Here is a 121,464-nt window from a genome sequence, read left to right on the forward strand (position 1 = left end):
ATCTAGCAGCCATTTCTGCACTGGGGCCTCTCATGCAACCTGCAGGGGATAAGCCTAGACCAGTGGTTGGCAAACCACAGCTCTTTGGCCCCTTGAGTGTGGCTCTTCCACAAAATACACAGCCTGGGAGAGTCTATGTTGAAGACGTGGCATTAGAAGAAGTTTAAGTTTAAAAAAATTGCTCTCAAAAGAAATTTCAGTTGTTGTACTGTTGTATTCGGCTCTGTTGACTAATGAGTTTGCTGACCACTGGTCTAGACCAAACTGCCTGCCTGCAGGGTGCTCCTGCCATCTGAGCAAGCTCTTATGAAGGCGTTCCTAGAATTCTGCTTCTCCCAATATGACTGTGGCCTGCCCCAACCAATGGAAACGTCGAAGCTCCAACCAATCACATGGCTGTATTCTGGCCAATCAGGACAGTGCCTTTTGGGTCAGTCATGAGGATAGACCAATCAAGGATCAGGAGTGGGAACTAGTGTCTGATAAGTCGGCTTCCTGATGGCTGTGAGCTCACACTTTGTCTTTCCTCTACCCTTATCCTGGGAACAGGTTCCTTATCACTGTCCCTACACTTACCACCCTAGATTGACAGCTTTCTTATCTGTCTCTTATTGGACTGAAAGGTCCTTGAATACAGCCAGGAGGTGGTTTTCATGTCTATTCATAGCAACTACTACACTTTCAGGCAGCCTAAATTCTCCGGTATTTATTTTTTTAAAATATATTGTACTGTATTGATTTTTTTACAGAGAAGAAGGGAGAGGGATAGAAAGTTAGAAACATCGATGAGAGAGAATCATCGATCAGCTGCCTTCTGCACACCCCCTACTAGGGATGTGCCTGCAACCAAGGCACATGCCCTTGACCGGAATCGAACCTGGGTCCCTTTAGTCCGCAGGCCGACACTCTATATCCACTGAGCCAAACCGGTTTGGGCTATTTATTATTATTATTTTGTCAATCCTCATGGACAATATTTTTCCACTGATTTTTTTTGGAGAGAGAAGAAGGGAGGAGGAAAGACAGACACATCAATTGGTTGCCTCCCCCATGGGTCCTGACCAGGGCTACTATGAAGCCCGCAAGGGAGGTACTTGCCCTTGACTGGACTTGAACCTGGGACCTTCAGGCCACAGAGCAATGCTCTATCCACTAGGCCCAACTGCCCAGGGCTCTCCAGTATTTATTAAACACATGACCCCACCACCACCACCACGTTGAGTCTTGCTTCAGCTATTCACTACGTGTAGTTCTCAGAATTTCCCTTGTTGAACATTCTGCACCGTTATTATTCCCTTTCATTATTAATTGCCTTTCCCCTCCCCACTCTCTACTTTGAGAATTCTTATTCTTATCCCTAGAGACCCTGTTCAAAGAACACTCATGTGGACAACCATCCCGTAAAACTCAGAACTTAGCCCTAGCCGACTTGGCCCAGTGGATAGAGCATCAGCCTGCGGACTGAAGAGTCCCAGGTTCAATTCCGACCAAGAGCACATGCCTGGGTTGCAGGCTCAGTCCCCTGTGTGGGGCATGCAGGATGCAGCCGATAAATAAATGATTCTCTCTCATCATTGGAGTTTCTACCTCTCCTCCCTTCCTCTCTAAAATCAATAAATATATTTTTTTAAAAAAACAAGAACACCTCAGAACTTACTCCTCTGGACTCTCACTAGGGTCTGCACTCACTTTTATCACTATTTGTTCTTCCTGTCCCCCTTTCTATATACTGTATATATGTATTTTTTAATTAATTTCAGAGAGGAAGGGAGAGGGAGCTTAAGTTAGAAACATCAATGATGAGAGAGAATCATTGATCAGCTGCCTCCTGCATGCCCCCTACTGGGGATCAAGCCTGCAACCTGGGCATATGCACTTGACTGAAATCAAACCCCGGATCCTTCAGTCCGCAGGCCGATGCTCTATCCACGGAGTCACACCAGCCAGGGCTGTTCCCCTTCCTGGACGGTGAGATCCTACCCAAAGCTCAACCTCTAAAGGCCGGTGGGCGGCTAAAGCATCCGGAAACCACCTGGCTCCATTCCCCAGGCACCAGCCCCGCCCGGCCCCGCGGCCTCTGGGGCCCCTGCCGGGGGCACAGGTTCTTTCCTACTCTCTGTTCACCGGACTGTGGCCCTGCTTTTGCCCTCCCGGGTCACAGAGGACCTGATGCTCTGATTTCCTACTTCAGGAGAAAAGCAGAAATGACACGGCCTTTCTCCTTTCTTCAAAATGTGCATGCTGCTCCACCGGTTTGGCTCAGTGGTGGAGCGTCGGTCTGCAGACTGAGGGGGTCCCGGGTTCGATTCCAGTCAGGGGCGTGTGCCTTGGTTGCAGGCGCATCCCCGGTGGGGGGTGTGTAGGAGGCGGCTGATCAATGACTCTCTCTCATCGGTGTTTCTAACTCTCTATCTCTCTCCCTTCCTCTTTGTACAAAATCAATAAATTATATTTTAAAAAATCAATAAAATATATTTTAAAAAATGTGCATGCTGCTCTTTCCGGCCAGTGTCACAGCTTTGTGCTGATCTTTAATGGGTCCTCTCCTCAGTGGGTTTCACCAGGGCAGAGTCCATGCCCTCTTGTCCCCTGCTGTGTCCCCCGTGCCTGCCACCATGCTGGGCACACAGGTGTCCCATAAGCACCACCTGGAACAGCAAAGGACGGGAGGGAGGGAGGCAACAGAAGCATTCTGAAGAGAAACGTTTTAGGGAGAAACCTGCTCTACAAGAGAGAAAATATTTTCTTTCAATTAAAAAATTTGTTATGTAAAAAAAATGAAAACTGATAGTGTCATTTTAACTTTGACAAGATGTATGTCATCTTTATTTTTTATTTTTTAAATATATTTTATTGATTTTTTACACAGAGGAAGGGAGAGGGATAGAGAGCCAGAAACATCGATGAGAGAGAAACATTGACCAGCTGCCCCCCGCACAGCCCCACTGGAGATATGCCCATCACCAAGGCACATGGCCCTGACCGGAATCAAACCTGGGACCCCTCCGTCCGCAGGCCGACTATCCATCCACTGAGCCAAACGGTTAGGGCTAAAAACATAAGTAAAGATTTGATGGTAAGAAGGAAGGAGAAATGGCTGTCCAACACCCACCATTACTTTGGCAATGGGCAAAGGACAAGTGGACGGGTAACCACAGAGACACGGCGGAGGGTATGGAGGCCGCGCTGAGACAAGGAAGAGGGACATGTGCACACACAGGACGCCTGCCTCCGGCCCTGTCTCCGGCTGTGAGGTCTTTCCTGGCCCCACGGGTAACCTAGCGACTGTGTTGGGAACGGCCTCGACCAAGGTCAGGTCCCGAGTGACCCCTAAGAGGTGTCCTCCAGGCAGGCCCCTGGGCTCGCTCAGGAGGACGCCTGGAGGGGTGCTGTGGCTCCAGCACAGAGCTGGTGGGAACCGGTCGCTGCCTCTGGCAAACAAGGTGGACAAAAGTGGCAAGGACAGCCCTGCCTGGTTTGGCTCAGTGGATAGAGCATCGCTCTGCAGACTGGAGGGTCCCAAGTTTGATTCCAACCAGGGCACATGCCCGGATTGTGGGCTCGATCCCCAGGCAGCCAATCAGTGATTCTCTCTCATCATTGATGTTTCTGTCTCTCCCTCTTCCTTCCTCTCTGAAATCAATAAAAATATATTTTAAAAATATGTAAGTGGGAAGGACAGACTGTGGATAGCGGTGCTGCCCAGCAGGGGAGCGTCCTGGGTGGCCAGTTGGACGCCCATCATGCCGAGGTGCCCGGCGTTTCACAGGGAGGATGTGGGCTGGGGAGGGAGCTGGGACTGCGGGAGTCCAGGAAATGAAAAGTTACAAGAATCCGGAGGGGTTGGTGCATGGAGTCCAGCCGGTGTGTCACTGCCCTTATCGCAGTGGACTCCTGCCTCCCGGGGCGGGGGCCGTGGCCGGAACGGCAGCTCTCCCGGCCTCACCGGGCCCTCCTGGCCCTGAACGTGGGAACTGCTGTCAGCGTTCGTTCGCATCTTTATGGGCCAAGGTCGAGGCCTGGCCGAGAAAGGCTCCGAGGCAGCGGCTAGAGTCTGGTCAAGGGGGGACACCATCAAAACCAGGGGTGGAGGGAGGGGCACGCGTGGCAGGACAAAGGCCAGTAAGAGCCTGCAGACACAGTTTCTAACGTTAGGCCTGTTGAGGTGGGACGTGGTGTGAAGCCTCTCGAAAAGGGCCAGCCTGTGGCCTCTGTCCACTCCAGAGGGCCCCCTGTGGGTCACAACCCCCAGTCCCCTATGCCCACAGCCAGGCGCCCTCGCCCACCCCCTCCGAATTCAACACCAGGGGGCGATGCAGCTCCACCACCCTCCAGGGGGCGAGCAAAATGGAGAAAACCTGACCTCGCCCTGCTCCCTCCCACCACAGGTTTAACACCTGGAGGACTGAGGGAGGAGACAGCTTCAGGGGCTGAGCTCGGGATAGAGGTTGTGGGCAGACTGGCCGTTATCGTAGCTGAAAGTGACTGAGGATGCGACAGGTCACGCCCAAGATGCTGTCCTGAGACAGACCCTCTAGACAGGGTTTCCACGCACAGATCTGGGACGGGAGGGGCTTCTGTTTGCAGGCTACCGAGCCTCGTGCACGTACATAACGGCTCATGCACCTCCTCTTCCAAACGGCCCCTGACAGCGAGCCCGGGTGCATATGTGAAACACAGACGCTCTGGCAAATGTGTCCGCTCACGTGTAGCGGGAGCTGTCCAGGTTTTCATGATGTTCTGAAGGGCTCCATGGATCACAGCGAGAAAAGCTCTTACCCTGTGGCCGGCAGGTCCCCGCCCTCCGTATCCTCACCCTCCTTCCAGGTTCCACAATAACACGCTGTGGTGCCCTTCACTGTAACAAACCGCAAGTGGTTTGTCACGCACACACAGCCCGATGTGTGCCTGCGCAGCCCCTGGAATGCCTGAGGGCGTTGTCCTATGTCTGTCCCGTCGCCAAACAGGACAACAGGCCCAGGAGGGCTGCGCTGGTGCTGAGCCTCGAGCCGCCCAATGAAGGTGGGACTTGTGGTGGTGTTGGCTCCTCAGAAACGGACTCTGAAGCCAGAGGTCAGCGCTGGCCTGGCCCGCACCTCGGAGGTCACCGGGCGGGGAGCCCTCCGTCCCCCGAGAGCGGGGCTTGTAACAGCCAGCCCGCTGTTCTCATCCGTGTCACTCCTCCTCCCGCCCGCTCTGTCCACAGTCCCCTTCCCCCACTCCCCAGGGGGGCAGAAGCAGAGGCTGCCGACTCCAATCACGTTTGCGCCCAAATAAAGTTCACATTTGAACATGCCTCAGCGCTCGGAGTCACTGACTGCTAAGGCTGCAGAGGCGATGGCAGCAGTGGGTGACCCTCATCGGAGCCGCTCTGGGCGAGGTGCACGTTGTTTTCTGAAGTTCTGCATGTTTCACTGCTGGCCGCTGTGCTCAGTGGTTGAGTGTCGACCTAGGAGACCAGGTCACGGTTCGCTTCCCAGTCAGGGCACATGTCCGGGTTGCAGGCTCCTACCCCAGTGTAGGGTGTGCAGGAGGCAGCCCATCCATGATTCTTGCTCATGGTTGTTTCTCTCTCTCCCTCCCTTCCTCTCTGAAATCAATAAAAATATATTTAAAAATTTTTTAAAGTTCTGCATGTTTCTTAGTACAGTTTCCCACAAAGGGAAGTACCTGGGTTTTTTGTTTGTTTAAAATATATTTGTAGCCAAAACCGGTTTGGCTCAGTGGGTAGAGCGTCGGCCTGCGGACTGAAAGGTCCCAGGTTCAATTCCGGTCAAGGGCATGTACCTTGTTGCGGCACATCCCCAGTAGGGGGCGTGCAGGAGGCAGCTGATCGGTGTTTCTCTCACATTGATGTTTCCAACTCTCTATCCTTCTCTCTTCTTCTCTGTAAAATATTAATAAAATATTAATATATATATATTTGTATTGATTTTTTAAAATATCAATAAAATATGTTTGTTTGTTTTTTAAAATATATATATATATATTTGTATTGATTTTTTACAGAGAGGAAGGGAGAGAGATAGAGCCAGAAACATCGATGAGAAACACCGATCAGCTGCCTCCTGCACGCCCCCTACTGGGGATGTGCCGCAACAAGATACATGCCCTTGACCGGAATCAAAGCCGGGACCCTTCAGTCCGCAGGCCGACGCTCTATCCACTGAGCCACACCGGTTTCGGCTCTGCATGTTTCTTAATACAGTTTCCCACAAAGGGAAGTACCTGGGTTTTTTGTTTGTTTGTTTAAAATATATTTGTATTGATTTCAGAGGGGAAGGGAGAAGGGGGGAGAGAAACAGCGTTAATGTTAAGAATCATTGACCAGCTGCCTCCTGCTCACCCCACACTGGAGATCGAGCCTGAAATCAAGCCCACAACTCGGGCCTGTTCCCTCCAGGTTCAGAGGTCGTCGCTCAGCTACTGCGCCCCGCGGGCCAGGTGGAAAGCACCGATTTCCTCCATTTTACCAGCACTTGCTCTCCCAGCAAACTCCGTTACAGCCAAGCAAGAAACACTGTGTCTATCTTTTAAAAGAAGATGGTTGATTGACTGTAAGTTTACTGAATGCTCTCTCTGTGACAATCAGAACGCCCACACAGTTCCCAGAGGCCCTCAGGGCTCGGCCGTTAGGCTGGCCTCCGGGAAGGTGGTGAAGGTCAGGGCACCTCCCGCCCCTCCCGCCTCTCCCTGCTCTGGTTCCCGTCCACCCAGCCCTCCACTCCCTCCCTAAGGGGAATTCCCTCCCGGACAGAGAGGAGCCTCCTCACAGAAATGCTAATGAACCGAGGCCATCTCCTGATCCCGAGAAGGCCAAACTCTGATGGAATTGCCAAGTCGCCTTGTCCAGTGGGCCTCAGCCTTTCCTTTTAGGGACCTGGCTTGGGGGTGGGGGGGGCATCTCCCTGCGTGAGGGGGCTCCCCTGTAGAAAGGCCCAGAGCCGAGCCGTGCTGACAGCCCAATTACAGATGAGGCGTTTCCAAACCCAGGACCTCTGACTTCTGTGCCCTCTTCTCCCTCGACCCTCAGCACCGACTCCCAGCCCTCACCCTCCCTTCAGGCCTCTGACCTCCCTCCTCCCCCTGACCTCCCTCCTCCCCCTCACTGCGGCTCCCAGCGCCAGCTCACAGACTCCATCCTCTGGCCTCCATCCCTGGCCAGAACAGCTTTCCAGGGGGAGGAAGCCCCTTCGGGACCACGTGGAGGCCCACCACTCCGGCCGCCTTTCCAGCCTGCAGAGTGTTTGTGTTTGAGCGAAACAGGACGTGCAGGAAGGCAGTGACTAGATGGTTACATGAGCCAGGCTCGCATGGCTCAGTGGTTGAGTGTCAACCTATGAACCAGGAGGTCAGGGTTCAATTCCCAGTCAGGGCACAGGTCCGAGTTGTGGGCTCCATCCCTGTTGTGGGGCGTGCAGGAGGCAGCGGATCGATGATTCTCTCTCATCATGTTTTTCTCTTTCTCCCTTTGCCTTCCTCTCTGAGATCAATAAAAGCATGAAGAAAGCCCTGACTGGTTTGGCTCAGTGGATAGAGCGTTGGCCTGTGGACCGAAGGGTCCCGGGTTCAATTCCAGTCAAGGGCATGTACCTTGGTTGCCGGCACATCCCCAGTGGGTAAGGTAACCAGACTTTTGGCGGGACAGTTACGATTTTTAACAATTTATCCCACGTCCCTCGGCGTTTTAAGAAAGTCCAAAAGATTTAAAAGAATCTTTCCAAAAATTAGGATTTTTTTTAAAACGCCGAGGGACGCGGGACAAATTGTTAGAAATCTGAACTGTCCCACCAAAAGCGGGATGTCTGGTCACCTTACCAATGGGGGTTGTGCAGGAGGCAGCCGATCAATGTTTCTCTCCCATTGATGTTTCTAACTCTCTATCCCTTTCCCTTCCTCTCTGTAAAAAAATCAATAAAATATACTTAAAAACAAAACAAAGCATGAAGAAAGAAGAAGATTCGATGAAGATGGGAGAAGGCAAGGAGGGTGGGAACAAGATAAGGGCTCTGTGGGGAGGGCCGTGCCCCGAGGGGTCTCAGAAACCGGCCTCTCAAAGTTGTGTTAACCTCAGGGCACAGGGGTAAGGGATGGGGCTGCTCAGTGCAAAGGTCGCCTTTCACTGCAGCCGAGGCGTGGCCTCCCGTGACCTTCCCAGCAGGAATTTATGGATCAGCTCTCCCCCCAGGTGACGGCAGGCTCCTCCTTTCCCAGGTGCCTCTGCTGCCTGCCCCGGGCCAGCCCAAATCTGAAACCCCTGCCTCCTGGGGATAGCCACGTCCTTCCTCCATCGCCAAGAACCAGGAGTACAACTTACCCAGGAGGGGCACCTGGGTCCGAGGAAACAGGCAGACATTTCTGTAGAGACTTTATTGCCCATAAATTGGGCGAAGAAATGAATTTGCCAAAAGCATTCTGCTGCCTACAGACCCAAAGGAAAAGGAAAATTGTTTTATGGGAGGGAACAGCTTTTGAAGTGATTGGCGCTGTTCGTTAAAATGGCCCAGTTCGGGAAGGTGTTCACATTGACTAAACGTGCTGCACTTGTGTTCGAAGGATCTGATTATCCTAAAATCGAACTCTGTGCCAATGTCCTGTTCGGCCCCTGACTGATCTGGGAACCTGGTGTCGCTTTCTGCTCTGTTCTCTTCTTTTATGGCAGAATGGCGAGCCAGGCATAAGAATGCTTTGGGCTGAAACCAGTTTGGCTCAGTGGATAGAGCGTTGGCCTGTGGACTGAAAGGTCCCGGGTTCGATTCCGGTCAAGGGCACGCACCTTGGTGGCAGGCACATCCCCAGTGGGGGGTGTGCAAGAGGCAGCTGGTCGATGTTTCTCTCCCATCGACATTTCTAACTCTCTATCCCTCTCAGTTCCTCTCTGTGTAAAATCAATAAAATATATGTATTTTTAAAAAAGAATACTTTGGGGGAGATCAGAAAGATTGGTATTAATAATGTATTTTTAAAATATCTTTTTTGTTATTTCAGAGAGGAAGGGAGAGAGAGACAGAAACATCAGGGATGAGAATCATGCCCACCTGGGCATGTGCCCCGACTGCGGGAACCCCTTCCATGTCCCTTGTGGTTCAAGTTCAGGTTCAGGATTCGGGTTCTGGAGGAGGCTGCCCACAAATGAAAGAGACTAGGAAAGTATTAAATTGGGAACATTGGGAGCCAGGCGGGAGCCCGCCTCTAGGGGGAGGACTACGCTCTGGCCTAGCCATCCTTTATTAAGGTTATGGGATACACCTATGTCCTTTAGGCAGGCAATTCCAATAATAGCCAATCAGCAGGGATTTACATAAGACTAACAGGTGGAGGCTGCTTCAGCTACCAATGTCTCAACTAAACAATAAGTGGTTAGCTCCGACCTTTCAGAGCATTTAAGGTTGACCAGCCTTCGGGATTCCCCGTCCACATCTCTCTGCTAGTGGGACAATCATCGGCTTCCGGCACCTGACCACAAAGTGAACCCTGACCTCCTGGCTCATAGGTTGGTGCTCAACCCCTGAGCCACGCCGGCCGGGCTGATGTCACTTGTTTTCAAATGAGATACTTTTCTGAGCTCAGGTTCGGGCTCCTTCACCTCCATAAACCTGGAGAAGGTCGGCAGTCCCAGCACGGGAAATGGGCACTGACATTGTCAGGGAACTGCCGCTCGTTGTAAAATTATGGAGGATTTGGAACAACAAACATGATCGCATTTTCTCTTTTAACTTTGAGACACGTTAGAAGTGCAGAAGCGCTCAGAGGAAGATGAAACTAAGACCCGTGTTCCCGCCCCAGAGCTCGTGTCTGTAACTGAACCCCGCCCAGCACGCCCCCACCACACACACACACCCGCGTGAGCCTGAGGGGGGAGGTGAAGGATCACAGGAGACAGGCAGGAGAGTACAGCTGGGGCCAGATGGGACACTGCTCTCAGATGGAGAGACAGCGCCAGGGCCTGCAAGCCGAGTCTTTATTTTACAGCCAGATCCCATGAGGCAGAGCAAGGGCGTGGTCGAGATGTTTACAGTGTTCCTGTGGGTTTCGAATCTACTCAGTTCCATGCACCTGAACTCTGTCAAGCTTCGTTTTGGCAGCACTTGCTGCACCTCCCACAGCCGACCTCACTCAGGCACCTGGGACCACAGGTTCAGACCATAAAGTCAAGCTGAGGGCCACAGCCTTTGGCTGTCATTGTGCTGGGAGGCTCGCCCTCCACGCCGGGACCTGCGCGTGGCTTTACCTCTCCTCAGCCCGAGGCGTGAAGCTGTCCGAACGCTGCGGCCGCCTCCACAGTGACCAGCAAAGCCGAGCCGGAGGAGCAGGGGCTACAGACGGACGCACCTGATGAGCCCCCACCGGACAGCTCAGAGCCTTGGGAGGAGTCATTTTTTTTTTATTTTTTTTTTGCAGGGGGGCAGTGGGGAGGGGTGAGCCGCAGGGTTGCACTTGGAGTCTGATTCTACCTTTGTCAGCAATGTCTGTGGCCCAGGTTCATACATGGTGGGAATTGTAATTTCAAAAGCCAATAACACACAGGACAGAACCTCTTAAACACTGAAATAAATAACTAACAGGCTGCAAGCGAGCGACAGACAGCCGCACGGCCGTCCCAGGCCAGGACGGGGAAGGGACGAAGTCCGGGCTGCCTACGAGGTGCTCCTGTTCACGGGAGGACAAACCTGAGCCCGCAGACGAGCCGGGCTGGTTCCCGCAAGAACAAAAGCGCTGCTGCCAGAACACGTTGCTAGGGAAAGAGACGCCAGGATGGGTGGGGGGACCCCCCTATCCCCGCCTTCCAGACCCCACACTCTGCAGAGCCTTCAGGTTAGCACAGAGTCGCTTTGCTCACGTCGAAACTCCCCGACAGCCCCACCGACGCTCAGCTCAGGCTGCAGGTGCGGTCGCCACAGTCACCCCTCAGTGTCCTCTCCCCGAGCGCTCAGGGCCTGGCTGCTCTCAGGGACAGCAGGTCAGAGAGGCCACGTCCTGACCCCACCGGGCGCCTCGTCTCTGTCGTCAGCACGTGGACTTTCACAGAGTTCCCGAACAATCAAACAACGCAGGAGGAGAGTCTGGAGAGACTCGCTTTATTCATCGCGATGGGCTCAGAGAAAGTGAATTCAAACCCTAAGCGAGGCTACAAGCAGAGCTTCCCTTTTTATTAAAGAGCCAGCCCTGTGTGCACTGAGTGGTTATCTCCATGCTGGCCTTGAAAACAATACAGTTCTATCCAATTAAAAAAAAATGCACCTGGCATGGCATGGAGATTATGGCATATCTAGTCCCCGGCCTACAAGGTCATACAGCTAAGTTTATCTTCATCATTATTCAAACAGGCTAAAGCAGACTAGAAAGCAAACAATTTTAGAATAAGAGGCCATCTGAGAAACGGCAGAAAATTTTTATAAAATAGGGGATTTCCTTCTCAGACGGACAGCCTAAGATCCCAGGCAGGTGAGTGTGAGGCCACAGCACACGGACTCAGGCGGGCTCCCAGCGCGGTCCCTGTGCCTCTGGCCTTCGTGCTGCTGTGTCTCCTCACTCCGTTCCCCATCACAGATCCTGTGGAACAGGAAGAGGCCAGCCGTGGGAGCTGAAGGAGAGGCAGGCTGGCCATGGGAGCTGAAGGAGAGGCAGGCCGGCCGTGGGAGCTGAAGGAGAGGTCCTTGTGCAGTGTGCAGAAGCAAGGCCCAGCCACCGTGGCTCAGTGGTTGAGCATCGGCCTATGAACCTGATTCCAGTCAAGGGCTTGATCCCAGGTGGGGGGCCTGCAGGAGACAGCCAATCAGTGATTCTCATCATTTATCTCTCTCTTCCTCTCCCTTTCTCTCTGAAATCAATAAAATAAATTAAGAAAATGAGTGAATATATTATTATTATTATTATTTTTAAAGTAAAACGATTTCTCAAGGCCAGCATTTCTAGAGCGAGTCAGATCCCAGGGAGGAATCATTTTAAAGGTGAGGAGTTGCCCTTTGCTCTGAGAACAGTGGTCTAGACCCATGGTCAGCAAACTCACCCATCCACAGAGCCAAATATCAACAGCACAACCATTGACATTTCTTTGGAGAGCCAATTTTTTAAGCTTAAACTTCTGCTAACGCCACTTCTTCATATTAGTCTCGCCCAGGCTGTGGTATTTTATGGAAGAGCCACATGCAAGGGGCCAAAGAGCCGCATGTGGCTCGAGAGCTGCGGTTTGCCGGTCACGGGTGTGGCGTTTACTCCGTGCCAGCTGCCACCCCGAGCACTCGTGGCACCTGGGCAGCAGTGCGGCAGGGCTGTCCTCCTCCTCACTGGTGTCCCGTTCTACGGATGAGGAAACCGAGGCACAGACAGGGGAAGTGGCAGGCGGTGGACCTGGGAACGTTCCGGCCCAGGCTGCAGGGACCATCTTCACCGCCCAGACATCTCTCTCCGGCCATCCCACCGGTGAGCACCGGTCAGGTCAGAGGCGGCCCCTGCCCGGACCTCCAGTGCCCTAGAATCATGGTGCCTCTTTGTCTTTTCTAGAACTTTGTACAAACGTAGCTGAACCGCGTGACTCCTCCGGGGCCTGCTCAGCACAGAGCGTTTGCGATTCAGCCGTGGTTGCCGCCGTTCTGTCTGTCATGGTGGCTGGGATCCATCCCATGGACCTGTCGGCGTCTGCTTGTTCGTGCCGGTGCTAACGGGCTTCGAGTGTTTCTAGTTGGGATGCTTATAGATTAAACTGCGTGAAAATACACGCGTGTCTCCACGTGGACATGTTTTCATTCCTCCTGGGAGAAGCTTCCGAGTGAGAATACGGGTGTCACAGAATGAAGGGCATATCCGTAATGTCAGTAGAAACCACCAAAGTCGTTGGTTAAGTAATTTCCGCTCCCGCCAGCAATGCCGGAGAACGCTTCTCTTTTGCTTTTTCTTTGTGTTCTGGCCCAGACCTCACAGCTGTCCCCATGTAGGGGAAGAGACTCTTAATTCAGGAGGAGCTGTGAACGTCGAGAGAACCTAAGCTGTTTAATTCTTACCGATCTCTGAAAGAAGTGTGTGTGTGTAGGGAATGTGTGTTCATGTTCTTGGAAAATCCAGGGGCCAGCTGGTTCCATTCTGGTCAAGGGCACATGCCCGCGCTGTGGGCTTGATCCCCAGTAGGGGCGTGCAGGAGGCAGCCGATCAATGATTCTCTCTCATCATTGATGTTTCTATCTCTCCCTCCCTCTCTGAAGTCAATGTAAAAAATACACATATATAAAATACAACTGTGAGGTGAAAAACAATGAAAATGACTGCATACAATTTTTAAAAATGTTGTCCGATGAAATACAAACTCAGGAAACAGGTGCCTGTCTCGGAGAATCTGTGAGCAGTGACTGAAACCTGCACAGCGTTAACAGCCAAACCCGCCAACAGTTCCCACAGCCAGCAGAGATGAAACTGGAAACTGTCTGGGAAGATGGATAAAGATGGATAAGAGCCGTGGACCAAGGCTGGCACATACCGACGAGACAAATAAAAATCAAAGCACAGGTGGCACCCATCTCACACCTATCAGATCGGCCAAGCGGCAGGGACACGGGGAGCCAGCGTCGAGGATATTCTAGAAAGCGTCTGGCAGGACTCAGGTTAAGGAGTTTGTGACCGACTCCAACTCAGATACCTCAGGAATTCCCACACGGGCAGCCAGTCAACAATTCTCTCTCATCATTGGTGTTTCTCACTCTCTCTCCCTCCCTCCTCCTTCCTCTCTGAAATCAATAAAAATGCTTTTATTTTTATTTATTTATTTTTTAAAAATATATTTTATTGATTTTACACAGAGATGAATTGAGAGGGATAGAGAGTTAGGAATGTCGATGAGAGAGAAACATCGACCAGCTTCCTCCTGCATACCCCCCACTGGGGATGTGCCCGCAACCAAGGTACATGCCCTTGACTGGAATCGAACCTGGGACCCTTTAGTCCGCAGGCTGACGCTCTATCCACTGAGCCAAACTGGTCTCAGCAATAAAAATTCTTTTAAAATAAAGATAAAAAGGAATTCCTGCCCAGATATGAAGGCAGGTTACACAGGATGCTCATCCTAGCTTTCCTGGTAGCAGTGAGCCTGAGACATGCTGGGGCAGGAATGTAAAATGTGGGTGACGGGCCCTGGCTGGTGTTGCTCAGTGGATAGAGCATCGGCTTGTGGACTGAGGGTCCTCCATCCGATTCTGGTCAAGGGCACATACCTTGGTTTCAGGCTCAATCCCCGGCCCCAGTCAGGGCACATGCAAGAGACAACCAATCCATGTGTCTCTCACACATCGATGTTTCATTCTCTCTGTCTCTCCCCTTTCCTTCCTCTCTGAAATCAATAAAAATCTATTTTTTAAAAAAATCAATGGAAAAATATCCTCCAATGAGGATTAACCAAAAAATAATAATAATAATAATAACAACAACAACAATAATAATAATGTGGTAGCTGCAGTATGCTATGCAGAAAGGAGCAATATATCTATTTAACATATATGTACTCAGCAGTGTGGGCAGGTCATAAAAATATAGTGGTGAGGAAGAAAGAAGTAAGAAATAGAAGGCATGGCATATATCATTAATATAGATTAAAACACATAGACATGCAATGCAAAATGACTTGTTTTACAAGAACATACGCATGTTTTATAACCTGGATCAAACATATTAAAGTGATGGAAGAAAAATAAGATGAGTGATTAAGGTTAAAAAAACTAAAATGAACAAACCACTAACAGCCATTACATACCTGCTCTCTCTCTTTTTTTTAAAAATATGTTTTTATTGATTTTTTCCAGAGAGGAAGGGAGAGGGAGAGAGAGTTAGAAACGTCGATGAGAGAGAAACATCGACCAGCTGCCTCCTGCACATCCACTGGAGATATGCCCTCCACCAAGGTACATGCCCCTGACCGGAATCGAACCTGGGATCTTTCAGTCCGCAGACCGACGCTCTACTACTGAGCCAAACCTGTTTCAGCACATACCTGCTCTTGATAGTAAGCAATGGGTTGAGAAGTAGGAGTAATTAATTTTTCTCCAACTGAAACTTTAATATAAAAAGTTAAAAAAAATTATAAAATATGTGCTTATCTAACATTAACCACCTGGAAAATATTACAATAAAAGTAATGAATTGAAAAAAAAATGGTAAAAATACATGTAAGGGAACTGCATTACTGCATTACTGCATTGGCCCTGCATGAACCCTAGCTGCTTTGGCTCAGTGGATAAAGCATCCACCTGTGGACTGAAAAGTCCCGGGTTTAATTCCGGTCAAGCCTGGGCTACGGGCTCAATCCCCAGTGTGGGGCATGCAGGAGGCAGCCAATGGATGAGTCTCTTTCATCATTGATTTTTTTGCATTGATTTTTTTCTGTTTTTTGTTTTTTAAATATATTTTATTGATTTTGTACAGATAGGAAGGGAGAGAGATAGTTAGAAACATCGATGAGAGAGTCATCGATCAGCCGCCTCTTGCACACCCCCTACTGGGGATATGCCGCAACCAAGGTACATGCCCTTGACTGGAATCGAACCCGGGACCTTTCAGTCCCCAAGCCGACGCTCTATCCATTGAGCCAAACCGGTCTCCGCTCATCATTGATGTTTCTATCTCTCTCTCCCCCCCTCTCCCTTCCTCTCTGTAATCAATTTAAAAATATTTTTTTAAAAAGATGGATGTGGGAAGAGACTGGACAAAAATTGTATACCTATGGATGAGGTCAGTGGTGGTGGGCAGTAAGGGCAGAGGGTGGGGTGGGAACCGGGTGGAGGGGAGTTATGGGGGAGGGGGAGAGGAACAATTGTAATAATCTGAAAAATAAAGATTTATGGGGGGGAAAAAGATGGATGAGCTGAAGGGTTCTGGAAGGGATAAAGAAAATAAAGCAAGTACCATAACTATGTTATTCTTTTCAAGCCAATGTGTAACTTTACATCATTCCAATCAAAACGCCAGTGGGGTTTTTCTTACGACAAAACTGGTAGAAAGTTCACTCCATATAAAGACAGATTATATCAAAGAATAAAGTAAAGCTGAAACCGGTTTGGCTCAGTGGATAGAGCATCAGCCTGGGGACTGAAGGGTCCCAGGTTCGATTCCGGTCAAGGGCATGTACCTTGGTTGTGGGCACGTCCCCGGTGAGGGGTGTGCAGGAGGCGGCTGATCGATGTTTCTCTCTCATCGATGTTTCTAACTCTCTATCCCTCTCTCTTCCTCTCTGTAAAAAATCAATAAAAATAAAAAATAAAAAGAAAGAATAAAGTAAAAAAGAAGCGCTAAGCCCGCTGGTGTGGTTCGATGGTTGAATCTACCAATTGAAATATATTAAAAACATGCTGGGACTGGTTTGGCTCAGTGGATAGAGCGTCGGCCTGCAGACTGAAAGGTCCCGGGTTCGATTCCAGGCAAGGGCATGTACCTTGGTTGCGGGCACATCCCCGGTGGAGGGTGTGCAAGATGCAGCTGATCGATGATTCTCTCTCATCGATGTTTCTAACTCTCTATCCCTCTCTCTTCCTCTCTGTGAAAAATCAATAAAATATATTTTTTTAAAAATTAAAAAAAAAAAAGAAATATATTAAAAACAAACAACAAACAAACAAACAATCCGTTTCTGTAGACCGTGCTGTGGAAGGCACAGGCAGACCCATCTCCTACAGCACCTGGCCGGAAAGAGAGACTTAAAGCCACAGGCCCAGGAAGGATGGGGAGAGCCAGCACGCAGCAGTGAGACTGGAGGACACTGTTTTTGGACCAGCTGTGCGCGGGCAGAATCGTCTTCCTCTGTTATACCAAGGCCTGCAAACCTCGTCAGCTGGAAAAACCCACCTTCAGAACCAGGCCCCGTGTCTGGGCCTCAATCAGACCCACCTCGGCCCTGGGCAAAGCCTTACGATACAGTGTGGGCCCCTCCCATCGCTCACCTTCAAAGCTGCCGACACCGGAGTCTCCCAGGCCCCACGGGGCGGCTCCCTGGAGGCTGAGCCGGGCCCAGTGGGCACGATTAGTGAAACGAAAGCGGAGACGTTCCTTCCTCCGGTGGGCACGGGAGGAGGAGGACTCTAGGGAGAGACTGCCTTTAATTCCAACCCGTGAGGGAGCCACTGGCACTTGTTTACAGAGAGTGGGAGGGAGGAGAAGGGACACAGAGAGAAAAACACCGGTGTGAGGGAGACACCTCAATCGGCTGACTCCTGCGGGGCCTGGACCGGCAGCAGGGATCCAGCCTGTGTGCCCTTGGCCGGAATCGGACTCCGGACCCTCCAGTCTGAGGGCCGGTGCTCTATCCACTGGGCCACACCGGCTGGGGCACACGGCGTCTGTTATATGTTCGATCTGTATGTGGGATGTGTTCTGTTTCTGAGGCTCCTGTTCAGGCTCATCAGTCTGTTTGTTCCGTTTTATAAACTATTGCCGCATCATAGCGTGCTTTACCTTCTGGAAAGCAAGTAGCCCTCTTTGCTCTTCTTTAAAAAAAAAAAAAAAGTATTGTTTATTGATGTCAGAGAGGAAGGGAGAGGGGAAGAGAGATAGAAACCTCAATGATGAGAGAGAATCATGGATCGGCTGCCTCCTGCACGCCCCACACTGGGGATCGAGCCCGTAACCCGGGTATGTGCCCTGACTGGGAATCGAACTGTGACCTCCTGGTTCATAGGTCAATGTTCAACCACTGAGCCATGCCGGCTAGGCCACAAAAATGTTTTTTCAAAGGAGAAACTTAGAATCAAACGCACTTCACAGCGGTTAGCTCACAGCCTGTTTCCCCCTGTACATACTTTCGCTTCCAGAAGGAGCTGCTTAGAATTTTAAAATGTGGAGAAGTAACCTATTTAACCAAGCAGGTATTAGGTGTCACTGGAACTGCAGAATTTGAGTACGGGTTTGAAGTCTCTCTCTCTCTTTCTCTCTCAGAGAAGAAAGATTACAATGAAAATATTGTGGTTAAAAACTAGAGCAAAATAAAAGGAGCCGGTAGAATAAGATCAATGAGGCTAAAACCACTTATACATGGGGATTACAGCAAGGCAATTCCAAATTAAAGTTAATGAGCAAAGAAATTAGGCAGAGCCCAAACGTAATGAAGGGATTTAGCTACTTTACACACGATACAACAAAAGAAATTGCCTTCAAATACTCACCGAAGAATTTGGAAAATATTCAAAATCTAATTACGGGGAGTCGCGTTCACCTCGGGGAGGCGTGTTCAACGTGGCGGCCACTCCAGTGCCCACAGAGGCCCAGGCGGAAAGCGTAAACGCGCATATCAGCGCCGGGTTACACGCGAACCGCCCCGGGCGGGGAGACAAACCTGCTCACCGTAGACGGTACCTGAAAAGGGGCTCTTATCCAGAATGTACAGAGAACTTGTGCAACTCAGCAGTAACAACAAAGAATGACCCGAGTTAAAAACCTGTAAAGATATGCTTTCTTTGAAGAAGGTCTGTAAACTGCCAAAGGGCGCACGGAAAGACGCCCGAGGCCTTTCCCCGTGAAGGGAATGAAGGGAATGCACATCGAAAAGACAGAGAGGAGCCACCGCACTCACCTTGGAACAGCTCCTCCTCGCTGGGCGGCCGCCTGGGAACCAGGAGGTCTGGGTTCTCGGCCCGGCTGTGGGCCAGGCTGTGGGCTCAGCCCCCAACGTGGGGTGTGGGAGGCAGCCCTTCCTGGGTCCTCTCTCATCGCTGCTGTTTCTCTCTCTCCTCTCCTCTCCTCTCTGACGGCGGTAAGAGGAGGAAGAGCTCCTGCCCCCAAAGCGGGAACGGGAGACCTGGAACCCTGCTCTTTGGTGGGGACGGGGGTGCCGCTGCTCTGGAATGTGGCCATGTCCCTCAGACAGCTCACCTAGGAAGCCGTGTGACCCACCCGGCCTTTAAAAAAAAATACATATTTTAAGAAAAAATATATATTTTATTGATTTTTTACAGAGTGTAAGGGAGAGAGAGATAGAGAGCTAGAAACTTCAATGAGAGAGAAACATTGACCAGCCGCCTCTTGCACACCCTCTACTGGGGATGTGCCCGCAACCAATGTACATGCCCTTGACTGGAATCGAACCCGGGACCTTTCAGTCCACAGACGGACGCTCTACCACTGAGCCAAACCGGCTTCGGCAAAAAAACAACAACATTTCTTTATTGATTTCAGAGAGGAAGGGAGAGGGATAGAGAGATAGAAACATCAATGATGAGAGAGAATCATGGATCGGCTGCCTCCTGCACACCCCCTATTGGGAATTGAGCCCACAACCCGGGCATGTGCCCTTGGCCGAAATCGAACCAGAGTCCCCCCAGTCCTATCCACTGGGGCTATAGATACATTTCTAGAATAGTAAGCTGAATTCAGCAAAGGTATCTAGACACAGGGTCCATAGGGAAAATGTTATATTTTTTCATAACCATGAAAACCCACTAGAAAATTAAAAGATTAAAGCGACCATTTACAATTGCACAGAATAACATCAGATCCCCAGGAATGAAATCAATTGAAGATGTGCAAGAATTCTACAGTGAAAACTACAAAATACGGCCAAGAGAAAAATGCAAGAAGCCTGATTAGAGAGACAGACCATGTCCGGAATTAGAAGGTTCAGTTCTGTGGAGATGTCAATTCTTCCCGGATTGATCCACAGACTTAAGGTAAGTCCATAAACATCTCAACAGGGTTCTGGTAGAGATGTTTATGGACTTAACAAGCTGATTAAAATAATTTGTATAAAAAAGGCAAAATAAATCTGTACTAATCCAATCACAAAGAAGAATGGGTTTGAAGGATGAACCTATCAGACATCAAGAATTAATCTAGACAGGAGCCGCCTCCTTGTCGGCGGCGCCAGATCCTTCCCAGTTCCCCGATGCAGAGGCCGCTGTGAGGGGCGGGGAGTCGTCGGGGATAAGCCCCCGTCCCCGGAGCCGAGGGCTCGCGCTTTGCCGACCGGCCGGGCCCGCCCCACGGGAAGAAATGAGTGGTGGATTGGCCCCAAGTAAAAGTACAGTGTATGTATCCAACTTGCCCTTTTCCCTGACCAACAATGACTTATACCGGATATTTTCCAAGTATGGCAAAGTTGTAAAGGTTACTATAATGAAAGATAAAGATACCAGGAAGAGTAAAGGTGTTGCATTTATTTTGTTTTTGGATAAAGACTCTGCACAAAATTGTACCAGGGCAATAAACAACAAACAGTTATTTGGTAGAGTGATAAAAGCAAGCACTGCTATTGACAATGGAAGAGCAGCTGAGTTCATCCGAAGACGAAACTACTTTGATAAAGCTAAGTGTTATGAATGTGGGGAAAGTGGACACTTAAGTTATGCCTGTCCTAAAAATATGCTTGGAGAACGTGAACCTCCAAAGAAGAAAGAGAAAAAGAAAAAAAAGAAAATTCCTGAACCAGAAGAAGAAATTGAAGAAGTACAAGAAAGTGAAGATGAAGGAGAAGATCCTGCTCTTGACAGCCTCAGGCAGGCTATAGCTTTCCAGCAAGCCAGAATTGAAGAAGAACAAAGAAAGTGGAAACCCAGTTCAGAGGGTCCCTCAACCTCTGATGATTCAAGACGCCCAAGGATAAAGAAAAGCGCATATTTCAGTGATGAAGAAGAACTTAGTGATTAAAATTATATTTATTATGTAAATATTAAAAAAATGTTTTAAAAAAAAAAAGAATTAATCTAGCCCTAGCTGGTTTGGCTCAGTGGCTAGAGCTAAGGCCTCCAGATTGAAGGGTTCCGGGTTCAATTCCAGTCAAGGGCACCGACCTAAATTGCAGGCTTGATCCCTGGTTCGATGTGTCTCTCTATCTCTCCCTCGTCCTTTCACTCTCTAAAAATCAATGGAAACTATCCTCTGGTGAGGATTAACAACAATAATAAACAAGCAAACAAGGAATTGATCTAAAACTTAGTCTGAAAGTGAAATAAAGACAGGCTGGCCGGACCCCACTCATACACAAATTCATGCACCGGGCCTCTAATATATATATAGTGGCCAGATTATTATGCATTTAGATATCATAATAATCTGGCCACTCAGTGTGTTTTGAATGGTGTTGGAACAATTTAATATTAACATCAACTAAAAAGACCCTAATAACATACTCTGCTTTATACGGATCTAAATGTGAAAAGTAAACTTATTTTTTTTAAAATATATTTTATTGATTTTGTATAGAGAGGAAGGGAGAGAGACAGAGAGTTAGAAACATCGATAAGAGAGAGTCATCAATCAGCTGCCTCTTGCACACCCCCTACTGGGGATATGCCCGCAACCAAGGTACATGCCCTTAACCGGAATCGAACCCGGGACCCTTCAGTCCCCAAGCCGACGCTCTATCCATTGAGCCAAACCGGTCTCGGCAAAAGTAAACTTATTATACTTCTAAAAAACATGTCGCATAACATCTTCATGGAGTTGGGGTAGGCCAAAACGTTAAACCTGGGACCCAAGTGAATAAACCTTAAAAGTAAGAAATGTCAGCAAATCAGACTTCGTCGAAATTAAAAACTTCTGCTCGTCAGAAGCCCTGTAAAATAAAATCAGATGTCCACAAAGAGAATTGTCCGGGATATTTACAGCCATTTTACTCGTAGTAGTCAGACAGGGAGTACGGGAGAGAAGCCCACACCTCAGGGTGCGCAGATGCTTCTGAGTTATCTTCGTCTGCAATGAACTCAGGGCTGGCAAGGATCACAGACGTCACATAACAGCGTTCCTATTCTGTCTGATACGGCATAGCTGGTCATTTTATAATATGGCATAGCTGTGTGTCTTATAATACGGAATAGCTGTGTTTTGTTATTTATTTATTTATTTTAATATATTTTATTGATTTTTTACAGAGAGGAAGGGAGAGAGAGCATTAGAAACATCAATGAGAGAGAGTCATCGATCAGCTGCCTCTTGCACACCTCCCACTGGGGATGTGCCCACAACCAAGGTACATGCCCTTGACTGGAATTGAACCTGGGACCCTTCAGTCCGCAGGCTGACACTCTATCCACTGAGCCAAACCGGTTTCAGCTGTGTGTTTTATAATATGGCATAGCTGCGTATTTTATAATATAGCATAGCTGCGTATCTTATAAAATTTGAGTATTTTCAAATTTAGCATGCATTTTATTGATTTCTTTTTAGAGAGAAGTAGGGAAGGAGAGAAGGGGAGAGAGGGAGAGAGAGAAGCATTGATGTGAGAGAGGCACACGATCGATTGCCCCCACACATGCCCCAACCGGGGATCAAACCTGAAACCTGGACATGTGTACTGACCAAAAACGAACCCGCCACCTTTCGGCGCACGGGACGGCGCTCGGACGGGCGGAGCCACGAGGGCCAGCCAGGGCTGTTTAATAAGCCGTGAGTTTCACTTGATCACATGGTGCCGGGGTGGGAGAGCCAAGGCCAGCGGATCTTCAGTGAGATTTTGGGGGCGTGGGGTTGTCTGGCTTCTTCGTAGCTGCTCCTTGGGCCCAGGTGCCCAACAGCATAGTTCTTCCAAAAACACGGGAAACACAAAAATAACTGCAATCAGCGGTCGCTGGGGTGTACTTCTCTGCCATTTAAACTGGAAATTCCTTATATTCCTGAAACTATTTCTAGAAATTTTTTTTTTATTTTTTTTTTTTACCCCAAATGAAGGCGGGATTTTCAGACATAGATGTAAAGTGATTTGAAGCACAAAGAACTTTAGGTAATGCTTTCACTCAGATGTGGGATAGAAAACTGAAAGCAACACATGACCAGCAGCAAACTCCCAGACACAGACCCCCGTGGTGGTGACCGAGGAAGGGGGTGGGGTGGCTAAGGGCAACCTCAAAATGTGTACACACTCAGCAGCTGACAGCTTAGCTGGTGTGTCTTTCTTGTCAGATTTAACCCATTGGAATTAATCATTATTCAAAGTGTGTAGGCCCGGCTGGCGTGGCTCAGTGGTTGAGAGTCAACCGATGAACCAGGAGGTCAGGGTTCGATTCTGGTCAAGGGCACAGGCCCAGGTTGTGGGCTCCGGTCCTCAGTGTGGGGCGTGCAGGAGGCAGCTGATCCATGATGCTCTCATCATTGATGTTTCTGTCTCTCTCTCCCTCTCCCTTCCTCTCTGAGATCAATAACAATGTATTTAAGCCCAAACCGTTTGGCTCAGTGGATAAGCTTAGAGCATTAGTTACTTGTATAAAAATGTATAAAAAGTATACAATTTTACCTATACGTTCCCAAACATTCTAGTTTAGCACTTCTTAGTTGGGATTCAGGAATCTGTATTTCAACAATTCCACCGGGTGATTCTCATCATGAGAAGTTTGGGAAACACTGCCTTGCCGGAAGCCGATCTGGTCTCAGTAATAGAAAGGTGTGGAAGGCTTTCTTGAAGCTCTGCGAAGTCAGAGCCAACCACGCCCTCACTAACTGAGACAATGGTAACTGGGGCAGCTTCCCCACCAAACAATCCCGTAAATCCTCCGATAAGACACTCTGCCTGCCTGTTACTGGGATTACCTACGGGCAATGGGTGCGACCCAAACCTGAATGGAAGGGAGGGCAGGGCCAAAGCAAGGCGCAGTCCTCCCCCTGGAGGTGGGCTCCCGCCGGCCCCCATTTCCCAAATCAATGCTCTTCTAGTCTCTTCCATTTGTGGGCGGTCTTCTCCAGAGCCCGAGCCCTGAACCACACAGGACATGAAAGGGGTCTCACACTGCCTTGTATTCTTTTATTTATATATATATTTATCTACCTAATAAAAGAGTAGCATGCTAATTGATCATACCTTCTCGATGTCCAGCCAATCATGAGTGAGTATGCAAATTAACCCAACCAACAATGATGGTGGGCTAATTTGCATCCGCAGGTGCTGAGCGGCCATGGGTGGGTGGGATGCTTGCCTTGTCAGCATGGCAATGATGCAGGCGTTCTGCACCACCCCAGCTGCTCCGGGTCTCTGGGCAGCGTGGGAAGGCGGAAAGGTGGCACTGGCCAGAGCGGAGACAGTGCCGAGGCAGTGCTGACAGCCAGGGGAGGGAAGGCCTGTTCCTTTGTTTCTTTTTTAAAAATATATTTTATTGATATTTTACAGACAGGAAGGGAGAGGGATAGAGATTTAGAAACATCAATGAGAGAGAAACATTGATCAGATGCCTCCTGTACACCCCTTACTGAGGATGTGCCTGCAACCAAGGTACATGCCCTTGACTGGAATCGAACCCGGGACCCTTCAGTCTGCAGGTGGACGCTCTATCCCCTGCTCTATCCAAACCGGTTTCGGCTGGAATCAATAAAAATAGATTTAAAAAAGAACCTGTGGTCCTGTGGAACGTGGAGCCACTGGTGCAGCAGGTTCCGGGGAGCCAGCTGTGAAGGGTTAGCCTGAGAAGTCAGAGCCAACCACGCCTGAGGTGACAGCCTGAGGTCACAGCCTGAGGGCTAATGTTAACAACTCCCAACACGGTTGTTTGCTGGACTCACAGACACGGAAGCGGAGGGAGAAGAAAGAGCGAGAGCGAGAGCGAGGGCGAGGGCGAGAGCGAGAGCGGGAGGGTGAGGAGGTGACGGGAGCCGCTGCTCGCTCGCTGGGCCCGGAGGCAGGGCACCGGGAGAGGAATGTCCTCCTCGGGGGCCCCTCGCTCGGGGGCCCCACCCCAGTGAGCAAGGCAGCCACCGAGTCACCTCGGGACGGAGCGTGGGCGGAGGAGAGGGTGACAGGGAGGGACAGAGGATGACCTGGGCACCTGCTGAACCCTGTCACCCTCCCCACGGTCCTCCTGTCACACACACACACACACACACACACACACACGCAAGCACACGCATGAACACACATGTACGCATAAACACGTGCACACGCGCATGCACTGCACACATGTATGCACGTGTACACACATATGAGCACACACGTATGCACATGCACGAGCACACACACGGCACACAGTCCGTGCTGGAGCTTACTGGTGACTTAGCGGATTATTCTATGGAGGACAGGAGCCTGAAGCCAGTTTTCCAGACCGTCCGGGGGAGAAGGTCTCTGTCTAGCCTCTCCTTTGTCCCCATCAGATGTGTACGCTCTGGCGCCCAGGACCCGGCCAAGAGCTCCCGCCGCGCCCACGTTTACTACCCCGGCAGCGCGGGGAGCACCGTGTCCACGATGAAGGAGCTGCCAGCCGTTCCCGCAGAGACCATTAACGGATCCACTCCGGCAATTTCGTGGGTCACCGCCCGCCTGGGGACTCGGGCCTGCGCCTCCACTTACATGGCGCGTCAGTAACGTATGGATGCTCTGTCTGACGCCACGGTTCCTGCAAAAGCCATTAGCTTGTCTGCCTCAGCCACGCGGCCAGCGTCCGCTCTGGGCGGAAACGGAGGGAGAGATGAGCTGGGGAAGATGACCTAACGTGCAGGAAGGAGGCAGCGCTGGGGAGGGAGTGAAGAAGGCACGTCGCAGACAGACAGAGGGAACGTGAAACAGAGATTTTTGGGAAAGTGAAGAGAATTTCAGGGTGCACCTTCCACAGTACAGGCTATATGTCCCTAGGGCCATGGTCGGCAAACGGCGGCTCTCGAGCTACCTGCGGCTCTTTGGCCCCTTTAGTGTGACTCTTGCACAAAATACCACGGCCTGGGCAAGTCCATGTTGAAGAAGTGGCATTAGAAGAAATTTTAAGTTTTAAAAATGTGGCTCTTGCTGAAACCGGTTTGCTCAGTGGATAGAGCGTCGGTCTGCGGACTGAAAGGTCCCAGGTTCGATTCCGGTCAAGGGCATGTACATTGGTTGCGAGCACATCCCCGGTGGGGGGTGTGCAAGAGGCAGCTGGTCGGTGTTTCTCTCTCATCGATGTTTCTAGCTCTCTATCTCTCTCCCTTCCTCTCTGTAAAAAATCAATAAAATATAGTTAAAAAAAAAAAAAGAAACGTTTCTCATTAAAAAAAAAAAAAATCGTTGTGCTGTTGATAGTTGGCTCTGTGGACGAATGAGTTTGCCGACCTCTGACACACAGGGTGCAAGAGCCCCTCCTCCGGCCCCTCATTGGCTGAGCACTATTGGGCTCCCGGTTTCCTCAGGCATCAGCGAGGTCTCCTTGGTGCCCGCTGGGCCATTTAAGAAACTGGCTGAGGCCTTTTCTAGTTCCTCTCCCTCCCCCGAGTAGTTGAGACAGCGCGAAGCCCCGGGATGCTGGCCCACATCCGCAGTTTTCTGTCCTTATGTCCTCTCCCCTCCTCCCCTGGGGAAACCCGGTCACGTTTCCTTAAATGCCGCCTGAGCTGGATATGGGCCCAGAGGCCGTTCCACAGCCGGTGTCTGCCTGAGCCGAGCACCGGGCTCAGTCCCGGGGATGTTACAGCGACGAAGGCACATGGCACCGCAAGGACCACGTCAGTCACTGTCATCCAACCACATGGAAACCTCCAGGAGGCGGGGTCCGGACACGCGTGTCCACAGGGCTCCGCGGATTGCCGGCCCGTCTCAGCGTGGACGGGCAGCGCCCAGACCTTCGGGAGAGTCTGCTGAGACGCGTGGCGGGCGGACCCCTCCGATCCTCCAGGTGCTCCCGCCGGGTCACACTCCTCAGCTGGCGCAGAGAGACTCCCCGGGCGACTGAGTCCCGGGCCGGGCCGGGCCGGAACGTTCTTAGACCTGCATCGTGACGGACAGCCAGGGTGGGGGCTGCCTGTCACTGCCTGAGCCGATGACGCAGAGACGGGGTGAATCGGTTACACGGCCTGAGTGTTGGTGCCAATACCGCTGGCAACAGGGGAGCACAGCAGGTCACCCACAAAACCCGCCTGCCCCCCACCATCCCCGGCTGCGCACATTGGGTAGGAGGACAGAGATGCCTGGGGAAGTGGATCCACAGGCAGGGGAAGTAGGCCACATGGGCTGGCGAGGGGCTCCATTGTGTGGGCCCCGTTGTCTGGGCCAGGAGGTGGTTAATCTCTCCATGATAAGAGGCAGCTCTTGAATGAGAATGGACCACATTCCAAGGTTGACTCCCAGGTCCTGGGGGCATGTCTTTTTTTTTTTTAATTTTTTTTTTATTTTGTTGATTTTTACAGAGAGGAAGGGAGAGGGATAGAGTTGGAAACATCAATGAGAGAGAAACATAGATCAGCTGCCTCCTGTACACTCCCCCTGGGGATGTGCCCACAACCAAGGTACATGCCCTTGACTGGAATTGAACCCTGGACCTTTCAGTCCACAGGCTGACGTTCTATCCACTGAGCCAAACTGCTCAGGGATAGAACGTCCTTTCTTTAATCAGACCAAGGCAACCATGGCTAACAGAGCATGATTAATATTTCTTGTAACTCTAACTAGTCGCCAATATTCTATTTGTGCCCCTAACAGCATGGCAGCCTGTGACTCTCCCGACCCGGCTCTCCTCCTTCCCCCTCCTCTGCCCCGTGTCAGCTGGCATCGGGATCTAGCAGTGCCCACACCTACTTCTCCCTCCCCTTCGTCCTCCACTGACTGTTAGAAATAAGGGAGCCCCAAGCCAGGGTCCTGGGGAGCACAGACACCCGGAGCCAGGCGCAGGCAGGTGGAAGGTGCACACGTGGTCTGGGAGCCGCACACACGGAGCAGGTGGGCGCTCAGGTGTATCATCCCCGACACACGTGACCCCTTCTGATTGGAGCTCAGGCCACAGTCTTTCCCGATTGGCTGATTCAAAGGGAGGGGTGGGCTTTGGCTGTTTCAAGATGGCGGCCCCCAGGGGAGCTGCGAGCCAATTGGCCAACACGGCGGCTGCCAAGTCACGCGGTCCAAAATGGCGGCCGCCTGAACCGTTCTCTGACAGAAAAGAGACTGTTACTCTCACACTGACGTCCCCCAGGAAGTCCTCGCACGTGGAATCGCACCCTGGAGGCCCTGCTGGGAACCCCTGAGCCGCCATGACGGTCCCGAAGGCACAGGGGGGGAGAGGGCCCACCCGAACCCGATGTTACCGTGAGACCAGGAGGCCCGCTCTCGTCTCTTGAAGGAGAGACGGCCATCAGAGACCAAGTGTAGAACAAGCAGGAGTGTACTGGCCGCAGCAGAAGCTCTGAGGACAGCGAGACAGGACCATGGCTCCCCGGCTGCGAGTCTCATGGTCCCTCAGCGGCCTGGGGGCACGTGCCAGGGCGGGTGGGGCTTGTTTTTAGGGGTTTTAAAGGTGGGGGGGGGTGAGTAGGGTGGGGTGGGGTGGAGGGGGGTGGGTGGGGTGGGGTGGGACTTGTTTTTAGGGGTTTTAAAGGTGGGGTGGGGTGGAGGGGGTGGGGTGGAGGGGGTGGGGTGGAGGGGGTGGGGGGGTAGGTGGGTGGGGGGGTAGGTGGGTGGGGGGGTGGGGGCTTGTTTTTAGGGGTTTTAAAGGTGGGGTGGAGGGGGTGGGGTGGAGTGGGGTGGAGGGGGGGAGGGGGGGAGGGGGTAGGTGGGGGGGGTGGGGGCTTGTTTTTAGGGGTTTTAAAGGCTGGGCCTTTAGGGGTGAATCAACAGACTATTGTCTTTACGCTGAGGGACCAAAATGAGATTTGTTCTCTTACTCCGTCCGTCCCTGGGTGCAGCTGCCAAATGGCACTTGATCGGGTGTCTGCTGCCTGCCTCCCGGAGTTGGAGGACTTAAGCAATTCGCTCTCCTGTTGGGGAGAAGCACAAATCCTGTAGGTGTCTTTGGGTTGGGAAGACTGGGTTTACTGGGTGGCTGCACGCTGTCTTAGTTTCCCCGTTCTGCTGTGCTGGAGTTTTATAGCTCCTCACCATTCCACAGTCTTTTCCACAGCTCTGAGGACCCCCGCGCACAGGGTGGCACTGAGGGCCACACACACAGGGTGGCACCGAGGGCCACACACACAGGGTGGCACCGAGGGCCCTCACACACAGGGTGGCACCGAGGGCCACACACACAGGGTGGCTCCGAGGGCCCCCGCGCACAGGGTGGCACCGAGGGCCGCACACACAGGGTGGCACCGAGGGCCCGCACGCACAGGGTAGCAGAAAGGCAAGCGTTCCCACATGATAGCGTCCGTTTTCCCTTGAGGAGAAGTCCCCTATAGAGAGTGAGGGGGGATGGAATATAGTTTAAGAAAATGAAAAAAAAAAAAAGAAAAAAAAAAAGAAAAAGAAAATGAGGGGCCCTGGCTGGTGTGGCTCAGTGGATAGAGCGTCCGCCTGCAGACTGAAGGGTCCCAGATTCCATTGCCCGTCAGGGCACATGCCCAGGTTGTGGGCTCGATCCCCCAGTAGGGGACGTGCAGGAGGCAGCTGATCTATGATTCTGCCTCATCATTGATGTTTCTCTCCCTCTCCCTTCCTCTCTGAAATAAATATATATATTTTTAAAAAACATTTTAAGGCAATCAAAAAGATCTACATATAGACCAGGGTTAATGCTCCAGAGAATGGCGGTTTTTCATATACTTTCATACATTGCCATCAAAGGAGGAGAGGTAAGTGGGTTACATGAAATCCATGGTGATAGAGTAGGGAGGTGGGAGAAAGCAAAGGGCAGGGAACCCCTGGGATTGGATAAAAAGTAAAATGAGGACACATCGTTCTTTTGCTCGGGTGGCTACAGGAGAGTTGACTGTCAGCAGCTAACATGATAGCAGTGACCATGAAGGGATTTGTGGTCTGTGCCCAGGGCATTTGGTTGTGCCCAGAGGGTTCCAGAAAAAAGGGAAGTTAAAGTTACCTTCACATTTCTAGGATTTGTTCTCATGGATGCAAAAAGACAATGGGCTCCGTTCCGGTAAAGATTGACCTGGTCTGGGAAGACACCGGCCTAGGGGGTGACTGCCCACCATCACTGCTTTCCGTTAGTTTTAGTTTCGGACCGTCCTTGAGGTTACTTAGGGCTCTGAGTTTGTGAGGCCGCCATGAGCTTGTCAGGTTAGCATGTGGCCCCTTCCGTCCACATGTTTCTTCCATAATTCTTGTTTGTGTCATCATTCAGCCAGTTTGGGCCCTTGTTTGTTTATACCTGGGAGAGCACAGTTTGGTGTACAGGAGGCTTCGTCTCTTTCTCTGACACTTGCTCCTTTAAATCCTAGAATAAGGAGTTAACCAAGGAATTCCCTAGGTTTTCCTCTCTCCCATTTGCATCACACTGGATGGGTTGTGCGCTCCGAGAGGCCAAGTCCAGCCCCTCGTTGGTGTAATCGACTCAAAAGCCTGATTCTCCGGGAGAAATGCCTCTTTGTCACTCGATTCAAATAACTGCTCTGATTCTCAAAAGCTTTTCATGAAATTACCACGTAAATTGGTGCAGCTGAATCAAATGAATATCGGAGCTTAACACGCTTAATCGCAAACCTTCAATGTAACCAGCCATTTATCATCATCAAAAAGCAATCAATATGTTGATTGTGGTGACAGGCAAAATGGAGACGGAATTATTGGCAATTACCCTGTGTTTGCAGTGCAATGGGAGGAGGAAGGAACCGAAAGGGAACTTTAAAGCTCGCCGCAGTCAGGGACAGGCTGCTGTGTGCTCAGAGCTGTGGGCTGTATTGAGTGTAGTCTTTACATAAATTGGATAACACAGGTTACCGTCAAACACGTGAATTATTCATGAAGCAGCCTCTGGGCGCCTCTGCTTATGAATATGCAGATGTGGGAATGCATCAACGCCCAGCCCAGCACCCACCAGTTCTCCCACGAAGAGAACTCAGACACCACGTGGGAACCAAAGGGACCCGTGGTGGACAAACTCATTAGTCAGCAGAGCCAAGTATCAACAGTACAACGACTGAAATTTCTTTTTCTTTTTTAAAAAAATTATACTTTATTAATTTTTTATGTATCTATATTTTTTAAAAAAATATATATATTTTATTGATTTTTTACAGAGAGGAAGGGAGAGGGATAGAGAGTTAGAAACATGGATGAGAGAGAGACATCGGTCAGCTGCCTCCTGCACAACCCCCACCGGAGATGCGCCTACAGCCAAGGTACATGCCCTTGACCAGAATTGAACCCGGGACCCTTCAGTCTGCAGGCCGATGCTCTATCCACTGAGCCAAACCGGTTTCGGCTGGACTTCTCATAATTCTTATTTCCAAAGCAAATACCAGTGTTCAATAGTACATGGGACACGTTTGCCAAAGGAATCCTGTGCCTTTTATATTCCTTGCCATATAAATAACATCAATTTTTGCTACACATCACAGTGAATCATAATAAACTAAGTAATGAGGAGCTAAATATTGATCTTCTTTTTATCTTATTATAAAGTGAGTAAATTACATTAATCTTCAGTTGTCTTCTTTAAAGTACATGGTTTGTAATTTACTTATCAATGGCTTTTAATATGCTTCAGAATAAGACCCAACATGCTCATCAGAACTGAGAGACGGAGTCAGGCTTCTGAAAGGAAGTGGGCCTGGCTCGGCACTCAGGTTGACAAAGAGGTGTCTCTGCTCGTTGGGATAAATACACAGCCCTGAGATTTCGACAGAAATATATTTTATTTTTTTAAATATACTTTTATTGACTTCATAGTGGAAGGAAAAGGGAGAGAGAGGCAGAAGCATCAGTGATGAGAGTATATCATGGATCGGATGCCTCCTGCAGACCCCACACTGAGGATCAAACTTATAATCTGGGCATGTGCCCTGACCTGGAATTGAACTGTGACCTCCTGGTTCATAGGTTGACGCTCAACCATTTAGCCATACTGACTAGGCCAAAAATATGTTTTAAGTGTGTGACACAATAAAACATTTTACTTAAAAATACTATATTGCCAAGAGAGTATTACAATTAATAATATCTTCATTTCCCCTCCTTTTACTGGGTGTGTTGGGGGTAGACAGGTACTTGTAAGAGAGAAAAAAAAACACACAAAAAACTGGTACCATGAACAGTTGTATAAGTCTTAGCAAAGTCTTTTTTGGTATTTTTCACAAAATCTTAAGTGGATTATAATGAAGGACTGTAAGGGCTGGATAATAAATCCTTTTGCCAGTTAGGTAGTTTTTAATTCTTTGGTCTCAGCAAAATTGAAGGCAATCAAAATATCAGTGTAAGAACATCGAAAATAATGTTTGACAGAAGATCACAGCATGATACATTACTGAGTTCAAAGAACTGAGTGATGGTTTAATAATAAAACCCTTCTCTTGCCATGTACTTATTGTCTGAATATGGTTTCTCTGAGCTTACTTCTAAACAAATAAAGGTTAAAAATGTAATTGATGCTAGACTCACGCTCATTCTGGCGTTAAGTAATATTCATCCACAGATACATGAACTAATTTTTAAGGTCCCATTCATCTTATTAAGAGACTGATTTCCAACACAATTTTTATTTTTGTTCAATACATTTTAATAAAAATGCGTAATGCATTTATATTGTTTTAATCAGTTGTGAATTAATAATTTACTGATAATCTATAGGAAGGCTATTAATTTTGAGCATCAATTTAGAGATATTTTTGCTTTACTTGTTATTTTTTTAACATTTTATTGATTTTACAGAGAGGAAGATAGAGATAGTTAGAAATATCTATGAGAGAGAAACATCGATCAGCTGCCTTCTGCACATCCTTGCTGGGGATCCAGCCCCCATCCAAGGTACATGCCCTTGACCGGAATAGAACCTGGGACCCTCCAGTCTGCGGACCTATGCTCTATCTGTTATAATAATATATATAAATGTTTACAAATGTTTAAGAATGTCTAAAAATGTTTAAAAGGTTCTAAAAGGTTTGAATTAACTTTCTTAAAACCTAAGAAAGTGTGATATTAAGGACACAGTCCCCACTGCCCTGAAGCGAGTGTACCCCACAGATAAGGATTTGAACTTCAGTTGCTGACTCAGAGTGACTTGCTAAGACGACCATGTGTGTGAATGATGTACTCCTGCTAGATAACCACGTGTAGCATGTTTGAGATTAACGTGTGCATTGACGTCATACACTGATAGCCACCTGGACTGCTGCGGGTGTGGACAGGCTTTAAAAATGGGTCCTGCCGAAACCGGTGTGGCTCAGTGGATAGAGCGTCGGCCTGCGGACTGAAAGGTCCCAGGTTCGATTCTGGTCAAGGGCATGTACCTTGGTTGGGGGCACATCCCTGGTAGGAGATTGCAAGAGGCAGCTGATCGATGTTTCTCTCTCATCGATATTTCTAACTCTCTATCCTTCTCTCTTTCTCTCTGTAAAAAAATAAATAAAAAATACATTTTAAAAAATTCCATGTTTTAAAAAAATAATAAGATAAGTAAAATAAAAATGGGTCCTGACAAGCCAATCGTGCTTACCTGTTGAGACCGCCACAAAGGCAAATCCTTTTGCCAGCCCGGCAAGCGACACCGCTCCACGCTCCTCTCCCTGCCAGACGACAGAAGAACGGCTAGTACCTCCCGATCGAGACACTCTGAGCTCTCAGGTGAGGAACGCCAGCCCCCTGCATCCGGCCCAGGCCAGCCCAGCTGCCGGGCCCCAGAGGCCAGCACCACGGGGATCTGTTAAGCCTGTACCCTCAGCATCAGGAACGTGTGTGAGTAACAAAGTGCTGTGTGATCTGCAGCTGCATCTGCGCCATGTGGTGTAATTCCTCCGGCAGTTAACCGAACCATTTTGCGTGCCCTTAAAAGTGAAGTTAAAGCTGCTGGTCTTTTTGGTCCTAGGCCTGCCCTTGGTGCTGTTTGCCTAGAGCAGCCTCTTCGCTAGCAGCTACTTGTTCCAGCACCTGCTCAGTTAAAGTTTATCTCAAGGGATGCCTTAGAGATAAATACCCCGATCCTTTCCCGGGATCTGCTTGGGGCACTATCCTCTGAGCCAAACCGGTCATGGTGAGATATTTTAGTTTTAAAGCAAGATGTAGGGGATCAACAGAAGACTTCAAGCCACGGAGCATAGTTCATTGGAACAAAAAACTTCGCAGGGGAAAGAAAATGGGAATGTGAGATCAAGGAGAAAGGCAATCACAGAATGCTCATTGTTAAGGGAATGTCCATTTAAAAAAAAAAAAAAAGAATGATGGATCTATCAAATTGCTATGGTATTTAGATTCCATTGCATCCACTTTACAGTGTTGTATGAAAAAAAAAGTGTTGTGTGAAGACTCCTTTAAAATGACCATGACAATACGTTAGCAACTACTTAAACTCACGTGAAAAAATTAGATGCCAGCATGGACTTGTGGGAAGGGAACAGTTCTTCGAAATTCTTCTGAGAATACCCCTGAGATGTGAGGTCACTGAGCTGTAAGGGGGAACAGGCAGTGGTGGGCTGGTCTGAGGCATTGTCTCGTCGGGAAGACAGCCTGGAGGCTGGGGTCCCTCCTGTATGAACTGGGGGTCACTCTCCCATCTCGAGAAGGCTCCTGTCCTTTTTTAAAAAAAATTCTTTATTAAGGTATTACATATGTGTCCTTTTCCTTCCATTATCCCCCCTCCCATTTCACCCACTTATGCCCTTACCCCCCTGGTATCTGTGTCCACTGATTAGGCTTAAATACATGCATACAAATCCTTTGGTTGATCTCTCGCTCTTACCCCCTCCCTCCCCTACCTTCCTTCTGATGTTTGATGGTCTGATCGATGCTTCTCTGTCTCTGGACCTGTTTTATTTATCAGTTTATGTTGTTCATTATATCCCACAAATGAGATTATGTGATATTTATCTTTCCCTGACTGGCTTATTTCGCTTAGCATAATGTTCTCCAGTTCCATCCATGCTGTTGCAAATGGTAAGAATTCCTTCTTTTTCACCACAGCATAGTATTCCATTGTGTAGATGTACCATAGTTTTTTAATCCACTCATCTGCTGATGGGCATTTAGGATGTTTCCAGATCTTAGCTATGTGAATTGTGCTGCTGTGAACATAGGGGTGCATATATCCTTTCTGATTGGTGTTTCTAGTTTTTTGGGATATATTCCTAGAAGTGAGATCAATGGGTCACATGGGAGTTCCATTTTCAGTTTTTTGAGGAAACTCCATACTGTTCTCCACAGGGGCTGCACCAGTCTGCATTCCCACCAGCAGTGCAGGAGGGTTCCTTTCTCTCCGCATCCTCGCCAGCACTTGTCATTTGTTGATTTGTTGATGATAGCCATTCTGACAGGTGTGAGTCCTTACCTTGTTTCAGGTGCCATGCAGATAATCTCCCTTCCGTGAGCAATTCTGTTTAGGCAAAGTTTACTACAGTGAATTCCCTTTTTCAGAGCATAGTCGTTCATTCCTATAAAATATCCTTGTTTCACACAAAAGCTGGTATGTTTAGAAAAGTGCAAAAAGTGTGATGTGATGGAGAGCTGAACTGTGGGCCTGACATTTAAAAAAAATATATATATATAATTGATTTTTATAGAAAGGGAGAGGGATAGATTAGAAAAATCAATCAGCAGCCTCTTGCACACCCCCTACCGGGGATGTTCCCACAACCAAGTACATGCCCTTGACTGGAATCAAACTTGGGACCCTTCAGTCCGCAGATCAACACTCTATCCACTGAGCCAAACTGGCTAGGGCGGGCCTGACACTCTTATCCCAAGCCACGTGGAAGCTCTTGGTGAGCGTGATTTAGTTAACAGGATTTATTGGGCCTACATGGTGCTTAAAAAATGTTTAAGTTAGTTGACAAGTTTTATTATTTTTCTTTGTTATAGGTGTTTAGAGAGGAAAGGAGAGGGATAGAGACAACATCGATGAGAGAGGATCATATAATAGATTGGCTGCGTCCTGCACGCCTCCCTATTGGGGATCATTGTGGTGGGGGAAAACGACAGGTTCCAGAAATTAGAGAAAGAAAGAGACAAGAGGCAGAAATAGATTTATCAAGCTGGGCGCTAGGTGGGCACCACCTCTCTGATGGCGAAGTAGTCACACTCACCATGGACAACACAGCATATTTATTGGTTTTCAAAGGGGATTTTAAGGTCAAGAGGCGTTTCATCAAGATCTGAATAAGTTCCTCCCTTTTTGGTATAAGATTTAGCATATCAAAATCTGGGTAAGTCAAGGTCCTATTTGTTCCTCATTCCAAGCACATGGAAAAAGATAAGAAATCAGTACTGATAACAGGATTCTGCCAGTGCCCTCGGGCTCAGCTGATAAGAATGAAAAGAATGTCCACGTGCCTTCTCTGGCGGCTTTCTACAGATCATGACTGGAAAGGGAACTGGTGACCTCCTGGTCCGTAGGCCAACACTCAAGCCACACGGACCTGGCTAGTTGACAAGTTTAATTTTATTTTTTTAAAAATATATTTTATTGATTTTTTACAGAGAGGAAGAGAGAGGAATAGAGAGTTAGAAACATTGATGGGAGAGAAACATTTAACAGCTGCCTCCTGCACACCCCCTACTGGGGATGTGCCCGCAACCAAGGTACATACCCTTAGACCAGAATCGAACCTGGGACCTTTCATTTTTTTTTTTTTTTTAATATATTTTATTGTTTGTTTGTTTTTTTTTACAGAGAGGAAGAGAGAGGGATAGAGAGTGAGAAACATCCGATGAGAGAGAAACATCCATCGGCTGCCTCTTGCACACCCCCTACTGGGGATGTGCCCGCAACCAAGGTACATGCCCTTAGACCAGAATCGAACCTGGGACCTTTCAGTCCGCAGGCCGATGCTCTATCCACTGAGCCAAACCGGTATTGGCTAGTTGACAAGTTTTAAAAAGCAGGAGAATTCACCTAGAAATCCGGCTTTCCAGCTGTTCTGGACCACGAGGATGTCTGGGGCGCTGGGAGACAGGCTGAGGAAGCGCTGTCTGCTGAGATGTCGGCGGCCCCTGTCAGGGGGGGTTACCCTCGCCCTCCTCTGTGCCGCTGCCCCCCTCACACTGGCTTGCTCCCCTCATTCCGGCGCTGCCTGAGGGCCACAGACAGACTGGCTGCGGGGTCATTACACCGCCCTGTCCGTCCGCACTGCACCCGTGGCCGTGGGCTCCCGGTGGCCGCTGGGACCGAACGTGCCCCTCCGGTCCCTGCTCCACAGGGAGCTCCACATCCCACAAGCATTCCGGGTCCCGGATTAAGTGTCTGGCAGCCGGGCTTCCATGGAGGGATGTGTGTCTTTCTCCCCAGAGACAACGAGAACCCCGCCACGGGCTGTGTTTACTTTTTTTTTTGTGTGTGTTGGCTCCAGAAAGCTCCAAGCCACGTTTGGGCTTTGCTCTCATGCTCTGTGTCCCGCTGGTTCGAATCCTCTCTCAGGCGTTAACCTCCCAGACCGATCAGTTCCCCTGGCCCTCATCTTTCCTCCTGGCCTTTCCTTAGGTTGGGGCCTCACATCCCACCTTCTCTTCTGGATCCGCCTCATTTCTCACGGCGGCTGAGGATCTCCTTAGGACTGTGGTCGGCAAACTCATTGGCCCACAGAGCCAGATATCAACAGGACAACAACTGAAATTTCTTTGGAGCCGAAACCGGTTTGGCTCAGTGGATAGAGCGTTGGTCTGCGGACTGAAGGGTCCCGGGTTCGATTCCGGTCAAGGGCATATGCGTTGGTTGCGAGCACATCCCCAAGTAGGGGGTGTGCAGGAGGCAGCTGATCGATGTTTCTCTCTCATCAACGTTTCTAGCTCTCTATCCCTCTCCCTTCCTCCCTGTGGAAAAAATCAATAATATATATATTAAAAAAAGTAAAAAAATAAAAATTTCTTTGGAGAGCCACATTTTTTAAGCTTAAACTTCTTCTAACGCCACTTCTTCAAAATAGACTCGCCCAGGCCGTGGTGTTTTGTGGAAGAGCCACACTCAAGGGGCCAAAGAACCACATGTGGCTCGAGAGCCATGGTTTGCCGGCCACGGCCTTAGGAGGCCCCACGGTTTTCTCTGCTCGTTTTCCGAGCCGCTGCTCCGTCTGCTACGCAGAGCACTCACTCGGCTCCACGATCTCGAGGGATGAGGGCCTCGTGCCGATGCCCAGGGCCGGTGTCAGCACAGCACTGGCTCTCTGTATAACGTCACCCGCCGTGCAGGGACAGCATGACAACACCAACAGCAAGAGTAATGTCTCTTCACAACTCCCCGGGATAAGGGGAGTGTGTCTCTGTACCACCTCGTGTCGCGAGGAGGACGAGAGATGCTTGCCTGGTGGTAGACTTAACGCACTCGATCGCGAAAGGACTGTTAGGTGACGCTGGGCAGGCAGGGTGGGAAGGAGCCGTTTCCTCACCTGGGGATTAACTGAGCTGCTCGCGTCTTTCTAGGAATCTTCCTGTGATACCCTGGACACCGACCCCACGGCCGTGCAGGACAATCGAGAGAATATAATCAGTCAAAACCACACCTGCTTATGCAGAATCGTGGCAGTTTAATAAAAGGGGACTCTGCAGACACTCGGCCGCGTTCTTGTGAGTGGGTGAGTCCGGACACCTCACATTCGGCAAACTGGCACCGAACTGGCCCTGCTCTGCTGGGAAGTGCTAAGTCTGAGCTGTTGGACTGAGTCCCGGGCCCTGTGGTCAAGCTGCAGGCCCTGTTCCACGGCTCTGTCCACCGGGCGTGCTCCCACCACAGATCTAAGTTAATCTTACTCGCCCTTCATTTCAAGCCACTTTTTATTTTATTTTAAAAAATATTCGTATTGATTTCAGGGAGGAAGGGAGGAGAGACAGAAACATCCATGATGAGAGAGAACCACATAGTCTAAAAACCCCTGGGCATGTGCCCTTGACAGGAATTGTGCCCGGGACCCTTCAGTCCGAAGGCCGGTGCTCTATCCACTGAGCCATAGCATCCAAGGCTCAAGCCACTGTGACTTTGAAAACGCTGCCTGCCTCGCCGAGGACGGTGCTACGGGAGCCGGGCCTCTGGCTTCACAGCTGAGCCGTTTCGGAGTTATCTGACTGCACGGAAGGTCCCGCGAGTGCTCAGCAGGAAGGTGTACTTTTCCATGTCCTCCTGACGCCTGCAAATGCCTGGAGCGGTTTCTCCCTGAAGTTTCCACAAATAAACAAAAAAAACTTTAGAGATGCCTTGGCACACGTGCAGACTAACCCTCTCCCCTCCTGTCTGGACCCCAGTCTGCGGGGGGGAGGGGGAACCCAGGTTAAAGCCTGGAGTGCTGACATTTGAGATCAGCAAAACCCTCCCCTCTGTCCCTTATCATCCCATCTCAGCAGGCATTGGGCGGAGAGCTCTGGGGTCTGGGAACCCTCACCTGGCCAGCCTTGCTCTTCTGATTGTCCATGGACCCTTCAGTCCACAGGCTGATGCTCTATCCACTGAGCCACACCAGCCAGGGCACTCAGTACTTGTGGGCACTCTGCTCAAAGTTGCTCAGAATGGACACGGACTCAGGCCTACAGGGAAGCGAGGAGGAGCCGATTAGGAGCAGCTCCCTGTCCGCCGCCGTCCCTCCATCCCAGAGGCCCCGCCACCCCCTAAGGACCCGCTGTTCTGACTGTGAGGTCTGGCCTCGGGGACAGAGGCGGTGGCGTCTGAGGCGGTCCGGGCCTTGGACGTGCCCGCGCCCCGGGGCTCCTCGCGGAACGCCGGTGTGCCCTCCGGTGACTGAAGCCCGGGCCGCGCTCCCATCTTCTCCAAGACTGTGCGCTCGTCATCAGCGCTGCCCGGGAGCCCGTGTCCCCGGAGCCGGTGTGCCCGGGGCCGATGTGCCCGGAGCCGGTGGTCCCGGAGCCGGTGTCCCGGGAGCCGGTGTCCCGGGAGCCCGTGTCCCCGGAGCCGGTGCCCCCGGAGCCGGTGTCCCAGGAGCCCGTGTCCCCTGAGCTGGTGTGCCCGGGAGTGGTGCGCTCGGAGCCGGTGTCCCGGGAGCCGGTGTCCGGAGCCGGTGTCCCAGAGCCGGTGTCCCCGGAGCCGGTGTCCGGAGCCGGTGTCCCGGGAGCCGGTGCCCCAGGAGCCGGTGTCCCCGGAGCCGGTCTGCACGGACCGCTCCCGGCCGCGGCACCGTGAGCCGGGCCGGGCAGGTCCGCAGGCGGAGTCCGGGCGCTGTCATCCCGGCCCCGGGAAGAGTTCCGAGCCGGGGGCCCCGCCGCCCCGCCGCCCCGCCGCCCCGGGGCCCTGGCCTGTCCCCTGTCCCTGTATCCCCGCGCCCGCTCGCCTCGCGCGGGGCAGGAACTTCTCGGCTGCGGCGGGGGCCGGCGGACCACGGGCGTGGGACGGGGGTGCTGGGGGCGCGGAGGGCTGGCCGGGCAGGGCGGGCGGGGGGCGTGGAGGGCGGGGCCGCCGGCGGGGAGGCCGGGGGCGGGGCTTCGGGGCAGGGGGCGCTCGGGGACACGAGCCAGCGGCGTGGAGGGCGGGGCGGTAGGCTGGGGGCGGGTCCTCGGGGCGGGGAGCGCGAGGGGCCTCAGGGCACGGCGGGCGTGGGGGGCATGGCCTCGGGGCAGGGGGCGCACAGGGCCGCGGGCCAGGGGCGTGGAAGCCGGGGCCTCGGGGCGCGGAGGGCGTGGGGGGCGTGGCCTCGGGCCAGGGGGCGCGCGGGGCCGCGGGCCAGGGGCGTGGAGGGCGGGGCCTCCGGGCGTGGAGGGCGTGGCCTCGGGGCAGGGGGGCGCACGGGGCCGCAGGCCAGGGGCGTGGAGGGCGGGGCCCCGGGCGGGAGACCTGGGGCGGGGCTAGGGGCGGGGCGCGGCGGGGCGGGGCGGGGCCTCAGGCGGGGCGCGGGCGCCCATAGGCCGGGGCGCCATCCGGGGCCTGCTCGGCGCCGCTCGTCGCCCTGAAGGCAGCAACATGGCGGAGGTGAGCGGGGCCCGGCGGGAGGCGGCTGCGCGGCCCGGCGTCCCCGCGGCCCCGGCGGCCTGGGCGTCCGGGCCTACCCTCACCCGGGGTCGTCGGCGGCGGGCGGGCGGGCGGCCCGGGCTCCGGACGGGACTAGGCCGCGGCGGCGGGCGGGGGCGACGGGCAGGGAGCCGGGGGGACGGCGCCGAGTCGCGGCGGCGGTGGACGCGGAGCCCGGCGCTGCCTCGGGCGGCTGCGGGCGGGGCGGGGCGGGGGCTGCGGCAGTGCCGGCGGGAGCGGGTCCGGGCCGCGGGGTCCCGGCCGCGGAGGGGGCGCAGGGCGGGGTGCGGAGCCGAGGCGGTGTCGGCGGACCTGCGCCCGCTCCGGCCCTCGGCGGCCTGTCCCTGAGGCGGGGCGCGCCCCCCGGGACCGGGACTGGGACCGGGGAGCCGGGCGGCGGGAGGCCGGGGCCAGGCCCCTCGGAGGGACCGGCGTCTCGCACTCGCACCGGGGACGGTGGCTGCTCTCCGGCCTCCGCTCGGCCCGGACGGGCCCGGCGCGGGGTGCGCAGGTGGCGGGGTCGCGGCCGGGACGGGGCGCCGGGGCTCGGGGTCCCCGGGCTGCGCACCCACGGCCGCGGGCGCAGCTCGCCGGGCGCCCGGGCGCCTGTTGGCTCGGTCCGCGCACCCGGCTCGGAGGGGCCGGGAGGGCCGGTCTCCCTCGCACTTCGGCGGCCGCCCCGCCGCCCGCTCACCGCGTCTCCTCTCTCCGCAGGCTTCCTTCGGGAGTTCCAGCCCAGGTGCGTCCGTCCCCGTCCTCTCCTCCCAGCCCCGGTGCTGGGTCTCCCCCGGGTGGCGGGTCCCCCGGGTGCTGGGTCCGGGACCTGCAGCTGAAGGTTCCCCACGAGTTTGCCCGAGTTCCTCCCAGTTGGTGGTGGTGTCAGGGTCCGTGTCGGTAGGTAGTTGTGCTTGGGGGGTGGGGGTGGGGTAGGGCCCCTCGCCCTGCTGAGCCCCTCGCCCTGCTGAGCCCCCATCACCTTCCTCCTTCGCCTCTCGCTCTTGTTGCTGAAAACGCTCTTGGAAGCGGCCCTTAGTTCTTGTCCTCCCCTGCTGCAGACGGTTAATCCGAAGCCGTCCTTCCGCAGCTCCTCAAGTTCAGAGTCAGCTTTGGGGTCTGTGGGAAATCCGTCATCTGCCAGGACACTGCCCTCTGCGACCACGGCACCCTCCCCACTGACTCTCACACGCTTTCCATAACGGAGGAATGTCTGCAGAGGGTGTCAAGGCGAATTTTAGGTTACATAAAGCTGCCTTAATCAAGAGGAATACAAACTTCCGAGTTTGACCCTTTTTGAGGTGACAACCCGAGACCCCATTTCTTAGCCTTTTGGAGAGCGAGGACGGCCCCCAGGATATGCAGAGGCAGCATTGCTCCAGTTTGGGGTCCCTGTGAGGGCCTGGCCTCGGGCTAACACGAGAGGGTGGCTTTGTTTCCATCTCCCCGCTGCCCAGCCCCCTCTTGGCTGCTCCTTCCCTCCGTCTCCAGGAAAAGTTCCTGCCTGGAGTCCAGCCCTCACTGTACCCTGTACACTGCACACTCAGGACCACTGGAGTAGCTGCAGCCGCTCGCAGAGCCTGGACGAGCTCCCAACCTGCCTCCCGCCGCCTCAGCCCGTGGCCCGCCTCCTGGCGGTCCCGTGTCAGCCGCTTTGGAGGCCTCACGTAGTTCTCATTTAGGGTGTTGTCAGAGAGCCGCACTGAGTACAGGGCATTTTTGGCTCTTTTAAAAATAGCTGTCCCTGTCTTTACATTTAAAAATGGTTTTACAACCTTTCTCTAATTTTGAGACAAACGTTTTTTTGTTAGAACTGATTACAGGAAAAGAATATTTACGTGCATGTTGCCAAACATCTGGATGATAATGGAATTTTTCCATTTTGTATCACTGCTTTTAAGACATTGCAGTCTAAATAAGCAAAAAGACTGTGGTTTTGGTGTTTAAACAAATTTATAACCTGTTTTCAATCGATTAGTCAATTTTAAAAAGAATTTTAGAGCTAGAAGAGACTCTTGAGGTCATTTAAGCCAATCCTGTGTGTTTTACAAATGAAAAACTGGACCTAGGCCCAGAAGTTTAAATGACTGCTCAGGTCCCAGAAGCCAGGGGTAGAGCCAAGCGCAGACCGAGGCCCCTGGGCTGGCTCTTCGGGAACGCCTTCCACTCACCCCCAGCTGCTGCAGGCATGGGGGGGCGGGGGAGGACAGAGCCAGACCGAGCTCTGCCCTCACAGCGGTAGAAAGTTATCTGTGTCACCCTGACACTGGGCGAAACACAGGCTTCCAGGAATTCCTCAAAAAAGGAAATTTGTGATGGTGGGTGTTTTGCTTTTGAGCTATTAAATATTTTTTCCCTTTGAAAATTAAATTCACGTATATACTTTAACAGGTTTTAAAATGAGCAAATACTAGTTTTCAACATTACAAAGGAAACACCATAATGTAAACCTAAAGAATTAAGTCCCATAGAAATTATGTGGTTTTTGGAGCAAATGATCAGAACTCAGAATCATAAACATCGACTTACATCTGTGTTTTTTTCCATAGTGAAGAATCTAAGGTCCAGTTCAGGATTTTATTAATGACCTCACACTGTAAATGTTTGAAATTTTAAAATAAATAGCTTGACTAAAAGGAGATCAAACTTTTTATGTTGAATGCATGTCTTTCCACTTCTCCCTCCATTCACCTCTATTCTGATACTTCTCTCTGCTCTGAATGTCACTGGTCTAATCAGATTAGATTCTGGAGTAAAGCAAATGGAGAAAACCCGTTTTGTTTTGTTTTTATCATTGATATTGTTCTCGGGATTATGCATCTTATTTTCTTTCCACTTGGTTTTCAGAAAATCCTGCTAAACTTCATGTTGGCCATTGAAATGCATTACAGTTATATAAGCAAGTATGACTTGACCAAAACAACTTGCAGGGGGATGCACCTTCCAAAACCTGCCGCTGTGGCTTTCTGCATCCCTTCAGGTAGCTTAGGGCTTTCCTCAGTAACCCCAAGGAGCCTCCCTTGGAACATGGAGAGCTTCAATGCCATTGTCAACGGGGAACGGTGTAGGCTCTTACTGGTGGAATTGCTAGAAGCTGCTTGCTGCACAGAAACAGTGTGTTCCAGAACCAGATTTCTGTTGTATTTTGCACCTTTTTTTGAGGTTTAGAATTTGGGTAACATTTATATTCTCTTTAGTCCAAAGGCTGATGTTCTTATCGACTGAGCCAAACTGGCTCAGGTTATATTCTATTCTCCCAGAGTGTTTAGCCTTAGTTTATAATAGGTTCTTGTGGACTCTTCATAATCCTGCTGATATTTTTCCATTGCTTTAGACAAATGTAACTAGCCTCATGAGCAGGTTTGACTGTTCTGTTAGGATATTTTTGAGGACCACTCCCATTTAAAAACCATTTTGCTGCTATAAGTTTTACTCGCAAGGGTCGGACTCCTTGTGAAAGTTAATCTGCCTGCTTCCTTTGCTGGTTTACATACCTTTTCAGAACTGTGTGGTCTTATTTTAAAAAAAATATATATTTTATTGATTTTGTACAGAGAGGAAGGGAGAGAGATAGTTAGAAACATCGATGAGAGAGAGTCATCGATCAGCTGCCTCTTGCACACCCCCTACTGGGGATATGCCCACAACCAAGGTACATGCCCTTGACCAGAATCGAACCCGGGTCCCTTCAGTCCCCAAGCCGACGCTCTATCCATTGAGCCAAACCAGTTTCGGCTGTGAGGTCTTAATTTATAAGCGGTAAGGTATATAGTAAATGCATTCAATAAAGCTCACATGTAAGCATTAAAAGGAACTGGCAGAAGAACACATGTTACTCTTTTGTAAGTAGCCTGTGAACTTGTAAAGTGATTGCTTGCTTCATTGCAGTTGGGTCTTTGTCTTCGGAGGATCATGATTTTGACCCTACGGCTGAGATGCTGGTCCATGACTACGATGACGAAAGGACTCTGGAAGAAGAGGAGATGATGGATGGGGGTAAAAACTTCAGCTCTGAAATCGAAGACTTGGAAAAGGTAAAGGATGGTACTTTAGTATATTAATACAAACTTTCAGCAAACATTTTGAAATTCTATAATAAATTGTTTTACAATCTGTTTTTGATCTAACTTTTACAGAATGTCACTGATTTTCCCATTATTTTGGAGGATAGCCTAATAAATGTATTTTAATTTGATTTTTCAAAATTATTTTAAGTCTATTAACTTAATTTTCAAGTGTGCCACCAGCACAGTGAAGGTGCTCAGATGATTGTACAGATGGACTCCGGGTAGTCTGTGTAGGCCCTGGGCTTGGTTCTGATCTTAGCCCCGCCTCCATGCATTAGACTGCACTGTGCTGAGGCCCAGCTTGAGTTTAGCTGCAGTAGATACGGGGAGAAGTCTTTTCCTTCACGTTACTTACAGAATGGTACAATACTCTTAAGAAAATTAAAAGAGAAAAAGTTTTGCTCTGCTTTAAAATGTAAGTAATATCTCATTTTCTACCCCTCCCCAGTTGTCCTTTAAAAAAATTGGCAGGCGTAAATGTAGTTTATAACTTTAAATCCAAAATCAATATAAATTCAAATGAACTGGGTTTTAAATCACATATTTATACCAGGACTACAAAGAGGCCTGCCCTACTGATCACCTTGAAAAAATGTAGGATTATACTTATCTATAAATTAACCCCCCTGGCAAATTTCTAATCAGCCCAGAATAATAAAACCTTTCAGAAATACTATTAAATATAATAATGTTTTGAAATTTTTAAAATTTATTTTTATTTTTTGTTAATCTTCACCCGGATTAACAAAAAATAAAGTATGTTTTTCCATTAATTTTTTTAGGGAGAGGAGGAGAGAGGAAAGACAGAAACATCAGAGAAACACATCGATTGGTTAGGGCCCAAGGAGCCTGCAACCAAGGTCCATGCCCTTGACCAGGATAGAACCCGGGATCCTTTGGTCACTATCCATTGAGCAACACCGGCCAGGGCTAATCTTTTGAGTTTTCATACCCTTTTTCTTGTTTGGCATCTTTAATGTGCCCCCGAGGCTGTAAGCAGTGGAAGGGCAAGACCTGACTGTGTCCCCACACTGGCACAGGGCCTCGGGGTGCAGGCACTGCTCGGGCAGCGTCTGCGGACACCACAAGTCCGGGGCACGCCTTCTGACTCCAGGTGGAGCTCAGCCTTTGCCCCGTGGGTCTTCCTGCCCCGTACCATCCTTCCTGGTGTCTATCTCCCATTCCCTGTACCCACAGTTTATGTAACAACTGGTCCAGGAATAGATTGTTTTAAAATTATCTGTTTAAATAATTATAAGTAGTTCTATATACTTTAGTAAATTACCCTGAACAGTGTGGAGTTAGGAGCGCTGATCCCCACACAGTAGAAAATCCATTGTAACTTTTGATTCCCCAAAATCTTAACTGATAACCTACTCTTTTTTTCAAAAAGATATATTTTTACTGATTTCAGAGAGGAAGGGAGAGGGAGAGATAGAAACATTAACGATGAGGGTCATTGATTGGCTGCCTCTGTTACACCCCCACTGGGGATTGAGCCAATAACCCAGGCATGTGCCCTTGACCGGAATCAAACCTGGGACCCTTCAGTCTGCAGGCTTCATCCACTGAGCAGTACCAGCCAGGGCACTGATAACCTACTTAGCCTTAATGATAATACACATAGCCAGTTAACCCATATTGAGTGTGTTATATACTATATTCTTGTAATTAAGTAGGAGAAAAGAAAACTATAAGGTTTGTCTGAAAGTTTCTAAGAAGTTGTCACAACTCTCCAAAAAGTTTTTCCGGTACATATATTGGGAAAAACCCACGTTTAGGCGGACCAATACCATTCAAGCTGTGCTTTACAGCTCATGTGGACACCGTTTCCGATGGGTCAGTTGGGGCATCGGGAAGGGGCTACTGGGGCATGGCCAGGAAGAGAGCTCTGGGGGTCCTGGGATTCGAACCCAGAGTGAAGCTTCAGGTTCTCATCTGTTGGGTGGTGGCAATAATACCGATTTCACTGGGCAGTTCAGGAAAACAAAAACAAAACAGCTGGTGTAGAAGACAAACAGGTGCACAGTAGGAATTCAGAAGGATCGTTGTGTTGTGAACATTAGTGATAAGTATTGTTGGTGTTAGTAAATGCTCAGCAAGAGCTTCCGATCAGGAATCTTGCAATTAACATGCAGATAAACCAGGTGGTAAGCTTTCAGTTGCAAGGAAACAAGTAGAAAGTTATGTGAAGTGATTGATTGATTGGAAATGTTTTGAAGGCAAATCCTCATGCAGGTATGAAAGCTAGAGAGAAAAAAAGTCTATATTAAAGCAAATATTTGAGGAATTCCTTAGAAAGTGAAGTGGAGCTAGAAAGTGGAAAGGAGAAGCTAAGTGTAAGGCTTTTGTTAGCACGTTGACAGCAGCTGGTGCCGAGACTGCTTTCTGGCAGCAGAACAGAAAGGAAAACTCACGCTGGCCTGTGACCCTGTCACTCGATGCTCCTGATCGGGGCTTGATGAACGGACGGTGGGGGCGCTGGCTGTGGGCGTGCCCTGAGCTCCCTTTGCCCCGCCGCACAGGAAGGAAACATGCCTCTGGAAGACCTGCTGGCCTTCTACGGCTACGAGCCCGTGCTGCCCGCCGTGGTGGAGCCCAGTGCCAACAGCTCCCCGAGTGAACTTGCCGATGAGCTGCCGGACATGACGCTGGACAAGGTAAGTGCCGTCCCCAGGAGGCAGTCCAGGGCCATGGCACTGACATTCCCGTTTCCTGAGCGCAGTGGAGTCCCTAATCTGAGGTGGGGACTCCTCGGCCCACTGCCCGCCTCACGCTGTGATGGTTTACGTCCTGTCTGGCCTCGATCGCGCTACGTTAAAAGCAGTGGCTCCACAAGACTTTGCATGTTTCAGTGTTCGTCCGTGTTTCCCATCTTTCCTGTCGACGTGTGTGCCTGAACTTAGATTCTGTCCTAACCTCTGTGGATCCTGCCAACACTTGACTGCCTTGATCAGTAAATCCCAGAAGCCTCCAGACCAGCTGGCTCAGGCGGGAGGGTTGGCGAGAAGCTCTGCGTGTTGGGCTCTGCGAGGGACAGCGGCCGAGCGGCCGAGGCTCGGGGACGCGTCTGCAGGCTGGCTGGGGAGCCTGTCCGCTGAGGAGGATTCACAGCCACTGTCTCTGCTAACAGATCCCGGGGAAGCGTCCCTCGCCTTTCCGAGCTCAGGCAGGGAGAGGAATCCACATCTTGGAACCTCTTCCTGTGAGTCACGTTCCCCCTTTTCAGCAAATGTGATGTTAATGCCCACAGACCTCGTGACGGCGGCCCGCAGCCACGGAGTGTCGCTGTCACAGCACGTGACCGCCCACTGCGCCGCGCTCCACGGCGGGCTCTCGCAGAGCGGCTCCGGGCTGCGGGAGGGGCCGGAGGCCCGGCTGGTTTGGAAGTCCCCCCTCAGTGTCTGCTGGGCGGGTGGGGGTTGGACCTGGTCCCCACAAATAGAATACCCAGGATGCTCTAGTCCCTGTGTGAGATGGCACACCCATCAGCCCAGGCACTTGTCAGACGCAGTGCTGTGGGAACCGCCGGAGCGTGCTGGCTTGTTTGGGGAAAACGATGTGGAAAAAGTCGGGGTTCAGCACTGACAGCCTTTGCGGGCAGTGCGTGTGTGTGCACAACCCGGGACCCGCCCCCCTCTTTTTTATTTATTTCCCAAATGTTTTTTATCTCAGTGGATTGACTTGTGGATGCGAAACCTCAGATACTGAGGGCAGGCTACTACTTACTTATATATTTATTTTGGCAGAAAGTGATTTTAATTGTTAACCACTTAGAAGTGAGGTTGTTTTGTTTTATAGTGACTGAAAACTAGCCTGCAGCTTCAGATAAGGCAAAGTGTTGTAAATGTATGGTTATTATAGGACTAAGTCTTTAATAGTATTAAATATTTACATGACATAAATTACAGACTTTCAAATTCTCAAAACTAAGGGAGCTTCCATTTCGTTCTTAATTATGTCATAACACCTCAGTAATGTTTATGAAGAATGTCGTAAGACAGTTCAGAAGCTGGGGGTGGGTGATTGCTGACGAGCTCTGCACTCCTGTCCTCGCAGGAGGAGATAGCCAAGGACCTGCTGTCCGGGGACGATGAGGAGACGCAGTCCTCCGCCGACGACCTGACGCCGTCCGTGACGGCCCACGAGGCCCCCGACTTCTTCCCGCGGCCGCTGCGCTGTAAGAACCGCCCTCGCCCCCGGGCGGGACGCTGCTGCGGCTTACGTACTTGTATTGCCTTCAGTGGTTTGTCAAAATATTCCACGTCAACTTATAATGGACATAAAATGCTATTATAATTGTTGGGATAGAGGTCAGCTACTATTTCATTGAAAATCAAAACATTTGCCTATTTTGCAAGGCTGCTTTCTTTCCCAGGATTCCTCTATTGCTATGGTAACCCTAGTTCCACCATGTACCTTATAGGCATTTTTTGGACTTCAGTTAAAAAAAGCCCTTCCTGCCGAAACCGGTTTGGCTCAATGGATAGAGCGTCGGCTTGGGGACTGAAGGGTCCCGGGTTCGATTCCGGTCAAGGGCATGTACCTTGGTTGCGGGCATATCCCCAGTAGGGGGTGTGCAAGAGGCAGCTGATCGATGACTCTCTCTCATCGATGTTTCTAACTCTCTATCTTTCTTCCTTCCTCTCTGTACAAAATCAATAAAATACTTAAAAAAAAAAAAAAAAAAAAAGAGCCCTTCCTCTCTTTCAACAATAAAAAATTTAAAAAATAAAATAGCCCTCACTCCCCTGGTTTTGAAAACTATCAGTTGCTCAGAAAGGAATTTATGTATTTTTATTGATTTCTGAGAGGGAGAAGGGGGGAAAGAGAGAGAGAAACATCAATGATGAGAGAATCAAAGATTGGCTGCCTCCTGTACGCCCCATACTGGGGATTGAACCCTCAACTGCGACCTGGTTCATAGGTTGATGCTCAACCATTGAGCCACACCAGCTGGGCTAACATTTTTTATTTATATTTATTTATTTATTTATATTTTATTGATTTTGTGCAGAGAGGAAGGGAGAGAGATAGAGAGTTAGAAACATTGATGAGAGAGAGTCATCGATCAGCTGCCTCTTGCACACCCCCTACTGGGGATATGCCCGCAACCAAGGTCCATGCCCTTGACCAGAATCGAACCTGGGACCCTTCAGTCCCCAAGCTGACGCTTTATCCGTTGAGCCAAACCGGTTTCAGCGCATTTTTTATTTTTAGTGATTTATTTACTCCTTTTCTTTCCTTTTATTTTTGTGTTATCCCTTAATATTTACCAATAATATTTAGAAGGTCTTTAAACAGAAATAATTTATTCTGTGCAGCTCGCTTATTTCCTATGGCTCCTGTGCCCGAGCCGCTCAGTGACAGCTGAGAGACACCTGTACGCTGCTGTCCCTACTGTGGCCGCTGCAGGGCTGGCTTTGATGTGTCAGAAATGGGAGAAGCACAAGGGGTTAGGATCATCTTGCTGATCTCAGTTATTCAGCAAATTTCAGTAAATTCCACATGCCAGCCCTCTTCCAGATGCTACAGAAACAGCGAATAAAAACCTTTTACACATTTGATTTTCTTCTCCTCAGCAAATACTACTTGTGACGGAGATAAAGAGTCAGAGACTGAAGATGTTGAAGCAGACAATGGTAACTCACCTGAAGATCTGAGGAAGGTAAGTTGCGTTGCCATATCTTAGTGGGCTATTTGGACCAATGTATTGAAGTAGTATTGAATGTTTTTAAAACTTTTTTAAAAAATACATTTTTATTGATTTTAGAGAGGAAGGAAGAGAGAGAGAGAGAGGGAGATGGAAACATCAATGATGAGAGACTCATGGATCAGCTGCCTCCTGCATCTCCTACTGTGGATGGAGCCCACAATCCAGGCCTGTGCCCTGATGAGAATGGAGAGCAGTACCCTTTGATCTGCAGGCCAGCGCTCTGGCCAGTGTGATTCAGCTGGTTGAGTGTCGTACATTCCTGGTCAGGGCGCGTACGCAGGTTGCTGGTTCAATTCTCAGCGTGGGTGTGTGCAGTGGGCAACCAATCGATATTAGCCTCTCGTATCCATGTTTCTCCCTTCTTCTCCCTCTCAAAAAAAAAAGAAAAATTGAAATTTTGTTATTACATGATGATTTTTCATCTGCAGTAACCAAGTAATGAGTTGGAAATTTATTTTTATAATATGTTGTTTTTACTTCTGCGTTTTCCTACAGGAAATAATGATCGGTTTACAGTATCAGGCCGAGATCCCCCCTTACCTTGGAGAGTATGATCATAATGAGGAAGGTAAGGAGGCTTTTGATTTCTATAATATTTGTAGGCCAGGTTACCTTTCATGGGCTTACTTAAATGTCTGATGGGAAACCCGTCTTGGTGATGCAAAGATGGGCTTGAACTGGGACATGGGGCTGGCATAGGAATGCTGGTCAGGAGGAGCACTGGCCTGGACGGCCTCCTCGGCCAGCGTGCTCAGGACGGGGCGGCCTGCATCCTGCTCTGCACCCGTCCAGCTCCGCACGCTGGTCCGTCTTGTCCCCGAGGATGGTAGAGACGATCCTCTCGGGACGGGCCCAGAGGCCTCGGCCCAGCGCTCCAGGGCAGGTGTGGCTGGAAGGCTGCTCTGTGCGGTGCACCCACCTGTGTGTGCTGACTCTCTTCACGCTGTCCCAGAGTGTGGAGGGTGAGGTGGGGAGTAAAGAGCTGTGCCTTCCTCACTGACTGTGGAGACCAGGCAGGTTGGCCACAGACTGGCCTTTCTCCCAGCGCCTTGCTTTGTCCTGTGGAGTCGTTGCCACGAAACTACACGGGCTGTCCCCCGGGAGAGGGAGGCAGGTCTGGCCGCCCTCCCCAGGCCTTTGCAAAGTGCTGGCCAGAGGCCCGGGAAGCAGGCACGAGCAGGTCGGCTTCAGTCCCGGCCGCCACCACACACCGTGCGTGCACCTGTCCTGTGAGTGCACGCGTGCAGGTCGCCTCCTCACAGGAGACGGCATGACGCCTGTCTTTGGGAATGAGCCCCCGCTCCTCCGTGAGCCGCGGAGCACTGGTTCTTCACACAGGGACGGAGGCTCTGACCGTCCGCTGCCGGGGCCTGTGTGACCCCGTCCTGGCGCCCGCGCCGAAGGAGAAGCACATGCCCTGGCTCCTGTGCTCACTGCTCCCCCTGACGTTCCTTTCAGAGTCTGAGGACGGAGACCAGCTACTCTGGCGTCCGGGCGTGGTTGCAGAGAGCCAGGTGGAGGAGTACCTGGTGGAGGCCACACTCCGAACCGGGAACGAGAAGATGGTGGACAGGGCTTCTGCCGGCGCACTTGTCCGGGACAGTGAGCAGGTGGGCATGCGCCTCTGGACACAGCGGCGCTTCTGCTCGGCGGCTGGTAACCGTGAGGCTGGTGCTTCTCACGTCGGCTGGATGTCTCAGATCTACTGGTCCTCCTGCTCGTTTCTTTCCTGGTCTTTTTTCTGTACATAACACACCTGTCTTACTTTAGGGACTGCTTAATATTCTTTAGTCACTTCATCTTATTTTTGCTTGCCATTGAGAGTTCTTGACGGCCTCATTCCTGATGCCTGGGCTCCGTCCTGTAGGGGTAACATCGCTTGGACATTCTGGACCTTTTAGTTTATTCTTGAGCTTCACTCTCCTGGTTGGGTGGGGTTGTGGGAGTATTGCCCATTAAGTACCCTTTGAAAACCCTTGTTTTGCCCCTCAGGCACCTTTTCCCTCCAGCCCCCGGGATCCTGACCAATGGCACCCAGGGGTGGGGGGTTAGACTTGTTCCCAAGTAGCAGAGAGGTCACAGTAGCTGAACTTCAGGGGAGTTTTATCGACCGTCAAAGGAACTCCCGTTGGGTTTTGTGCTGATATTCCATTAAAACTGCAAATTAGTTTTTGGAAGAATTAGTGCCTTTAACACATTAGCCCTTACACTTCAAGAGTACGATCTGTGATTCTCCATTTACTTGGACTTTATCACTCAGATGTCTTTGTTTATTTGAATATGACATGCATTTGATTAACTTAACTCTTCAATATTTTTAAAGTATGTATGCACTCAGTGCTATTACAAATGGGATCTGTTATATTTATAGTTAAACGTTGTCTGTGTAGAGGAATGCGTTACTTTTAAATTGGGTGATGCGCCTGAGGCAGGGCTGGGGACCTTCCTGCCAAGGCCCGAGGGATACGTAGAACCTCACTCTGGGCCACACAGAATGATTAGCTCAACCGTCAGCTGCTCTGTCGGCCAGACATTCATTTCACTCACCCCTGCCTTGGCAGAGCCTGGCCCAGTGGTTTTCCAGGCTCCTGTGGCCAGGCCGGCCCCCAGTCCTGCTGTTAGCCTGGACGTTAGGAGTGTCACCAGCCTGGCCCACAGTCGTCAGGACCGTGAGCTGGGGCCACCACCGATAGCTGCTGCTGCTGCTGTTATTAAATTAGAAATGGGCGTGAATCTATCTTAGGCTTTTTTAGCAGCTGTCGAGATTGATAATGCATTGATTATTAACTTCTTGATATGTTAATAGGCTTACCAATATTGAGCTATCCTTGCCTTTCTTGAATCTTACGTGGGAGGGTGGAGTATTAACTTGTAGTTTCTGTTTGCTTCTATTTACCGGTAGTATATTCATAATGTCCAACAGGCTTATTAATAGGAAGAAATTCTAATTTTAAAAAGCGACACTTGATGGTGGATGAAGATGACGGAGACCATTGTAAACTCATTTGCTGAGGTGCCCACACTCTTAACCAGGCTTGCTGCTGCTCTTATTAAAGCACTCAAAGGCAGAGAGTAGGACCAGAGCTCTCATTTCCCAGCCAGAAAAGTAACGTAGGACGGGGTTCCCCAGCTGAGAGGCCAGGCAGTGAAACAGTCGAGGATGACATGGTGGGTGCTCTGTGCCTGGCGCGGGGACGGGCAGGGCCCGGGACACGGCCATCAGGCTGCAGGCTGAGGTGTCCCCCCGTGTCCCAGAGAGAGAGCCTCTCGCCAGTGTTGGCAGCACTTGGAAACACGGGGGTTTGCTCACTTGTTCTGGATGCTGTTGAGTCGGCGTTTTGTGTTATTTTATTGACTTGTTTCCCACTCCCCAGGCCTTGTACCAACTGCTCCGGTGTGACCACAACGTGCAGGAGGCCATGGAGAGGCATTGCCGCAGCGGAAAGGCCTCTCAGGGTGAGCACTGTGCCGGGGACAGGCGGCCTTGGGTCAGAGCACGCGCGTCCCTCCAGGTCTCGGCCTGTCTTCCCGGCGGATGGTGGTTTCCTCTCGGCCTCTGCTCTCCAGCTCCCCCGAGATGAGTCCCCGTCCCGGCTTTTCCACAGGCCTGGGCTCTGTGTTGCTTAGTCAAATGCAGAACTGATTTCAGTGCTTGTCATTACGGAGCAGGTGGCATGCCCCGTAGCGGTCACCACGTAGGGAGAACTAGCCCTTACTGAGGTTGTAGAACGGGCTTGGGAATGTCAGCTGGGAACAGTACATTGAGACTTGTAGGTGCAGACAGTCTGTTGGAATGTTTCCTTGTAGAAGCTCCCTCCTTAGTTCAGAGTATGTCTCATCTGACCTGTGGATGCGCCTGGCGTCGGGGACCTGGTCCCTGTGTCACATGACCTGTCAGTGTCCTGCCTCAGTGTCAGGAGACAACTCACCAGTAGGGGCGTCCTGGAAGCCTCACGGGTTCAGACTTTGAGAGCATGGCTGTTCTCCTTCCCAGAGGACAGACTGTAAATAAATGTGTGTTGATCTTATGGTCTAATTAAAGAACCTTAGGGTTTTAATGTCAGAGCAAAATAAGGCTTTTGTCCCTCCATAAAGTAAAACATTTTTCCTAATTAAAGTATATGTTCATTGTTTTAAAAAATCAGACCAACAGTGAGCATAAATTATAGAAAAACATTCAATTCTTATCCCACCATGCAGAAAAAATAATCAGTGTTTATATTTTGGTATTCTAGACTTCTGGTAAGACTTATGGTATGCAACTTATCGGTAATTCTAACTGAAATCTCCGACATATAGAACCTGTGTGTGTGTGGCCTTTTCTATGGAAAACATACTGAAAGTCAGTGATTCCTATAAAAGTGTTTTGAGTCGAATGAATTTCATTTCACAATTTCCTCAGAAGGAATGGCTGCGTGGACAGAAGAGGAGTGCCGAAGCTTTGAACATGCACTCATGCTGTTTGGAAAAGACTTTTATCTGATACAGAAGAACAAGGTGAGTCAGGCACATGACTACAGAGAGCCTGTTGGTCATCGCGATGATTGTGAGCTGCTGTCACCTGTGTAGGAACAGGCACAGCCTGCTCACGCGTTCCTGCTCTGAGCATGGGGCTTGCTCCCAGCCACCACTCCTGGGTGGCTGATGGGGCACCCAAGTCCTCTTGACGCGAGTCAGTGTCCTCCACTCAGAAAGGGATTTACTGAATTTCAGAAAGTCTTACTCTTCTGCCATTCCACTCATAAGATCTTCAGGGTGTCATAACTGGGAGGATGGAAAATGTTCCGTGGATAGAAGTTACTGGTGTCGTAAAAAGAGGTAATAAGTATTCTGTCTGTTTTTAAACATCCAACTCCTGGGCAGGTGAGAACCAGGACGGTGGCCGAGTGCGTGGCCTTCTACTACATGTGGAAGAAGTCGGAGCGCTACGACTACTTCGCCCAGCAGACGAGGTTTGGGAAGAAGCGCTACAACCACCACCCTGGAGTGACGTGAGTGCCGGCCCCGGCCGGGCGGGCTGCCTCCTCGGGACGTGCTGCTCACGGGGCTGTTTTCCAGGGACTACATGGACCGCCTGGTGGACGAGACCGAGGCGCTGGGCGGGACCGTCAGTTCTCCCGTCTCAACCGCCAGCCGCCCAGAGCCTGTTTCTGACCCGCAGCTGAACATCCTCAACTCCTTCTCCGCAGGCGACCTGACAGGTGAGGGCCCTGGTGCTCAGCTCGCCTGGAGTCCCCTTGGCGTCCTCACACCATTTAACGCTCCCCTCCCCTTCCTTCCAGCTCTGACCGGCAGCGCAGCGCCCCCCGGGTCCGGGAGCTGCCTGGACGAGGCCTTCCCCCCGCTGGGCAGCCTGCCCCGCGGCCCGGTGACGCCCGTGCCCGTGGCGACGGAGGAGCTGCTCACCCTGCCCAGCCACGGCGAGAGCGACTGCTTCAACTTGTTTGAGACGGGCTTTTACCACTCGGAGCTCAACCCCATGGCCCTGTGCAGCGAGGAGCCAGAGAGGCCAGCCAAGAGGTTGAAGATGGGCCTGGCGGTCCCGGAGCCCTTCCTGAGCGAGGTTTCCATGAGCAGCCTAGGCGTGGACTTCGAGAGCCACACGCACCACATCGCCAGCGCCAAGATGGCCGTGTCCGTGGCGGACTTTGGCAGCCTGTCTGCCGGCGAGGCCAACGGCTTCCTCAGTGCCCATGCCCTGCACCCGCACGCCGCCCTCCACTCCGAGTGACTGGCGGCCTCAGCCCAGTGTGCAGACACGCTGGGCTGCTTAGTCTTTCACTGGAAGCTCGGACGTGTTCACTATGACATCAGTGATGTCAGCATGTACAGACTCTATCTTGATTTATCAAGAATATTTTCATTTCTCAATCCATAAATGTGGAAAACCGTGAGCAGCAGAGCTGGGAGCGAAGGTGGGACTCTGCAGCTTTAAGCTCTGCTCTCTCCCCTTCACCTCCCAGACCCGCCACGCCCCCTTCCAGTCTCTTGCTCCCACGTTTAAGGCCTGTAGACAGGCCACCAGCTCAAAACCAGCACATGTTCGGGACGGAAGGAGTGGCGTCTTCGCGTGTAAGGTCCTTTTGCCGTAACGGATGCATCGGAATAAGTGTTTACAGGTGCCGACCCTCATCCCTGCAAAATGTAGCATTTTTTGGTTTTCTTAATTAAGCAAAAGCAGGGGTAGGTTTCTTTAAACTGCACAGACATGCAAGGGTTTTTTAAGTGGAAACTTCTCTCATGTTCCTCAGCTAGAGCACTTCCGTTTACAAACAGCACGTCCACCTCTGGGAGCTGGCGAGGGCTGCGCGCAGACGAGACGCTCGCTCGGATGTTTCCAGATTCTCGACCAGGGCACTTTCCACAGAATGGCTTGTGTTACTGTTGGAAGATTTATGAACTTCATTTATTGGCTACAGATGGGGCATTTGAAGATGTGGTACCTAGATAGGGCTTGTCCACCCTTGTCAAGGTTGTGATTGGAAAGCCACACCGCCATCGACGTGGAGTCTCCGGGGCGGTGGCTGGCGGGCAGGCTCCTGTTCACAGGACTGGCGTGGGCAGCGCTGCCGTACGGTGTGAATGCCGAGGAACAACGTTGAGGTTCCACAGGTGGCGGGAGAACCTGAAGTAGATTTACGTGTTTTGTTTAACTTGAGTTACTGTCTGAAATAGAACGGTACTTGACCACTTTTAAGTTTAAGCAGGTTTAGGCGCTAGGATGCTCAGCTGTTTCAGGTTCATCCAGACATCCCGTGAACAGAGGGGAGCTGTGGTCCTGCACCGTGGCCGTCGTGCGCCATGGCCTGCATTGAGGTGACCACACGCAGACAGTGTTCGGACGCGCCAAGCTTTGCTTTTATACGGTAGTTCAGTTAAGACACCTTTTTATTTGCACCGCTTTTGTTAGGGTTTCCCGTTTCTGCGAGTGTCTTGCTTTGCAGGTGGCCGAGACGTGTGGCCGCATTGCCGATCTTGTGATCTATGTCACCTCAAGGTGGTGCTGGCGCATAGGTAGATGGTAGTGACCGTAGCCGTGTGGGCAGGGAGGGTATTTATTACACAGACTGTGAACTGCAATGGCATCCTGGGTTTGGATGAAGTGTATTCTTGTTTTTCTTTGCAGCATTTTAATGAAGATTGCTTTGAAGTGTTTACACAGTATAGCACATTTACCATAAAATGTAGTTTAGCACAGTGGACAGAAGTAGGAAGTTAATAACTTAAAAACAGTCTCTAATTTATACATCTGCAGCCCAGCGTTCCTGTGCACACTGCAGCTATGGGAAGGCTTCTGTCAGGCCATCTGAGCTGTCAGTTTGTACTGCTGTGGTGGTGTGTTAGCTTTGGACCTTAGTTCTTGCGGTAAGAATCAGTACAGCTATGATTTGTAAGGTATTGGCCATCCTCTTCCATTGTTCAGACTTTAATTTTCACGAGGTTTACAGTGGCTGGTGGGTGTGACGATTTACACAGAAGGCCGAGCGCTAACACCAGCCACACTGCGCGAGCACGCTCAGGCCCAGGCAGCGGTCTGGTCGTGCAGCTATGCATTGCTGGGGCTCCATCAGACGGAAACGGTGTTTCTTACCACAAGCTTTGATTATCAGCGGGTGGAATGGACATGTTATCTGAATAAAGATTTTTGACCAAAATTCAGAAAATGATCTGAGAGAAACATAAACTCCAGCTAGTTTATAGATGTTTAGATGCCAAGCTAGTTCAGCCTCTTAGAGAGTGCTGGCGTGCTGGCGATGTTTACTTTTAATTCCTTGTGAAAATGAGGCAATAATCTGCAAGGTTCCTGTATATATGTGTAAATTCTTCCTGTCTTTTTAGATCTGATTCCGTATTTTTTTGACTGCATCTGCAATGTATAATAGCATTTTTGTGCATGCTTGATGTGACATACATGATACCACTTTGTCCATGTAAAATAGCTATTTATTGAATTTTCTTTTAAAAGCTGGATTGACTGTTTTCCCCCTCTCCATTGAAGCATCTTACACAGAATTTGTTACTGTTTATTAGAAGAATTGCGTTTGAGAGCGTTAAGATAACGATTTGCAATCATATGAAGAGATAACAATGCTTTTATTATCAAGTGTTAAGCACAATTCTTATAACAAACTGTGATAAATTCTTTCTTTTTTCCCCCCCTTCGCTGCATTATTTTCATACGAACAAACCAAAAATCCATGGTGAGCGATTGCAGTGGGCTGATGTGTCTTTCTGTGGAGACTTGGGGATAGCGGTGGGTGCGATGGTGCTGTGACTAGAGCAATACTTCCTGCAGCCGCACTCGGCGCCGGCTCTCCTCCGGCTCTCCTCGGTCAGCTGCTGACTCTACTTGAAGGATGTAGAATAATTTTTAAACGATACTAAAGTGTGTACAATTAGGTCAAAGCATTGTGCAATTGTTTCCTATTAATTTGTACGACTGAGGGTCCTGAGTGTTTGAGGACGTCGGCTCTCACAGAGCAGAGTGATTTTAACTATTGAATTTAACCAAAGTCTCCAGTGACTCAACTCTGAATGTAAACTAATGGAGGAACCCCGGCCACCACGGAGATTGTTTGCCCAGTTTCAAAGCACATTGTCTACAAATGGAAACTGAAATAATTTATAAGAATATTGACATTACTATGTTTTTTAAAAAGTTCTTAATTTTTCACTAAAAGGAGGAAGCTATTAGTTTTATTATTAAATACGGTAGATATTAAAATTCCTCTTAGAAAACCAGTGATCCAATGGTCCCAGTTTGAGCTAAGTACCCTGTGAGTATGAAATGAATTAGTGACAATCAGAACAAGTCTTAGTAACAGATATTCAAGAGGAAGTTGCTATTGTTGCATTGATTTTAATATTTGTACATAAACACTGATTTTTTTGAGCATTATTTTGTATCTGTTGTACTTTAATACCTGTACAGTTCCAGAAATAAAAATCTGGAAATCTTTTTTTCCTTTCTTGGCTTGTGTGAATATTTGCTACAAATAGGTTTTATTTAATGAGTCTTAAGCTATAAAGCACACGTAGATATTTAACCACTGTAAAATTGGTTTTAGATAGAGTAAATAAGGTATTTGGTAGACAAAAAAAAGTTACTGTAAATTCTCTATAATAAATTTCCATTTATAATAGCCATCCCAAAGTGAGGATTACACTTTCAGGAAATATTTAATGAACATTTTGATGTGTTAGACACTGTTCTAAGTGGCTTTTGAGACACGATACCTGAAATTTGGTCACATCACTATTTCTTCATAACAGTCACAGTTCAGTAGACTCTGGCCTTCACCTTTTTAAGCTGAAGGTCTTTCCGCCCAACTCCCAGGTGTCCCTACGGCACTTGCTCTGACCGGAGCTTTCTCTGGCTCCCTTAGTCTGCTCCAGTCAGATGGCACACGATGTCCAGATTCTGTGTGAGGACAGGAGAGGGAGAAAGGAAACGAAGCCCTGACCCCCGGCTCTGGTTACTGGTCTAAAGCCACATTCCCTCCCCCGTGACACCAGCGAGCTTGTGTGAGGGAGGCTCGGGCACACTGCCTCTGGGCCGTGTCTGAAGGCAGCCCAGTGCCCGGGAGAGCTACAGAGAGGCCTCCAAGGCCGGAGCAAGACAACGGTGACTTCAGGCCTCGTCCCTTTGGGCCACAGTCGCCTTCCTTGGCAGGCATCTGAGCCTGCTGCTCTCTGTGTCTCCCAGGCCCTGGCCCTGACAGAACGGACACTTCACACTGGTGTCCGGGACGCCACGTGGAGACAGCTCGGTGCTGGTGTTACCCCACCACTTCTGACTTCCCATGTCAAACAGTCTCTCGTGGTGCTTTAATCTCTGTGTAAATGTGCAAATAAAGAAAATAGCATTACTCCAGTTTCCCCCTCAGCTAAATCAACACACACACACACACACCAATTAACTCGTGGCAACAAAAATGGTTTGGTTTTAGTTCATTCTGTAAAAACATTTTTCAGAAGTTCATATACATCAACAGTAAAAGAATTGCTGAGGACTTGGCTAAAACTTTGTAAACCACACGTACATGGACACAAGAAAAATAAATTATAAATCCAGGCAGTAGGTTTTAATAAACTACTGTATTTAGGTGAAAATGAAGTAAAATTGGAATTGCATTGCAAATTTGAAATTGAAATCAAGCAAATGATTTTTAGCATGGGATTGAAACAAAATTGAAATAAGTTCCTCCTCTGGAATTCAGAAATGACTAACCAAAATACTAACATGGACCGAGTAGAAGACCCGCTTCCTTGTTCAGTCAGCGGACAATGGTGTAGTAGTTGGAGAGAAGCTCTTCTCCTTGGCCGACATCCCTGAGAGCAATGAGGACAACACAGCGCAGGGGCCTGAGAGCAAGAGGCACCGTCAGTACGGACCCATCAGTGCAGACAGGGACAGCCCGGCTAACCCAACACCCGTCAGTGCGGACAGGGAGGGCTAACACCCGTCAGTGCGGACAGGGACAGCCCGGCTAACCTAACACCCGTCAGTGCGGACAGGAAGAGGCCAGCTAACCCAACACCCGTCAGTGCGGACAGGGAGGGCTAACACCCGTCAGTGTGGACAGGGACAGCCCAGTTAACCTAACAGCTGTCAGTGCAGACAGGGACAGCCCAGCTAACCTAACCAGCATGGGGTTCGTGGCGTCATTTTGTACACATTCCTTACTGCCTTCTCCAGGATGCACTTGATCTCCTTGAGGCCTTACTATCCCTGACGGAGGTGATGAAACGGAGACTATGACATGTCATTTAAAAAGACCACAGGTCAATGAGTTTTTGTTTTTTTAAAATATATTTTATTGATTTTTTACAGAGAGGAAGAGAGAGGGAAAGTTAGAAACATCGATGAGAGAGAATCATCGATCAGCTGCCTCTTGCACACCCTCCACTGGGGATGTGCCCGCAACCAAGGTACATGCCCTTGACCGGAATCAAACCCGGGACCTTTCAGTCCGCAGGCTGATGCTCTATCCACTGAGCCAAACCGTTTTCGGCAATGAGTTTGTTTTTTTAATTTTCTTTAAAATATATTTTTATTGATTTCAGAGAAGAAGGGAGAGAGGGGAGAGATAGCTAGAAACATCAATGATGAGAGAATCCTTGATCTGCTGCCTCCTGCCTACTGGGGATTGAGCCTGCAACTCGGGCATGTGCCTTTGCCTGGAATGGAACCCAGGACCCTTCAGACCACAGGCTAACACCCTGTCCACTGAGCCGAACCAGCTAGGGCAGATCAATGAGTTTATACCAGTGATTACTTCTGAACACCTATGCTCAGGTCCTCAAAACTGGTATTGCAAAAAAGCATTTAAAAACAGTATGCATTATAAGTTTAGCATTTTTTTTAATTTTATTGATTTTTTACAGATAGAGAGTTAGAAACATCAATGAGAGAGAATCATCGATCAGCTGCCTCTTGCACACCCCCTACTGGGAATGTGCCCGCAACCAAGGTACATGCCCCTTGACCAGAATCGAACCCGGGACCTTTCAATCCGCAGGCCAATGTTCTATCCACTGAGCCAAACCGGTTTTGGCAAGTTTAGCATTTTAAAATTAATTTGTATGTTTGTATTCTGCAAAGCTGAAGCATTACTTGAAATTAATTGGATTAAAAAATACTTTTTATGGACACTAAGACATGATCTTTTTTGTTTTGTTAATCCTCACCTGAGGATACCTTTTTCCATGGATTTTTTTTTTTTTTTTTTTTTTTTTTAGAGAGGGAGGGGGGAGAGAAAGGGAAAACATTAATGTGAGAGACACTTGGACTAGCAGCTTCCTGCACGTGTCCTATTGATCTGGGGATTGAACCTGCAACCCATGTATGTGTCCTTCATGGGGAATTGAACCCCAGACTGAATGTCCTGTGTGCGGCTGGCGTTCTAACCACTGGCCAGGACAAGAGGTGTAATCTTCAATGTTCCTACTCATGTAGTGTTTCCTGTACTGGTTGGGTAGTAACATATTATGCCCCAGAGTATGTTAAAGAAAACTAAACACAAATACCCAACACACACACACGAAGAAAAGTTACTAAGTTTTAAGTACCATTCCTTTTAAAAGGACAATTAGGACCCATACAAAATTAAGTTTGGCAACTCAGTGAAATGATATAAAGATTACATTTTCCTACCACAATGTTGATTAACGCCACAGAATCATTTACTTGCCGAGGCTGGTTTGGCTCAGCGGATAGAGCGTTGGCCTGCGGACTGAAGGGTCCCGGGTTCGATTTCGATCAAGGCCATGTACCTTGGTTGCGGGCACATCCCCAGTAGAGGGTGTGCAAGAGGCAGCTGATCGATGACTCTCTCTCATCAATGTTTCTAACTATCTCTCTCCCTTCCTCTCTGTAAAAAACCAATAAAAACAAACAAAAAAACCTGTTACTTGAAAAAAAAGAAAACTTACTTGAGTATTCTCAGTAGACTTAATGGACAGAAAATTGCTACAATAAAATGTTATCTTCTGAGTATTTCCTTTTCACTATTTTTTAAAATTTTATTTTTTAATTTAAGTGTAGTTGGCCTACTCCTTTTTTCACGATCAAGTTTCCAAATCTAATAGTGGAAAGAGCAAAAGAAATCACATGTAATTTGACCCCTTCAGCTAGATCCAATCCTGTCATTTGGAGGCAGCTGATTGATGTTTCTCTCATCGATGTTTCTAACTCTATTCCTTTCCCTTCCTCTCTGTAAAAAAATCAATAACATATATATATTTTTAAAAAAATCTAAGTTATCATTTTTCACTAAAGAAACAACGAACACCAAATTCTATACAGCTTTTTTTTTTTTTTTTTTTTAGACAAAATGCTTTTTTGTACAGCTCAGGACAAGGCAGGCAGGCTCTGGGGAGGCTCACCTTTGCTGGGCGCAGCTGTAGGTGGTGTTGGGGAGGTACTGCTTCAGTTCCACAGGGAAACTCGGGGGCACGTCGAACTCCTGATAGCAGACGTTGGCTGGTCTGTCTAGGAACGAGTGTGTAACTTTCAGAAACAGCCCTCTTACTAGGCCACGGAAAACAGCACTGAATTCTGACACTCGTATGGATCTCTAAACCATGAGAACACGTGCATGTTAATAATCCCTATTATGTTCTGGGCACTGCTGGGTTTTATATGTACAAAACATATATACAAAGTGTCCCCCCAAAATGCATATACACGTTGAATAATTATAAGGGCAGTGTTTATAAAATGCATTTCATCTTGTAATGGAAATCAGCTGTTAAAGTGTATCTACGTTTTTTGGGATGCCTGTGTGTGTGTGTGTGTTTACTCAAGGCTCTGAAGAGCTGACATGCTCAGCTCCTCTGCCTCTGGCTCTCCGTCACGTGACCCAGGAAGGAAGTACCACTTCTGTCTCTCTCAGCCCATGGTGCCCACTTACCATTGGAACAGTTGTTGACATACTGGCCTACCGCCAGAGGGTTCTGAATTTCCGATGTCAGCCAAGTGCTGTCACTCATTCTCAAAGGGCCCAGTCGGTCCCTTCCACTGCAAGACCTGAAACAGGTGAGAGCATTAGCCAAGGGACTGTTCTAAATCCGAAAATTCAAAAATACAAAACCAACCCTACAACTGAGATAGTGCAATTTCTCTTACAAGATCACTTCAATCAAGATGGCAACCAAGGCTCCTGGTCACTGTCATTGCTGTGTGGTTTCGTCCCCCATAATGAAGTTCAAAGATAGGCACCAACTTACCTGTACACGACTTTCGATATTCCCTTGTCATTTCCATCAATGAGTACGCCATCCAAGCATCTAAAAATAAATGGATTTCCAATCGACTGGAAAAAGATTGGCTCATATTTCTGATATACCGTACCTGTCATACAACAAGACAAAGGGATGTTACAGCAACATGTAAAACCCACTAACACCATGATAAGGACCTTTCTCTGGAACATATACATAACATGTAAGAACTTGTTTTCTCAAACTTTTCTCTGATCTCTTACCTCCAACTTAGACTATCACATCCTATTTGGCAATTTCACCCTTTGAAGAGGGCTCAATAGCAGACAGAGTACAGAACCAACGTGCCCACACAGCTGGAAATAGGACTGGGTTGATAAAAATGTGAACACGTTTCAGACTCAGTTGTACAATCATGGGGTTTTAATTGATTTGAGACATCAATATGCTGTTCCACTCATTTATGCATTCGTTGGTTGATTCTTGTATGATCACACCTGCAGCCCTAGCTACCCTAACCCTAACCCTGAGTAATTCCTAACCCTCACTCTATGAGCTACCCAGCCAGAGCTGCTGTGTGAGTGTGTGTGTGTGTGTGTTTTAAAATATGTACCTATTATTGATTTCAGAGAGGAAGGGAGGAGAGTGAAACATCAATGATGAGAATCATTGATTGGCTGCCTCCTGCATGCCCCCCAGGGGGGATGGAGCTCACAACCTCGACATATGCTCTGACCGGAATGGAACCGGGGACCCTTCAGTCTGCAGACTGACGCCCTATCCATTGAGCAAAACCAGCCGGAGCTATTTAGTGACTTAAGTTCTATCTCCCATGTCCAATTCCTTTGTTTTATATTTATCTAAACCAAACTGACTTACCCTCTGGTGCTTTCTAAGTAACACGTCTGAAGTCTGATCAGAGGAGGCCATACCATAATCTCCTAAATGTAAACACTGAGTAGGAAAATATCCTTAAAAGAAGAGTGCGTGTACCCCACAAGTACGCATGGGTACTTTCTAAAGTGAGTTACTAGCAGCTAATTGCCAAACCGGGATTTAAAAACCCGTGGAAACCCGAGTTTCCAAGGCAGATTCTCGCGGTGCGGGTTGCAGGCCGGCTGTGTTTTGGGGCGTGTTTATGGGAGCGTCCCGGCTGGGGGCGATCGGTGCGTTACCGGGGTACATGGAGACCACGGCGCCTCTGGGTGCCAGACCCCTGGTGACGAAGACGCCCCTTCCGGCGGACACCAGCGAGCTGGCGGCGCGGGCGACGCTGAAGCCCAGCGTCTGGAGGAGAACGTCTTCCGGACTCCGGGCGTGCGGCCGCCGGGGCCCGCGCTCGGGCGCCCGCGCCCCCGGAGGCGGGGCCGGCAGCAGGTGTCGGTACGCGGACCGGACCGGTTCCGGGAGCGCCGCCAGCACCTCCCGCTGGCGGGGCAGGTCGTGGGCGAGCAGCGCCCGGAAGACGCGCAGCAGCGCCGCCAGGACCTCGGCGTCCGCGAGCACTTTGTCTTCGCGCTTCCCCGGGACGTCCCGGCGGGTCCTGGGGGAGGAGAGCTGCTCAGTCTGCCTGAGCCTGCCCGGCCTCGGAGGGCAGAGCGGAGGACGCCAGAGGCTCTTTGGGGAGTTACCGGCTTCCCACATCCCGGCCCGATCCCGAGCGGCGGCCTCAGGAGGCCCGGCCTGGACCGAGCGCTGCCGGCCCCCACGCTCCTCTCTCCCGGTTTCCCGGACCAGGAGCCGGGGCTGGGCCCTGAGGCCGCCGGTCCGGGGGCGGCGGCGGGGAGCGGGGAGGCGCCGGCGGGGCGGGGCGGGGCGGGCGGGCCTCCCGCACAGCCGTCACGTGCCCGCCCCCGCCGAGCGCCTCACGTGACCGCTCTCTGGGCGTGGCTCCCGCACGAACTTGAGGTGCCCCCTTCCGCGGCCTCACGCTCCGCGGGAGTGGGAGTGAGCGCCCTCGGTGACAGCCTCCCTCCCGTCTCCGGAACAGGTTTATTCTTTCTTCTGGACTGAAGACTGGTTACCGGCCGCTTTCGTGGGCTCCCCGGGGGCCGGTTCCACCCCTCGCTTTCCACTTAGCGAAGCGTCACCCCGCCCCCGGCACCCCGTCTTCCCGCCGGCTCCGTGTTTGAGCCCCACACGCCTGCTGTTTCAGGGTCTTTCGGCTCCTTTTTACGCACCCGCCACTCCGAGCCGTTCCCGCACCGCGGGGCTGAGGTGCTCGCACCGCGTAAACGACTCGGCGTGGCTTCCCCTAGGCGCTCCCGCTCCTAACGACACCTCGGGAGGAGGAGGGCTGCGCACCCTCACGCGCAGGCGTTTCCCTTTTCCCAAAGGTGTCTATATTCTGTCCAGACCCGGGCAAGCCAGCCCGCGCCAAAGGCGAGGGACAACAGTGACACCGCCCGCGGGCGACCCCTACCGGGCGACCTGGCAGCGCGGGGTACGATGGGAAATAGGCCTCAGGCCCCGCCCACCCAAACCGCACGCCCCCTGCGGCCCCAGCCCACCGGCACCGGCGTTCTCAGTCCTAGCCCCGCCCACCTCGGGCTCCGCCCACCAGGGGCCTGTGGTGTCACAGACCCACCGGCCGCCGGAAGCTCCTCCTCCCCGAAGCCCCGCCCACATAAGGTCCCGCCCACCACGAAGCCTGCGGCCACCGGAAGCTCTGCCTGCCTGAGGCTCCGCCCATCCCGGGCCCGCGGGCCTCAGGGGGCGCGGCCGCGGCGGTGCCTCCGGGCGGGAGGGAGAGCCCGCGGCGGGCCGCCTCGTCCGCTCACCTGGGGTTGTGGTTGATGTTCAGCGCGATCCAAGGTACGAAGCGGTACCGGTAGCTGCGCCACCACTGCCGCAGGCCCCGCAGCAGGCGGCCCGGCATGGCGGCCCCGCGGCGCCCGGACGGACGTGGGCGCGCCCGGAGGGGCGGGGCTGAGGCGCTGAGTCCCGCCCTCGGCTCCGCGCGGGGCCCGGCTGGCGGGCGGTTCTGGACGGCGGTCTCCAGCCTGTGGCCATTTGGAGGCGGCGGTGGGAGGGGCCGACTCCTTGCGGGCACCGGAGCCGCCCGGGCTGCCCGGCTTCGGCCGGCCGGTCAGGCGAGGCCCTGGTGAGAGTCAGGCCCCGCCGCCTCGCCTCCGCCTCCTCCGTGTCTCCTCCCGCCCTCCCCATGGAGGAAGCGCGCCGAGCACCGGGCCCTGAGGGAAAGCGCGCTCAGAAGCACGGACCCCGGCCCGGGGGGAAGGACCGCGGGCCCCGCAGACCGCGCTCCCGGCCTCGCCGGCCCCACTGCCCGGAGGGCGGTGCGGAGCGGCGGGGCCGGGGCGGCGGCGGCCGGGAGGCCCGGCGGCGGGGTCGCAGGCCCCGGAGAGACCTGCGGCGGGATGAGCGGGCTCCCGCCCACGCGGGCTGCCCTTCACGCTGCGGACGCCCGGTCGGCCGCCCGGCCACCCGGCGTTCGTGGCGACGAGAGGCCCGCGCTCCGGTGTCTGCCAGCGCCTCCACCCGCCCTCCTCTCAGCCATCCATTTCTCTGAGGAGAAACAGGCTCCCAAAGCAGAGGTTCCCTCCAGTTCTCTGCTTATTTCTGCGTGCCAGGAGCCAGGTCAGAGGTAAAAAAGAGGCCAGATCCAGCGGATGAGTGATTTAGTGCTGTGGTTCATAGTAAGTTCGTTCCCGGTGTTTAAATGTCAGGAAATAGCACGTAAAATCTCGATTTCCAGCTGCTTTTGGAAATTTGGAGGCTTTGGAACACGGCTCCCTTCCCCCCCCCCCCCCCCCTCTTCCAACATGGACATCCTGGCCCCTTAGACACAAATTGGCAAGGAACACCCAACACCTGGCAGCATCAGCCCCTCTGAAGGCATGCTAGCCCCAGAGGCTGAGTGTGCCCCCTGCTGGTCACACACTCCTTCACACTCGCAAGGACTGAGCACCCAGTGTGCTGGGCCTGGCCATACACATCAGGTCTCTTCTCCCAACGCGTTCCTTTCCTCTGGCAGATGCAGAAAGGGAGGTTCCAGAAGCCACGGGTTAGTTACATGGCTGGCAAGTGGCAGAGCCAGATTCATCCCAGGTCATGTCTGAGGCTAAGTGGCCACCAGGTCTGTCAGCACCTCCCTTAATGTCCAGTCATCATGACGTGAACCTATAAAGCTGTCCTGACATAGGAAAACTGCCATTCTCCTGTTTCTGTTGGTCACTCGTTCCCTGACGGCAGCTTTGGTGCAGTTACTCTGTACAGGATTGCTGCACCGGTTCACAGACGCACTCATTGGCACTTTTGTGTGGGCATAAGACCCAACCTTGTTCGAGTCTATGTGGCCTGCAGTTAATATATTCCTAAAATGAGGAACATGTGCCCTTTATACAGAAACTTAACCTAGACTCGCGGAATGGCTGGTGAGCTCAGCTACTCAGTGATGCCTCTTGCTGCGCAGGGTCGGATCAGTGCGTTTCTGATTCTGATTCATGTGAGCCGGACCTGCAGCAGGAACAAAATCATCTCTTTGGTCAGATGGAGCAGTCACTGTGCTCCAGTGTGCCTGACACGGCTTGAGGGAGCCTTCATTCTCCCCACAAGCGGAACAAGGAGGGCAGATGTCCTGCTTTTAAAAAGATGCCATATTAAAGTTTTTTGTTTTTTTTTTAAATGCCATAGTATATCGAGAGATATGTGAATAGAACTGATTGAATTTGACCTATGGTGTCTAGAACTGGGAGATATTTACGTGGATGTATATAATGTCAATGGTCAGGGAGAACTCAGGAATAGTTTTGGACAGAATGAGGCTGAAGAAACAGGACACCTAAGAGCAGCACGAGATCTTGTTTTGGCTCCTCTTGCTCTCAAGGACCTAACGGCAGCTGGCACAACCCAAGCAGGGCTTCGGGTAGATGAGAGTTCTTTGTGGTGTTCTCACAATCTCCTTGTAAGTATGAAATTATTTCAAAGTAAGAGTAACAACTTTTGTTCAAAAACTTTTATTTACTATAAAGACAAAACACCAAAATAGGTACAAATACTATAAAATTGGTTCGATGGGGTAAAAATTTTAATTAAAATATCTCGATATATTTAAAATAACAAAGGATACATTTAAGCCAAATTTTCTTAACCCAGAGATTTTTTGTAACATTTGCTTTACACAGTAAGGTGCTAATAGAAGTTAGCCCTTAAGCCCTGGAAGTCTTAGGAATCATAGTCACACAGCAAATATAATTTCATTGTGAAAGTGAACTTTGGTAGAAGAAAAATCTATAGGACACCTGAGGTAGTAGAAACTGGAATACACAGCAGTAGACGTTATTTACAACTTGAGTACCACATAACATTAAGAACAAAAATAATTACACAATACAATTTTCAGTCCAGCTTTGATCCAAAGAAAATAAGAACATTACATCACATTTGCATTGAAAACAAAACAAAAACAAAACACCACAATTACCAGCAAGCTGAGGGAACTGCACACACACTCAAACAATGGGCTTCGACATGCCGCGCTGTCTGAGCTTGCACTCTGGCGGCATGGTGATCTGCAGAGTAATACTGATGCGCTGCGGTTCCTCAGTGTACACAGTTTACAGTTGCTGTCAGACCAGATTCGTCTGACCAGTGATCTTCCAGTAATAAAATGGCAAGAGTGCATCCTTTAAAGCCTGCACGTGGGACTCGAAACAATCTCATTAGACTGCGAAAATGCCAAGTAGTCAAAAAAGAGGAAATAAAAAAGAAAGTCAAGTACAACACATTTAGAGCTACCAAACTTCACATTTCGGTACTATTTTTAACTCTTCAAATATTGCCAATCTTCCAAAACAAAGGAATGTAAAATTTCACTAAGAAACACATTCACATTTTAAAAACTGCCTTTTAAAAATTATATGCAATATATCCCTGCAAACTTATCTGGTAAGTTATTTGTGACTTCCAATTTGTGATGTACATTTAAAATGCAATCTGTGTAGCTTATTTAGTTTATCCTGAGTCTTTGAGAATAACCAATTCTATCATCCCACCATGATTCAACTGGCTTCTGAAGAGTTAAAACTTAATCAGTACTTGATTTAGAGACTCACAAAAAAAGGATAAAGAGCTGCCATTTTCCTTCAGGATTTGAATTAAACTTAGACAAAAACCATTAGATAATTGTGCAGGATCCAGTGAATTAGTTTGTAATGGAAATTCAGTTCACTCTTCTATGAGGACATTTTCCAAGTTCAAGGCAAACTTCTAGTTTAAAAACACTATCACTCATTGGTGGTTGAGGAATGAAGTTAATTTTTCTTTCATTCTCCACCAGGGCCACTTGTGAAGAGAAGGAAAACAGCAGCTCCTCGCTCACAGCGGTGGCGACTTCCACACGAGTGAGACTTAGATGGTGAAGCTTCCTACAAATGAAACCAATTACAGAAACTCAGATTCCAAGGTAACCTTGATCTTGGCTCGCTGCTTCACTGAGAACCGTTGCTTTTCTCTGAATTTACGTTTAGCCTGCACCAGAGAGCAGTGACGGACTCAATGAAGGTAGTAGTAAAACCCAATTAAAAAAAAACAAAATTCTGTATTAAAAAACTCTTGCCACAGCAAGATATTCAACAAACTCTAGTTCACACTTAGTTTTTTTTTTTTTTTTTTTTTTTTTCTGGATTGAAAAGATCACCTTTCCCTGAATATTAAACAAAAAATGAAGGTGAAATGAAAACATAGAACCATAATTTCCAAAAACGAAATGAATGGGCCAACAGTAAAATGCACAATGAGCCACAATTGTCCAGGCTTTTAAAAAAATAGAGGTCAACTGTGGGTCATAAAGAAGTTATCAACTTTAAAAAATATATTTCTTTACTGCTAATTATAGCATAGTCTGACCTAAAAAGAGGCAGATACTGATTTATACAGCCAGTGACAAAAAACTGCATGAAAGCAGACCCCTGCTTATGATTGCAATACGAAATGGAAGAGTAGTTGAGACAGTAAAACAGATCCTGAGCCCCTCAGCTGCTAATATTGCTGAAAAAGTGCTCCAAGAGAAATAATCATAAAACTATGCTTATGTTACTTAGTCATGCAAACTCCTTGCTGTCCTGTCGCCAAGGGCCAGTCCCTGAAAGGCACGGTTTGCAGTTCGGCACAGGTGCAGACTCAGCTTAGGTACAGACATGATTTGTCAATCACATACTTAGGTAAGGGCGCGCCATGGGGCGCGTTCATAGCTGTTCAGTGGCAGGAAGGCCAGCGGATTATCACCATGGTTCCCACTGACGTGCTTCTCTCACTGAGCATCCGTCTCTGTGCGTCCGTCTGCACAGCTGGCTACCACGTGGTGCGGAAGACGGGGTGCTTTAGCAGCTCCCTTGACGGAGGTCTGTCCTGAGGTTGAAGTTCTAAGCAGCGAAGAGCCACGTCGCGTAACCCGGGAGACAAGTGTGATGGGATCGACGGGGCGGTCGTCGCACTCGCGATCTGCGGGAGAAACAAGTGGGACTCCTGACCCAGAAGAGCACGGAGGGGCAAGCCAGAGGGAACACTGCTAACGGTGTGAGGCAGAAACGACATTGGATGGAAGGATCTTTCTAAGAATCCTTTAGGGCATTAGAACTTGATCAACTGCATCCGGTCAGGTGGATCTGCTTTGTTCCTTACTGTCTCAAATGCAAGGCAAAGTGCATCCAAATGATCAGAGGTAAAGTGCTCACTCAACGAACCTGCTCTCCTAGACGCTGTCCCAGAGGCTTCCTGCAGTGTCTACTGTTTCAGAGAATGAGAAAGACTAAGCCCTGCCAGTCACTAAGAGCATCAGAAACCCTGCCCTGGTTTCCTCAGGCAGCCAAGGAAGACAGGAGGTGAGGGAGGACAAGCAGAGGCCATGCCCAGGAGTGAGAGAGAGAGTGTGAGTGTGTGTGTGTGTGTGCTGGGTGCTTTCCTCAGGCCTAGGGCTCATTCTCCGTGTCCTCATCACAGTCCGGGGAAGTAGGTGCTGTATCACACCTACCTTATAAACAAACCACAACAAAACGGCAGATAGAACAAGGAATTTTCCTGCTCCGTGGCTACCAGCAGGGCTGGAATAGGTCTGCGTGACTCCCAAGCCCAATCTTTTACCCAGGAACCTGACCGACACAAAGCTAACAATCTGAACCACTGCTCTGATCTCTGGTGGAAATGAACAGGATGGACTTGAGCTGTCAGAAAGGTAGAAGACAGGATTTGGAAACTGACTTTTTTTTTTAATTTTTAAAATTGATTTTAGAGAGAGGGGAAGGGGGCGGAGGTGAAAAGAGAAAGGAACATTGATTTGTTGTTCCTCTTACTGATGCATTCATTGGTTGCTTTTTGTGCCGATTAGGGATTGAATCTGCAGCCTTGGAGTATTGAAACAACTGAGCAACTTGGCCAGGGCAAAGGTTTTTAAAATGTAAAAAATAGTAAATTGGAATCTAGAAAACACATGGGTTGTACACAGTATGTGAAGAGCTTCAAGTTTTAAAATTTGCAAGTCTGACAGGGATATCTATGTGCCTATTCCAGTTGAGAGCAATGGCTCAGTGTTTGCTAATTCACTGTCTGCAACATCTTCACAGAACGTCCCTGCCTGGAGGAGTGAGGCCTGGCTGTCTGCCACAGGCAGTTCTACAGGTGTGCACAGTTATTTGAGGAAAGGTGTGCCTTTGTGTCAGACTGACAGTTAAGGAGAAACCATGAGTATCTGCTTGCTGCCAATTTTAGCAGAAAGAAATAGCTTTCATCTCATAATTACCTTAAATATCAAAGCGAGATGATTGGAATGTTTCTCTGCATTCCAAGGCGGTTTAGCACAAGCCATTTCTATGATGGCACAGCCGACACTCCACACATCACAGCTCCTCCCATACTGCTGACCTCGGAGGACCTAAAAGAAAGCGGAGCTTTACTTAAAAAAACAGAAAGCCACCCTGTAGTCAGGATTCTAGTTTTTCACTTCAGAGCAAAAGGTACAAACAGCAACTCTGCGGATGATCTGATGTCTCATTTATTTCATTAAAAAGCTTATTAATTGATATGGCACAGATATTTTAGAGGATTGTGAGATCCGGAAGAGTCATGAGTAATCACAGAATTTCAGTGCGGCCCAGTGCACTTAGTAAGTTATAGGGCAAGGGGGCAGCGAGAATCACTGTGTGAGCACCAGGAAGCAGAGGCCAAGTTCAGAGCAGCAACAGCAGCGCTTGCTTATTCTTCCTCTGCTACAGGAGGACCTGCCTCTGCTCACCTCCCTCTGGCACAGAGAGAGTAATGTAAAAAGTCTCTAACAGGTGTACTTTGTTTACTACAAACAACTGCTATCAATTACCCATCAAGTCTTTGTTAGAAATAGCCTTCAAGCAACTCTAATAAAACGTATCTTTTAAATTTTTGTTAAGACAAGATGGAAAGGCAGGGATTAGGATTTGAAATTAAGGATATCATTAAAGCCTCATGCTTAGAGTCCTGGGCTTCTAACTGGTAAGCACAGACTGGATAACACTGCAAACTAATTTGTATATTTTCTCCTGCCACACTCTAGCTGCTTCTCACCTCAGGTGCCATAAATGCGATTGTCCCCAGCAACTGTCCCTGAAACTCTCCTGCGCCAGTTCCCTTTGATGCCAGCCTGGCTGCCGCCCCGAAGTCTGCAATTCGCAGTCTCTGACCTGTGCTGTCAATGAGCAGGTTGGCACCTGTCGACAAAAACAGCAAGTGAGCGTGTATGTTAACACCAAAGGGCAGATGACACACTCTGTAAAATACTATGACGACAGGAGACAAAGACGAGAAGTGGATCACATGACAGGTTTGGTTACTCCCCCTCTCTGCTCACTCGTTCCTGCCAGACACACAGGTCACCGCAGTGTAAACACAAGCACAGCCTCAGTGGGACAGCTGACAGAGCACCAGGCATAAGGAAACAGGCAGAGGTCCAGGGAAACCAGGTAAGTGCTGAACCTTTAATAGAATGATTCCCTGCCCTGGCTGGTTTGTTCAGTGGATTGAGTGTCGGCCTGTGGACCAAAGCATCTGGGTTTGATTCCGGTCAAGGGCATGTACCTCGGTTGCAGGCTCTTCCCCAGCCCAGGCCCTGATTGGGGCACGTGCAGGAGACAACCAATTGATGTGTCTCTCACATCAACATTTCTCTTGTCTTTCCCTTCCCCTTCCACTCTCTCTGAAATCAATGGAAAAATATCCTTGGGTGAGGATTAAAAAAAAGAAAAAAGAAAAAAAGAATGATTCTCAACAAAAATCTTTCCTCAAAGTTCAAGTTTTAGCATCATTTATATTTTCAAACAAAATTTTGTTGAAACATACTAACCTGGACCAATTCAAATTACTGTAGTTTCATAATTACAGCTTTCATAAAATTAATATTAAACTACTTGAATATATTATGTCAAAATCAAAGCTGCTGTTAATTAAACTGCAAAAGACTGGAAAGGATTTTTCTTGAAAGTTTATAATATTGCCATTATTGTAAATAAAACCAGGAACAGGAACTTTTGGGGAGACAGTACATTATAAGATCAAGACCAGGACTGGAGAGCCGACTCTGTATGTAGTTTCCCATCAGTTGTCTTCAGAAAAGTTACAGCCTCTCTGAGGAAGCCAGGTCATGTGACCCTGAAGATTCCTTCACGTCTGATGATTTGAGTGACTCAGGAGAAACAATCCTCTAGTTGATTTTACGTTTGAAACTAGCAGCAAAGGTCCAAGTTTAAAATTACGTTTGTTTTCTATTTATTGCTGGTGAACAACAATGAAGAAATCCCTACCTTTGACATCTCTGTGGATGATCTGGTTTTCATGGAGATAGGAGAGGCCTCGGAGTAACTGCTCAGTGTAGTTAATGACCACTGATTCCTTGAAGGCTCCGTATTTACTGAGCAAATGAGCCACAGATCCCCCTATAAGACAAACATAAAATGGTAATAATTATTGTAAACTTAAGGCAGAATTAAAATTATTTGTTACTTTTTGGTTACATAAGGTTGCACTTTATGAGCGCACGTTGGTTGCACTTTATGAGCGCACGTTCGCTTTTGAAATGTTCATTTATATTCTGCACTAGGAAGTGCAACTGATTTAAAAACTAACACATTTACGTAATCTCAGAACCTATTAGGTATTTTTATGGAACCCTCATGAACTAGTTTTCTGAAAGGTTAAGATTTCAGAAAGCTTTCAAAGTTAACAATTTTGGGTGAAACTATTTCTGAAATGTACAATTACTTCTCTGTCTTTTTGACCAAAATATACAAAATGTCTTTTTAAAAAATATATATTTTTATTGATTTCAGAGAGGAAGGGAGAGGGAGAGAGAGATAGAAACATCAATGATGAGAGAGGATCATTGATTGGCTGCCTTCTGCATGCCTCCTATTGGGGACTGAGCCTGAAATCTGGGCATGTGCCTTGACCAGAATCGAACCCAGGACCCTTCAGTCCATAGGCCAACACTCTATCCACTGAGCCAAATGGGCTAGGGCCAAAATGTCTTTCTTAATGACCCGAGTAAACAGTGTTAACTGTTTTTGAGCAAAAGGGAAAGAGAACAGTACAAAGCAGAAGACCCAGAGTTGGGCTTGATATCCTATTCATTAGCTCTAATCTGGGGCAAGCCACAAGCTCAGTGAACCTCATTTAAAAGTATTTATAATCTCAACCTAAATACAACAATCAACCTAGTACAGCCAGCATCAGAGACTATATGAAAGAACTGATCTGCAGGGGCAGAGATCACAGCACAGATCCTAAGCACACTGGAACCACAACGATACACAGAGCAACCATGGCTGAGAATGACCTGAAGACGAACTGAGAAGACCTCTACACCCAGGATATAAAAAAGACACAGTGAAACAGTAGTAAGGCAGACCTGTGGTCTGATCAGGGTCCATACCCCATGTGACCCACACCCAACTTATGCCATGAAGGAACTGCACCAGGAGAATGGGTTCTCTCTCACATTATGGGAAACAGAGCAAGTCAGCCTAGAGTAAACCTCACCCACTGGCCTGCCCACAGCACTCACGGCCCAACTACATAGGAGGATGCACTCAGCCCACACAGGGAACACCCTGAAGCACCTGACTCTGGGCACCAAGGACGATTAGGGCACTGGGCTCCACAAGACATCTTCTACATAAGATCGCTCTTCTAAGACTGGGAAGTGCAGCTGGCCTAGCTACCACTGTTACACCAATGGATAGATCATTTTGATAGAAATTCAACAAGGAACAGTGTCCTTATGTGATATATTAGACTACATGGACTTACTTGATATTTTAAAAGCATTTCACCCAAAGGCAGCAGAATATGCCTTCAAGTGCACAGGATAGACCAGATATTAGGCCACAAAAGAAGTCTGAATACATTAAGAAGATTGGAATCATATCAAGCATCTTCTCCAACCATAGCATGGAACTAGAAATCAAACTACAGGAAGAAAACTGGGAAAAACACATACACGCAGACTAAACAACATGCTACTAAACAATCAAAGGAAATAAAAACAGTATCATGAGACAAAGTAATCAAAATAGTATGTTAGCCTAGCATAAAATAGCATAAAATCAGATATATAAATCAATGCAACAAACTAGGAAGATCAGAAATTAACTCACACTTATATGGTCAATTAATCTACGACAAAGGAGGGAGGAATATACAATAGGGAAAAAAAGCAGTCTCTTCAATATTTTTTGGATATGTTTCCCTCAGGAAAGGGCAACAACAAAAAGACAAAAACAAAATGGGACTACATCAAAGCAAGTTTTTATACAGTAAAGGAAACCAACAAAACGAAAAGGCAACCCACTGAATGGAAGAAGATATTCACAAATGGTACTTTTTATAAGGGGTTAAGATCTAAAATATATAAAGAACTCCTATAACTCAACACCAAAAAACAATAAAAAAAAAAGAAAACCAAACAATCCTATGAAGAAATGGGCAGAGGACTTGAATAGACAATTCTTTAAAGAGGACATACAGATGGTCAACAGACATAAGAAAGATACCCAATAATCACTAATAATCAGGGAAATGAAAATCAAAACCACAGTGAGATATGCTTTTACACCTGTCAGAATGGTTATCAAAAGACAACAAAGAGTAAGTGTTGGCAAGGATGTGGAGAAAAGGCAACCCCCTGTGCACTGTTGGTGGGAATGCAGAGTGCTACATCCACTGTGGAAAAGTATGGATTTTCCTAAAAAATAAATGAATAAATAAAATTACATATGATCCCGCAATTCTTTTATCCATAAGTCATAGGGATGTAGTTTATAGGATAGGAACAATCATCAACAATATCTTAATTTTGTATGGTGACAGATGGGTTACTAAACTTAGTGTGGTGATCACACTGAAAAGTATGTAAAGGTTGAATCACTACGTTGTACACTTGTACACATACTGTATGTCAAGTGTACTTCAATTAAAAAGAAGAGCTGATTTGTAAATAGATATACTCTCTCCAAACACAAAAGGTCTAAGAAGTTAAACCAAGCACTTATCTGATTCCATCCTAAGTCTTAGTTTTACTATGTACACTGCATAATACAAGATGAAACATAGTCATTATTTGCTGAAGTGGATGACAAGGTTCAACTTGATGCTCCAGTGCTAGTTTACCTAGAGTAAAATTTCCAAGTTACACATTAATCGATTTTAGTTTCACACTTTCATGTTAAATCATCTCTTAAACCTATCCAATTAATGAAGGCTACCTGGGAAAATATGGCTTTTGTATCTACCAGGTTTCAAAAAAATTATTCTTTTAAAACTGTACATAATCATTTTAAAAGAAACACTGAAAAAGTTTAAAAGGTAGGGGTAATGAATGTTTCAAGTTTAAGTGAAAGACAAAACAAATATTTGCAGCTTGTCATACATTAGAGGTGATTTGTGTAAACTATTTAGTAAAAATCAGTGGTCATTAAAACGTTTTTCCTAAATATCTAGCAGAAAGTTAAATCCGTGTACGATGTTCACGACTTGGGACATGAGCACACCTGCCATCCACTCGATGAAGAGGTTGTAATTGCTCTTCTCGCAGGTAGCTCCCAGCATCCTGATGATGTTCGGGTGGTTCAGGTGGCTCATCATTCTGATCTCCTCCCTCAGCGCCTCCACGACTTCTTCCTGCTCCGACGACGTGTTTCTGACATACGTCACCTGTTGCAGTAAACACGTGGACAGAGTTTTCACTGCTGAGCTTGTTTATAGTTCTCACTAACAATCTGATCTAAGTGGGCAAATGCAAATTAGCTTCTATATTAACAGCAAATGGCATTTATGCTAATGGTGCAGTGTAGATACTTTACCAAAAAATCTTTTAAATAAGAATCTTACTTTAGAAGCAATGAAATAAAAGGAAAATGACCCCCAAAAAGGAAAATAACCCATCTTCCTAAACTGTCTGAAGACAGAGTGAAAGTGAGAAAAGCCCCATGATTTCAAAGTGGAAGCTTTGCAGTCTTCTCATGTTGATCTGCATGCTTGCTATAGAAAGTAGCCCGGAGCCCAGGACAACCTGCACCTGGCCTTGCTGGCGAGTAGGAAGTTGCTCTGGGTGTGACAAGCACGGCAGCGGCCTGGCTGGCAGAGGCCCTGGACTGTGTCTCCCACAACTCTGCTCCAACCGTAGCAGAGCTCATGGCCGAGACCATGTCTACTCTGACCTTCAGGTCTCTGAAAACGCAGAGAACGAAGCACATACACACAGAACACATCATCTCAGTTGTTCATGCTCCGCTGTGACCACCTTCGTCATGTCCACCTTCACTAGCTGCTTACCTGTTTCACGGCCATTAGAGTCCCGGTCCCCACGTCCTGGGCCTGGTAGCAGGAGGAGAAGGCCCCAAGGCCGATCTGCTGGCCCTTCAGCCAGTCCGAGTCCTCCCTGTACGGCAGCTTTGCTTTGGTGTGTCCTGGGAGGGTCTCGGGCGTCTGTGCAGCAAAGGAAAGCAGCTCTTTATTGTTAAGAGGAAGCCTGTGCAGTGAGCCTAGCCAACACTACTCCCGTTGGGTCTGGCTTCCTGAGCCACCACTGAACTGCGGAATGGACAGCTGGGCGCCATGCACAGTGTCCACAGAAACGCCTCTGAAACAGGCAAGGACTTATCTGTTTCCACAGCAACATAAACACTCTGATTCCACATGCAAGACCCGCTTCTAGTGACGAACTTGTCTGAACTGGGTTTATCGCACGTGGTCTGAGGACGCGCCCAGCCTCCCCGGAGCGTACTTACGTCCTGCTGGATGATGATGACGTCCTCTCCGTTCTCCACCTGCAGCTGAGGCACCACGGGGAGGGCGTCCTGAGAGGCGGACATCGCCATGGCGATCGCCAAAGCCTCCTCCTCCTCAGCCTCCATCTTTTCTTTGCACTTCTGATTATGACTCATGTCGTCTTTGTAGGTATCGTCACTTTCGTCCTTTTCAGGAGAGAGGACAGCAACCTCTGACTTAAAAGTCACTGTGGTGTCAGCGGAGGGCATGGACGCTTCGAGCAGGTCCTCGATACTGGAACTGAGCTCGGTGCTGGCGTCCAGCCGGCTTTTGTCCTCCACCGGGGTGAACACTGTCTCCTCGCTGGGGATCACGGCGCTGCTGCTACTGCTGCTGCCGAAGCTGTTGCCGCCCTCGGAGGCCGCATGCAGGTCCAGGGTCATGCCTGTCGCGGCATCGGCCTGTCTTGCGGGGCTGCCAGGGGAGGGCCGAGAGGGCTTGGGCCTGTGTATACTACTACAGGGCAGGGGCCGGGACTGCGTGAAGATGGGGGAGAGCTTGTCCGAGTCTCTGTTTTCGGAAAAGTTTCTCTGGAACTGCAGGGAAAACTTGCGATGTGGTGGAGGCGACGCGGAAGGTCTGTTGTAGGGAACGAATCCCTGAGATCTGTGCTTAGAGGAGTCCCCGGGGCCCGCTGGTGTGGTCTGGGCTGATGAAGCCGGGGTGGACGAGGGCGAGAGCACTGGCTGGGAGGGTGGGGACAGGGAAGAGGAGCTCAGACACTGGCTGAGGGGCCTGCCCTTCGCTTGCACCGCTGGCTTTGGCTGCTCCGTCGTTGCTGAACTAGGAGGCCCCAGGATAGTGCTGGCCGGCCGACCAGAGATGTCCTCCGAGCTGGCGCTCAGCTTCGAAGGGCGCAGTCCTCTTCCAGTTTTCTCCGCATGGTCTCGGCCCTGCCGAGGGCTGCTCCCTGGGGACTCGGGATGGCTCTCAGGGGCCGACGCCTGCGGGAAGCTATCACGTCGGCCGTCCCAGGCGTCCTCGAGGCCCTGCTGGATGGCCTCGGCGATGTCCACCTCTTCTGCGATGGCCATCAGGCGGCGGCGCATCCGGGCGAAGTGGGTGGAGCTGGAAGCACTCAGCATTTCTAACAGCTTCACAAACACGGGGGGCACAGCAGTGACCATCCTTGCGGAACTCAGGTAGACCCTGCGTGCGAGCTTCCCGACCACTGCGTGGGCATGGTCGATGGACTGCAGGGCAAAGGCCAGCAGGGACAGCAGCTTCTTATACCTGCAGAAAATACGTGTTAGCCCACAGTTATCACTGCAAAACATGCAAACAAAGATGGCGGTAATTATGCGTGTGCATTCCAAAAATATAATCAAGGCCTAGACGTTTTTAAGTAACCAGCCCAGACTTTGGCTGTTAGATATTAGTAACCTACATGTTCCTCTGATTTCTGAGTCCCGTGCATCTAGACCTCGTCCTTGGGGTAGGTGTGGGCATAGCAGGGAGGCATAGGACCAGCACCCCCAGAGAGATTACCTGACTTCTACGGGCTCGGTGGGGGCCGCCTCGGCGCTGACGGTGTGCGGGTAGAACTCGGCGGGGAACTCCAGCAGCAGTCGGTCCACCAGGCAGAGGCGGCCCAGCAGCTCCTGCCAGTTGTTCAACTCCATCTGGTTCCCAAGAATACAATTTAAGACGTAATCCACACCACCAATACCAATGGAACCTGCAGAAGGAATGAAAGAGGAAGTGACTGAAACACAGGACATTACAATAGAAAACAAAACGTGACCAAGTGGCCCAGCCTAGTGCCCCGGGTCGTCCTCGTTTAAGAACTACTCTCTTCGGTTCACGTCCTATTTCTAATGGGAGCTGATGGACTCAAGTTCCAAATCGCTTAGAAATCCCGTAACTGCCCAACAGAGATGAGGAGATTCAACAGCTTGGGAAGGACCATGCTAATGTGCCGAGGAGAAGGGAAGAGTTGTTACCAGCTTTAAGTATTTCTCTGCCGACCGCCAGCTCCCCCGCCTGGCCTCTGCACAGCTCCAGCAGCGTGGACACGGACAGTTGGCTGGTGCGGCTGCAACGACAGGCGTCAGATGGGCTTGGGTGAGACACACGAAGGGAGCGGGAAGGCACGGCCTGGGGAGAAGGGGAGGCTCCCAGGACCGTGCCCTCCACCCCAGAGCCTGCCTTCACGTCGCCGTACGTAACACGTTCACAGTTCACCCCACTGCAAGTTGTCCCCAGGACCTCCGGGCTGACGGCCAGCAGATATAGTAAAGGGCGTGCTCTCACGCTCACAACTTGGTAAAACAAAACTGAAGCGTCTCAGTGTTTCTTATGAGGTTCATTCAAGTGGCCAGGCAGGCTACCTGACTTTTGGATGGCAGAAAGCGGACAACAGCATCCATGCCACAGAAGTAGTGGAGTCTCAGAAAATGCCTGCCCCCGTGTGTGAACGACATGATTCCCTATGCACTTCACAAGCTGTTCGCTTGCCCCGCTTTCAGACGTGTGTTCTCTCTGAGCAACCTGTCGTCTGTGGCTGTGAGAAGGGGTGACAGGCAGAAGGCCAGAACCAGCACCTGGTTCTAAGACCTCTACAGACGAGGAACTCGGGACAGTCAATGCTCACACCACGGAGGTCTGGGAGACACGGAGAGCCGGGGCCGCTCAACACCTGCTCCCTAGCCATGCTGGTCTTCCCCATTAGACGGGAAGGAACTGCGTCTGACAAGCACCGCCAGGCTCACGTGGGCTGTCTCCACCTCCCTCCTGCGTGGATATCTGCCCCCAGGTAGGGCTGTTCTCATTCCTTGTCGATGTTCAAGGATAACAGAGGGATGGATAGGACTGGGAGTGGGGTTACTGACATAATTAGAGTGACTGTCATAAGTAGAGGAAGAGTTCATGACATAGAAAGGGTTTCTGTGGGGGTCCTGAAAACGAGGTGAAGCAGGTACAGTGACTTCACTGGTCCCTATGCCGTGAGACCCTCCCTAAGGTGAGGTCATGCCTGTGGTATGTACACTGCGGGGTCCTTACCAATGGGACTAAAGATGAAATGTCTAGAGGAGACCCCACAGTGAGCTCTGGCAGTTGTGACTCCGCCCGGTCCCCAGAGCCTCACTGAGTCACATGCCTCGGACCTTCCCGGGCGAGCCTGGCCCATCGGGCGGCCTTACCTGTTGGCGTCTGCGCACTTGACCAGGATGGTGTCCACGACCGGTCGCAGAAGCCGCTGCAGCTTGATCCTCTCAGCCAGGCTGTGGCAGGGCGTGTACACGAGCATGGCCCGCAGGGTTTTCTGAGGATGGAACGGAAGGGAAGGGAAGGTCAGTTCAACTACGTCTGAGGAACATCCGGGCACCGCGCTCCTGACGCAATGTGAGCAGCAGAACGAGCGGTGACAGGAATAGATGACAATCGCCATAAAACAATGACTGCAAACTCCATGGTAGGAAGGAGCTCTGAGCTATTTCTGCATCTTTTTAAAGTCTGATTAGTTTCAAAGTAAAAAGTCAAAAAAAGATTAAGGAAAAAAAAAAAAAGACATGAGCCACCCTGAGGGAGCTCCCCGGCCACAGCAGGAGGAACCAAGCCACAGCTGACAGCGACGGGCGGCTCAGGACGCTGCGGGCACGGGCACGGTGTGGGCTGTGACGGCTGTCGGCCACGTGGCCTTGCTTAGGTCTGCGCATGCCCTGTGGTTTCATGGGGGAGTGTCGTTTTTGAGGAGACAGTCCAGCTCTGGAGAAGTGGCAGAATGCTGCATGTAGGAGTGGGAGGCGGAAGGTTCCCGGTCAGGAGTCCCCTTGTTCACTGAGCAGACACACGACCCCTACAGGATCAGCACAGGATCCAGCACCCTGACTGACCAGTTCCATGCTCCTGCACACCTGCAGCTCTCAGCCACTCAGGACACAGCTGACCGAGAAGAGCCAGCCAGGCAGGCATGGGCTGAGCGTCACGTGTGCCTGAGGTTCGTTCTGGGATCAGTTGGGCCAGGAACACGGGTCTGTCTTCTGCGCTGTGCTGGGCCTTACAGAGGCCACGGGAAACGCCTGGGAGACCCACTAGGAAGTGATGCTCCTCCTCAGATTGTACAGACCGACTCCCGATGGCTACATTGAAGCCCCCCGGCCCTGACCCTGCGGACCCAGCGAGCCCCATGTGACTGTGTTCCCTGGTTTTAAGTGAACACGGCTCCTTTCTCAAGGAACTTTTCACAGCCCCGCCCACCCGCCACAAACATGTGCCAGGATATGCTGCGAAGGCAACAGATACCCTGACCGTCTCCAAGCCTAGATAGCAAAACGATGCTCCAGGCAGAGCGGTGGCTCGTCTGCGCTCAGCACTCCTATGCTGCGTTCCGCGCGGTGACATCACTGTCACAGGTGGGAGAGCTGGATTGGGAGCCCTGTGGTCACATCAGCAGGTGGCACCCCAGGACGGAGCCGCGTCTCTACCACCTTGGCCACAGTCCAGACTGCCCAGGTCAGCCCAGTAACTAGTGTGCTACGTGGAGGCTAACGCACGAGGCCACTCAATTCTGGACCCAAATGCAGGTTCAGAACCACCGTGGGCACTGCTCAACCAGAGATGCCTTAGGCACAGCAATTGAGGAGGGTCGGGAAGAGACCGCCAGTGGGAGCAAAAAAAAAAAAAAGTTTTCAAACCAAACTGGGTAGGAATTCTCCTGCCGCAGTGGTTCTGCACTGGGGGCGTCATGACCTCGGGACTTCAACAGACCCCTGGTGTCCTGAGGGGGAGAAAGGGTGCTCCCAGGACCAAGGGTGGAGGTCAGGGGTGCAGCTGAGCATCCTACCCGCACAGGACAGCCCTGACCCAACGAAGGAGCTACGTGGCTCTATAGTGCTGAGGCCGAGAACCTGCGCCCAACCTGTTCTCCACGCAGGAGAAGGTCAGACAGATCGGCACAGCCTCACCACGCCACCCACGCACGGCATGAGCCAGGAAAACAAGGCGGCCATGGTCTCAGTCAGGGGCCCTCGTCTGTGAGAACACTCCCGAGTCCACAGTGCTCACTAAGTCCGTCCCCTCAATGGCTACTCATACACATTTAATGAGTAGCCAGTCGCTCTGCTGGCACCCCACCAAGTCCTGTGAGCTGGGTCACGTGTGAAGTAAGGAGAATGTAAAGCTGTGGACAGCGAGACGTGGCTGCCCAGGAAAGAGAGTGAGCAGTCTGCAGGAAAGCCCAGCAGGGTAACAGTGGAGCCCGGTGGAAGGGTTAAATGGAAATGGCAACTTCCTGGGATTATGGAATGAAAACAAAATTGGGATTGTCTCAGTTCAATTAGGTGATGTGTTACTGGGTCTTAAAAATGCTATCTAGAAACAATGTAAAACCAGCCACCCGTCCCGAGGCGAGGTTAGGGAGGGAAGCTACTTACTAAAGCAGCAACGTACACTTTGTAGACAGGGTCGCCGCAGACCATGGACAGCACGCTGCAGCAGGCCCCCACCACGTCGCCCGTGGGCGGGGAAGGCGTGCTGCTGGCCCCGGCCCCCGGGCTGCTCCGGCCCCCGCCCCCTGAGTGCCCGGTGCTCTCCCCGTGGGCCAGCAGCAGCGCCCCGCTGACGTCGTGGGAGAGTCGCCGCAGAGCCATCTCGCGGATGTTCCAGTTTCTAGAAAACAAGCAGCCAACGAGCTCCATCCCAAACACCTGCAACCAAACAGAGCCTCAGTAGGGAGAAAGGAGCGGCTGGAAAACTGGCATTTCTTCCTACACGCATGTACACGTATGTGTGTGCTTTAAACTGCAGAGCGAGGAAGGGAGAGGGAGGGGATAGAAACATCACTGATGAGGGAGCATCATGGATTGGCTGTCTCCTGCACGTCCCACACTGCGGATTGAACCTGCAACCTGGGGATGTGCCCTAACCGGGAATTGAACCCTGACCTCCCGATTCATAGGTTGACGTTCAACCACTGATCCACGCCAGATGATAGATTTGGCATTTCTTAAACCTTCACTGCACCACACAGTTTCAAATATGTCCAGCCACTTAAAAACCATAAGAAGGAAACAAAAACAAAAACAAAAACAAAAAAACAAAACAAAACAAAACAAAACCATAAGAAGGAACCTGTCGGGTGGCTCAGTTGGTCAGAGCATCATCCTGTGTACTAAAAGGCTCAAATATATATATCTGAAATCAATTAAAAAATCATAAGAAGGAATTTTAGCCTCAAGTTGAACTGTAATTATCAGCTGCAGTGAACTCAAGAGTGACCTCCAATGAGTGGATGGGCACACGCGTGTGTCACACTTATTTCTGTGCTCCTCTGCTGACACAGCAACATGGCAGGGCAGACCTTAGCTCCATGTTTGCGTTGTGGGAGTTTACAGAGAAAAACAAGATCAAGAGAAGCCACCTCCAGAAAGACACTAGGGTGGGAGTAGGAGGGGCCTCGTACTACAGGTGACTGGTGAGTCACGGGCTTTTACTTGAATTCTGTCTTGTACAAAAAATAGCTAAACTAGACAAAACAGGCGGGAAACCAGTGAGTGAAAAATCAAGACAAAAAAAAAGTTTGTGTTCATTCAAACCAGCCGAGGGGGATGCAGCACCTGGGTGAAGGTGTGTGTCACCACCCGTGAAGCCACTGGGAACCCGGCAGAAGGGGACCGGGTCTCGAGATGATGGCCAATCAGCTACAGGCAAACTTAACACCTACGGTAACTTACACGGGCAATTTCTAAATATCAGAGATGAAGAGACAATTCTGGGAAAACAAATGATGTATTTACCTGTGTGTTTGTCATAAAGTGACATAAAAGCGAACAAATTGACTAGAAATAGGGAACTGATTCTGCGCCTGGCGTATTAGCGTATGGCTAAGCCCTAGTTCTATCTCCCGGGATCTTCTTCCTAAGAAGCTGGGAACATACAGCTCGTCCAACCTAGAGCTTCCGCAAACAAACCAGACCTCGGCCTGGAATCGCCCATGTCTCTGTGTCGAAGCCAGAGCTCTCCTGAGGACTCAGGAAGGGGCAGGCAAGGGCCTATGCACATGCCATGTACGAACCAGGCAAAAGGAAGAAGACGCGTTCACTAAGTCTGCAAATTCATCTGACTCACATGAGGTTGCTAACACACTGAGAACAGAAAATTCAAAAGCTGCAGGATATGCAAGGAGAAAGGAAAGAAATCCTAATGGTGTACAAGCTTGATGAGGTACTGTGCCTGTTTACACATTTAAGAGCAGGAAACAGAACATAACAGATTATCAGAAATTTCACTCCTGTCTCCTGAAGGCACTGTCTGCTTTGGATTCTATTTAAACATAACGGACTGAACAACCAAGAAACTGAAAACTCCCAACGACTGAGGACAAAAAGCATCCGTCGGCAGAGAAAGTGGAGGAAGACCCTTCCTAAAAAATGGCCAAGACGAGAGATACCACCTCTCGGTTCCCACACTCGGCAGCAAAGCACCGGCTATAGCAGGCAGCACAAGGGAAGAGCCGAGTTCCAATGGTAACAAGGACAGACCAGGACGAGCCCAGCGGGATGGACTGAGCACTGGCAGGAGGGCCCTGAAGGCTGCTGCCTGGCCTGGGCAACCGTCTGTCTCTCGTCAGACAGGCGTTTCTGGAGACGCTGAAGCTGACCTCCGTGAAGGCACAGCACCATCACCAAGGGACTGAATGTCCCCAGGGCACAGCAAGCCCTTCCTGACTGCCCAGCACCTGGGAGACCCGCGGGCTCACCTGGACCCAGGGCTCAGCCAGGTCTCTGTAGGCAGCGGGGATGTGCTGAGCCCCGTAGTGCGTGAGGCCGGAGCTGCTTTCCTGGTCCCTGTGCTGCGGTCCCACCAGTGGAGGCTGTGCTGGGGGCTGCGGGGCCGCCCGCAGGGAGGACGGGGAATCCGCGGGGCTTGACAGCTCGTGACTAAGTGAAAAAGCAACAACTTGCTAAGGTAACTGACAGGTGCAAATCACCCCGGAGAACACTGCAGTTTTTATCTGATGCATCCAGCCATTCCCTGGAACTCACCTGTAGAAATCATGGGACCGCCACTTAGACCTGCAGAGGGGACAGATCAAAGGCTCCCTATTTCTTCGACATTCTTCTGCCCCTGAGAAAAAATATACCTTATTACTCATTATTATCAGTAGTAACTGTGCAGTGGCTAGTCCAGGGTGCACAGACGGAGGGGACCTAGGAGGACAATGTGATTGAGTACTGACCCAAAAGCAGGCAAGGCAGCAGGGAAGTGCCATGTCATTAGTGAGCACACGGGCTTTGTTGCTGTGTTTCAAACCGTCTGCCACTCAGCGCCCTGGCCTGTCTTTCCCACCCTCGCTCCGAGGTTGGTCTGTGACCTGTCCGTGCCCCTGCCCCTGCATGTGTGCCTTCCAGATCACAGCTGCGCTTCCTCTCCATCTGGCCCTCACGAGAGACTACATCTCTTCACTGCTACAGCTCATCTGGGATGGCCCCTAACCTCCAGGTGCCAAAAACCTGGCAGGTGCCCTAACCACAACCACAGTCAGAGGAGAGGAGGGAGGACAGTGGACAGGAGGGGGGAGGGCGGTGGCGCCACCTACAGATGGACATGCAGTGGTGGTGCAGCTTGTTGCGGCAGCCGTCCTCACACACGGTCAGGCTCTCCTCGTCCAGCATGCCCAGCAGGCAGATGGGGCACAGCTGCTCCTCCTCATCCTTGAGGCTGCAGGGGCGAGAGGGCAGGGGCCAGAGGGCAGCGTCAGCTGGGCGAGGGGGCCGAGCCAGCGCCACAGGCACGTGGCCTCTGAATGCGACAGAGGAGCCCCCGTGCAATGGCTCTTTCTCCTGTCCTCTCTTCCTTCAGACGCATGCATGCGAAAGTGCAGGCCATGGTGTGAGCTAGCTTTCCGGATTAAGACTGCCATGTAGTAACTACAGCTTTAGAGACAAGTCACCCGAAATTCTGCCTGGCACCTTCTGAATAAACCAACGGCTGTGACCACACGCGCACACGCCAAACGTGAACGGCCACGCTGGTGTCAATGTCCTTGCCCAGGAGTGTTTCCAGTGCCCGAACAGTACCCACCTGCTCTCCCCACTGGCCGTGGCCGCGCTCGGCGAGGACAGCGTGTGGGAGCTGGACATGCGGGACACAAACTTCTGGATGGTGCTCCGAGAGGGAGCTTTGATCCTCGAGCTACGCCTGCTGTGATATTTCTGGAACAAACTCTCAACCTACCATTGAAGAAATAGTAACAATGATATTCGTGCCATAATATACACAGGAACAGTCCTAGATGCTGAACTATTTGTGTTTCGTTTCAAAGTTCTTCATGAAGCCACCTAAGAGCTTCAGAACGAAGAATACACACAGCTTACTACGGACAGTGTCACTACAGCCGGCAGTGTTTACTGGTTTTTAGACTAATTCAGCAACGGATTACAAGAGAACTATTTATTTTCACAACCTACTCAATGACAGCTTAAATTGAGAGCTTACGGAAAATTTTTAGAAATAGATCATAAAAATTTGTTGACAGTTTTACTCTAAAGCATTTAATTAAAATTACCTCAAAATTCTTTAAAGTTTTCCTCCACAGCATTGGGTCGGAAGGTTCCAGCTGAAACACGCGGAGCATGACGAACAGCAGGTGGATGCAGAACGCGCCACGCCCGCAGCTGCAGTTCTGCGGGGACACGGGGAGTGCTCTAGGCTCAGCGAGCACTTCTTAGAGAGTATCTCCAAGTTTACCGTACTCAAGTTTCTACTAGCTAATATGCAAGAAAGTCTACAGCTATCTCCACAAATCTCTGATTTCTGGTAAATCTATTAAATAGAACAAATTTGTACTCTAACGTATATTAAGTCAAGGGTAAAAAACTTCAAAAATACATTAAAAATAGGTATTAGTCCGCCCTTGCTGGTGTTAGAGCATTGGCCCGCCACCAAAGAGTCTTGGGTTTGATTCACGGTCAAGGGCACATACTTGGGTTACAGGTTTTTTTTGTTGTGTTTTTTTTTTTTTTTAATATATTGATTTTTTTAGAGAGGAAGAGAGAGGGATAGAGAGTTAGAAACATCCATGAGAGAGATCAGTTGCCTCTTGCACACCCCCTTACTGGGGATGTGCCCGCAACCAAGATACATGCCCTTTGACCGAAATCGAACCCGGGACCTTTCATTCGGCAGGCCGACACTCTATCCATTGAGCCAACCGGTTTTGGCAGGATTACAGCTTTTTTTAAAAAAATAATTCTTTATTGTTGAAAGTATTACATATGTCCCGCTTTTTATCCCTTTGACCCTTCCAACCTTTCCCCAGACGCCACACTCCTCCCACCCCCACCTTCACTACCCTATTGTCTGTGTCCATGGGTTATGCATATGAATTGCAGGTTTGATCCTCAGCCCCAGTCAGGGTGTGTGCGGGAGGTAACCAATGATGTCTCTCTCTTACATCAATGTTTCTCCTCCCCTTTCCACTCTCTTTCGATGGGAAAATATCCTTGCGTGAGGATAAAAAAGCTTTTATTAACCCAAATATATTTAAAGCTCACGGGTTAGTTTACTAAATTTCAGAAAGCTGCCGTGCATAAACCTGAGCGGTGGCGGTCGGAACAAAGACCCTGCGGGCCCACCTGCGGCCCGATGAACACGCGGTACTTGTTGTCCGGGCTGTCGCCTCCGATCAGGAAGGAGTTGGGGCCGATCTGCTGCAGCAGGTAGAGCCGGGCCCGCATCACCTTGTTCACGCGGCGGCTGGTCTCCTCGGGGCTGTATGGCGAGAAGCCGTCGGGGGACGGGGCTCTGCGTGGCGGTGTGGTCCTCCCGCTCTGAAACTTCACAGCATCGGCGTGTATTAGGAAAGTGGCTTACTTCTCCAAAGCAACAATACCCCAGCTCGCCCTATCAGCCGGCACGTGGCACTTTATATTCTGAAGAAAAACCTCCATGTTTGACGTAACGGGACAGAATGCATGTCCAACGCACCTGAGCCCTACCGCTCTCCCACGTGACCGTCTGTTACATACGAGTCTGAGGGTCACAGAAACAACATGCTTGCCAAACATGAACTTACCGGCACCGGAGATGCTCGCTTCCTCCTCACACCTGGGGACTCGGCCTTCACAGGGCGCCCGGCCGGAGAGCCGCCGGGGGATGGGCTGCGGCGACCTTTGGGAGCTGGGCCCGCGCCCGCCTGGGCCTCTCCTGGCACCTCAGCTGCCACGTTATTCATTTCAGATCCATCTCCTTTAACAGGGATTGGCTTCACCACCTAAACGGAGTGCCAATATTCTGATTACTTAAAAACCTAAGCAAATCTGAACCTAAACCAGTGAGCTTTACTGTGCATGTAACAGCAGCTCATCGCTTTCACTGGCATGATTTCAACCACGGAGGCCAGATGTTTCCCCCACAGATGTCAGTCCTTCAGGCTTGCTCCCTGGTTCACACGCTATCACACGTCCTTCTGGAATGGCAGGCCTGTCCCATTCTGCTGTGTGTAGCTTTCCTGCGCTCACAGATGCGCTTTTTACAAACGAAGGCGACGCCACCCCTGCAGAAAGATCACGGCTGCTCCACTGGGGTGGTTGGAACCGGCCCCCCACATCTCTGAGGCCCGCCTGCGCTTTAGAGGAAAAGCCATGGCCCCTCCGAACTGAGGCTCTGGGCTGCGATCCCCAACCTGGGCATCCTTTTACTTCGTCTCAAATCCAAATCTACTTCGTTTTTTCTGATTTCCTGGAAGATTTCTGTTATTAAGACCCTTGGATCCTACCTTAGAGATGAAGCATCAGAAGAAAACTTGAAAGATTGCTTTTTTTTTAAGTTCTAAGACCAGTGTAACACTAAGGATTTTAGGTGCTGGCAGTAGGGGGCAGTGCTGCCCAAGCATTCCGGCCACCAGCCCGTGCATGCCATGGCTCAGTGAACAGGGTGAGCTGTGGGTTCTCAGCAGCTACAAGAACAAGGAAACCGCCTGTGCACTGGACAGAAGACACACCAGCTCCCTCCGCCCTGCGGCTCACTCACCACCGGGCCCCTGCGGCTCCTGCGCTCCAGCCACTCGTGCCGCCAGGCGGGCATGCAAGTGGCCTTTAGCCTCTCGCGGATCACGCGCTCCTCCGGCCGGTCCTCCATTCTGTGCAGCCCCCGCAGCGTGTCCTTGCTCTCCATCTCCGGCCTGCAGTAGGCGGGCAGAAGTTGACTGGTGAGAACAAGTAAAGCGACAGTCTATACTTTACACAGACATGTAACGAGGAAGGTCACGGCTGCCGCCCGGGCATTCCGAGGGCATGCGCACATCACCGTGGCCCGAGTCCTGCTAGGCTGCCTGGTAGCACAGCTTCACGCCTCTAACCAGGAAGGCCCCTACCCATCCTGCTCGCCAGCCCTCACCCAGGGACACTCCGACATGCTCAAGCAGAACCTACGAGTCCTCGCTAACTGATGTTTCTTTTTCTTTTTTAAAAAAAACATATTTTATTGATTGATTTTATCAGAGAGGAAAGGATAGAGAGTTAGAAACATTGATGAGAGAGAATCATTGATCAGCTGCCTCTTGCACACCTGCTACTGGGGATATGCCTGCAACCCAGGTACAAGCCCTTGACTGGAATCGAACTCAGGACCTTTCAATCCGCAAGCTGACACACTATCCACTGAGCCAAACCAGTTTCGGCCTGATGTGGTTTTTTTTTTTTAATATATATATATTTTAAATATATTTTATTGATTTTGTACAGAGAGGAAGGGAGAGAGAGAGTTAGAAACATCGATGAGAGAGAGTCATCAATCAGCTGCCTCTTGCACACCCCCTACTGGGGATATGCCTGCAACCAAGGTACATGCCCTTGACCGGAATCGAACCCGGGACCCTTCAGTCCCCAAGCCGACGCTCTATCCATTGAGCCAAACCGGTCTTGGCTTTTTAAAAATATTTTTAAAAATATATTTTATTGATTTTGTACAGAGAGGAAGGGAGAGGGATAGAGAGAAACATTGACCAGCTGCCTCCTGCACACCCCCAACAGGGAATGTGCCCGCAACCAATGTACATGCCCTTGACCGGAATCGAACCTGGGACCTTTCAGTCCGCAGACCGACGCTCTATCCACTGAGCCAAACCGGTTTCGGCCTGATGTGTTTCCTAATGGTTCATCCTCAACTTGGGAACTCTTCGTCAACCTTCAGTGGCGAGAGAGACACGGATGTGTCTAAGGGATCGGGTGATGGGCACAGGGGATACGCACCTCTTCCCAGCAGCCCCCCAGGCAGCACTGCTCGGGCCTGGGTCCGGGAGCTGTGGCAGGGACACAGCTGGGGGGTGGTGTGTGTGTGTGTGTGTGTGGAACCTGGACCGAAGCCGGTGGGCTCAAGTCAGGGTGGTGGCTGTCACTTTGAGTCCTGCGTGTACTCAGCACGCGTGGCAACACACAGCCGTTTAACTCATCATCTGCCTGTCCCTTTGGGGCATACAAAGAATTCCAAAGAAAACAGGAAGACTGTTCGAAAGACTTTCCTGCTTCTAAATTAGCGCATGGTCAAGCGCTCAACAATCTCTGTGCAGACACAACAACAGGAAGTTCACAAAAGGCGGGGAGTCACCGCCCAAGGCAGCGGCTTCAGAAAGGCGGACCGCCCGGCGGACGGACGAGCTGAAACTGGCGTGGACACCACACCCAGGCTGTGCTCCTGCCTGAGACCAGCTAAACCGAGACCAGACACCCTTGGCCCCAGAAGCACATCCAGCAGCGGCCCCACCCCCCAGGCATCGCAGGGGCTCCATCTCAGCCTCGCCCGCAGGCTGTGCGTGTGTCCAGGCAGGTATAAGATGCACCCCGCGGACAGCCTTCCTCAGTGGCCGAGACTCCCCATAAACCCAAGTGCGCTCACAGGTGAACATGAAACAACCCTCTAACAAGCGGGAACTGACCCCGGGCACCGACGGAGCTGGGAGACAGGTGAGTTCTCGTGCATCCGTGGGGGCAGACGCGTGAGCGGCTGGTCAGGACGATGCTAAGACCTGCCAGAGGAAGAGGGGCCTCGGGACTACCACATACTCAGCCAGCTTGCTGGGGGTGGGGGGGTGGGGGGGGAGAGTGATGAGGGGATGACGGAGACGCTGCAGTGAGAACCCTACTTCCTGAACGGCAGTCGGGCACCTCGTCGCCGTAAGCACAAGCACACGTCAGCTGAACCGGCATGTGGCCAGGTGTGTGATGGTCGACGCTCCACGAATTCACTGACACGTCCCAAGTTAGGGACCAAAATCTGAGGGGACTGTTTATGCGACAAGTAAAAGCGGTCAGGACTGGATGCTGGTTTTGTGAGGAGACACTGTGTCACCAATCAGATGACAGCAAGAGAAGGACCGGCAGGCCCCATGGGCCAAAGCCACCAGCTGTCCAGGAGTGCTACTCCTCACACTCAACCCTTTTCAGAAAGGCTGAGACTCACCTGGGACTCCAGCTCAGGGACCTGCTTCCGGGGCCGCAGCCACCAGGGTGCTATCTGTGCTCTCAGACATTCGGAGCTAAACCTCCCGTGGCTGACTTTTCCTTTGCTGTGTGTTTATACTTGACAAGAAGCCTCAGAAACCTCTGGGAAACAGGCGTGTGAGCAGCCTCCTCCTAATCTCCGAACACAGATGGGACGTGGTGAGTGAGAAAGATGCAGTCTGTCACAGTATTTGCTAAATGTATTTCCTTTCAACAACCCCTTCGGTGCTGCTTGGCAAGCCCGGCTGGGATGTGTAGGAGGAGTGACACATAAACATGGGGAGCGGGGGTAAGACTCCCTCCACCACGCAGGCAGGGGGTGGGGCAGGCTGCAGACACCGGCCCAGGACCCTCCCTTGCGCCCCTCTGGCTCAGCTGGTCAGCAGCATCGGGAGAAAACCCAGAGAAGAAATCCACGTGGCAGTTGTGCGTCTCAACACAGACCTCTCGGCTTCTTCAGCATGAAGGCACCAGGAACCACCAAGACAGACAGCCCGCAGCCCATCCTGAGAGATGGGCATCGGCAGAGGCCCTGACGTGTCACCAAGACCCGTCCCTGCCGAGCCACTCCCCCTGCCCAGGACTCAGGTCTGCGGTGCAGACAGAAGCCAGCCAAACCCATCTGACAGCTGCTTCCTCTTACAGTCTGGACACCCCGAGGAGAGCCCAGAGCAAGGAACGGAAAGGGCTCTGTCACTCGTGGAGATTGACCGCACAACCGGCCTCCGTTTAAGAAACACGCTCGGCCTGCAGAGCCTAATGAATGAGGAGGGGGAGGCGGGAGCAGTGGAGTCAGCGCCGAAGTGAGCCACACACCACACGTGTGCCGATGACCTGCCGCTCAGGCCTTGTGAAGTTCCCTGTGAAACCACGTGTATTCGCCAGGACTCAGCACTCACCTCTCCCTGACACTCCATCTTTTCGCCGAGAACTCCCAAAGCACCCACGGGTCCTGGGGGCAGGGATGGGGGTCTGCAACCCAGGAACCTCCCAGGTGACCTGCAGCCCAGCTGTGGGGACAGCGTCCAGGAGATCATGACCAGCGTCCTGTGCTCCCACTCCGGCAGGTCCCGGAATGATTGTGCCCAGCTGGGCTCCCCGTGCCTGCTCCCCAAGCAACAGGACACCCGTGAGCACCTGGAGTGGGAGGGGGAAGGGGGGAGGGGACGGGGACGGCTTTTGGCAGGCAAGGTGCCAGCTCCCGCTTCTGCTCCGATGCTGTCGACACAACTGGTTTGGAGACACAAACTCCCCCTAAGACACCTGCCGCCTGGCTGACCCCTGGGAGGGCCCAGGAGGGAGCCAACTGCTCTGGCACGTGTGGCGTGCATGACAGCGCAGGCCTGGACACAAGAATGCAAAGTGCACCGCATCCCCATGGAGGGAGGATAGCAACCTTCCCTCGCTAGGTGGCGCCCTTCCCCCAAGGATGGAAGGAAAGGAAATGCATGTGGGCACTGACCTGAGACTCAAAGCAGCAGGCACTGCCTCCTGTGGCTCCACCATCCTTGCTCCCACAGTGTTCACTGCTGTGCCCATCCCCCCCCCCGAGCCCAAAGCCACGACTGAGGAGCACCAGCCCGGACGGGTTTACGGTAAACCGGCAGCTCTGACCTGACTCGCCTGGTCTGTGCTTCAAGACCCAGTGAATTCTGTCATAAAAGAACACCGCGAATGGGAGTGGGCAAGTGACCACTTTAAATCAAAGCGCATCGTCGTCTTACTTGTTTTCATGAGCGTGTGTGTGAATATCCTCTTAACCTAGCATAACCTCTACTCAGTCACTGACTTTCGGCTGATGCTAACCTCAGAACCTCCGAGTTGGAAAATAGAAACAAAACTGGAAGTTAATATGAATTTAGCCATTGCTGGTGCTCTGTGAACTGGATCATCCGGTGCACCAAGAAGTTGTGGGTTCGAGTCCCGGTCAGCACATCCCCAGGCTGAGGGTCTCTGCTCAGGGTGTGTGCAAAAAAAGACAGCCCATCGATGTTTCTCTCTCACATCAATCCTCTCTCTCTGTTTCTCTCCCTTCCCCTCTCTCTCTCTCTCTCTCTCTCTCTCTCTCTCTCTCTCTCTCTCTGCTTACATATCCTTGCGTGAGGCTCTAACAAGATAAAATTTGAGATGACCAGTTGCAGAAGCAAACCATGACAAAGAGGACCCGGGCCCTCCTGAGGCGGCTCTCGTGGGTTGAGACCCTGCAGGCTCACATCCCCACGCAGGTTCAGGGTCACCCCTTCCTAGGAGCAGCTGTCACAGACGGCTACCTCCAGTCCCCCACTTGTCCCGGCCCCTCTAACTCAGTCTGGAGGGTCGTCTTCCACCCCACGGGCAGGCGCACCCTGTTCTAAAGGCCTCAAGTGCCCACCCCTGGCTGGGTGGCCTCTGAGGGCAGCCATGGGCCCTGACTCCTGTCCCTGCCCTCACAGAGCAGAGCTGGCAAAGGGAGCCTCCCCCCGGCACCCTCCCCCTGCCGCCTCCATCTCCCATTTCCTGTCTTCACTCTGACAGCCCTGACCGTCTGCACTCACACAGGCTGGGAGGAGGCTCCAGGCAACTCAGTACCCACCACTGGTTCTCGGGAAACGCAGGGAGAAACTGCGACTTCCCTGTGGCCAATGGGAACGGGCCCAGAAACTCCAGATGACCCTGTGCCTGAGGGGGAGCGGCAGAACCACAGCCTACATCCTGCTGGGAGCAAGGGGGCAGGGAAAGGGCCAGCTGTGGTGGGGAGAATGGGAGGGGCTGGCACCCACATCCAGGCTCCTTGGACCGGCCTCGTCCATCTGGGGAACCCCCAAGAAGTAGGAAGAACAGGCACCTGGTTAGAATGTGGACTCTGCCGGGCTGGGAGAGCAGAGCCGTGGCACTCGGGCTGAAGGCACAGGAGCAGCTGAGCACTGAAGTCCACGCGAATCAGGAATACGAGCTGGCGACAGGGGTTACGGGGGTCAGCTCTGCCCGTCCCCAGGGCCCTCCCGTCACGGCACTTTGCTGAGGGGCCCAGCGCTCACCGGGAGCGGGGCCGCCGTGCGAAGCAGCTTTCCCACCGTTCAGTGCTCAGACACGATGGCAAATATTCCTTAGGCAGAGGCCTGGCTGTCTGTGACCACAGGCAATACCGAGTCACCGATCCCGAGGTGATGAGACCAACACCAACTGCCCGTGTCAGCGTCACCTCTCGCTGCCGATCACGGACGCCCCGCAGCTGCGAGATGGCCAGCACGCTCCCAGGGCCACGAGGAAGCCGGCCCACACGCTCTTCCAGCACAGACCCTGTCAGCACCAAGGCCCTCACGGAGCAGCTGCCCGGGCCGCCACACTGTGCCTTCAGCATCCGTCCGACTGGCCAGGCGGCCCACGCTGACCCGTTAGAACGGAGCCAGGACAGCACTCAGTGACGACGGAAGAGGTGGAGAAGGCAGGGGCTGCAGGAGGGTGGGCAGAGCCTCGGACGGCTTCGGCAGGGGCACCGGCGAGGCTGGTGGGAGCCCCCAGTGGGCCCCGAGCACGCCAGCGCACGCTTCGGTCACAATGCGGTCCCCACGAGAGCAGGAGTCCCTCTGTCACGGCTGGTACCCAGGGCCTGGCACGCAGCCAACACTTCCTCAATTTGTTGAATGAATGTTTTGTTATAGCATCAGCTACAATGATGAACTCAGAGAGAACGGCTATGGAGCATTTAGTAACCATGGAAACGCCATCACAGGCTGCTCCCCGGCACTCAGGCCAGCCCTCCTGCATCAGGGTTTCAGGAGCTGCTCGCTACTTCACTGTGAACCCTCCTTCCCCACCTTCCAGCCTCGGGGCTTCTGCCATCTTCCTGCTCGAGGCTGCTGGCTGACCAACCTCAGCACCCCCCCCCTCCCCCCGTCCTGCTCTGGCCTCTCAAGGAGCATCTGTCACCCCTAAGGGAGTACCTGCTCCAACACGGGCACCCATACATCACCCGTGTGGAGACCATCTGCTGCCTGGCCTTCCAGTCCGGGACACGTGAAGACAATCCTCCCCTTGGACAAGGTCCCTCCCACCATCCCGGCCTCTTGGGCTCCCCATGCTCCCTGCTCTCCAGCAAGCCCCAAGCCCTCCGAGGGCGGAGTCAGGGTCAAGGAGTTCAAGGGCCCGAGAGAGCCACAGCCACTCGTTCATCCCTCACCCCGGCATCGGGCTGCAGCCGGAGCTGGACGTGACGGCGTCAAACACGGGCTGACAGCACGTCCTCCCAGGGACCGTCTCCACACGGAATGCCGGGAGGCTTCACGGGACAGTCGGTTCCAGACTGACACGGGATCGCGCTGGACTTGGGGGCAGGGCCTGACCTCTCTCAGGAGGACGTCCCCCAAACACTGTCCTGCCTCCTGTCCTTGCTTCCCCCGTGGCCACAGGGGCTGCCCTCGCTTCCTGCAAGTCTCCGTGAGACCGGGGGCCGGTCTCCGGCCCGGCTGCCAGCACAGGCACCCGCAGCATGTCAGAGGCCACGCCACCCCACAGGCATGCTGCACGGGCAGCACGCGCTGCATGAGACCAACAGGACAGCAGACACAGCGCAATGTAGTTAAGGCGCACAGTGGGACATCAGACACGGCGAAGGGATGGAGCGGGTTTCATTTTACCCTGTGACCTCTCTCGAGGTCAACTCAAAGGTCATCTCCTTTGTCTGCCAGGGGCCAGGTGGGGTCCTGCGGGTTGGGGGGAAGGCAGGTTGGGGGACCGCAGGTGGGCGGGACCGCAGGTGGGGGACCGGGGGTGAGGGAGACCACTGGTGAGGGGACCTTGGGTTGGGGGGACCGTGGCTGGGGGGACTGTGTCTTCTCTCAGAGCTAGAAGCTCCCTTAATCCTCAGAGAAGGTGCCTGCAGAACACACTGGGGGGGGTGGGCATGTGCTGCCTTATGTGGGGAAGAGCAACATCAGTAAGTGAATGGCAGTCACCAGGCATAACTCTACACGAACGTCAGCCTCAGACTCGTATCTCCAAGGAAAAGGTCTCCTGAGACGCAGATCCTGAGCACATTTCTGTAGCAAGCTGCTCACTAGAGAAAAGCTGACTTCAAACACTGGTGGCTGCACCCTCTCACCAGAGCTCTGCCCGAAGTAAGAGGGAGGAGGGAGGAGGAGCAGGAAGTTCCCCAGTAAAAGCCTCTCTGAGAGGCTTGGCTGCCATCCGGACCCACCCCCGCTGGGCTGGCCCTGCTCTCCCGTCTCTGCTCCATTTAACTGGCCCAGCAGGCCCTCCTGCAGCGGAGAGAGCGTCCACTGTCCACTCGGAAAACCGCCGATGACTCCTGGGTGCGCAGAGGACAGGCTCGCTGCCCGTTCACTGGTGACGTGCTGGCAGCCAGCTCAGGTCACCGCAGCCGAGACTCAGAGGACGGGGCTCTGGTTCTCATCAGGAGCAGCGTCTGCTCCCAAGGCCTGCGAGGTCACAGAGCGCCTCCTCCCCTCACTAACCACCCATCTCCCCATCCCCAGAGGGAAAGTGGAGGTGCAGAGAGGCGAGGGCCCCCTGGGTCCAGGGCAGGAAGGGCTGGCGGGCTGACTCCTGGGCCCGCTCCTAACCACGTCACTGAGCTGTGTGCCGTTCCAAGGTGACCAGCCCAGCAGCCGAGCTGGTGCAGGACCAGGCGGGGCTGAGGGGCTGCCTGCACCCTGCCCTGTGGGTCCCAGGCAGCCCCGCACTCTGACTGCCCACACCCTCCGAGGCAGCCCTTCCCCGGGCCTCCTGACCCACTTCCAAGTGCCCTGTGGTTACCTGACAGGCGACAAAGGCTGCTTCTGTCCAGGGGACACCTGGGGCTGGCCAGTGCAGCAGGAAGCACTGTGCTCGGTGACGAGCCCAGAGCCGACCCAGGAGGGTCCAGGCCGCCTGTCTCCTGCACTCCACCTGCCCCCTGCACTCCACCACGGGGCTTCCTGGAGCAGCAGGCCTCCTCCAGGTCCCCTCACCCCTGCCACGCCCCTGCCCCTGCTCCGAGGCCACGAAACTGCGGGCCCCTGCCACCTGCTGACCTCCTTAGAAAGGCTGGCCCAGCGGGCGGCCCTGAGCCCGGCACCATGGACCCCTGCCTGCAGCCTTCACAGGCCTCCTCATGGACCCAGCCCCCCTCTCAGTGCCCTCGGGAGCCGGGCCTCTGCCCGGTCTGCAGTGATGGCGGCTCTGACACTGGGCACCCACCTTGGCATGTGCTCCTCTGACGGGAGAGATCAGAACCTCACACCTGAAGTGCTTTTTCCCATGACAGCACTCTGCTGGGCACCAATACCACCGCCCTGAGGCCGAGCTCTGGAATGTCAGCAACACGAGCAGGAAACCCACCTGCGTTATATTCAATGCAACACAGCGCAGCGGGGCCCACAGTGTTCCAGAGAGGAGCCCACTGAAGTCCCGGAGAAAAAGAAGGGTGAGTTGGGGAGTGATGGGGTGAGGGGGACCAAGGACAGTGAGGGGACCAAGCAAGTCTCTGCCCCTCACTACGAGGCGGGTCTCTGAGACCTATCAGAAAAACGAAAGCCCATCCCGTCCTTGAAACCCCAAAGTCTAACAGCAGCGGAGGAAACCAGCTGCGAGGAAGTTGGAGCGAAGCTTCTGACACGCAGGGCGCCAGCGCCCAGCAGGGGAGAACGCACTCTCCGCGGGAGAGGACGCGCTGGAGGCGTCAGGACGGGCGCAGCGATGCCCAGCCCTGGGAAGGAAGCAGCAGGATGGAGCCGCCTTTGCCGCCAGGGAGCCAGGCCGGCCCCTCACCCGCGGCCCTCCACCAGAGCAACATGACCCGGCTGGCGCTTTCCAGGCCACAGCCACGTGACCGCGTCTCAGATGCGTGTCCTTTGACTCAGCAATTCCACCCCTGAATAGTTCACAGAACTAAACGCACAAACATATGAAAACGGACACGCAATGGCAGAACCCAAAGCCAAGAAGCAAACAATACAAATGTCAAAACCCAGGAAGCTGGCTCATGAGCCGGCCATCCAGGGGACTACTATGCAGCCACGAAAAAGACACTCCACGCCCAACACGCAAACCACCCCCAAGGCTGCGGAGACACTGCAGCTCCCCCAGGCCGCAGAGCACCCACCCCTTCGTTAGGGGCGAAGACACACAACTTAAAAGCAACCTCTGTGCTTTCAGGACTGAGCGATCGTCTGTGAAGATGTTTTATCCTGTGAATTCTGAATCCCACACACAGAGGGACGTACAACGCCATGGGGGCGCGTTGAACCAGAGCAACTGAGACACCTCAAAATTCAAAGTAAACTTAGACGGAAACACGTTTTTCAGATACACTGACATCTACAGCAATCCAGCACACCGTCACCCTCTAAGGCTCAATGGACGTCGTTTGATTGCTGGAGGAGAGGGTAAGAACCAACAGAAATGCAGAAAGTAACAGATGTAGCCAGTTACTTTGAAGGAGAGAAAAAGGAATGTGAACCATTTGTCTCAAACATCCCTTCAGAGCGTGAAGACGCTAAATGCTCTTCAAGGAGCACCTCACCGAACCAGAACCTGGAGGGACTCAGCCTCGCTGCCCGCCTCCCGCCTCCCCACAAGTCAGTGTTGGCGGTGACCGATTACTAAGTTCCTAAGGAACCGCAGAGAATATGGCCACCGGACAAGCAACACTTTCCCACTGAACCACCCGGAGGCTTTCTGACGCGGCCGATGGCATGAAGCTCTAGGACCCTCCCACGCGTGTCCGCAAGGCACAGGAGCCGCTCTCGCATGTCAGCCAGGCGTTTGCTCCTCAAAGAGTGAAGCGCTTTCTCGGCCCCAGCTTTCCGGCTCAGCTCGCCGGCTGCAGAAACGGGGCAACGCTGGAACGGGCCTCGGTCGCCCTTAAAAAAGCCGCACGCACACGGCATCTCACTCACCCACAAGGAACCGGGTGCCCAGGAGGCAGTGCCGGCAGTGCCATGATGGGACACACACAGCCCTAGAGGCTGTGCAGGCGTGTGAGCTCGGCCGACGCCAGGTGGCCCCATCTGCAGGGAGGTGTCCTCTCTCCTGGCTCTGGGCCTCGCCCATGGCCAGTCCTTCTCATGGCTGCTGCTGGCTGCTGCCTCTCAGGGCGCTGCTCGCAGGCGGCAAGAACACCACCCTAAGGAGGTGTCCTCGAGGCTGAGCCGGAGCCCAGGCCCAAGTGTAAAATCAGAGAACTTCAAAGCCAGGTCTGGTTACAGCCTCTGGCGGCCAGGGCTCCCTCCCCCGCGGAGCGGGGGGGCTGCAGGCTCAGTTACACCAGCCCTGGGCTCCCTGCTCCTCCAGGTCTCAGAACCGATGCCGGGCTTGCCCAGCACACCCTTGCTTTTAAAAAATACATATTTTTACTGACATCAGAGAGGAAGGGAGGGAGAGAGAGAAACACCAATGACGAGAGAGGATCATGGATCACGCCCCACATTGGGGATGACGAGAGAGGATCATGGATCACGCCCCACATTGGGGATCGAACCTGCAGTCCTGGCATGACAGAGAATTGAACCCTGACTTTCTTGTTCATAGGTGGATGCTCAACCACTGAGGCACGCCGCTCAAGTGAAAATCTGTGCGTTAATGCCAATGCAAACTTCTATTTGTCCCAGGTGGAATGACTGTCAGAAGTTAATATATTTGGGGTAAAGCAGTGATTAGGACAAGAGTCCTAAATGTGGTCTGAAGTTTACACAACTTTCTGAGGACTTGACAGAAGGAATCGTCACACTAACACACAGCTCTTTCTGGTGCCTATTCGTGTGCATGGACGGACACACACACACACACACACACACACACGCACAGCTCCCAGGGAGGTGCAGAATTCAATCCTCTCTGCCCTGCAGGTGACCCTGCAGCAGTGGCTGTTCCCTCCACACCCGGCTGCGCAGTCCACCCTCGCGGGAGGCACCGGCGTGTCTAACAGCCAGGCCCCTCCAGGGTCTGCCCACAGGAATCGACGGCCTAGGTTTTGCTGGGTAACCCCTCAGCGAGGCCCCCACTGGCGCGGAGCGAAGGGGAGAACAGCCAGCCCACAGGTGCACTGCCAGGCTGCCAGCTCCTCCCCCTCAGTCAGCAGGTATTTGCTGAGTGCTGCTGTGCCAGGTCTCCTGCCAGATGCTGGGTCCCACCCACCCACAGGCGCTGCCCCTCAGGCCTCCGTGTCTGGGAAAAGCGTGGGATAACTTGTAAGTCACTCAGTGAGCTGAGATCAGGCCGACGAGAGCGGGCTGGGGACTGGGTAGTGGTCCCAGGGGGCGTGGGCGTGCAAGGGCCCGGTGGCCAGTGGTGTGGCTGAGTTTGAGGACCTGAAAGAGAGCCATTCTGTGGAGCTGGGGCGAGTGTGGGCGGAGCCTGGGGCCGGCAGGGGCCAGGCCGCAGACTCCACGCAAGTCACATTTCTCTGGGCTTTCCCAGTGGAAACACGGGGACGCTTTGACGTTAAATTATTCCATTTGCTAATTTTTAAAAACTTCATTTTCCAGAGGAAACTGTTTTTAAAAAAATACATTTTATTGATTTTTTACAGAGAGAAGGAAAGAGGGATAGAGAGCTAGAAACATCGATGAGAGAGAAACATCGACCAGCTGCCTCCTGCACACCCCTCACCGGGGATGTGCCCGCAACCAAGGTACATGCCCTTGACCGGAATCGAACCCAGGACCTTTCAGTCCAAAGACCGACGCTCTACCACTGAGCCAAACCGGTTTTGGCCAGAAGAAACTGTTATAAGCAGATTTACTCTTGTGAACGGCCACTTTGGCTACGTAACACGGAGAGTGGACTGGACGGGCAGCAGGAGGCAGCGGGCAGGTCACAGGCCACACACCCGCGAGGCCCGGAAGCCTTCAGGGGGGCCATGCCCGTCACAGGCCAAAGGCATTGCTGAGGCTGGGGGAGCGGAGGAGTTGACGAAGCCTAGGACCCCATCTGCTCATGTTCTCGTTGAGGAGGACGACGGGGCCAGAGGAAGGATGGTCAGGTCCACAGAGGGAGGGCTGTCCACCAGCCCAGACACCAGACGCTTCCCAACTGCAGAGCCTGGTCTCCCAGCACCGGACAGCTGGAGCACAGCTCTGGCCACTTGGTGACTAAACGACGTTACCGACTCCCACATGCTAGACAGCAAGAGCTGACACCAAGCCGGCACCACAGCTCCTGAGCACAGGCCGCGCCTGGAGCGCGCGAGCAGACACGCACGGACTCACACCGGTGGGTCACTGTCAACTTTGGATCCACCGATTTTAAAGTGGCACCGGGCACTGCTCCCCGGGCCAGACACCAGATGGCGTCGGTGAGGACAGCAAGGACACCAAGGGCCGCTGGACCCGCCGGAAGGGACCACTCGGGCACTAACGGCGACCATCGCATCAGTCAGGAGTGAAGCCTCCGCCACCACCCAGCACCCTCTCTCCCTCCCTCGCCACACATCCCTCACCATCACGCTGACGTGTGCCAAGCAAGTTCACCCCTCACTGCACCAGCGCCCACCTCCGAGAGGCCTGGGGTCCCTGAGGAGCTCCCAGGTGGCACCGTCCTTTCAGGAGGAGGGGCTTGAGGGGCCCCGAGAACCTCACAGCTCCTGACCCCAAACTCAATGCGGCTGGTGCTCAGGCCCCAGGACGGCTCCTCCTCCCCACGGCCCCAGCCCCACGGCCACGAGCATGGAGCTCCTGTTGTTCCCAACCAGCAGAGCTGGTTTCTCGAAGGAAAGACAGGCTTAAAGCCAGCGATGGCCTGGCCGGCGCTGAGCTTCTCGCTCCCCAGGCCGTTTTTACTTTTCCTTCCGAGTGCGTCCTGTGGACCTAAGAGCACAGGCAGGAATGGCTGGAAATAACCTGGGACCCAGACTGCTCTTCCACCCCGTGGAAATTAAGCCTTGGACCGCGCGTCCCAGGAACACGGGAGGCGAGAGGCAGAGCCAACGCCAGGGGACCAAAGGGAAGAACAATGCTCAGGCCCTCGCAACTAGCCTGGGGGCCCCGGGTCCTCAGAAGTCAGAGGGGCACCGTGTGGGCCGTGTGGTGAGATCCCGAGCACACGTGTGTAATCTGGAGTCCTATGTCACCGCACTGAACGTGGGGTTGTATGTAACACCTGTTCACCTCAAGATCTACCCACAGGATGGTCTATGGGATGCTCTCCCTCCCGCACGCAGATCGGGCCTTGCAGGGGTAAATGCTGGCGAAGGGTCCGAGGCAGACCCGGCAGCCCAGCCCAGCCCAGCCCAGGGACAGTCTCTCCGCGAGGTCACGCCCGATGAATGCAGCAGGAGCGAGCGGTCTCCGCACTTGGGCTGGCTGCACTGCGGCTCGGCCGGGCTGCGGAGCCAGCGGGCTGGCGCCGGCCTGCAGACAAACCTGCCAGCTTGTTCCGGGCCGCTTCAGCCTTAGAGGCACGCTGGTCTGGTTATTAATTTGAAAAAGAAACGGAAGCAGCAAAGAGCAGCGGAGAAAGGGGCCGTGTAGTCAGGACATGCGTGAACCCAGCTCGTCCAGTTGTGTGATGATGGCTTCATGGTCGCACACGAATTCCGCCTCAGAAGCGAAATCAGATGCACCGGTGACGGTGATGGCGACAGGGAAGGAGACCACGGAAAAGGCACCTCCCCTCCCCTCCGGCCCCCACTCCCAGCAGTGCTTCAGCTGCAGCCGCACCCACTTCTGGCCCCGGAGAGGCCACTTGCTTTCAGCGTTCCTGATCCTCTCCCGTTTACAACCTTAAAGTATTCCCTGAAGAACGTGGTTCATTCCTGATCCATTTCCTCCCATCCATCTCCCCATTCCCCTGCTCAGCGCCGTCCAACTTGGACTCAGGGTATGAGGCAGCCAGGACTAGGACAACACCGAGCCCAGGGCAGACCTGGTCAGCTGGGCGTCCCAGGTGAGAGGCGGCTGCAGCTGCAGGCGGTCACTTTCCCATGCCACCACAGCTCTCTGCCGCCGCCACCACAGCCAAACGCCTCTCACCCGGAACAGGCGGCACCATGCCAAGGCTGCCCCGTTTCCCTCGGGGACCGTCCTGGAAACAGCCTGGCCGCCCTGTCTCTCGGGGAAGCTGGGCCAGCAGCCCTCAGACGCCAGGCAAGCTGCAGCTGGCCCTGCTCAGCGGGAGGCGAAGGCCACGCCTCTTTCCCTATGTGGCAACCTTCACGCCACAGGTCACAGGTCACAGGTCGGACGTGTCTGAGACCTGCGCCCTCAGCTCCAGGAGCCAGGAGCCAGGCCTGTCTGCCCGGAGGGCTGCTCCCGCTCTCAGTGCCCAGCCCAGCAGAGCTGCTGTGCGCAGGAGCCAGGCAGGGAGGAATGCTGGCGAACCGGTCCCCTCGCCAGCATCAGATAGGAAAGGAAAACAGGAGCTGGCACCAACGCCAGCGCTCATCTTTCCCTTTCAGAACCATATTTAATAAGGTTAATTCTGAAGAACGCATTAATTCCCTCCCTGGTTCAAAACAGACCTCGGAGACCTACACAGCTACAGAACACACACATTCATGGAAGCCTCACTTATGTAACTTTCTATTATCTAGGATCAACCAACATAATTAAAAATTTTACTTTTAGGTAGTAATGTTTCCATACCTCCTTTAGTAAAACAAAACAAAACAACACACACAAAAAAACCTTTAAATCACTACGTTGTATTTTTAGCCTTGCAGGAGTCTAACAGGAAGTGAAAGCTGAGTGCCAGGAGGTAGGAAGCAGCCTACGAAACAGCTTCAGTTTTAAACAAAAACCAACATTTACAAGCACAGACACCTCCTCTGCTCATTGGGCCAGCAAACTGATAGCCAGGCCTTTTTGTTACAAAAATAGGATGGAGTAATTATATCCACCAAACTCTCAACAGCCTGCTTGCTGGAGAGCAGCACTGTAATTTTTCTTCAAAGACAGCACACTGGAAGAAAAAGCCCCTAATTCTGCAAAATAAGGAAAAATTCCAAACCCTTGGGCGCCACTTACAGGCACAAAGCCTTCACTGACTTCAGCTGCGACCCCGAGGACGAGGGGCCTTCTATGTTTAATACAAGCATTATTTGTGCAATTTATACTTCACAAATGCACTTTCTACACGTTCCATTTCTACATCCAAAGATGGACCACGGGAGGAAACTCTGGAATAAAATGTCACAGAACTCTCTCTAGACAGAAGGATCCCAGACCCGGCTACTACTGCCACGTAAAAGCAGTTCCAAATCGCAGGATTTTCCTCCTGGAAGTATGAATGTGACTATTGTCAAGAAAATTGAAATGCAGAGTTCAAATGAGATTTTACTGAGCGGCTTACAATGAAAGTGTTTATACCAACAGATTGAAATGAATTTTAACTCTCTTGACAAGGAAATTGGGCTGGGGGTGGGGGGGAGTCACTATTTCAAAAGCTGGAGAATCTTTTACCATAGAAGTCTTCAGGTATGACATTGGGGGTGAATACACTAGCATTCTGGCCAGTGAAATTCACCCTTAAAAAACGATCATGCTGATAAGCCCATTATTTCACCTTCTTTGCAGAGAGAATGCTCCATAAACAAAGAGGGAAGACCTCGGTATGGATGCCGATGGCACACCCGGACCTCCCTCAGCCCGGATCCGCCAGCCCGGTTAGTCCCACTCCGCGGAGCCAGCACGGAGGCTCGCCCCGCAGCTCGTCCCCAGCAGGTGCGGACATGGTGGAACGGAACCGAACCCGCACACGGTGGTCTCCTGCGAGCAGGGGGGTGACCACACTCGGGTTCCGTGTTTTCTCTGGAGCCTGTGGGCAGCAGGCTGCTTTCAGAATCGCTCTCCCGGGCTCGGGGCGCGGACAGGAAGCGCCGGCCGGTGCCCTTCCCTGGGCGCGCGGCGCGGGGTGACCGTGATTTCGGGGTCGGCGTGTGCGCACGCGGACACCCTCCCAGGAAAACACGGTGTTTTTAAGTCGCCAAGTTCTAAAGAAGTGCCAAATCACTCCGCACGTTAACCGATACCACGCTTGCCCGGTGCGGTCCGGGAGCGCCGCGGAAAAGGTCAGAGCCGCTCGGGGAGGGGCGGCCGCACACGCCCCGGCCCGCGCGGTGCACACTCCGCGGAGCGCGAGTGGCCCGCCCCACGGAGGGAAAGTCCCTGCACAGACATGCACCCGGCTAGACCCGCGGGGCGAGGTCCCCGTCCGGCGGCTGCCGGCCCTGGTCCCGGCCTCGCGGGGCGGCTGCGGGGGCAGGTGCCGCCGGGAGCGGACAGGCGGACACGCGGCCCGGCGCCAGGCGCGCAAACGGCCAGCCAGGTCGCCGCGGTCCTTGTGGTGCAGCCGCGTCCCCGGAGCAGCCGGCGCCGCGTCCGGAACCGGGCCGGTCCCGGGCCGTGACAGGCGCCCCCGCGTCTGCCCGAGGCCGGGCCCGTGTCTGCCCAGCGCTCGCCAGTCCCGATCGCCGGCCTCCCGCGTCCCGGCGCCCCGGGACGGCGCCAGCTCGGCCGCGAACAATCACCGATCCCGACCCGGAGGGCGCGCACCCCGCGTCCCGGCGCCCGTCCCCGCCCCGCGCCCCGTCCCGCCCGCGGCTCACCCGGCGGCAGCAGGCGGCGGCTCCGCGGGCTCGGTCCCGGCGGCGCTCGGGTCTCCGCGGTCCCCGGGCTCCGGGGCGTGGGCGCCGGCGCGGCCGGAGGCTCCGGGCGGCGGCGGCTCGGGCACGGGCAGAGCAGCGCTGCCGCCCGCGGGCTCGGGCGCGGGGGACGGGGACCGGGGCGGGGCCTGCGGCGGGTCCAGCTCCACGCTCCGCACCTTGCGCAGCTGCCGCCGCCGCCAGTCCGCGCCCCGCGCCCCGCCCGCCTGCAGGGACCCTCCGCCCGCCTCCGCGCCCGCCAGTCCCGACGACGACGAGCGAGTCCCCGCCGCCGCCGCCATTTTCTGTCGCGGCCGCGTCCGCCAGGCGGAGGGCGGGGCGGAGCGGGCCGAGGCCTCTGCGCAGGCGCGGGGGAGCGGCCCGGCCGGACGCAGGCGCGCGGGGCGGAGCCACGGGGCGGGGGCGGGGCCGGGGCGGGGGCGGGGCCGGGGTGGGCGGGGCCCCGGGGGGGCACGGGCCGCAGGTGGAGGGGACGCCGTGCGCGCCGCCGCCGGAGGGTCCCCGCCACGGGGCTGCGCGCGGGCCGGTGCGCGGTGCGCTGGGGCCGCCGGCGACCTCCCCCTTCGCCGTCCGCCCGGGGCGTCGGGGAGCCGCGGGGACCAGCCCTTCTCCCCCCAGACGGGACCGGAGCCCCGCCGCCCCCTGCGGACACAGAAACGCGTGTTTGTTTCTAAAGCTCCGAGCCCCGCCCCCGCCCCGCCCCGCCCGGTGCCGCCAACAGACTTCCGGGCCGGGACCTGGGACCCGCCCGCCTGGGGCGCGGAGACACCTGACCGGTGCGCGCGGCGCCGCGGAGGGGAGGGGGAGGGGCTCCGGGGGCCTCGGCCCGGTCACCTCCCCCGCCCCGCCCCCGGGCCCCGCCCCCGGGCCCTCCGCCAGCGGGGGCTGGGGGACCGGGAGCGCGGGTGCTGGCGGTGGGTCCCACCGGGACCGGTTCCTGGTTTCCACCTTCTTGGGGCGCGTGGAGCCACCGCGTAACGTTCCCGCCTCCTGCCCCCCCCGCCCTGGGAAACCTGCGGCCACCCCTCCCGCCGGGACTCCCGCGCAACCCAGACGGCGGGGCCGACCCCCTGAGCGGGGGTGGGTGGGCGCCCGGGCCTCTCGGGTCAAAGAGCGGCAGGTCCCCGGCGTGGACGGGACCGAGGGCCGGCCCCCGGGTTCCTGACCGCCGGCTTCCAGGCCAGCCTGGGTCTGAGCCTCCCGGCCCCTGCAGCGGCACCTGGGCGTGAGTCCGGCGGGACGTCCGGAAGTTCGGACAAATCCGCTAAAGTTCCGGTCCGCGTCCGCCTGGCCACGTGCGGCCTCCGGGCGAAGGGCGGTCTGCCCAGGTCTGCCCGGGCCGCGCCCCACGCCGCCCGGAGAGGACCCGGCCCTCCTGCTCCGATCTGATCCCTGATCCCCGGCTCCTCCTGCTCCAGTCTGATCCCTGATCCCCGGCTCCTCCTGCTCCATGGAAGCGCCTGCCCAGGGCGCGCAGGTGGCGGTGTCTCCGGCCTGGCGCCGCGGACGGGGCCGAGAGGCGGGAGAGGGGTCCCCGCAGAGACCGGCCTCTCCCTCCTCCGGGTCCGTCGCAGTGAGAACTGGACCGAGTGAGGGTTCAGCGCCCACTGGCCGGGTTCCCCGACCTCCGTCCGCAGCTCCGCGGGGACCTGGCCCGCGCTGGTCTCTGCCGGGTTTCTGGGGCTTTTGAGTCCTCTCCATCCATCTTTTATGCAAAGATTTGGGTTGTCCTTATGCATCGAGACAAAAAAAAAAAAAAGAGGAAAATGAAGGACGGATGGGTGTCCCTCCTCTGCAGCCAGGGAATCCGCCTGGAGGGGATGCGGCTCTTGGCTGGCCCGGAGCGGTGGGCCCGGAGCTGTACCCTTCCCGGTGGCATGTGTCCAGCTGCCTGCACCCATTTCTTTTCTTTTATTTTTATTTTTAAAATATATTTTATTAAATTTTTACAGAGTGGAAGGGAGAGAGATAGAGAGCTTGAAACGTCGATGAGAGAGAAACATCGACCAGCTGCCTCTTGCACACCCCCTACTGGGGATGTGCCTACAACCAAGGTACATGCCCTTGACCGGAATCGAACCCGGGACCTTTCAGTCCGCAGGCCGACGCTCTACCACTGAGCCAAACCGGTTTCGGCTCTTTTCTTTTTTAAAAAAATAGATTTTTATTGATTTCAGGAAGAAAGGGAGGGGGAGAGAGAAACATAAATGATAGCGGAGAATCATTGATCGGCTGCCTCCCCCACGGCCCCCGACGGGATCAAGCCCACAACCCTGGTACTATGTGCCCGTGACTGAAATTGAACCCAGGACCCTTCAGCCAGCAGGCTGACGCGCTACCCACTGGACATACTGGCCAGGCTGTTGACCTCTTTGATGACATCAGGAGATGTGTGTCTGCAGGCTGCTGTGCACCGGGAGCTCAGAGCTCTTCCCCTCCACCCTCGCTGACCGGCGTGGAGATGGTGTCAGATGCTGTGACCTCAGTGACCTTGGCACCAGTTTCCCAGATCACTGCCTCCACCCAGGCACCCTGTGTGCCCACGCGGCTCACGCGGAGGACCCGTGTCTGCTACTGCATCTCCTCTCGGGCACAGATGTCGCCGACATCGGCGTGGGCAGATCTCACCGGCACTGGCAGGAAGTGCCTACTGAGCACCTGCAAGGCACTGGCGTCTCCTCTGAGGACGTCGTTTTCCGTCCTCACGGAATTAGGTGGATAAAACATTCCCTTCTAGAGATATTGTATCAGCGGGCACTTATCGAACTGAGTGACATTTCAGATCCGTCGCTGTGTGCGCGCGCGTGTGCACGCCTCTGAGATCTAGGTCACGTGTCAAACACAAGGCCCGCGGGCCAAATCCAGCCCACCAGGCCTTGCAATGTGGCCCGCACCGCGCTGTCATCACTGCACTCCGCTGTCAGTTTATGACATTGTCAGTTTATGACTGTTCAGTAAACCATTCAGCCCGCGGTTTAGGCTGGATTTTAGATTTTGGCCCCTTCTCTGATTGAGTTCGACACCCCTAATCTAGGTGGTGGGTACACAAAGGGTAAGAATGAATGTACTCTCTCGGGCTGGAACACGCCAGGGGCGTTGGGGCTGGAACTCGGCTTCTCCATGTTCATTCCACCGATGTCCCAGGTGTTGCCAGGTGTTCAAAGTCCGTAGACCTTGTCATGTACGGGAGAATGGGCCCCCAAGGACACCGTAGGTGACGTGATAGCAGAAAGTTTCTTAACCAGTTTCTGCTTCACTGCCTCATCAGCCACACCCGCCGTTCCCGGGCAGAGGGTGCCCACCTCCTCCCATGGGGAACCGCGCCCCAGGAGAATCCTCCATAGTCTTCCCTGCACCTGGTCACACCTATTATACTCTCCTGAGGGGATTTAATTAAGCTCTATTAAATTGATTATTAAATTATTGAAACATTAGTGTGTGAGTGCAAAAAGAAAGGTGCTCCAATGAAGACGAAGGTGAGTGCTTTCACAGAGGAGTGGACAGGATCCTCAGAGAAAGTCTGTCGGATTGGTTGTGGGAATGATGATTGTGAAAGGCTGAGAGAAATGCATTTAAATCTGCAAGGACTTGCTTTGCAAGAACCTTTTCACTTTGCTTTAAAGAAACTAGATGTGGCCCAGCTGAGCGCTCAGTGGCTGAGCTTCGACCTATGAACCAAGAAGTCATAGTTCAATTCCTGATCAGGGCACAAGCTGGGGTTGTGGGCTTGATCCCCAATGTGGGACTTGCAGGAGGCAGCCGATGTCATGATTGATGCTTTTCTTTCTCTCTCCCTCTCCCTCTCTTAAATCAATAAAAATATATGGAAAAAATAAAAGAAACTAGATGTGGAAATTATAGACAATGATATAAGAAAGAGATACGGGACTCTGCCTAGGGCCGGGCTGGAGGGGAAGCTACAGACGTGGAAGGGACAGACGCCGGACACTGATGCCACCATTGCACGTTCCCCACCCCCCTTTCCTTCCTCCCCTCACTGCCACGCGGCCTCCGCGGCAGGTGGGCAGTGGGCTGGTCGGCGCCTGCTGGCCAGGGAGGGTGGGCATGGGAGGTTGGCCGTCTGCCCCAAGGAAGCCGTCCCTTGGCCCCCTGGAAAAGGTGCTGCAACTGCCACCACCCACCCCAGGGCCCGGGGGAGGGGCCGTAGGAGGGTGGCCAGCCGGGAAGGCTGGCTGTGGAGGTGTACTGAACACCAGGGGCAGCTCCTGTGCTGAGTGTCTGTGCCCTAGTGGTCAGTGCATGTCATAGCAACCACTCGTTCCAGCTGCTGAGACTTATACACATAGATAAAAGCTTACACGAAGACTAAGGTGAGCCTCTCACATCCCCAAGACATGAGTTCATGCAGCCCTGGGAGCCGGGCAGCTCTGCAGCTCCCGATTGGCTGCAGCTGAGACACCGACACACGTGAGGCCTACGATCCCTTATTGACTTTTGTTGTTCCTCACCCTGGGGTATCTTCCCTCTGATTCTCAGAGTGGGAGGGAGGGGGAGACAGAGACACACCCAGCCTGGGGCCAGGACCGAGCCTGTAACCCAGGTACAGGCCCTGGACCAGAGTCCAGCCCGGTCTTTGGTCCGAGCGCCGAGCCGATCGGCAGGGGCCCTTCTTGTTTTTGGTTTCACGGGAGCAGCTGTCAGCGTGTTTTGAGTTTTGCTTCAGATGCCGTGTTGGTGCCGCACTTCCCTCCGTCAGCCTCGGCGGGGCTGCGCCAGGGCCCGTGCTGAAGGGATGGAGACGGCGTCCTGGCGGAGAGCGGCCTCGCCCGTGTCCAGCAGGACGGCCTCCCGCTCCCTCAGGACGGGACGTGGGAAAAGCCGAGGCCATTTTCCCGAGAAACCGCGGTCCCTTCCCCTCCTGGCCCCGTGTCTCCCTCTCCGAGGACGGAGCTGCCCGGAGGACATTAACACCCATTCTGGGGCCCAGGTTTGTGACAGTCTGACCCCCGGCAGAGGCCCGGGCGCTCAGGGAGCGGCGCCAGGCTTCCCGCTCGCGGGCGCGGCCGTGGGCGGGGCAGGAACCTTCGACTGTACGCCCACGTTGTTGCCCACGCGTTAGAACAGGCGAGTTTCCTTCTTAAAACAACACGCCACAGATAACCACTCTGTACTTGTGACACATGACCGTGAAACAATGGATCTTCCAAACCGTGTGTCTCCTCAGCAGTGCAGCTGTGTCGGCTCGCACCTCACCTTTGCAAAGGGTTTTCGTGACGCGCCCACCGGGGAGGCTCAGCGGTTTGGGGGGGTCAGAGGGTGTGACTTTACACGCTGGATGCCAGGCTGTCCTTTGCACACATAACATTTCAAAAAATATATTTTATTGACCTTTTTACAGAGAGGAAGGGAGAGGGATAGAGAGCTAGAAACATCGATGGGAGAGAAACATCCATCAGCTGCCTCCTACACATCCTCCCACTGGCGACGGACTGGCCAGGCCTCCTGGTTCATACAGGCTGGTTATCTGTAACATGTTATTTTAAGGGCACATGCCTGTTCTAACGTGTGGGAAACAATGTGGAAGTACAAGCGAAAGTTCCCCGCCCACGCCCGCGCCGGCGAGCCGGAAGCCAGCACTGCTCCCTGAGGCGCCATCACGGGCACCTGCCCTGACCGGACTCGAACCGTGACCTCCGGTTCCCAGGTCAGCGCTCAGCCACCGAGCCACACGGCCGGCAAACTCTTCACCTGTTTCCGTCGTGTTTGCTCTCTCAGAGGATCTAAGACACGTCTCCTCTGGGAACAGATGTTAACACGTAAGCTACAGCTTTCCCTCTTCTGAAATTGCCAAGACTTGTTTTGTGTGCTAACACGTGGTCCATCCCGGCGAGCACGCCCTGTCACGTGAGAAGGAAGTGTGTCCGGCCGCCGGGAGGACGGGGACTGTGTTCCAGGCCGGAGGGCCGGGCGCCGGGGGCCACGTACGTCGGAGGAAAGACCGTTCTTGTCCTGCACCCTCCCCACAGCCCCGCATGGGGCTTGTTCTGACGCCCAGTCCCTCCTCTCGGCCGTTCCTTGGGCTCCTGACTGCGGCGAGTGCCTGTCAGGGCGCTAATCCAGGGGCTTGGTTCCAGATAAAGAAACCCAGGTCCGCCAACACTGGTGTGGCCCAGTGGATAGAGCGTCGGCCTGCAGACTGAAGGGTCCCAGGTTCAATTCCGGTCAAGGGCATGTACCTTGGTTGCAGGCACATCCCTGGTGGGGGGTGTGCAGGAGACGTGATCGATGTTTCTCTCTCATCAATGTTTCTGACTTTCTATCCCTCTCCCTTTTTCTCTGTTAAAAAAAAAGAAAAAGAAAGAAACCCAGGTCCAAGGACCCTACTCAGCACCCACTGAGATGGGTTGACAGGCGGGCAACTCAGGCACGGTGCCTGCTCCCTCTGCCGGGCCCGGGGGCCACTGCCGGGAACCGAGGGAGCGAGAGCCTGGGGGGCAGGGGGGCAGGAGGGACCCCCAGGCGCTCGGTCCAGGAGAGGCTCCTGTGGGGGTACGAGGGAGAGGGCATGGGGGGGGAGGCCCCGGAGAGGGGGCACGGCCAGGCCCAGCAGGAGGGCCTGCAGCTGCCAGCGCCTCTCCTGCTCCTGCCCAGAGCGCCCGCCTCCCGCCCCCAGGAGCCAATCAGAGTCAAACACGGCCGTGCGCTGCCCCAGATACACAGAAATAAGGATACTGTACGCGCCTCGGCCAGCCAGATTCTCCGCATTTTTTTCCAGCTTCCAAAAATAGCCGGGGCTCTCGGCCAGAGGGCGGGTTCCCACGGGGAGCACGTCGGCGGGAACAATGGGCCCTGCCCTCCGGGGCGGGGACGGGCCCAGGGGCGTGCGTGCGGGGACACAGGCCGGGCGCCCGGGGGACGGGGGTCGTGGAGAACACGGTCCAGACCCGGCCTTTCCTTACGTGTGTGAGGACCGCCCCTCTGAGGGCAGAGCCCCTCTGCACGGGGAAGCTCCCGGCCCGATGCCTTTCCCAGCCTCCCTTGCAGCTAGAATCTGGGCTGGTGGCTCACGCGCCCGGGGAGGGCCGCAGGGGGAGGTGCCAGCAGCACTCAGGGGAGACCGACCCGGACTCCCTCTTCCACCCGCGGCTCATCCCCGGCCGAATGGCCAGGGGGACATCCCACTTCTCCTGACGGACCGGAGGCAGGTCACACACCGGCCCGCAGCCCTGCCCGTGGGGACGGGCAGGAACAGGGGCTCGGCTGGACCATCGAGCCCGCGCGGCCGCCGCAGCGGACTCACGGTCCTCGCTCCGATCAGAGACTCGGGGGTGGAGCGCCGGGGCTGCGCTGCGGCCGCCCGGCTCCCCTCGCAGGGCTCCGGCTGAAGTCACTAATTTATCAGCATCTTCTGCCGCGACGGAGGCCGAAAGAGAAGGGCCCAGGGCCCAGCCTCAGAGGCGTCGGACAAAGGGGACGGGTTACCCGTCGCTGGCACTCGGTCCCAGCTGGCTGGCCCTCGCCGGTACGGCCCGCGAGCCGGTGGGAACGCAGCCCGAGCGCCAGACGGCTTATCTGGTCTCCGTCCGTTAGCTGCTGTATCGCGTTCCATGGAACAACTGTAACCCATTGTTGCCCCGTCTGGCGCAGAGAACAAGGCTAGGCAAGGCTGCAGAAGCTGCGGAACTGGGTGGAAAACAAAGTGAGGATTCGGAAATCCTAATGTACAAATCACACATCTTCCCGTGAACCATTACAGTCCCTCATAAAAACCATGTTTGTGGTGATCATCAGCATCCCTGGAGGAGACACAGTGAAACAGGAGAGAGGTGGTCAGTTTCACGGATAAACCAGAATCGGGGAACCGGAGGTGGCTCGGAGTCAGTGGACTGTTTAACCCCCATGGGTACGCTGTATCTATGTGTGGGAACATATTGGCAACTTTTTTTCTGGTTTGACAATCACGGACAGTGGGTTGGATGTCGTTGTTGGCCACCCAGTGGACGGGGGTGGGGCTGGGGGGATGCAGGTGAGGGGGCCACACGCTCCCTCACGCCCACCCTGTCCGCTCCGTCCTGCGAACACGCGTGGGACAGGGCGGAGCGTGCGGAGGGTGGGAAACGGGCTGGAATGCTCGTGTCCTTCAGGCTCCGCGCCCTCCCCCCCCTCCCCAGACGCTGCCCTGGGGACACGTCTGTCCTGAGCAGGGGCGTGCACACAGCGGAGGACCCAGGGCTGTGCACGCGCTTCCTGTCTGGTCTCGGCACCGGCCTTCATCGGCGGGACTGCTCCTGGAATCCACAGACGAGGCACTGAGCACCGCCGGCCCCCAGCCCGCCCCGGCCTCCCACCGCGTGGGAGGACTCGCATGGGGCCGGCCGCCGCGCGGGAGCACAGGTCCTGCCTGTTGTCACCACACTCACCTGACTCCGCCGGCCGCACCTGCCCGCTGTGCCGCGCCGGCAGGGCCAATGTGACCCAGACGGGGCGGTGAAGGCTCAGAGAAGACACGAGAGGAGATGCTGGGTCTCGGTGGGACTCAAGTTTCGTCTTTTATAGTTGATGCCACGAGGAAAGGAAGGGCGTGCTCAGATGCTCACAGCATTCTCGCGGATGCCGATCCTCAATCACATACACCTGATCCAGCTCTGTTTACTGGCAGCCTCTATCACTCGGGCACGTGGGGCCACACGTTCGGACCACAGGCTCACGCTCACAACCACAGCTGCTGGCTGTCACGGTGCTGGGAGGCCCCGCCTCCAGGCTGGGACTTGCCCGTGGCCACGAGGGGACGGTGCCTCTCATTAGTCCGAGGCTCGAACCCGTCCAAACGCTGTGGCCGCGCCCCACAGCTGTGGCCTCTCACACACCTGGGTGGTGCCAGCGAAGCTGCAGCCTCCAGAGCGGGATCCTGGGAGCCAGAGGATTCTGACTTTCACTTTGTGGGTTTTGCGTTTTGCCCGTTTGAACGACCCCATCTGGCCTCTCAGCCTCTTGCCGTTTCCGAGCCCCGTGTGGCTGTGGGCTGGGCCTGGCTCAGGGGCACCCAATGCAGGCCCGAGAGCTGTCTCCCCCCCTCCCGCCCCCCAAGCTCCTGCGGGCTCCCAGGCTCCCCTGTCCTGTGACAGGGGCCTCTGTCCCCGAGCAGCTCTGGTGGGACAGACCTGCGCCTGCAGGGCACCCTGTCCAGGCCCCAGGTCCTGGGCCCAGACTGAGTGCTGGGACTCTAGGCCCCAGACCGGGTGCGGGGACTCTAGGCCCCAGACCTGGTGCGGGACTCCAGGCTCAGAGAGGTGCTGGGACCCTGAATTGTGGCCTCCCCACCTGTTCTCAGCCTCCCAGTCTGTCCAGACTGCCCCCCCCCCCCCCCCCGCCGCCCACCTGTGCCGGCCGCCATGCACAGCAGTACCTGGCAGGGGTCTGTGTGCCCAGACAGCTCAGCATTTTTATATTATTTTATTTTATTTGTTTTAAAAATATTTTTAATTATTTCAGAGAGGAAGGGAGAGGGAGAGAGAGAAACATTCATGATGAGAGAGAATCATGGATCGGCTACCCCCTGCATGCCCACCCCCTATTGGAATTGAGCCCGAACCCGGGAGTGTGCCCTGACTGGGATGGAACTGTGAACTCCAGGTTCATAGGTCGATGCTCAACCACGGAGCCACACAGGCTGGGTCAGCTTAACATTAAAAAAGAAGGAATATTAAGTCCTCAAGTCCCATAAGGATATGGGGTGCCCTGGGGGGCTGAGTGCAGAGCTGGGGCCAGGAGCCCCCTCCCCCGTCAGTCCAGCCGCCCTCTACGTGGCCTCAGTCGGGGCCCCTCCTGTGGCTTGGGCTTGGGAGGGGCGGTGGAGCCCGTGGAGCCGGCGGAGCCTCGGGGCAGCCCCAGCCCGAGGCACCGGCTCGGCCCCGTGAGCCGCGCGTGCCTGCTCGGCGTTCCGTGAGCCGGGGGCTCTGCTCTGTCTGCGGAGAAGCAGGTGAGCAGACGGTGTGGGTGGGAGGGTGGGTCGTGGACTCCAGGTCTTGGCGAACGGGACTCGGCGGGAAGGAGCTGCCAGCGTGTCTCTCTCCCCGTCTGGGCCGGGGTTCGGGAGCGTCCCCGCTGAGGGCCCTGTGGACAGCGATGGGGAGGGGAGGCTGCCCCCGCCCCGGAGCTGCTGCCCCCGCCGCTGGGGTCCTAGGGAGCCTGTCGGGTCCGGCCGCCCGGAGCTCCGTCTCCACCTTCCCCCCGGCCACCCCAGGCCTGTGCCCCCGGGCCCGCACACGGGAGCTTAAGTCCATGTGAAGACGCTCCTGCCCCAGGAAATGGTGCGCGCGCGAGTGTGTGCATGTGCATATGTGTACGTGTGTGCATGTGTGTGCACCTGTAAGGGTGTGTGTGTTTGCAGGTGGATGGCGGCCGCTGAGGGCGCGGTGCCGTCACAGGTCAGCAGTGAGGCCGGCCTGTGGATGGCTCTCACCGGGACCAGCACTCTTCTCCCCGGAGGGAGCTCTGGCTGTGGATCGAATGCCGTGATGGGACAGGCAGCCACTCCGGCTTCTCACATGGAGTGTCTCATCAGCACACCTCCCTGCCTCCTCCGTCTCTGTGTTTTAACGGTAATGGCCGCACGTAGCGTCGTGAAGCCCCAGAGAAGCTCGGGGAGGCGAGGGCAGCCACAGGCGAAGGAGCCATGTTGTGGGCCGAGGTTCCAGGCAATGGAGGCAGGGGCGGGAGGGGGGCTGAGGGCTGGGTCACACGGGCGGTGCCTCCGGGAGCTTTCCTGGGCCTTGTTCCCGTGTGGGCGCCCACGTCCCAGGGCGCACAGCTCCCGGCGGTGAGAGCGGGCTTCCAATCAGAGCAGAGCATCGCGGCGAACAGAGCGTGGTAACAGAATGTGGCTCATGCTTCTTATCAGGGTAGCTGGGACAGAACCGGGTTTGGGTTCACACCGGGAGCTTTGGTTCAGAGGCGGAGACAAGATTAAAAACAAAGCAGCTGATGAATGGGGCTGTAAGTGTTTTGGTGAAATAATTTTTGTTGTTGTTAATCCTCATTTTCCTCCATAGATTTTTAAAGAGAGTGGAAGGGAGGGAGGAATGTGGATGTGAGAGAGACACATCAATTGGTTGCTCCCGAATGCACCCTGAGCAGAGCTGGGGAATCAAACTCAGGTGCATGCCCTTGACCAGAATCAAACCCGTGTTCCTTTGGTGTGAAGGCCGATGTTCTAATCATTGAGCAAACTGGCCAGGACAATTTCTGTGTGAAATAATTTATTGAAAAACAGAGGCCCAGTGCTTGGGGAGGGGGTCCCTCAGCCTGGTCTGTCCCCTCTCACAGTCCGGGAGCCCTGGGGGGGAGACCACCCGGCGATCAGGGGAAGGCGACGCCCCATCACAACTCCGCTGCTACTGCTGCCACTGCCGGCAGCGCAGGCCTGAGGGGCCTGGGTGGCTCCGGAGGCAGGCGCGGGCAATCAGGCTGCAGAGGGCGGGCCTGCCACTCAGGTGGGGCTGAGGGGACAGGGCGCTGCCATCTGTGGCTGTGGGCACCACCATCTCTGAGGCGGGCAGCAGTCAGCATGTCCCTCTGTTAGAGGATTATGATCTGTTATGGATTCTGTGCTCTCCTGGAAGGAGCAAGTCTGCTCAAATAGGGTTTCAGAAGGCGTGGTGCCGGGCTGGCTGGCGGGGCCCCGGGGCTCCAGGTGGCCTCCTGGGCCGCTGATGCCTGGCCTGTCCGTGTGTCCTCGTCCGGGAACAGCCCCATTAGCAGCGCTTCCTCCCGGCGGACACCTGCTCCGCTCCGGGCTCCCTGCTCCTCGCACTCCGAGCTCCAGCCACTGCCAGCCTTTAGTGATGCTGGACTGCGGGTGGGACTGCGGGTGGGCGGGGACTGTGATTGGGCAGGAGGTGTGACTGGGAGGGGGCTGTGAGTGGGCGGGAACTGTGATTGTGAGGGGACTGTGAGTGGGCAGGGATAATGGATGGGCGGGAGCTGTGAGTGGGCGGGGACCATGGGAGGGCGGGGACTGTGAGTAGGCGGGAGCTCTGGGAGGGTGGGGACTGTGATTGGGCAGTATCTGTGAGTGGGCGGGGACTGTGGGAGGGCAGGGACTGTGATTGGGTGGGAGCTGTGAGTGTGTGGAGACAGTGTGGGCGGGGATTGTGATTGGGTGGGGACTGTGATTGGGTGGGAGCTGTGGGCGGGAGGGGACTGTGATTGGGCAGGACTGTGAGTGGGCGGGGACTGAGGGTGGGCGGGGACTGTGAGTGGGCAGGGACTGTGATTTGGGCGTGAGCTGTAAATGGGCAGGGACTGTGATTGGGGACTGAGGGTGGGCGGGGACTGTGGGTGGGTGGGAGCTGTGGAAGGGCAGGAGCTGTGAGTGGGCGAGAACTGTGGGTGGGTGGGAGCTGTGAGTGGCGGGAGCTGTGAGTGGGCGGGGACTGTGGGTGGGTGGGAGCTGTGATTGGGTGGGAGCTGTGAGTGGGCGGGGACAGAGGGTGGGCAGGGTCTGTGAGTGGGTATGAGCTGTGAGTGGCGGGAGCTGTGAGTGGGCGGGGACTGAGGGTGGGTGGGGCTGCAGGGGCTGGAAACTCATCTGGCTCCGCCCCTCCTTCCGTGGCAGGGAGACAGGCCCAGCGTGGCCCTCACTCCTGATTTCTTTAAAAAGCTGGGAATCTCCATTAAAAAGAGAAATATTTGATTTGTAAACATCGGGCAGAAAAGCTGTTTTAAAAACGTAACTTGCAGATAGACAAATGCTCCGGGCTGCTGGGTGACCTTGAGGCGCACCCACTGTCCAGCAGAGCGGACACCCCGCTGGGCCGGCTGCGTGCTCCGGGGTTCTGGCCGGGACCGGGGACTGAGGCCCAAACTCCGCTTCATCTCGGCTCTTCCCACCGGCACCGATTGCTCTGTCCTGGTGAGTGCGCGGGTCCAGACACCCTCCCTGGGCCAGCGCCCCGAGCCCGACAGCACCCCAAATCCCCCAACCCCACAGCACCCCAAAATCTCCCAACCTGACAACACCCCAAAG

At 52.8% G+C, this 121,464-nt stretch overlaps 5 protein-coding genes across 12 annotated transcripts; 2 read left to right on the forward strand and 3 right to left on the reverse strand.

Moving 5' to 3' along the window:
* Positions 1–19,828: 19,828 nt before the first annotated feature.
* On the forward strand, positions 19,829–20,661 carry LOC311621984 (zinc finger CCHC-type and RNA-binding motif-containing protein 1). The gene has a single exon (XM_084882585.1). It carries the CDS (start codon positions 19,957–19,959, stop codon positions 20,608–20,610), a length of 654 nt encoding a protein of 217 aa, XP_084738711.1. The 5' UTR covers positions 19,829–19,956; the 3' UTR covers positions 20,611–20,661.
* A 17,809-nt stretch (positions 20,662–38,470) lies between these two features.
* On the reverse strand, positions 38,471–40,558 carry LOC311621058 (uncharacterized protein; the record flags this gene model as incomplete). The annotated part of the gene is made up of 4 exons (XM_084880833.1): positions 38,471–38,849; positions 39,076–39,217; positions 39,320–40,408; positions 40,520–40,558. The coding sequence occupies 3 exons, from the start codon at positions 40,556–40,558 to the stop codon at positions 39,212–39,214; spliced, it is 1,134 nt and encodes a 377-aa protein (XP_084736959.1). The 3' UTR covers positions 38,471–38,849; positions 39,076–39,211.
* On the forward strand, positions 40,518–59,395 carry MIER3 (MIER family member 3). 5 transcript variants are annotated; one of them, XM_084880983.1, is made up of 14 exons: positions 40,518–40,610; positions 41,364–41,388; positions 44,532–44,677; positions 47,236–47,370; positions 47,844–47,915; positions 48,770–48,890; positions 50,293–50,378; positions 50,922–50,994; positions 51,885–52,036; positions 53,801–53,882; positions 54,829–54,923; positions 55,290–55,417; positions 55,485–55,627; positions 55,709–59,395. In XM_084880983.1, the coding sequence occupies exons 1-14, from the start codon at positions 40,602–40,604 to the stop codon at positions 56,155–56,157; spliced, it is 1,716 nt and encodes a 571-aa protein (XP_084737109.1). In that variant the 5' UTR covers positions 40,518–40,601; the 3' UTR covers positions 56,158–59,395. The 5 variants fall into 5 exon arrangements, with proteins under 5 accessions (XP_084737109.1, XP_084737110.1, XP_084737111.1 ...); XM_084880984.1 differs by having other exon boundaries at positions 54,832–54,923; XM_084880985.1 differs by lacking the exon at positions 47,844–47,915.
* Positions 59,396–59,633: 238 nt separating this feature from the next.
* Positions 59,634–67,082, reverse strand: SETD9 (SET domain containing 9). Of its 3 annotated transcripts, none has more exons than XM_084880996.1 (7): positions 66,932–67,082; positions 65,327–65,694; positions 64,158–64,281; positions 63,842–63,957; positions 63,315–63,420; positions 60,670–60,791; positions 59,634–59,847 (listed from the first exon to the last, which is right to left on the reverse strand). In XM_084880996.1, the coding sequence occupies exons 1-6, from the start codon at positions 67,027–67,029 to the stop codon at positions 60,704–60,706; spliced, it is 900 nt and encodes a 299-aa protein (XP_084737122.1). In that variant the 5' UTR covers positions 67,030–67,082; the 3' UTR covers positions 59,634–59,847; positions 60,670–60,703. The 3 variants fall into 3 exon arrangements, with proteins under 3 accessions (XP_084737122.1, XP_084737124.1, XP_084737123.1); XM_084880998.1 differs by lacking the exon at positions 59,634–59,847 and adding an exon at positions 59,875–60,261; XM_084880997.1 differs by lacking the exon at positions 59,634–59,847 and having other exon boundaries at positions 60,506–60,791.
* A 2,029-nt stretch (positions 67,083–69,111) lies between these two features.
* On the reverse strand, positions 69,112–108,797 carry MAP3K1 (mitogen-activated protein kinase kinase kinase 1). 2 transcript variants are annotated; one of them, XM_084880979.1, is made up of 20 exons: positions 108,420–108,797; positions 91,431–91,605; positions 90,475–90,672; positions 90,035–90,235; positions 88,966–89,082; positions 88,482–88,630; positions 87,997–88,118; positions 87,443–87,524; positions 87,157–87,337; positions 84,833–85,105; positions 82,601–82,722; positions 81,401–81,492; positions 80,946–81,135; positions 79,418–80,690; positions 78,963–79,115; positions 78,179–78,341; positions 74,936–75,067; positions 73,704–73,846; positions 72,907–73,038; positions 69,112–71,612 (listed from the first exon to the last, which is right to left on the reverse strand). In XM_084880979.1, the coding sequence occupies exons 1-20, from the start codon at positions 108,755–108,757 to the stop codon at positions 71,463–71,465; spliced, it is 4,386 nt and encodes a 1,461-aa protein (XP_084737105.1). In that variant the 5' UTR covers positions 108,758–108,797; the 3' UTR covers positions 69,112–71,462. The 2 variants fall into 2 exon arrangements, with proteins under 2 accessions (XP_084737105.1, XP_084737106.1); XM_084880980.1 differs by having other exon boundaries at positions 91,431–91,581; positions 108,420–108,796.
* Between the last annotated feature and the right edge of the window lie 12,667 nt (positions 108,798–121,464).

Source organism: Pipistrellus hanaki (assembly GCF_964339955.1).
Source record: "Pipistrellus hanaki genome assembly, chromosome: 4".
Taxonomy (NCBI): domain Eukaryota; kingdom Metazoa; phylum Chordata; class Mammalia; order Chiroptera; family Vespertilionidae; genus Pipistrellus; species Pipistrellus hanaki.

Coding starts and splice junctions, on each gene's coding strand:
- LOC311621984 (XM_084882585.1), top strand. CDS start 19,957: ATGAGTGGTGGATTGGCCCCAAGTAAAAGTACAGTGTATGTATCCAAC.
- MIER3 (XM_084880983.1), top strand. Junction 50,379..50,921: donor CACCTGAAGATCTGAGGAAG/GTAAGTTGCGTT, acceptor GTTTTCCTACAG/GAAATAATGATCGGTTTACA. Junction 55,628..55,708: donor CTCCGCAGGCGACCTGACAG/GTGAGGGCCCTG, acceptor CCTTCCTTCCAG/CTCTGACCGGCAGCGCAGCG.
- SETD9 (XM_084880996.1), bottom strand. CDS start 67,029: ATGCCGGGCCGCCTGCTGCGGGGCCTGCGGCAGTGGTGGCGCAGCTAC. Junction 65,695..66,931: donor AACATCAACCACAACCCCAG/GTGAGCGGACGA, acceptor CTCCTCCCCCAG/GACCCGCCGGGACGTCCCGG. Junction 64,282..65,326: donor CGTGGTCTCCATGTACCCCG/GTAACGCACCGA, acceptor GTTGTATGACAG/GTACGGTATATCAGAAATAT.
- MAP3K1 (XM_084880979.1), bottom strand. CDS start 108,757: ATGGCGGCGGCGGCGGGGACTCGCTCGTCGTCGTCGGGACTGGCGGGC. Junction 85,106..87,156: donor TGGCTGAGCCCTGGGTCCAG/GTGAGCCCGCGG, acceptor GTTTGGTTGCAG/GTGTTTGGGATGGAGCTCGT. Junction 73,847..74,935: donor CATCCACAGAGATGTCAAAG/GTAGGGATTTCT, acceptor TTTTGTCGACAG/GTGCCAACCTGCTCATTGAC.